We start from the raw sequence: 123,731 nt of genomic DNA, 5'->3' as shown, positions 1-123,731 counted from the left end.
CTAGCCGAAGGTCAGGCAAAAGAGAGTGCCAAAAATAAATAACAGGTGCTGCGTGTGTTACACCCCTGAAAAAGGGGGAAAGAATCACAATTGTGATACGGAATGTTTACTTATTGAGAACTTTTTAGTGCAATCATTTTACATAAGTAACACATTTTACAGAATAACAGATCTACAGGAAATAAAGTTTGTAGGGTACCAGGCTTATTCAAGTCACAACAGTATACACTGTACATCACTGAAACAAATACTATTTTCAATATATAATATAATAATATAGGCTTTAACTCAGTGTAGTATCTGGGATCTACATCTGTTTATATTAGTTACTATGCTGTTACTAAGCAGTGATGTATTACGACAGTGTACGTTACTACACCTAATAGGAAATGCACATGCGCACTAGTGTGCCCGGGAAAAACTGTAGGGCTGAGGAGGTTTTGACTAAAGGAAAACTAACTGTACTCCCGTCTCCTGCCTTGTTATTTCTCCACAACACAAATATTACAGTGGCGACGAGGTGGTTAAACTTCTTTAACGGACATTGCTTGAAGGGAAGAATGTTGCGTGAGTAATGAAACTCAAAATAATTACGTAATTCGTCAGTTATTTTTTATTTTCTTTCGCCAGTAAAAAAAGGCTAAGCACTGCTAGCAGGTACAGTGTTCAGGAGCTGCCAAGTAGCAAGACTATTGGAGTCCAGAATAGCGACACTGCCCTCTGGTGGTAAAATAAAAAAAACTGTCATTGAACCCATTGAAATTAGGCGATCTCATTGGAGAAATATTATCAAGAAAGAAAAAAAAGGAAGAAGGAACGTAACACGGTGTGTACATTATTACAAATGAGTGCAGTGAACGAAGTAATTGCAGAAACTTCTGAAGTGAAGAATTAGATGAAAATGAAAGAATACAAGGAATAAGGAAACTGAACAATTAACTGTAAAAATGGCAACCATTGGTCGAGTACCAGTGTTTGAGTCTACAAAACAGGATTTTGATTCCTATTTGGAGCGTTTTGAGCATTGGCTGGCTGCAAATGAAATCAAAGAGGAAAAGAAAGCAGACGTATTTCTCAGTGTTTTGGGTCCAACTGAGTATGGATTGCTGAAAGGTCTCATTGAACCAATAAAAGCAGTGGAGTTGAACTATGCAGAACTGACTGAAACTCTTTCAAGGCATTTCAAGCCTAAGCCAATTCTCATTGCAGAGCGTTTCAGATTTTACCAACGTCACCAGAGTCAAGGGGAAACCGTGGCTGACTACATCCTTGCTTTGAAAAGGCTGGCAAGTACATGTGAGTTTGCACAATTTCTTGATGATGCTCTTCGAGACAAGTTTGTACGTGGTCTCACAGGTGAAGCATATCACAGAAGGCTTCTGTCAGAGAAGGACCTGACCTTTCGGAAAGCCTGTGATATCGCACTTGGACTCGAGCTTGCCCACAGGGATACTATTGAGCTATCGGGATATGCAGAACGTCAGAAAGGCGTTCACAAGGTCAGTGATGCACGTGGTGAAAAAGGCTCACAAAAGTCACACTTTTCTCAGTCCCGTCCTCAAGGTTACACAAGAACAAAGCAGCCCACATCTCAAAGGTCTAAGCCAAGTTGCTACAGATGTGGGGGAGATAATCATCAGCACAGTGAATGTCGATTCCAAAATGTAAAGTGCCACAATTGTGGAAAGGTTGGACATTTACAGAAAGTGTGTAAAGCCTCAAAACGCACAGCAAGAGCGCACAAAGTACTGTCCACAGTGTACACAGCTCAACAACAAAAAGATGGAATCTATCTCAACATGGAGTTAGCGGGAAAACCGGTAAAAATGCAGCTGGACACCGGAGCGTCTGTATCTCTGGTTCCAGAGAGACTCTACAAAGAAAAACTGAAAGAGTGCCCTCTTCAGCCAGCGTCCATCCGCCTTTCTTCATACACTGGTGACACTATTCCTGTGTTAGGGCAGATCCAGGTACCAGTCCGGTATGAGGGGAAGGAGTGGACGCTACCGCTTGTCATTGTTAAAGGAGAAAAATCAGCCTTGCTAGGCAGAAACTGGCTACAAAAGATCAAGTTGAACTGGGGAGAAATCTTCAGTCTGAGAAAGGACAAACCAGTGAGTCAAGCTACACTCACTAACATGCTGGAGAAGCACAAAGAACTTTTCAAAGATGGCTACGGCGAAATACAAGACTTCACAGCAAAAGTCAGAGTGCAAGAAGGAACCAAGCCTATCTTTCACAAACCACGTCCAGTTCCCTATGCTCTTAAGGAAGCAGTAGAGAAGGAACTGGACCGCCTACAGAAGAATAACATAATCACGAAAGTAGCGAGGAGCGACGGCGCCGCTCCGATTGTTGTAGTCCCAAAGAAAGACAAGACCGTCAGAATGTGTGGTGGCTACAAGGTCACAGTAAATCGCTGCATACTACCAGAGGAATATCCACTACCAAACGCTGAAGATCTGTTTGCCACTCTAGCTGGTGGGAAGGTTTTCAGTAAGCTGGACCTGGCATTCGCTTATCAGCAACTGAAGCTGGATCCGGAGTCAGAACAGTATCTGACCATCAATACACACAAGGGGCTATTCAGATTCAATCGCTTGGCCTATGGAATCTCGACAGCTCCAGCGATATTCCAACACACAATGGATCAGATCTTGGACGGTATAGACAACGTTGTGTGCTTCATGGACGACATCCTCGTGTCAGCACCAACCATTGGAGAGCACCTTGTAGTGCTGGACAAAGTGATGTCAAGACTGGAGAAATACGGAGTGAGAATGAAACGCAGCAAGTGTGAGTTTCTCCAGGACTCAGTGGAGTATCTCGTATACAAGATTGATGCACAAGGCCTGCACCCAACCAACAGCAAGGTGGAAGCAATCGTAAACGCACCAGCACCCACAAATATCTCAGAGCTGAGGTCATTTTTGGGGCTCCTGAACTATTACGGAAAGTTTGTGGCAAACTTGTCCACATTGTTGCATCCGCTTCACCAACTGCTGCAGGCCGATACAAAGTGGAATTGGTCCCCACAATGCGAAGAAGCATTCAAGACTTGCAAACAGCGTCTGCTAAAGAGCAAGTGGCTTGCCCACTACAACACAGAGATGAAGCTGAGACTCACGTGTGATGCATCTCCATGCGGAGTAGGAGCCGTAATCTCACATGTTCTATCGTCAGGTGAAGAACACCCTATTGCATTTGCATCACGGACTCTGTCACCAAGTGAGAAAAATTATGCTCAAATTGAGAAGGAAGCCCTGAGCATAATATTCGGAGTGAAGAAGTTTCACAAATACCTGTACGGAAGGAAGTTCCAACTGCTGACAGATCACAAGCCTCTGTTGGCCATCCTTGGACCAAAATCAGCTATACCAACCCTTGCTGCACTTCGAATGCAACGTTGGGCTCTGATATTGTTAGCCTACAACTACGAGATTGAGTACAGACGATCCAGTGATCACGCAAATGCAGATGCACTATCAAGACTACCATGCAATAGTGACTCCGACAGTGAAGATGATAGAGCAGTCTTCCAGATCTCTCTCATTGACGAACTGCCCATATCTGCTTCAGACATAGCAGAGGAAACAAGGAAAGATCCAGTGCTTTCCAAAGTCTTGGACTTAACATTAGGAGGTTGGCCAAACTTCGTAAATGACGATAAACTTCGTCCATTCATCGACAAGAAAGACCAGTTGTCCATTGATCAAGGATGTGTTCTATGGGGATCAAGGGTGGTGGTACCTCAAAAATTCCAGAGGAGACTGCTATCTGACCTGCATGAGGGACATCCAGGGATCACTCGAATGAAAGCACTCGCTCGCAGTTATCTGTGGTGGCCTGGACTGGATCAGGACATTCAACAGCATGTAGGCCACTGCTCACCTTGTGAAGCTGTTCGCAACAAGCCTGCTGCTGCACCTCTTCATCCATGGTCCTGGGCTGCGACACCTTGGGAACGCATCCATGTGGATTACGCCGAGATTGACAAGCAACATTTCCTTGTTGTCGTCGATGTCCATTCCAAGTGGATGGAAGTGTTCCCTACTCAACTGACCACAGCTGACCATCAATCTTCTCAGACACCTGTTCGCATCCTTTGGACTAGTCAAGGAGCTCGTATCGGACAATGGCCCTCCTTTCACGTCAAACGATTTTGAAATGTTTCTCAAGAACAATGGGGTAAGGCACATCCGGTCACCACCTTACCATCCGGCATCAAACGGAGCAGCGGAAAGAGCCGTGCAAACCTTTAAGAAGGCCTGGACTAGACTCGAGGTTCAGTCTGTGCCCACCCACCTAAGGCTTCCCCGGTTCCTGTTTACTTACCGTAACACACCACACACAGTAACGGAATGTACACCGGCTGAACTGTTTCTGAGACGCCAACCACGTACCCGCCTGACATTGTTGAAACCAGACTTGTCAAGCACTGTGGCAAAGCACCAGCTACAGCAGAAGAAAGCTCATGACAGACACTCAAAGACTGTCAGAGAATTCAAAGAGGGAGAGAGGGTGATGGTACGTGATTTCAGACACCCCAAGAGCCTGTGGAACTCAGGTGTGATCTTGCAACGCAAAGGACCTTTGACTTACCAAGTCCAAATTGGTCATCGCCAGGTCAACGTTCATGTGGATCATCTGCTACGGTCCAACGCCCCAGCAGAGACACGCCGAGAGAACAATAACGACCCCCAGGACTATTCTCCTGACTGTGGACGTACGGGAGAGACAGAGCCTGACCTTCCACCCGAACCTGGCCCACCACCGGAAGCCCAGGAGGAGCGGAGATATCCTATTCGACAGCGAAAGGCACCTCAAAAGCTTGACCTGTGAGTTGAGCTGTTTGAGGTAACAGACAGTAAAACAAACAAACACTTTAATATGTCCTAGATAAAAGGAAAGAAAAAGGACATTACCTGGGTTAGTTATTAGGACACAAACTCCATCTTCGGCGCAGAATAATCCCCTGGATTTGTGCTGGGCTCTGAAAAGTCTGCTTCAACCCAGTAGTTGAAAAATGTTAAGAATGCATTGTTCAGATATTGCATTAGTAGTTCCCTAACATATTTACCTTGTTCTCTGGGAGTTAAACACTATGGGGGAGGAGTGTAGTATCTGGGATCTACATCTGTTTATATTAGTTACTATGCTGTTACTAAGCAGTGATGTATTACGACAGTTTACGTTACTACACCTAATAGGAAATGCACATGCGCACTAGTGTGCCCGGGAGAACTGTAGAGTGAGGAGGTTTTGACTAAAGGAAAACTAACTGTACTCCCGTCTCCTGCCTTGTTATTTCTCCACAACACAAATATTACACTCAGTAAACCATAACTCAATTTATCAACAGGCAATAAAGTGTTTGAAAAACCATTACACAAATAACGCCGCAAAATCTCTTCTTAACAAAGCACCTGTTCATTCACAATCGACATAAAATGGCAGCTACGTAGCAGTACCTAGCAGTACGAAGCTAGCTGCAACCGAGCACGGTTCATATTACTCTCTGCAAACTTAACTAACTTCCTCAATATGTTACTAAAACAAACCTTAAACACTCTTGACATGTTAGCAAGTTATTACATTTAAATTACTCTTTTTAATCATCAATAACGTACCTGAAAAAGGGGGAAAGAATCACAATTGTGATACGGAATGTTTACTTATTGAGAACTTTTTAGTGCAATGAGAAAAAGACCGCGAATTCTCCGTGAACTTGAGTGGAGACCAGAGCAATCGATCTCAGGCTCATAGATTAAGAGCATTTAGTAGATCACAGATTAACACTTTTACCCACGACAACATAAAGTAATCAACATAACGTTTACACATTCCCCTCACAATTCGTACCCTTTGTATGCTTGACGGATTTTAACACAATTATATAAATGTTATCAATCTATCAACTAATACTGAATGCATGATCTTCTTAACCTTAGTTGTTTTAAGATCCTCACATACTATGAATTTACTAATACTGTTTAATGTATAACAGGCTATTCGTATTTCCTTTAACCTGTCACACTCTCCCCGACAAAATAAATGTTGTCCCAACATTACCAACATTGTCTTCTTCAACAGTCTGTATGCACTGGACCTCGAAAATCCCCTCCATAAGGTAGTACTTGAGCAGAGGTCAAGGGTCACAGTTCAAATATAACTAACAAGTTATTCACAGTCCATCTCTGTTGACCAGCTGTATAACATAAACAGTCCTTTCTCATACTATTGATCAACAGTCCATCAATTTTAATGATCTAAATGCATAGTCTGCAAATTGTCTCTTGTGACAGTCTGTGAAATCAGTCAGTAGTCCATGGTCAAACATGTCAACTCTGTAGCCTCATGTTTGCTGAAGCCCATACATGTAAGGTGGCTGAAAGTAACATTGCTGTAGTGATGGCAGCCATGGAACCAGTCCTGGTGCAGAGTAGACAGGGAACAACGGTGGCTGGATACTGTAGCAGGAAGGGATACCAAGCTGATCATAGGTGATACGTCTTGGAGGCTGTCTCTCTCTTTGTGGCAGCTGGTAGGCTGGTTCCTCAGGTTCAGCAGCATCAGTTAATGAAGGAAAGGCACTTGGTGGACGATCATCAGGCAAATTTTCAGCAGGCAAGTTCATCTCCTCAGCAGGCAGGTCTTGAACTGTTGTTGTCTCCTCCAGCTGCTTTTCAACAAGAGACTGTGCTGGTAGCGTATCAGGGACTGGCACCGCAACTGTCTGTTTCACTGGTGGGGGCCTGTGTTCCCACTCTCTCGCTGGTTCAGCATTCCTCTCCTCAGGTACTGTAGGAGATGTGGGAACCTGTAGCGGCTCATGATGAAGGTCATATTCATCCCCGCTGTCTTCATCAGAATCTAGAGGATGTGATGAAGGCTGATGTCTCCTTTTTTTCTGACTTTTGTCATCTTTGGTCATCTCTGGTTGTGTCTCAAAAGGTAAGTGGTCACAGGACATGAGCAGGTTTCTGTGCAGGACCCTGGAGCGCCCCCTACCCTTTTCTGGTCTCAATTCATAAATTGGCAGGTCTGAACCCATTTGTCTCACTACTGTGTGAATTGTATCTTCCCAATAGTTACGGAGTTTGCCTGGTCCTCCTCTTGGTGTCAGGTTTTTAATCAGAACTCGCTCGCCAGGCTGTAGCACTGAACTCCTAACTTAGTGTCATAGTACTTCTTACTTCTTTCAGCAGCTTTCTGAGCATTTTCATTTGCAATGGCGTATGCTTCTTCCATCCCTCGTTTCCAGTTCTCCACGTAGTCTCGATGGTTACTGGAACCTGCCTCTGTGCACAATCCAAAGAGCATATCAACTGGAAGCCTGGGTGATCTCCCAAACAGAAGATAAAATGGTGAATAGCCAGTCACTTCGCAACGGGTGCAGTTATAGGCATAAACCAGTTTGTTCAGAGACTCCTTCCAATTTGACTTTTGTGTCTCAGTTAGTGTCTTTAACATTTGCAACAATGTTCTGTTCATGCGTTCCACTTGACCATTCCCCATCGGGTGGTAGGGTGTTGTTCTGGACCCCGCCATGCCACTGAGTTTCTTTAACTGATGGAACAACTGATTTTCAAATTCTCCCCCTTGGTCATGGTGGATGCGGGACGGGAACCCAAACTTCAGGGCAAAGTCATTGAAGATGAGATTTTCAGCAGTTTTACCTGACTTTGATGTGGTGGCGTAGGCTTGAGTGAAACGTGTAAAATGATCAACAATCACGAGGATGTACTCATATCCCCCTTTGCATCTGTCGAGATGAAGGAAGTCTATACATACCAGTTCAAATGGCTGTGTTGTCACAATGTTTGTCAGAGGAGCTCTTATTTCATGGGCTGGCTTTTTCTGCTTGACACACAAGTTTTAGTCACATGGTGCTCGATGTCAGATTGCATATATGGCCAGAAGAAGCGGTCACGTACCAGTGATACAGTGCGGTCAGTACCTTGGTGTCCCATGTTATTGTGCAACTCTTCCATCACTTTACCTTTGTACTGCTCTGGTAGAACTAACTGCTTGCGGGCTGTAGTGATTCTGTACAGAATGCCATCACTGTCTCTTGTCAATTTGTCCCATTCTCTGAATAGGCCTTTTGTCTTTGGACTGAATTCCTTTTGCTCTTTAAATGGTGATTTGAAACCGTACAGTTTGAAATTGAGCACAGGGCGGATGACCGGATCAGATTCTTGTGCTTCTCTTATCCCATCTTTTGGGATCGAGCTGGTTGTTGCAGTGGTTGTTTCACCTTCAGCTGATACTGACATAGCTGCAGCTGAAAGTGACCAAGGTACAACAACCTCTTTCTGTACCTCAACCGCTCGGCAATGGTGTCTGGTGGAAGCTCCTCAGAACATTCTCTCATCAGTGACTCTACATCCAGTGGCATCCTTGACAACGCATCTGCATCACCGTTCTCTCTGCCTGGCCTGTACTTTATTGTAAAGTGGAAATCAGCCAATTCTGAAACCCACCTGGAAGTGGTTGCGTTCAGTTTCGCAGTAGACAGAATGTAGCTGAGCGGGTTGTTATCACTGTATACAGAGAAGGACGGAGCATAGTACAAATAATCATGGAACTTATCAGTGATTGCCCATTTTAGAGCTAGAAATTCTAGCTTGCCCGAGTGGTAGTGATACTTCTTCTCAGCTGCTGTTAAGGTTCGAGAGCCATAAGCAATGACCCTAAGCTTCCCATCTTGCTTTTGATAGAGAACTGCTCCCAAGCCTTGGTGTGACGCATCAGTGTGTACAACAAATGGCTGAGTGAAATCAGGGAAAACTAAGACTGGTGGGTGAAGCAAACACTCAATCAGCTGTTCAAGTGCCTGTTGATGCTGGTCAGTCCACAGGATTGGCTTGTTTGAGGGCACCACATGACTTAGTTTCTTTGTTTTTGTTTTCCGTGGGTGGTCAGGTAATTTCTCTGAATCTGCTTTCAGGAGGTCATACAGGCAGCTGGCCCTCCTAGAAAAGTCTTTGATGTACTGTCTGTAGTAAGTGAGTAAACCAAGCATTTGTCTGAGCTGGCCCACAGTCCCTGGTCTGATTTCTTTCAATGCTCTTACTGCTTCAAAATCGGCTGGGTCAACTCGGCTGCCCTCTGCAGACACTACTCTGCCCAAATAACGGACCTGGGGTTTAAAGAGATCACACTTACTTGGTTTGAGTTTAATGCCATACTCCCTGAGACGCCTCAAAACTTTTCGCACATCATTCACATGGCTGTCGAAAGTTTTACTGAAAACAAGCGTGTCGTCCAGATAAGGAATGCAGATGTCATCCCGGAGCCCTTCCAAACACTCCTCCATACACCGCTGAAAAGCTGCAGGAGCGTTCATGAGGCCGAATGGCATCCGTATCCACTCATAGAGTCCCCACGGGGTCACAAATGCTGTCAGTGGTCTGCTTTCTTCAGAGATGAACCCCTGGTGATACGCTTTTCCCTGATCTAAGAGGGAGAACCAGGAATTACCACCTAAACTGTCCATGATGTCTTGGACCCGAGGGATGGGCTGGCGGTCGGGATGTGTCTTTCTGTTCAGGTCTCTGTAATCTATACACAACCGGAGGGTCCCATCCTTCTTACGAACGCACACGACAGGTGAAGAATATGAAGAGTTTGACTTCCTAACCCAGCCTTGGGCTATGAGGTCATAAAGGTGACCCTTCATCTCCTGATACAGTGGCCTGGGCACTGACATGTATGTGCGCTTGACTGGTTCAGAGTCCTTTAGAGAAATAGTCATTTTCAATCGTTCAATGCAGCCAATGTCATTGTCTGATCTGGAGAAGGAGTGACACTCTTCTCTAAGCATTTGCCTAACAACCTCTCTCTGCTCTTCGGTTAGGTGAGTTAAACCTACTGGTGGATCCCACTGTTCAGTAGCAGTACATGGGGTTCGAACGCTGGTGTGATTCACTGTGGCTGGGGTGACAGTTTTTTCAAAGACTTGGGCAGGTAACACAGTCATAATGGTTTGTACTGTACCGATTATTGTGCGTCCTAGCAGAGCAATGTCGTGGTCAGTAGGGTTAGAGACATCAAGCCTGATAACTGGAAAACCCCCTTTCCTGACTCTGACTAGTGTGTCAAAGAACTCAAGGTCGTCTGGCCACTGCGGGTTCAGGTCTGGCTGGAAAAGCATTGTCATGTCCTCTTTGTAAGGCTGGGAAGCTACACGGCACTCAATCTGAATGCTATTGTGTTTTGGTACAGCAACCTTCTCTTTCTTGGTTTTCACTGCGTATTCATCTGTCTGTTCTGCGCTAACAGCCTGTATAAAAGCTCTCACCTTGTTTCTTTTGAGGCTTGGGAAAGCTGTTTTTACTGTACTGTATTGTTTAGTCTTTTCGGTCATTGTCAGGATGTGCTCGATAACATTGAAACCTATGATGGGATGAGATAGGTGACAGCCTTTCATTACCAGCACTGGTATGATCAGTTCCTTTGTTTCGTCAGTTTCAGAGGCTAGCCGAAAAGTTGTTTCAATCCATCCCAGGTACGGCATTTCAGTCCCATTTGCTGCAGTCAACCTTAGATCAGCAGGTGAGTCCAGGATTTCTGAAACATCTCTCAGCCTTGCGTTTGGGAGAGATTCCTCTTTCCATCGTTCATCAATGACCGATACCTGAGAGCCTGTGTCCCATAGAGCTTGGAGGTGGTGGCGATTCAGGTGACACTCAATAAGGCACTGTCTGCCGACTAGCGAGGTGACCTTACGGGGGTGGCGACCTTGAGCTAGGGATGGCAAGGAGTGGGTATTTTCCTCTGTGCAGGAAAACCTTTCACTGGTAGAGTTAATTATCAGGTGAGTGCATTTTTCCTTATGTTTAATCCAATGTTGATTTTGACATACTTTGGAACAGTACAGTGTCTCTTTACATGATGAACATTGTTTCAGGTTCTCAAATGAATCTTCTCTGGCACAATTTGCACATTTCTGGGACTTTTTGGTAGCTACGGTTAACACTCGTCCCTCAGCGGTAACCTTACCCGTTTAAATGGGCCTCCCTTGATGGTCTGACTCCCCGGATTTTACATCCAGCTTGAAAATGTTCTCCACTCCCACATCGGAAGCAGTGTGTGCAGCGTGCATCTGTTCTGGCCTGCTGGCAGACAAAACACCTCCTTGGAGCTTGAGCAGAGCGGTTGGCATACCGGTTAGGTGCATATTGATGCTGCACAGGGTCAGGTGCTTGGGACTGACTGTAGTTGCTGTAATACTGCTGCTGGGAAACAGGTGGTTGGGGGCCCCAATCTGGCCTCCTAACTGGAGGTGGGGCATAGGCACAAGGCGGTGACTGAAACATAGGCTGCTGTAATGTCTCCTTAATCTGAGCAATCTCTGCACTGAGACCTTTTAGAGAAGCTACACCTGTCTTAAGTTCAGCTAACTCTGTTAACAGTTCTACTGGTATCTTGACTTTGGCTTCCTTCACAGGACACTTTGTGGATGGCGTATCTTCTAACTGGACTACACTTACAGTTGTAGCAGGCTGTGGGGCATGAAACCGCTTTTTGTTTCGTCTTTCTATCTCATTAGCACAAGCAATGTTAAGCTTCTCTAGCAAAACCTCATCTGATGTTTCGCTATCTAGCAGGAGAGGCTGCATGTCTATCCTGATACTGTCACTCTGGAGACCTGTAAGGACTGTGTGTAAACACATACGCTGGACTAGAGCAGGGTCATACTTAAGCCCTGATTCTGACTCCTGGGATGCAAACAGAACTTTTTGCCTCAAATCTAAGACACGCATCAGGAAGCTTTGAGGGGTCTCCTTGCTATGCTGTGCTTCTGAAGCTAGCTGTTTGTAAAGCTCTGTGGCACTCTTCTCTTGGAAGTGGGAACGCAGGATACATCTAAGTGTGGGAAGAGTTAGCTGGGGTTTACCTTCCAAGTAACTGCGTAGCTGTGAGCCTGGAGAAATAGCCCTGACTACTGCGTCTACTATTTCTACCTCAGGATAGCCTCTGTTAAGTCCACTCTCGATCTGATGGGCAAGGCTGGAAAAAAATCAGTTTATCTTTCTGTCCCGGTTCACCTAACTCTTTGCGCCAATATGAGCTGGGCTGTGCATTGGGTGAGAGCGGCACGCTCCCCTGAAGATTGGCATGGGGTTGGGGCTGACGCAGAGAATCACTGGCTTTGGCTGCAGTAATCTGCTCAGTTCCCACCCTTTGTTGTGGGATTACAGTTCTCAGTTCCTCTATTCTGTGATGTATTCCGGCTGTTTCAATATCATGATCAGTTTGCCATGTTTTGTTATCTATGCCACTGATCATCTCTGTCATTTTGTCTTTAAGTAGCAACAATTCCGACATGCCGCCATCTTCTAACTATGCAACTTCCTCTCTTTCAAGGAACATCATAATGTGAGTCATCAATGATATGCGGGATTTGTCTTTAACATCTCTTCTCTGTTCGCCTGATATGTCAAGGAAACCACATATCTCTAGTAACTTGTCTTTAGTCAGGGTGTGCAATTCTCCTACTACCTCTTCCTGTAGTTCTTCCAAGGCGGTTGTCATGTTGACAGAACAGGAGGAACTTTTACTGTGCAGGAGTTGACTCTGAATTAGATGGTCCTTACTGTCTCTGATGGTCGATCAATGGCCTCAGTTGACACGTACTTAACCACCAACTTCCAGCTCTCCTCGAACAGCAACACTTTCCTCACTGCAGCCTGCCTGAGTTGTTATGTGGGGATTTAGCTGGCTCGGAATTCAGCAACCAGGATGTGGAAACTGGACATCTGAGCAGCAATCTCAGCGGAGCCTCCAAAAATGTTACACCCCTGACAAAGGGGGAAAGAATCACAATTGTGATACGGAATGTTTACTTATTGAGAACTTTTTAGTGCAATCATTTTACATAAGTAACACATTTTACAGAATAACAGATCTACAGGAAATAGAGTTTTGTAGGGTACCAGGCTTATTCAAGTCACAACAGTATACACTGTACATCACTGAAACAAATACTATTTTCAATATATAATATAATAATATAAGCTTTAACTCAGTAAACCATAACTCAATTTATCAACAGGCAATAAAGTGTTTGAAAAACCATTACACAAATAACGCCGCAAAATCTCTTATTAACAAAGCACCTGTTCATTCACAATCGACATAAAATGGCACCTACGTAGCAGTACCTAGCAGTACGAAGCTAGCTGCAACCGAGCACGGTTCATATTACTCTCTGCAAACTTAACTAACTTCCTCAATATGTTACTAAAACAAACCTTAAACACTCTTGACATGTTAGCAAGTTATTACATTTAAATTACTCTTTTTAATCATCAATAACGTACCTGAAAAAGGGGGAAAGAATCACAATTGTGATACGGAATGTTTACTTATTGAGAACTTTTTAGTGCAATGAGAAAAAGACCGCGAATTCTCCGTGAACTTGAGTGGAGACCAGAGCAATCGATCTCAGGCTCATAGATTAAGAGCATTTAGTAGATCACAGATTAACACTTTTACCCACGACAACATAAAGTAATCAACATAACGTTTACACATTCCCCTCACAATTCGTACCCTTTGTATGCTTGACGGATTTTAACACAATTATATAAATGTTATCAATCTATCAACTAATACTGAATGCATGATCTTCTTAACCTTAGATGTTTTAAGATCCTCACATACTATGAATTTACTAATACTGTTTAATGTATAACAGGCTATTAGTATTTCCTTTAACCTGTCACACGTGCACACATTCAGTGCACAACAGCACACCATACAATACCAGTAAAATGATATAGAACATAATTCAGACAAAATAAAAGACATACCTGCACATGAAGAGACAACACACAATATTTTAGCCCTTGGCGCAGTCACAGCTCTCAGGCACCTGCGCAAGCACATGGACACTCACTCAAACACTGTCCCAAGTACTCACAAGTTACAATAGATACCCTAGTTAGTGAGCTCGGTGAAACTTGTTAACATAAATCTTTATATTATCCACATTGTAACAAACTTATGGTTGCATAACAGCTTATTGTGTAACATTACCACGGTTTTATATTGAACAGTTTCGGAGCCAAGGACAACATACCTTGCTTGCCCAAGGTCAGGCAAAAGAGAACAATAAGGGGATACGGAAAAACAGATAACCCGCGATGGGCCAAACCAAAATATACAAAACTTTTACAATCACGTGTATGTACAATATTGATATGAAAAAGTGTTTGTACACCAAAAAAATAACAATAGCTAGGGCCTCCCGGGTGGCGCAGTGGTCTAGGGCACTGCATCGCAGTGCTAACTGCGTCACCAGAGTCTCTGGGTTCGCCCCCAGGCTCTGTCGTAGCCGGCTGCGACCGGGAGGTCCGTGGGGCGACGCACAATTGGGCTAGCGTCGTCCGGGTTAGGGAGGGTTTGGCCGGTAGGGATTTCCTTGTCTCATCGCGCTCCAGCGACTCCTGTGGCGGGCTGGGCGCAGTGCCGCTAGCCAAGGGGGCCAGGTGCACGGTGTTTCCTCCGACACATTGGTGCGGCTGGCTTCCAGGTTGGAGGCGCGCTGTGTTAAAGAAGCAGTGCGGCTTGGTTGGGTTGTGCCTCGGAGGACGCATGGCTTTCGACCTTCGTCTCTCCCGAGCCCGTACGGGAGTTGTAGCGATGAGACAAGATAGTAATTACTAGCGATTGGATACCACGAAAATTGGGGAGAAAAGGGGATAAAATTTATAAAAAATAAATAAAAATAACATTAGCTATGCAGCTGTAAGGACATTTTTAAAAACACACTGAATTATTATTATTATTATCAAATTGTTGACATCCCCTCTTGACCTGGCCTATTTGAATTGGTCCTTGTGTGCAACTTGTTGCATAATCTAGGGGAACAACATCACATTGCTACACACACCTGAGTGGCAGAAGTAAACTCAGCAAAAAAAGAAACGTCCATTTTTCAGGACCCTGTCTTTCAAAGATAATTCGTAAAAAAATCTAAATAACTTCACAGATCTTCATTGTAAAGGGTTTAAACACTGTTTTCCATGCTTGTTCAATGAATCACAAACAATTAATGAACATGCACCTGTGGAACGGTCGTTAAGACAGCTTACAGACGGTAGGCAATTAAGGTCACAATTATGAAAACTTAAGACACTAAGAGGCCTTTCTACTGACTCTGAAAAATACCAAAAGAAAGATGCCCAGGGTCCCTGCTCATCTGCGTGAATGTGCCTTAGGCATGCAGCAAGAAGGCATGATGACTGCAGATGTGGCCACGGCAATTAATTGCAATGTCCGTACTGTGAGACGCCTAAGACAGCGCAACAGGGAGACAGGACGGACAGCTGATCATCCTCGCAGTGGCAGACCACGTGTAGCAACACCTGCACAGGATCGGTACATCCGAACATCACACCTGCGGGACAGGTACAGGATGGCAACAACAACTGCCCGAGTTACACCAGGAACACACAACCCCTCCATCAGTGCTCAGACTGTTCACAATAGGCTGAGAGAGGCTGGACTGAGGGCTTATAGGCCTGTTGTAAGGCAAGTCCTCACCAGACATCACCGGCAACAACGTCGCCTATGGGCACAAACCCACCGTCGCTGGACCAGACAGGACTGGCAAAAAGTGCTCTTTACTGACGAGTCGCGGTTTTGTCTCACCAGGGGTGATGGCCGGATTCGTGTTTATCGTCGAAGGAATGAGCGTTACACCGAGGCCTGTACTCTGGAGCGGGATCGATTTGGAGGTGGAGGGTCCGTCATGGTCTGGGGCGGTGTGTCACAGCATCATCGGACTGAGCTTGTTGTCATTGCAGGCAATCTCAACACTGTGCGTTACAGGGAAGACATCCTCCTCCTGTGGTACCCTTCCTGCAGGCTCATCCTGACATGACCATCCAGCTTGACAATGCAACCACCCATACTGCTTGTTCTGTGCGTGATTTCCAGCGAAGATCCCGGATCTCAATCCCATTGAGCACGTCTGGGGCCTGTTGGATCGGAGGGTGAGGGCTAGGGCCATTCCCCCCAGAAATGTCCAGGAACTTGCAGGTGCCTTGGTGGAAGAGTGGGGTAACATCTCACAGCAAGAACTGTCAAATCTGGTGCATTCCATGAGGAGGAGATGCACTGCAGTACTTAATGCATTCGGTGGCCACACCAGATACTTACTGTTACTTTTGATTTTGACCACTCTTTGTACAGGGACACATTATTCCATTTATGTTAGTCACATGTCTGTGGAACTTGTTCAGTTTATGTCTCAGTTGTTGAATCTTGTTATGTTCATACAAATATTTACACGTTAAGTTTGCTGAAAATAAATGCAATTGACAGTGAGAGGACGTTTCTGTTTTTGCTGAGTTTACAACTCATTTGAAGAAACAAAAATAACACATTTATTTTCCCACTGCAAACACTTCCTGGAATCTAAAGTGATGGCAATGTGCTTTTAAAGGACAAGATTCTCCTTGGATAGAGTTCAGACTAGATGTAGAACATTACTCACCTTTTCCTTTTCCTGCTGTACACGTCAGAAAACATGGCCAAAAAAATAAAACATGTGTATCAGTAGTAATTGTCCTTCACATTGCCCAAATCACAGTTGGCTATAGCTTCAGGAATTGCACTGAGGACCCAACCTCAAACCACACAAAATGTATTTGCATACATCACCAGGCAAATAGGTGACCTGCCACCCTATGCCGCCACAATTGTAATATCCATAAGCCTGATAAAGCCTTTGTTCACCTTCCTAACCTCAGGACACTTCAGACTGACAATAACCAGCTGGAGACCATAGACAACCAGGCATTCCAAAATCTGAGCCAACTGAAGAGCCTAAACATGTCACTAAATAATAACTCACTGATTATTCTCCCTCCACTTATTTTCTCCCCGCACTACAATCATATTACGGCAGAACTACCTGAACAACTTCTCTGTGGTGGCAGAATATGTGACTCACTTACAGAAGCTGACCAAACTAGACCTGTGCAATAACTATCTAACATCTCTCCATCATTCTAACCATACAGACCTACCAGAGTCCCTCACCACCCTCTATCTCTGTAAAAACAAACTGTTCATTTTATTATGTGAATGGGGCTTCCTCAGCCATATAATATCAAATCAAATCAAATGTATTTATATAGCCCTTCTTACATCAGCTGATATCTCAAAGTGCTGTACAGAAACCCAGCCTAAAACCCCAAACAATGCAGGTGTAGAAGCACGGATCTCTCCTACAATGACCAGCTCCCTTCAAGGGAGCTTGCGGAAGCTAAACTACATGTGTTTGCGTTCAACCAATGTCACAGTGCCAGAACTTTTGAATGTCAGAAATGTTAGAGCTGGAAACATAGACTTCTCTGGTATGAGGTTGAAGACTGACAATCTGCTCATGGAGTTATGCAGCTTTTTGAGTACAAAGGTCACATTTTTAAAAAGCTGCGTCTGGAAACCAATGGGATATCGTCATTGCGGAAGAACACACTTTCCAACTGTCCACCAATCCGAGGTTTATTGGACCTTTTCTTCAACAAGTTGAGGAAGGTAAGATACCTCCAGGATCAAATCAATAACTTCACAGCAGAGAAAAAGCACCTCACCTCCCTAATGTCCTGCAACAGACAGAACCTCTTTTTCCCAAATCAAACAGATCTGAGCTACCGTTACAATCGCATACTCAATGTAAAATCTTTTGCTTTCCACCACACACCAAATGCGAAGACCCTACAACTCGCAGCAGACACTTTTGACAATCTGACCGACTTGACAATCCTCTCCTTGGACAAGTCCTGTGCTGGGGTGATGCAGCTGCAGCCGGGCGTCTTCAAAAACCTGCGGAAGTTGAGCAAGCTCAGTGCAAGGAACATTGGCATTCAGTCCTTCTCAAAGGAGGTTTTTGGGAGTCTGACAGAGCTGCAGATCTTGCTTCTCAACCAAAACGTAATGCAATCCTTAGATGTGAATGTGCTGGAGGCTCTCCCTAAACTGCGCTACCTTGACCTGCGCAACATTCCTCTTAGTTGCACCTGCCTCAACAGTGACCTGCAGAACTGGACTTTGACTAACCAGAGAGTCCAGTTAGTCTTACTATACAGTTTACAGTGCCAAGATAAAAAAAACTCCAAAAAAGCTTCTACAACTTTGACACCAATGTTTGGTACCTGGACCTGGGAGAGTACCTTTTTGCCACCACAACCACTGTGTTTTTACTGCTGACTATAATCCCACTTCTCTACACCAAGCTGTATTGGAAACTGAAGTATAGCTATTATGTGTTCTGCTCCTGGTTCAGCCAACACTGGCACAGGCTGAGGGAGAAAGAGGAGCACTGCAAATACGATGCTTTCATCTCCTATAACTCGGCGGACGAGCCCTGGGTACTTGACCAGCTACTTCCCAACTTGCAGGGCAAAGGACCCTCTTTCAGGCTGTGCCTGCACCACCGTGACTTTGAGCTGGGCCACAACATCGTGGACAACATAGTCTCCGCCGTGTACAGCAGTCGCAAGACCATCTGCGTGGTTAGTAGGCACTTCCTGTGTTGCGAGTGGTGCTCCCTGGAGATCCAGCTGGCCAGCTACAGGCTCTTCCATGAGCTCCGGGATGTTCTCCTGCTCATCTTCCTGGAACCCATCCCTGAAAGGCAGCTGTCGGCTTACCGCCGTATGAGAAAGGTCATGTTGAAGAAGACCTACCTGCAGTGGCCGGGGTCAGACTGCACGGACCCGGGTCAAGGCTCAGGAACTGTTTTGGAACCATCTGAGGAGGGCGCTGAGGAGTGGGAGCAGCAGGTTTGAAGAGGAGGATGAGGGGAGGGAGGAATACTTCAATCAGCCACCGACGGATGATGATAACTATTACTTAATGCCTTAAGGAAAGGGTTATAGGACACATTTTGCCCTAGCAGCAGTCTGATTGCTGGATATGAAACAAAGGGCAATGTAGTAAAAGTACAGAAATTATGCACACACACAGACACATACAAAGACAGAGAGAGGAACTGAATCCCTTGTAAATGTGCCCTCCGTGCCATGATTTCTACTTGCTTGAAATCCAGCATCGTCTATGCTTTGATTGAGTGCTATAATAAGCTTCATTCATTTGGGGGGGGGGGGGGGGCTTTTGTAACTTGCTCATGAAAAAAAAAACGAATTTAATCTTGTTCTGTACTAAATAATATTGTTTGTACATTTAAAAGATGCAAAGTAAAATGGAAATAAGATGATCAGACGTACCCTGACAAATCATGTAGCAAAGTTAATTTTAATATTCTTTAAGTATACATCTTGTTTTTAAATATCACTGTCTCAAATCAGCAATACACCGACAGATGAAACCTATTACTTAATGATAGGGTTAGAAGACACGCTTTACCTGTTTCCAGGATATTAAACAAAGTTCAATGTAGTAAAAGAACACATAGAAACAGAGAGAGGAACTGAATCTCTTATAAAAGTGCCCTCCGTGCGATGACACTGTCCGGTACCCTCTGTATATAGCCTTGCTATTGTTATTTTACTGCTGCTCTTTAATTATTTGTTACTTTTATTTGCAATGTTTTACTTATCACTTATTTTTTTCTTAAAACTGCATTGTTGGGTAAGGGCTTGTAAATAAACATTTCACTGTAAGGTTAGAGGACACGCTTTGCCCTGGCAGCAGCCTGTTTCCAGGATATTAAACAAAGTTCAATGTAGTAAAAGTACTGAAATTATGCCACCTGTTGTATTCGGCGCATGTGACAAATAACATTTTATTTGATGTTCTACTTTCTTGAAATCCAGCATTGTTTATGCTTTGATTGACTGCCTATAAGCTAAAGCCATCATTTGTTTGCTTTCGTAATTTGCTCTCATGGAAAAAACGAATTTAATCCTGTTGTGATCAGTACTTAATAATATTGTAATGCTGTATGTACATTTAAAAGATGCAAAATGGAAATGGTAAATAAGATGATCAGATGTACCTTGACAAATCATGTTGCAAAGTGAATTTAAATATTCTATAAGTATACTTCTTGTTGTAAAATATCACTGTCTCAATCAGTAGTACACAAACTAAAACAAGTAAATTAATGATCTATTAGATTTTAATATAAGATACAGTGAGTGACTATGTACAGTATTTTACTCACAGGTTCATTTTATTCAGTCCATCTTACAGGGGGAGAATTGTATACTCCTCGTGTCCTCGCTCCTTCTCAAAACCAATTGGAGAAAAAGGTCAGAGGGAAGGGACCTCTGGCTTTCTCATCCAATGGGTTTTGAGAAGGAGACAAGGCGAGGAATATGCAATTGGGATCTACCCATGGACAGCAGACAATCCTCTGCATAATGCATTCATGCTGATTCATGTCTTTGATAATCTGTGCTAAAGCATTCTACTTGTCAAAAATAATAAAGTATACTTTAAGTAGGCCCACTGGCCACAAAAAAAACATGGATATTTTGTACTGCCATAGTTGACTTGTCCACTGTAGCTGTCTGTAAACAACATACTGCATAAGTTCTGTAATGCATTTTCTCTTACAGTGGTTCTGTATGTTTTTGCATGCACATGTTTCAATTAGAAGTATTCATGCAATAAAAAATACATTCTGCTGCTGTTACCTTTCTACAGCAAATTGTGTTTTTACTGTCCAGGCTGTAAGTAGTTTTAGAGTACGTGAAATGTATGAAAGAACATATTTTAAAAATAGTAATGTTTTCTCACACATTTAACTTATATCTGTAAATATACAAACAACATTTCCTGGATGGCACTTTGTCTTTTTGCCCCTCATATGATGATATTCAATAACAATAAATAAAATAAAGTCAGTTGTAATTGTAAACAATTAGACCTGGTGGTATGCATTTGGAAAATACTCAACAACATAGCATTGTGCTTATGCATGTCTACTACACAGAGGATCAGTACAGTCTCATCCGGGGGAAAGACCAGCATTCAGGGCTGGGGAAAGCAGGTAGGGACACAGGGGGCAGAGGAGGGGACAGGCCACTCTCCAGCATGTGGGAGGGGGGATAGTAGGCCATGTCAGGAAGGTGGGACCTGGAGATTACAGGGCTGGTTGGGGGGCGGCGGTTGAAGCGATAGAAAGGGTGGAGCTGATGACTTTCTAGTGGATAGTGGGTAGGAGCAGAAAAGGATGAGGAAGAACCACCAAAATGGCTTCTTTCAATGTCGTATGGATCTTGCTGCTGTGGCAAGTGTCTGTCTCTGTGTCCCTCTGGTGGCCCTGTGGGATACTGCTGGAAACACTGCATACTCCTCTCATGATAGAAAGGCCCACTGCTCCTCTCTCTCACTGTTTCTGTCTGGTTTAGAAAACTCAAATCTGGGTCATACCTCCAGTTCTCAAAGTGATCCACCCTGGTTGACTCTCTCATGCTTCCCCTGTCGAATACGTCATCCCAGGGCTGAGGCAGACCGGATTGAGCTGCCCAAGGTGAGGCAGGAGGGGGGTCAAAGACGTGGTGGCGAGAGGGGGAACCAGAGGGCTGGAGGTCCATGAGGAAGTGCGAGGAGGAAGCGGGCCTAAGTAGTTCTCCGATCAGTTCCCCAACCTGCTCCACACTGGGGTTGGGGTTCCATGCAGCAGCCTAAAGAGAAGCAAGTGTGGAAGCAATTGGTTTGTTATCATAGAGTATATCTAAGTATTGCAAAGAAGACTGTCATTTAGAACATTCTGTGACAATTTCACTAACAAAATGTACTGTAGCATTATAGTAGCACGTTCAATTGCAAATTTGTTTAGGAAATCCTATCACAAGAAACCTACAATTACCAATTATATATTAGATGTAAATTCACAATTTTATTTACTATTACGCTATATGGCTGATGATGACTGATAGTTCAATGTCTTATGCTCGTACCGTGTCCAGGCTGTTCTGCGACCCAATGAGGGGCTGAGGAGGGGTCATTCTGTTGGGGCATAGCTGCTTCCTCCTCCTCCTCTTGTTGGGGGCTGACCTCTGGGAGTCCAGGCACGGATGTTCCACCATGCTGTCTCCAAAACCACTATCCAATGGAGCTGTGATAGGAAGACATAGTTGAAAAATCATTCAACTTAACTACACCACTGAAGATATTTTTAAAGTCCCCACTGTGGTGTACAATACTATCGATATCCAAATGCAGTTAGGCTACAATAAAACATTTGACAAATAATACAGATAGGCCAACATTTCAATCAATATGATCTGATTAGTTACAGTATGATTATATGATCAAGAGTACAGAGGATTCCATTTCTTATTGCGGTCCTCAACCCAACACTCACAACCACAAGCACATTATATACCGTACCTGCAGGCCAGCCTCCATATGCATCTACGCCGGCCAGGATTGTGCTCTGCCCCAGGCCGGCCCTGGTTGTGGTGGGTCCTGTACCGAAGCTGAGACGTCGCTGCACGTTGAGTAGGTTCTCCTGCAACTGGAGCCCGTGCCTCTCCCGTAGGGCCTGCAGCAGCACCTCCCTACTTTCCGCCACCAGGTTTCTCCTGCGGAGCAGTGGTAGCTGCAGAGACCTGCACAGACGCGCAGCTACCACACTGACAGGGTTGGTGACAGTTTGCTGCATCTGATTGTCTGAGCTCTCACTGCTTCCACCTCTTGCTGGGAAGGAAGACACTGTGATGTTTGGACTGGGCCTGAATGGCTGTGTGTGTGGGAGAATAGGTCCATGGTTTTGGGGGGTCTGCTCCATGGTAAGGACAACAGGCTTAACCTCAGCCCTTGTGTCAGGTGGTCTCTCATTTTCATTCTTTCCACTGGGTGACAACAGTGTTTCACAGACTACAGGCCTGGGCCCCTTGCTCTTGTTTCGTCCCACACGTGAGGGACTCTCTGTGGATGATAGGGTAACTATGCCGCCCTCTGATGATGTCAGACCGCTGTGATGTGTCTGTCCTGGTGTGATACCAGACTCCTGGCTTTTAGAGTGACTGGCTACATTCTTCTCCAGACAAACCTGAATAGATGTGAATTTTCTTCTGAAATCCTCTTGTGTATCCCCATGAGAACACTTAAAAAGTCTGCTTTCTGAATTAGACCTATACTCATCACGCTTGTTGGCCTTAGTACTACTCTTTGCTACTACTCTTTCTACTCTCCCTTTATCTGGATCCTCCTCAACATGGTCAGGAACAGCAACTTCACCCACATCTGAATCAGGCCCAGGAGAGGAGAAAGGAAGGGAAGATGAGGGTGGAAGGGGAGGACGAGTAGCAGTAGATTTGCCTCGCCCCCCGCGCTGCCCAAGCTTCTCCAACTTCCTCTGTTCACTCAGCAGGCGCTCGATGTCGATGGACTTCACCTCATGGTTGAACAGGCCATGGTGGCCGATGAGACGGTTGTTTGTGATGATGCTGGGCTCTTGCCCAGCGGGGAAGACGCGGGCTAATGGGGCATCTCTCCGTGGAGGAGGGCGAGAGCTGCTTTGGCAGCAACCATGACAGTGGTCCTTCTCTTTGCTGCTTTGGTGCTGGTGGGATCTGCTATTAGATCCTCCTCTGCTTACCTGGCTCCTCTGCTTGCGTGTTTTCAGTCGTTTAGTCTTGTTCGTCTGGTTGTTTTGTGCTTCTGTGTTCTTGGTATGGCTTGAAGAGCAGCAGTGTGGAGTGGATCTGTGGGTTGGGCTACAGGTTTTATCTGTAGACTTGAAGTGCTTGCTAAAAACATGCAGGACATTCTGCTTCTCTGTTAAGGCTCTGCCATGTAGATGGCTCATCATGAGGTGGAATGCTAGGTGCACAGAAAAGACTGAATAATACATTTTAAAAATCTAGATGGCTGTTGGGTCACATGCAGAAGTATTATTTGAAACAGAACACTTTTGATCATTAGCACAAATTAATGAAACATGGAACAATAGCTAACGTTGTCAGAAAAATAACTCCATCTAGTAAACCTAGTAGCTAGATATGGCCAACATTATCAAGCTAGCAAGAAGCAAGACAAAACAGTTCACAATAACAAAAAGTATTCAATCAGCACACATGAACAAAATAATGTTGTTCATTAGCTAGCGAGTTTACGTTAGCTAACGTTAGTAAACAGCAGTCACTCACCAGCAATTTTTTTCTGGGTAAATTAGGCACACGTGCAGGAAATCAAGGCGAAATTTAAAAAATACAAGAAAGATACCCTGATACAGTGTTGCATGTACCAGTGATATTATGTAACGTAAACTAGCAAGATACAGAAAACGTGTAATCTACAATTTCGCAAACTATCCAAAAATGGAAGTTGAGGTAAACACATTATAGTTTTGAAAATGTTTGGTTGCCCAGCAACGTTCCGTACTAGCCGCCAATATCACATTGAAAAGGTGACGTGCTAATCAATGTAGCTGCGCGTGTTTGTGTAGGGTATATTGAACAATATCACCAAACTGAGTAAACAGCACATTTAATTTGCATAATTTCCTCATGTGGCACATGCAGTTTTAGCTGGCTGGTGCGAACTAACTGTAATTTACAGAGTAACGTAATAGATAACTAAACTTTCCTAAACAATCTTTCCATTTACGTCACGTTCAATGAAACAACCATAGACGTTTGTGAAATTTGCGAGACGTAAAACGAACATGATTTGATTAATGACATGATGCGAGGAGAGTTCGGCGATAATCGCAGTCTTTTGTAAAGTTATATGTTTGAATGAAGAAGTTGAGAAGCTCTCATGGTCTGTTAGTTAGTTGGTCCCGTGTATCTCAGTTGGTAGCGCATGGCGCTTACAACGCCATGGTTGTTGGTTCGATTCCCGGGGGGGAATAATTATGAAAATGTAAGCACTCTATTGCTCTGGATAATAGCGTCTGCTAAATGACTAAAATGTCAAATTTGCGCGACGGTGGCGCGCCTTTCCCTAGTGAACAAACACTGGACGATTCCAAAACTAGAAATGAGGTGGTAGGCTACATTTTATCCGCAACTATAATTCCCTTTGGCAGTCACTTTGATAGCCTTAATTTAGTGAAAATACGTGTTTTTACTAAAGGATTCATACACATTACTACTTGTATGCGTATACATATCACTAGACTGGGAAAAAAACTATATTTTACTGAAGTAGCTCACCTATGAGTGGTCAATGGTACATTCTATAGTGACTTGAAATTTTACTTTCAGGAACTATCAGGCAGCCCGAACCACAATTACGGTATTGTAAAACGCTAATACCTGTTAGCCATTCAGCAACCTCACCTATTAATATGAAAAAGTCTGTACGTTGATGCACCACATTGCCAATGCATCATTGGTTCGTAGCACTTTATGCTAACCTTATGGTTAGCTAGCTAGCTACTGTATAGCTAGCTGACTATTCCTGTAGCCTGGCTTGACATATGACTAACGAATCCTCGTGTTTTTGGTTTATTTGTGCTAAAGTATTAGTTACTGCAATCGTTATTATTAATAGGCCCCATAATATGTGCCAGTGCACGCCCATTTGTGAATAGGGTTACACATTTCACTTGGAATTGTTTTGCACTACTCTACTGTAGTGACAAAGCTAGATACCCGTTGTTAGTTGCTTTTTGATTCACACACAGTAAGCATCCAACCATCTGCTCAAATCTACCAAGCCTTGATTTTCACTTGGTTTCTTTCTGACACTAGACAGACAAAGTGATGAGCTCAGGAGACTCCAACCCCGCTGCCACACCCACTCCTTGTGTGGACATCCAGGGAGATGGCCGATGGATGTCTTTGGTGTGTATCCTGCTGCCATTTCAGAATAACAGTAGCATATTGTCAATATCCTCTCGTGTCCTGATTCAGAGGGGTTGGGTTAAATGCGGAAGACACATTTCGGTTGAATGCATTCAGTTGTGCAACTGACTAGGTATCGCCTTTCCCTTTCCTCTCTCCTTCTGTCTACAGCATAACCACTTTGTGTCTAACAGCAAGGATAAGGAACCAGATGTCCTGTTTGTAGGAGACTCTCTTGTCCAGCTCTTGCACCAGTTTGAGGTAATCTCTCTATCCCGACAGCTGTAATGGGACTACGAACATTGGTATCATTTGTTGGTTGGAACTTTAGCTAACATAATTTGCCACACTTTAATATTTTCTGATTACAAGTCTTGTCTTTTCAGAAGAAGACATGTTAGCTGCTAGGTTATGCAAGTTGACATACTGGTATTGTGTTCATTTGTTTTTGTCAGGTGTGGCGAGAGCTGTTCTCCCCTCTCCATGCTCTCAACTTTGGGGTGGGTGGTGACGAAACACAGCATGTCTTGTGGAGATTGAGCAATGGAGAGTTGGCCCACATCAGCCCAAAGGTATGTATATACACAGGCAACACGTTAGTACATTACATTAGAGTTGATCATACACTATACACTGCACAGACCCATGGTCCCAAGCTTGTTCCTGGGCCAAAAATCACTTTCAGTATCAATCATTGAGAATGCTTTTAAATGAAGTGGTATGAATGAAACTGCCCACCAAGTTGATGTTTGTGCCTCTGCCTCCACCAGGTTGTGGTGCTGTGGGTGGGCACCCATAATCACGGTCACACTGCAGAACAGATCTGTGGAGGCATTATGGCCATAGTCCAACTCATCAAGGACAAGCTGCCGAAGGCTTACACTCTCGTACTGGTGGGTTTTTCTTCTTCTTTTCTACCACATGTGACTTAAACCATTGTAATGGGAAATGTTTGATTAATCATTTTCCTGTATGTGATTCAATGTTACTAAGTACTGATATTCCTTCCTTTTGACCTGTTTAACTGCCAGAATCAAATGTCTGCCAGTGTTGAATGTTATGGTTAAAATTTGCTGCCAGACTTTGCAGAGGACACACTGGTAATGTATCTGTGACACTGTGATTCTGTAGCAGCTGATGTTGTGACTTCCTACAAGCCTCTCGGGCTGTTGTTTACACAACACTCGGTGCTGTGGGATTAATATATAAGTTCCCTCTCAGAGAAGCCCGTTAGACATTTCTCTTGGCTTCTGCTCTGGAGATGTTCTCCCTGAATTCTTGTAATAAACTGAAATAATTAAAATTAATGTGATTGACTGCGCTCACTTGGAAAATCCCTTTCACAACCATTAACCTTTTATGATAACCCAAACCTAAATTCTGAACTGCATACTTTATGGACTCCATTATCATTGCTAACTATATTGGCACGTTTGTCCTTTCTAGCATGGCAACAGTGTGACTATCATGCACAGGAGGTTGGTGGGGCCTTAATTGGGGAGAATGGGCTTGTGGTAATGTCTGGCGCTGAATCAGTGGAATGGTGTCAAACACATGGTTTTCAGGTGTTTGATGCCATTCCATTTGCTCTATTCCGAACGTTATTATGAACCGTTCTCCCCTCAGCAGCCTCCTGTTCTATCATGTATGTTTCCAACCACAGGGAGTGCTACCCAGGGGTAAGATGCCCAACCCCCTGCGGGAGAGGAACGCCCAGGTCAACAAGCTGGTCAAGGAGACCGTGTCCTCTCTCCCCCATGCCTCCCTCCTCAACGTGGACCCTGGCTTTGTGCACTCGGATGGCAGCATCTCCCACCAGGACCTGTATGACTTCCTCCACCTCACCCCTCAGGGCTACCAGGCTGTGTGCCAGCCGCTACACGCCCACCTCAAGGGCCTGCTGGAGAAACAGGCTGAAAACTGAAGACCAACTGATGGAGAACTGATGGCCAATGACCCAATGACCCCCTCACTACATCAGAGGTAAAAATCCTGGTCCTGGAGAGCCACAAGAGTACAGGCTTTTAGCACATTCACTGCTTTTAGGACACTTTTTAGTATTTAAGTACAGACATTTGTTCCAACCCATGATTCAAATAATGATCTAGTCCTTGATTAGTTGAATCACATTGAATGTTTTGAATGCTGGGCTGGAAGAAAAGCCTGAACTTAAAAGGCTTTCCAGAACCAGGGTTGGTATCCACTGCACAACTCTATTCTGTGGGACCGTACTGTAACTCACCACCAAAATGGCTGAGTTGAGGACCGCTAAGCACTAATAGGATCAAACATCTGTGTTAGTAGTCAGGTTTGACCACTTATCACCATTTGAGATTTGATTGAGCTGATTTGAGAGATTGTCCTTCTCTTCAGTTTCATTCTGTATTATGGATATGGTGCACAATATGTCAGGATCTGTCTTTTCTGGCTGATAGATACTTTATAAGAGCTTCCCCACAGAAGGGTTAGGAGAATCCGAAAACCTACCATACTAAAGGTTTGTTTTGTTTCCTCTCAAAATATCAACATTTCCTGTCTTTTTCTCCTCACTTTGAAAACATCTACAGTCCTATTGATCTGATTGGTTACTAATAATATCATTTAAAATCCCTCAAATTGTGTCCCATATGTGTTTAGACACGGCGACCATTTACGGTGACGATGCAAGAAGGCATCACTTGGCCAGTATGCTCCACTGTTAAAGCATTACTTGTTTCCGGTATCTGTTTACCACTGTTGCTTTTTGTTACTTGTGAAGATTTAGGCTAAATATGTCTTATTTTGGCTGCACAAATATGGAGAATGAAGGGGAAAGATATGGTGTATTTGGAGTGAATGATGAGGGCATTTCAAAGTAGCGCTGAGACTGGTGGGTATTTAGCTTGGATATGACATGATACTGAGTCAGTGTGTATGGATGTGTTGTAGCTAACTTATACTTGTCTTGCACTCTTTATTCAAAGACACTCACCCCACAAGACCTAAGTCCCCCTATAAAAGGCTGCATAGACTGTTTGTATATACTGCATATATAGTCCTAACTGCCTCTATTTTGAATGTTGATTGTGGAAAAACTGAATATGTGATGTCAAAATGCAATGCATTAAAACCAATGAAAGCTTACAGTATGCACGGACATTGCTTCTTTGATGGCTCTGCAAAGAAAAGTTTTTAAACCAAAATAATGACCTTTAGCTGTAGCTTGTCAAAATTTCCAGTGTGTATGTTCCAGTGTGTGTTTGATTGCTTAATGTACTCAAACTAATGGGTGCAGTGAGAGTACACATGGAACACAACAATGGAGAGATGTATTGGGATGACCAAACAGTTTTATACCTGCATGTGATGTTGTGAGCACATCCAAGATACTGTACCTGTACGTGTTGAGTTATGCCTGAGCAGAGAACCACAAGAGAGCTGTCTAGTGACACAGTACTGTGATGAGACGTTGGACCCACTCCTTTGTATGGTTAGTTGGCAGTGTCAGTTGTCGAAGTGTTTACTAGTTCCACCTTACAGCTTCTAACATGCCCGGAAATGGAAGCTCAAGAGACCAAGTGTAAATATCTGTTTTTAAGTTGGTCTTCAGAGATATCATCGACATGGGGATGAATGATCCAGCCAATCCAGCGTAGCGGTGTGGAGTCCAATACCATGACTGATTAATGGAATCCAGCAAGCACCAAACCGTGAAAGAATGTTATGCCGTGAAAGAATGTTCATGTGAGATTTGACTCTGTGCAAACAGAACTTCTCTAACCCTTTCACATAATCTGTCATTTAGTTTGCTCTAATCTATTGAATGATGATCTGGGCAGCATATTGACCTGGGCAGCATATTGACCGATCAGATCAATGATGCTTTTATTTCCTCATTGCTTTGCGAGAGGAATATTTGATCATTGTCTTAATGTTTGCCAAGGAAACACAATTACAGTGTCTGGCTGACAGTTTCAAGTGGCCTTCAAGTCTTCAGGTGAACATTCTATTTAATGAACGTTATTTGTTAGTTTGTTCTGAAAGAAAGTATATTTATTGAACATAAGCCATGAAGCCAGAAGAGTGTTTTGCCATCACAGGTCAGTATCATGAAGAACTCTCATCCACCTGTCAGGCTGACTTCACTCATCAATAACACTATGAGGTGTTGTTTTGGCCAATGTCCACTTTTTCCAAAACGCTTGGCGTATATGACAGAATCCACAAGGCAGGTATAGGTAGGGGCACATGCTTCATAGAACATGGCCCATTTTATCTCAGATTGAGACACACGTCTATATAAAAGGCTGAAGTAACTGCAGAGTTTAGTTGTTCATTCAGTAGTAGCTGCAGAGGTGTGTTTGCACATTCACAAGGATATTGTGGCCAGAGGAATGTGAATAAAGATGCTTTTGCTGTTCTGTGTATTGGCATTCACTGGCCAAGGGCAAGGTAAAGTATTGAACATTCTGTTTGATTTACTGTTGAATGTATTTGGCTTTATAATGTACAGTGAGTTATAGCAGGTTACACGCATTACAGCTGCTACTGGTGTGCATCATATGAGGTGTCTGTGAAAGAACTACATTTAGATCTTAACTCATATGGAGACTGATAGACATCTGCATTTGATTGTTTCTTTCTGATGTTTTGAGCGTTTCATGAATCGTTGCAGACAGAGAGAGCCATCTTATAGTAGTTGCATACAGACATCCATCATACAGAAATATCCATCATACAGACACGTCCATCATACAGAAATATCCGCCGTACAGACATATAAGATAGATGGCGCCGGAAGAAATGGAAGCCGTTTTACGGGTGACCAACCAATTGTGCTATGTGTTTTTTTTCACGTTATTTGTAACTTATTTTGTACATAATGTTTCTACCACAGTATCTTATGGCAAAAAAAGCTTTTGGATATCAGGACAGCGACCATCTCGGATTATACAAAGTTTTTTTCTTCAACAAGCAGGACGCAAAGGATGTACTTCAGACACCTAACAAGGCCGAAATCCCCTTCAATGGCAAGAGAAAGAGACGCAGGTATAGAGTACACAGGGCGGGGTGCCTCGTAAAGTTTTGCCGACGGCGAGTGGGAAATCTGCCCTTACCATGAATATCACTTGCCAGCATACAATCATTGGACAATAAATTAGACGAGGTACGATCACGAATTTCCAACCAACGGGACATCAAAAACGAATATCTTATGTTTCATCGAATCGTGTCTGAATGACGACATGGAAAACATTCAGCTAATGGGATATATACGCTGCACATGCTAGACAGAACAACACACTCCGGTAAGACGAGGGGGGGCGGTCTGTGTATATTTGGAAACAACAGCTGGTGCACAAAATCTAAGGAAGTCTAGATTTTAATCGCCTGAAGTAGAGTATCTCTTGATAAGCTGTAGACCACTCTATTTACCTAGAGTGTTTTCATCAATTTTTGTCGTGGCTGTTTATTTACCACCACAGACTGACGCTTGCACTAAGACCGCACTGAGTCAGCTGTATAAGCAAACAGGAAACCGCTCAACCAGAGGCTGGGGTCTTTAATGCAGGGAAACTTAAATCAGTTTTACCTCATTTCTATCAGCATGTTAAATGTGCAACCAGATGGAAAAAAATTATAGATTACCATTACTCCACACACAGAGACGTGTACAAAGCTCTCCCTCGCCCTCCATTTGGCAAATCTGACCATAATTCTATCCTGCTTACAAGCAAAAATTAAAGCAGGAAGCACCAGTGACTCGGTGTATAAAAAAGTGGTCAGATGAAGCAGATGCTAAACTACAGGTCTGTTTTACTAGCACAGACTGGAATATGTTCCAGGATTCTTCAGATGGCATTGAGGAGTACACCACATCAGTCACTGGCTTTATCAATAAGTGCATCGAGGACTGTACAGTGACTGTACGTACATACCTCAACCAGAAGCCATGGATTACAGGCAACATTCACACTGAGCTAAAGGTTAGAGCTGTCGCTTTCAAGGTGCGGGACTCTAACACGGAAGCTTATAAGAAATCCTGCTATGACGAACCAACCAGGCAAAGCACCAATACAGAACTAAGATTGAGTTGTACTACATCAGCTCAGATGCTTGTCGGATGTGGCAGGGCCTGCAAACTATTACAGATTACAAAGGGAAGCACAGCCACGAGCTGCCCAGTGACACGAGCCTACCAGACAAGCTAAATCACTTCTATGCTTGCTTCGAGGCAAGCAACACTGAGGCATGCATGAGAGCATCAGCTGTTCCGGACGACTCTGTGATCACGCTCTCCGTAGCCGACATGAGTAAGACCTTTAAACAGGTCAACATTCCCAAGGCCGCTGGGCCAGACGGATTACGAGGACGTGTGCTCCAGGCATGTGCTGACCAACTGGCAGGTGTCTTCACTGACATTTTCAACATGTCCCTGATTGAGTCTGTAATACCAACATGCTTCAAGCAGACCACCATAGTCCCTGTGCCCAAGAGCACTAAGATAACCTGCCTAAATGACTACAGACCCGTAGCACTCACGTCCATAGCCATGAAGTGCTTTGAAAGGCTGGTAATGGCTCACATTAACACCATTATCCCAGAAACGCTAGACCCACTCCAATTTGCATACCGCTCAAACAGATCCACAGATGATGAATTCCCTATTGCACTCCACACTGCCCTTTCCCACCAGGACAAAAGGAACACCTACGTGAGAATGCTATTCACTGACTACAGCTCAGCGTTCAACACCCTAGTGCCCTCAAAGCTCATCCCTAAGCTAAGGATCCTGGGACTAAACACCTCCCTCTGCAACTAGATCCTGGATTTCCTGACGGGCCGCACCCAGGTGGTGAGGGTAGGGAGCAACACATCTGCCACGCTGATCCTCAACATTGGAGCCCCTCAGGGGTGCATTCTCAGTCCCCAACTCTACTCCCTGTTCACCCACGACTGCATAGTTGGGCACAACTCCAACTCAATCATCAAGTTTGCGGATGACACAACAGTAGTAGGCTTGATTACCAACAACGACGAGACAGCCTACAGGGAGGAGGTTAGGGCTCTGGGAGTGTGGTGCCAGGAAAATTATTTCTCACTCAACATCAACAAAACAAAGGAGATGATCGTGCACTTCAGGAAACAGCAGAGGGAGCACCCCTCAAATCGACTTTACCACGGTAGAGAAGGTGAAAAGTTTCAAGATCCTCGGCGTACATATCATTGACAAACTGAAATGGTCCACCCACACAGACAGTGTGGTTCTGAGGAAGGCACAACAGGAGGCTGAAGAAATTTGGATTGTCACCTAAAACCCTCACAAACTTTTACAGATTCACAATTGAGAGCATCCTGTCGGACTGTATCACTAACTGTTACCGCAACTACACCGCCCACAACCGCAAGGCTCTCCAGAGGGTGGTGCGGTCTGCACAACGCATCATCGGTGGCAAATTACCTGCCCTCCAGGACACCTACACTACCTGTCAGGAAGGCCAAAAAGATCATCAAGGACAGCAGCCACCCGAGCCACTGCCTGTTCACCCCACTATCATCCAGAAGGCGAGGTCAGTACAAGTGCATCAAAGCTGGGACCGAGAGACTGAAAAACAGCTTCTTACTTAAGGCCATCAGACTGTGAAATAGCCATCACTAGCACAGAGGCTGCTGCCTATATACACAGACTTGAAATCACCGGCCACTTTAATAAATGTAACACTAGTCACTTTAATAGTTTACATATCTTGCATTACTCATCTCATATGTGTATACTGTATTCTAAGCTATTCTACTGTATCTTAGTCTATGCCGCGCTGACATTGCCCGTCCATATATTTATATATTCTTAATTCCATCCCTTTACTTAGATTTGTGTTTATTGGGTATATGTTGTGAAATTGTTAGATATTACTTGTTACATATTACTGCACTGTCGGAGCTACCCACACCCTGTTTTGCCCGAGTACCTTTTTCCCACTGTATTTTTTGTTGACACACAGGGGTGTTTTCATGACCCACAGGGACTTCAGGATATTACTTGTCTAATCTAACTAATCTAATAGTGAGCTGGGTTGATGTCTCTGATTCACCTATCACAGTGAGGGTGGAGGTGGCTGAGGGCTGGTGCTCTGGACCACATAGACCCTGAGTCGACCACTTAAATAGAGGTCAGAGTCAGAGTCCCCGTGCTGATGTCCACCGAGGCCCTGCTGTTGTGGCTCGGGAACACAGCCTGCTGGCCTCCTGACCAGGTCAGGATCTGAGCGTCCCCCACAGCCCAGCTGCTGCTCTGCAACTGAGTGGCCGGAGACAGGATCAAGGTCACCGTGTTGCCCCCACAGCCCGGGTTCTCAGATGGAAGCACCTTCTCAGTGCTGGAGCTCAGCACACCTGGAGAAGAGTGGAAAGATGGGTCTTTAGCATCCAGTGGTCAACAATCCTGGTCCTGGAACACAACAGGGTGTACTCACTTTTGTTTCTCTTCCAGCTAAACAGTTGCTGATTAAGAAATACATTAGTTGAATTCACAGTTTTAGTTGTTTTTGAAGTGATATTATCACAATCAAATATGAACTTGAGGTCACTAGTCTTTAAAATGCAATATTTTGGGGACATTTGTTAGAGCCTACCTGGTAAACACAACTTTGTCATTTATTAGGAAATTATATAATACAAATACAATAAACAGGTACTCAATCAAAAAAAGTTTTCACAAACTATCTAGTCTAAAATTGTATCCCCTTTAGTACAAGTTGTAATGACTAAATTCACATTTTGCTTTCAATGTCTCTATTTTACACTCATTTCTCTGTGAATTCACAGTATATGAAACTGAAATGTATCTCCCTGAGTTACTTGTATTATTGAAAAATAAGACGTTACCTTGTATCAAAGCCAGTAGAAGAACATGTGGGACTCTTCCTCTTGTCTCCCCCATTGTGATTAGGTGGTCTATGAGTGCTCCTACACTTTTATATTAGTACATATCTTTATATGCCAGTGTCCATCATATAGTACTTGTTCTTGTCAAACTACAACAGAGGTCTAATATTTAGTCATTTTTTTCCCTGCAAACATTTTCCTTGGTTTCATGGTGTGAATGACCAATTAGGGTAATCTGATTGACAAATGATGACAGAGAATATGTGTGATCTCCGAGTTGCCTATCCCCCTTCATCCCTCCTGTCTGTCTCCTTCACACTTTGATACAGTAGGTAGCCTTATTGTGGCAATGGCATTGTAGTAAAGAATCATTACAAATATTTTCACCGATCAATTAGACACAATATATATATATATAAATAGGATTACTTCTATACTATTTAATTCTGTGTAGTTTAAGTCTATATTTTCTGACGACAGCTTTACTGGTTAGGAACAGGGCTACAGTCTCTTACAAAACACCATGACAACAAAATGTGTTAAATGTTTATAATGTAGTCAGCAAGTACAGAATAGAATGGTACATATTGTACATCAAGTATCATATACAGTGGGGCAAAAAAGTATTTAGTCAGCCACCAATTGTGCAAGTTCTCCCACCTAAAAAGATGAGAGAGGCCTGTAATTTCCATCATAGGTACACTTCAACTATGACAGACAAAATGAGAAAAAAAAATCCAGAAAATCACATTGTAGGATTTTTAATGAATTTATTTGTGGTGGAAAATAAGTATTTGGTCAATAACAACAGTTTATCTCAATACTTTGTTATATACCCTTTGTTGGCAATGACAGAGGTCAAACGTTTTCTGTAAGTCTTCACAAGGTTTTCACACACTGTTGCTGGTATTTTGGCCCATTCCTCCATGCAGATCTCCTCTAGAGCAGTGATGTTTTGGGGCTGTTGCTGGGCAACACGGACTTTCAACTCCCTTCAAAGATTTTCTATGGGGTTGAGATCTGGAGACTGGCTAGGCCACTCCAGGACCTTGAAATGCTTCTTACGAAGCCAATCCTTCGTTGCCCGGGCGGTGTGTTTGGGACATGGCCCCATTCATTCTTTCCTTTACACGGATCAGTCGTCCTGGTCCCTTTGCAGAAAAACATCCCCAAAGCATGATGTTTCCACCCCCATGCTTCACAGTAGGTATGGTGTTCTTTGGATGCAACTCAGCATTTTTTGTCCTCCAAACACGAGGAGTTGAGTTTAACAAAAAGTTATATTTTGGTTTCATCTGACATTCTCCCAATCTTCTTCTGGATCATCCAAATGCTCTCTAGCAAACTTCAGACGGGCCTGGACATGTACTGGCTTAAGCAGGGGGACACATCTGGCACTGCAGGATTTGAGTCCCTGGCGGCGTAGTGTGTTACTGATGGTAGGCTTTGTTACTTTGGTCCCAGCTCTCTGCAGGTCATTCACTAGGTCCCCCCGTGTGGTTCTGGGATTTTTGCTCACCGTTCTTGTGATCATTTTGACCCCACAGGATGAGATCTTGCGTGGAGCCCCAGATCGAGGGAGATTATCAGTTGTCTTGTATATCTTCCATTTCCTAATAATTGCTCCCACAGTTTATTTCTTCAAACCAAGCTGCTTACCTATTTCAGATTCAGTCTTCCCAGCCTGGTGCAGGTCTACAATTTTGTTTCTTGTGTCCTTTGACAGCTCTTTGGTCTTCGCCATAGTGGAGTTTGGAGTGTGACTGTTTGAGGTTGTGGACAGGTGTCTTTTATAACAAGTTCAAACAGGTGCCATTATTACAGGTAACGAGTGGAGGACAGAGGAGCCTCTTAAAGAAGAAGTTACAGGTCTGTGAGAGCCAGAAATCTTGCTTGTTTGTAGGTGACCAAATACTTATTTTCCACCATAATTTGCAAATAAATTCATTAAAAATCCTACAATGTGATTTTCTGATTTTTTTTTCTGATTTTGTCTGTCATAGTTGAAGTGTACCTATGATGAAAATTACAGGCCTCTCTCATCTTTTTAAGTGAGGGAACTTGCACAATTGGTGGCTGACTAAATACTTTTTTGCCCCACTGTATATCGTGTCTGTGATATTGTAACGTAATAATTTAGCATTGACATTCCCATTTCACAATTTTCAAATATTGAGAAATCTCCCTCTGTTATTCCTGTCAGTGTGTGTGTAACAAGGCAAAAACATATTCCCTTCACATCTCCCAGGTCAACACCTGTAGAATTGTGTAATCTGTGGGGACAGGTCCCTATCAGAGAACACTTGAGCACAGCTATGTGTCTATGCCAGATCAGGTTTGATTGATGAACAGTGGAGGATAATGTGTTTTTTTGTAACCTTTATTTAACCAGGCAAGTCAGTTAAGAACAAATTCTTATTTACAATGACGGCCTACCCGACCAAACCCGGACGACGCTGGGCCAATTGTGCACCACCCTATGGGACTCCCAATCACGGCCGGATGTAATAGAGCCTGGATTCGAACCAGGGACTTTAGTGACACCTCTTGCACTGAGATGCAGTGCCATAGACCTCTGCCTGTTGTTATCTAACTGTCCAACCGAGGAGCATGAATAGAGGAGCAAACTGGTCATGCGAAAGACATTCAGCTATTCTATGAAACCAACATAAGTACCCACATGCTGTATTACAAAGCTTTCAGGTTGAGGGTAAGAGGTCATATTAACCAACATAAAGCCCTGAGGGAGAGAACAGGCACCCAATGATAACAACATCAAAACATGAGAGCTGAGTTGAACAGTGGGACATTGTACTAATCTCTATTCAGAGCCTAAATGTGCTTCCTGCTCGTGTAACAAGTGTTGTATTTCATGTCATATAATTACACAAAATCTGAACAGTTCCCATGCCTGATATTAATGTACATTCCTTTTGTTGGTGTTTGTGCCCTTTTTAATGTCACACACTTCCTTCTCCTTCTGTTCCCCCTCATAAACATCCCCTGCCCCCTTACCTCTTCCCTGTCTACACTGTCTACTCTACACTGTCATGGAAGAGGAAGGTTACAGTGAAATTATCCCCTGGAAATCATAACCAAATCTTCTTAATATGGAGTTAAACCCCCTCGACCTCTGAATGCTCTGCTATGAAAAGCCAACAAACATTTACTCGTGAGGTACTGACCTGTTGCACACTCTACAACCAATGTGATTATTATTTGAACATGTTGGTCATTTATGAACGTTTGAATGTCTTGAAAAACAATCTGACCTTATTGCAATGTACTCTTATAATCTCCACCCGGCACAGCCAGAAGATGACTGGTCACCCTTCAGAGCTTGGTTCCTCTCTAGTTTTCTTCCTAGGTTCCTGCATTTCTAGGCAGTTTTCCTAGGCACTGTTCTTCTACATCTGCATCAAAATAAAATAAAATAAAATGTTGGTTAGCAGATGTACACATGGTTAGCAGATGTTAATGCGAGTGTAGCGAAATGCTTGTGCTTCTAGTTCCGACAATGCAGTAATAACCAACGAGTATGTTAGCGGTGGCTGTTTAACTTCTTTGGACTGCAAGCCGGAAGCCGGGCACAATATGACAACAGCCACTTCAAGTGCAGGGCACGAAATTCAAAAGATATTTTTTAGAAATATTTAACTTTCACACATTTACAAGTCCAATACAGCAAATAAAAGATAAACATATTGTGAATCCAGCCAACATGTCCGATTTTTAAAATGTTTTACAGCGAAAACACCACGTATATTTATGTTAGCTCACCACCAAATACAAAAAAGGACAGACATTTTTCACAGCACAGGTAGCATGCACAAAACCAACCTAACTAACCAAGAACCAACCAAACTAACCAAGAAACAACTTCATCAGATGACAGTCTTATAACATGTTATACAATAAATCAATGTTTTGTTCGAAAAATGTGCATATTTGAGGTATAAATCAGTTTTACATTGCAACTACCATCACAGCTACCGTCACAAATAGCACCGAAGCAGCCAGAGTAATTACAGACACCAACGTGAAATACCTAAATACTCATCATAAAACATTTCTGAAAAATACATGGTGTACAGCAAATGAAAGACAAGCATCTTGTGATTCCAGACAATATTTCCGATTTCTTAAGTGTTTTACAGCGAAAACACAATATAGCATTATATTAGTTTACCACAATAGCCAGAAACACAAGCCATTTACCAGCAGCAAAAGTTAGCGATCGTAACAAACCAGCAAAAGATATATCATTTTTGACTAACCTTGATAAGCTTCATCAGATGACAGTCCTATAACATCAGGTTATACGTACACTTATGTTTTGTTCGAAAATGTGCATATTTAGAGCTGAAATCAGTGGTTATACATTGTGCTAACGTAGCATCTTTTTCCCAGAATGTGCAGATATTTTTATGACACTCAACTATTCTTACCAAATAACTATTCATAAACGTTACTAAAAAATACATGTTGTATAGGAAATGATAGATACACTAGTTCTTAATGTAATCGCCGTGTTAGAATTCTAAAAATAACTTCATTACGACATCCAGCTTAGTTATAGCGAGAGAGTGCCCAAAATCTGGGCGCAAACTACTAGTACACATGTTCGACAGATATATGAAATAGCATCATAAAATGGGTCCTACTTTTGATGATCTTCCATCAGAATGTTGTACAAGGGGTCCTTTGTCGGGAACAATCATCGTTGTTTGGTTTTAGAATGTCCTCTTCTCTAGTTAGCACGGAAAGCTAGCAAAGTGGCGCGAAGCTCTCCTTCGTGAACAAACGCAGACAAAGCAACACGCCTAACGTCCCGAAAAAATGTCAATAATCTAATAAAACTATATTGAAAAAATATACTTTACGATGATATTGTCACATTTATCAAATAAAATCAAAGCCGGAGATATTAGTCGTCTATAACGACAGCTTTACAGAAGGCAATTCTAGGTCCCTTCTCGCGCGTTCCAGAAAACAGGAAATTGGGGTCACGTCATGCCAAGAGCTTTTATTCGACCTCAGATCATGTTATACACTCCATTCTTCTCTCACTGCCTGTTGACATCTAGTGGAAGGCGTATGAAGTGCATGTATACTACTACATATCAAGCACATTTATAGGCAGATCGATTTCAGATTTTCCACTTTCCACCTGTTAGGAAGTTTGCTGCAAAATGAGTTCTGTTTTACTCACAGATATAATTCAAATGGTTTTAGAAACTAGAGAGTGTTTTCTATCCAATAGTAATAATAATATGCATATTGTACGAGCAAGAATTGAGTACGAGGCCGTTTGAAATGGGCACCTTTTATCCAGGCTACTCAATACTGCCCCTGCAGCCCAAAGAGGTTTTAACAGTCTGATGGCCTTGAGATAGAAGCTGTATTTCAGTCTCGGTCCCTGCTTTGATGCATCTGTACTGACTTCGCCTTCTGGATGATAGCGGGGTGAACAGGCAGTGGTTCGGGTGGTTGTTGTCCTTGATGATCTTTACGGCCTTGCTGTGACATCGGGTGGTGTAGGTGTCTTGGAGGGCAGGTAGTTTGCCCCCGGTGATGCGTTGTTAAGACCTCACTACCCTCTGGAGAGCCTTACGGTTGTGGGCGGAGCAGTTGCCATACCAGGTGGTGATACAGCCCGACAGGATGCTCTCGATTGTGCATCTGTAGAAGTTTGTGAGTGCTTTTGGTGACAAGACAAATTTCTTTAGCCTGCTGAGGTTGAAGAGGCGCTGCTGCGCCTTCTTCACCACGCTGTCTGTGTAGGTGGACCAATTCAGTTTGTCTGAGATGTGTACGCCGAGGAACTTAAAACTTACTATCCTCTCCACTACTGTCCCGTCGATGTGGATAGGGGGGTGCTCCCTCTGCTGTTTCCTGAAGTCCACGATCATCTCCTTTATTTTGTTGACGTTGAGTGTGAGGTTATTTTCCTGACACCACACTCCGAGGGCCCTCATCTCCTCCCTCTAGGCCGCCTCGTCGTTGTTGGTAATCAAGGCTACCACTGTAGTGTCATTTGCAAACTTGATGATTGAGTTGGAGGCGTGCATGGCCATGCAGTCGTGGGTGAACAGGGAGTACAGGAGAGGGCTCAGAACGCACCCTTGTGGGGCCCCAGTGTTGAGGATCAGCGGAGTGGAGAAGATGTTACCTACCCTCACCACCTGGGGGCGGCCCGTCAGGAAGTCCAGTACCCAGTTGCACAGGGCGGGGTCGAGACCCAGGTAAGCAAATTGGAGTGAGTCTAGGGTGTCAGGTAGGGTGGAGGTGATATGGTCCTTGACTAGTCTCTCAAAGCACTTCATGATGACGGAAGTGAGTGCTATGGGGCGGTAGTCGTTTAGCTCAGTTACCTTATCTTTCATGGGAACAGGAACAATGGTGGCCCTCTTGAAGCATGTGGGGACAGCAGACTGGGATCCTGTTAAGGCAAGGGCTGATTTCAAGGTTTTACTGTTAACCTACAAAGCGTTACATGGGCTTGCTCCTACCTATCTTTCCGAGTTGGTCCTGCCGTACATACCTACACGTACGCTACGGTCACAAGACGCAGTCCTCCTAATTGTCCCTAGAATTTCTAAGCAAACAGCTGGAGGCAGGGCTTTCTCCTATAGATCTCCATTTTTATGGAATGGTCTGCCTACCCATGTGAGAGACGCAGACTTGGTCTCAACCTTTAAGTCTTTACTGAAGACTTATCTCTTCAGTAGGTCATGTGATTGAGTGTAGTCTGGCCCAGGAGTGTGAAGGTGAACGGAAAGGCTCTGGAGCAACGAACCACCCTTGCTGTCTCTGCCTGGCCGGTTCCCCTCTCTCCACTGGGATTCTCTGCCTCTAACCCTATAACAGGGGCTGAGTCACTGGCTTACTGGTGCTCTTTCATGCCATCCCTAGGATGGGTGCGTCACTTGAGTGGGTTGAGTTACTGACGTGATCTTCCTATCTGGGTTGGCGACCCCCCTTGGTTTGTGCTGTGGTGGAGATCTTTGTGGGCTATACTCGGCCTTGTCTCAGGATTGTAAGTTGGTGGTTGAAGATATCCCTCTAGTGATGCGGGGGCTGTGCTTTGGCAAAGTGGGTGGGGTTATATCCTTCCTATTTGGCCCTGTCCGGGGGTATCATCGGATGGGGCTACAGTGCCTCCTGACCCCTCCTGTCTCAGCCTCCAGTATTTATGCTGCAGTAGTTTATGTGTCGGGGGGCTAGGGTCAGTTGGTTATATCTGGAGTACTTCTCCTGTCTTATCCGGTGTCCTGTGTGAATTTAAGTATGCTCTCTCTAATTCTCTCCTTCTCTCTTTCTTTCTCTCTCTCGGAGGACCTGAGCCCTAGGACCATGCGTCAGGACTACCGGGCATGATGACTCCTTGCTGTCCCCAGTCCACCTGGCCTTGCTGCTGTTCCAGTTTCAACTGTTCTGCCCGCGGCTATGGAACCCTGACCTGTCCACCGGATGTGCTACCTGTCCCAGACCTGCTGTTTTCAACTCTCTAGAGACCGCAGGAGCGGTAGAGATACTCTTAATGATCGGCTATGAAAAGCCAACTGACATTTACTCCTGATTATTATTTGACCATGCTGGTCATTTATGAACATTTGAACATCTTGGCATAGTTCTGTTATAATCTCCACCCGGCACAGCCAGAAGAGGACTGGCCACCCCTCATAACCTGGTTCCTCTCTAGGTTTCTTCCTAGGTTTTGGCCTTTCTAGGGAGTTTTTCCTAGCCACCGTGCTTCTACACCTGCATTGCTTGCTGTTTGGGGTTTTAGGCTGGGTTTCTGTACAGCACTTTGAGATATTAGCTGATGTACGAAGGGCTATATAAAATAAACTTGATTGATTGATTGACTGGGATAAGGATTGATTGAATATGTCCGTAAACACACCAGCCAGCTGGTCTCCGCATGCTCTGAGGACGCGGCTGTGGATGCCGTCTGGGCCTGCAGCCTTGCGAGGGTTAACACGTTTAAATGTTTTACTCACGTCGGCTGAAGTGAAGGAGAGTCCACAGGTTTTGGTAGCGTGCCGTGTCAGTGGCACTCTATTGTCCTCAAAGCAGGCAAAAAAGTTTAGTATGTCTGGGAGCAAGACATCCTGGTCCGTGACGGGGCTGGTTTTCTTTTTGTAATCCATGATTGACTGTAGACCCTGCCACATACCTCTTGTGTCTGCGCCGTTGAATTGCGACTCTACTTTGTTTCTATACTGACGCTTAGCTTGTTTGATTGCCTTGCGGAGGGAATAGCTACACTGTTTCTATTTGGTCATGTTTCCGGTCACCTTGCCCTGATTAAAAGCAGTGGTTCGCGCTTTCAGTTTCGCGCGAATGCTGCCATCAATCCACGGTTTCTGGTTAGGGAATGTTGTAACAGTTGCTGTGGGTACGACATCGCCGATGCACTTGCTAATAAACTTGCTCACCGAATCAGCGTATTCGTCAATGTTATTGTTTGACGCAATGCGGAACATATCCCAGTCCATGTGATTGAAGCAATCTTGAAGTGTGGAATCAGATTGGTCGGACCAGCGTTGAACAGACCTGAGCGCGGGAGCTTCCTGTTTTAGTTTCTGTCTATAAGTTGGAAGCAACAAAATGGAGTCGTGGTCAGCTTTTCCGAAGGGAGGGCGGGGGAGGGCCTTATATGCATCACGGAAGTTAGAATATCAATGATCCAGGGTTTTACCAGCTCTGGTTGCACAATTGATATGCTGATAGAATTTAGGGAGTCTTGTTTTCAGATTGGCCTTGTTAAAATCCCCATCTACAATGAATGCAGCCTCAGGATATGTGGTTTCCAGTTTACATAGAGTCAAATGAAGTTCGTTCAGGGCCACCGATGTGTCTGCTTGGGGGGGAATATATGAGGCTGTGATTATAATCGAAGAGAATTCTCTTGGTAGATAATGCGGTCGACATTTGATTGTGAGTATTTCTAAGTCAGGTGAACAGAAGGACTTGAGTTGCTGTATGTTGTTATGATCCCACCACGTCTCGTTAATCATAAGGCATAACCCCCCCCCCCCCCCCCCCCGTTCGTTTGCTCTTAGATTAAGGATCCCTATTGTTCCTGTTGATGTGCCCTTCCCTGTACATTCCTTAGATAGTCGTCCTTTAGGGTCGGGTCTGATTAGGGAGGTCACAGCTCAACTATGTATGATAACGCAGGAGGGTCATGAGGAGAGAATTAGTCTTTTCCTGATCGATTCTCCTGCGTTTCCTGTGGTGTTGGGGTTTCCCTGGTTGGCCCATCATGACCCCACTATTTCGTGGCAACAGAAGACTCTCAAGGGATGGTCACGTCAGTGCTCAGGGAGGTGTATAGGTGTTTCCATAGGTGCAATTACGGTGGAGAGTCCAAACCAGGTCTCCACCATGCACATCCCCCTGAATATGCCGATTTGGCTCTCGCCTTCTGTAAAAAGAAGGCGACTCAACTACCACCCCATCGACGGAGGGATTGTGCGATAAATCTCCTGGTAGACGCAGCTCTTCCCAGGAGTCACGTGTATCCTCTGTCACAGGAGGAGACGGCGGCTATGGAAACATATGTCACCGAATCTCTGGGACAGGGATACATTCAGCCTTCCACTTCACCAGCCTCCTCGAGTTTATTTTTTGTGAAAAAGAAGGATGGAGGTTTACGCCCGTGCATTGACTATAGAGGTTTAAATCAGATCACGGTGAAGTATAGTTACCCTCTGCCTCTCATAGCCAGTATGACTGAGTCATTGCATGGGGCGCGCTTCTTCACCAAATTGGATCTCAGGAGTGCTTACAACCTGGTGCGTATCCAGGAGGGAGATGAGTGGAAGACGGCATTTAGTACAACCTCTGGGCACTATGAGTACCTCGTCATGCCGTACGGGTTGATGAATGCTCCATCCGTCTTCCAGTCCTTTTTAGACAAGATTTTCAGGGACCTGCACGGCCAGGGTGTAGTAGTGTATTTAGATGACATTCTAATATACTCCACTACACGCACCGAGCATGTGTCTCTGGTGCGCAAGATGCTTGGTCGACTGCTGGAGCATGACCTGTACGTTAATGCTGAGAAATGTCTGTTCTTCCAACAGTCCATCTCCTTCCTAGGGTACCGCCTGTTTGAGTCAGGGGTGGAGATGGCAAATGACCGCATTTCAGCCGTGCGTATTTGGCGGACTCCAACCACGGTAAGGAGGTGCAGCGGTTCTTAGGGTTTGCCAAGTACTACCGGAGATTTATCCGGGGCTTTGGTCAGGTAGCGGCTCCCATTACCTCTTTGCTGAATGGGGGACCGGTGCGACTGCAGTGGTCAGCTGGGGCGGACAGGGCTTTTGGTCACCTGAAGGCTCTGTTTACCTCGGCTCCTGTGTTGGCTCATCCTGATCCCTCCTTAGTGTTCATAGTAGAGGTGTACGCGTCCGAGTCTGGGATAGGAGCTGTGCTGTCTCAGCGCTCGGGTATGCCACCAAAACTCCGCTCCTGTGCGTTCTTTTCTAAGAAGCTCAGCCTGGCGGAGTGAAACTATGATGTGGGTGACTGGGAGTTGTTGGCTGTTGTCGGGGCTCTGAAAGCGTGGAGGCATTGGCTTGAGGGGGCTAAACACCCTTTTCTTATTTGGACTGACCACCGCATTCTGGAGTACATCCGGGCAGCGAGGAGAATGAATCCTCGCCAGGCAAGGTGGGCCATGTTTTTCACCCGTTTTGTGTTCACTCTATCCTACAGACCAGGTTCCCAGAACGCTAAGGCAGACGCACTGTCTCGGATGTATGACACAGAGGAGTGGTCCACGGATCCCACTCCCATACTTCCAGCATCTTGCCTGGTAGCACCTGTGGTATGGGAGGTTGACGCGGACATCGAGCGGGCATTACGTGCGGAACCCACTCCCACCCAGTGTCCAGTTGGACGTAAGTACGTTCCGTCTGATGTTCGTGATCGATTGATCTGTTGGGCTCATATGTCACCTTCCTCTGGTCATCCTGGCATCGATCGGACAGTGCGCTGTCTTAGTGGGAAGTACTGGTACTGGCCGTGAGGGTGTATGTTTCCTCCTGTTCGGTGTGCGCCCAGTGCAAGGCACCTAGACACCTGCCCAGAGGGAAATTACAACCCCTACCCATTCCACAACGGCCGTGGTCACACCTATCGGTGGATTTCGTGACGGATCTTCCTCAGTCACAAGGAAACACCACGTTTCTGGTAGTTTTGGATCGGTTTTCTAAGTCCTGCCATCTCATTCCTTTGCCCGGTCTCCCTACGGCCCTACAGACTGCGGAGGCCCTGTTTACACACGTCTTCCGGCACTACGGAGTGCCTGAGGATATAGTGTCTGATCGGGGTTCCCAGTTCACATCAAGGGTCTGGAGGGCGTTCATGGAATGTCTGGGGGTCTCGGTCAGCCTGACCTCAGGGTTTCACCTCGAAAGTAATGGGCAGGTGGAGAGAGTTAACCAGGATGTGGGTAGATTTCTGCGGTCTTATTACCAGGACCGGCCGGGGAAGTGGTCGGCTTTCATCCCCTGGGCAGAGATGGCCCAAAACTCTCTCCGCCACTCCTCCACTAACCTGTCTCCATTTCAGTGTGTACTAGGTTATTAGCCGGTTCTGGCACCGTGGCATCAGAGCCAGATCGAGGCACCTGCGGTGGATGAATGCTTTTGGCGCTCGGAGGAAACATGGGAGGCTGCCCATGTACGCCTGCAACAGGCCATCAGGCGACAGAAGGCGAGCGCTGACTGTCACCGCAGTGAGGCTCCGGGTCTGACTCTCGACCCGAAACCTGCCCCTTCGCCTGCCCTGCCGGGAGCTGGGTCCGCAGTTTGTGGGGCCATTTAAAGTCCTGAGGAGACTGAACTAGGTATGTTATAGGTTACAGCTTCCCCCTGATTATCGTATTAACCCCTCGTTCCATGTGTCCCTCCTCAGGCCGGTGGTGGCTGGTCCGCTCCAGCAGTCTGAGGTGTGGGAGGTTCCTCCGCCCCCTCTGGACATCGAGGGGGCCCCGGCGTATACCGTGCGAGTCATCATGGATTCAAGGCGTCGGGCGAGGGGCCTTCAGTACCTCGTGGAGTGGGAGGGGTACGGTCCGGAGGAGAGATGCTGGGTGCCGGTGGAGGACATCCTGGACCCTTCCTTACTGCAGGAATTTCATCGTCTCCACCCAGATTGCCCTGCGCCTCGTCCTCCGGATTGTCCCCGGGGCCGGTGTCGGCGCTATATCCACAGTAAAACGATATCCACAGTAAAATGAGTCCTATATCTACAAAACCTGAAAGGCCGCTCAGCAAGGAAGAAGCCACTGCTCCAAAACCGCCATAAAAAAGCCAGACTACAGTTTGTAACTGCACATGGGGACAAAGATCGTACTTTTTGGAGAAATGTTCTCTGGTCTGATGAAACAAAAATAGAACTGTTTGGCCATAATGACCATTGTTATGTTTGGAGGAAAAAGGGGGCGGCTTGCAAGCCGAAGAACACCATCCCAACTGTGAAGCACGGGGGTGGCAGCATCATGTTGTGGGGGTGCTTTGCTGCAGGAGGGACTGGTGCACTTCACAAAATAGATGACATCTTGAGGATAGAACATTTTGTGGACATATTGAAGCAACATCTCAAGACATTAGTCAGGGAGTTAAAGTTTGGTCGCAAATGGGTCTTCCAAATGGACAATGACCCCAAGCATACTTCCAAAGTTGTGGCAAAATGGCTTAAGGACAACAAAGTCAAGGTATTGGAGTGGCCCTGACCTCAATCCCATAGAACATTTGTGGGCAGAACTGAAAAAGCATGTGTGAGCAAAGAGGCCTACAAACCTGACTCAGTTACACCAGCTCTGTCAGTAGGAATGGGACAAAATTCACCCAACTTATTGTGGGAAGCTTGTGGAAGGCTACCTGAAATGTATGACCCAAGTTAAACAACTTAAAGGCAATGCTACCAAATACTAATTGAGTGTATGTAAACTTCTGACCCACTGGGAATGTGATGAAAGATATAAAAGCTGAAATAAATCATTCTCTCAACTATTATTCTGACATTTCACATTCTTAAAATGAAGTGGTGATCGTAACTGACCTAAAACAGTGAATGTTTACATGGATTAAATATCAGGAATTGTGGAAAACTGAGTTTAACCTTTCTCGCCCCGGGATTCCGCTAGCGGAACACCCACAACATTCCGCTGCCTTCGCAGAGCGCGAAATTCAAAAAATATTTTTCGAAATATTTAACTTCCACACATTAACAAGTCCAATACAGCAAATGAAAGATAAACATCTTGTGAATCCAGCCAACATGTCCGATTTTTAAAATGTTTTAAAGCGAAAACACAATATATATTTATGTTAGCTCACCACAATAGCCAAACACACAACGCTATTTATCCACCGCATAGGTAGCTTTCAAAAAAACGACAAAATATAGATATAATTAGTCACTAACCAAGAAACAACTTCATCAGATGACAGTCTTATAACATGTTACACAATACATTTATGTTTTGTTCGAAAAATGTGCATATTTGAGGTATAAATCATAGTTTTACATTGTAGCTACAATCACAAATAGCACCGAAGCAGCCAGAATAATTACAGAGAGCAACGTGAAATACATAAATACTAAATACTATAATAATATTTATCTTTCAAAGAAATACTACAACATTTATGAAAAATACATGGTGTACAGCAAATGAAAGATAAACATCTTGTGAATCCAGCCAATATTTCAGATTTTTTAAGTGTTTGACAGCGAAAACACAATATAGAAATATATTAGCTTACCACAATAGCCAAACACACAACCGCATTTATTCACCGCAAAGATAGCTTTAGCAAAAACCAGCAATAATTATAAAATAAATCACTAACCTTTGGACAACTTCATCAGATGACAGTCTTATAACATCATGTGACACAAAACATTTATGTTTTGTTCGAAAATGTGGATATTTAGAGCTGAAAACCGTGGTTATACATTGTGAAAATGTAGCAACTTTTCCCCAGAATGTCCGGATATATTTCTGACACTCACCTAATCTGACCAAAGAACTCATCATAAACTTTACATAAAAATACTTGTTGTATGGCAAATGAAAGATACACTGGTTCTTAATGCAACCGCTGTGTTAGATTTTTAAAAATAACTTTAGTACGACATACAGCTTGTGTTATTGCGAGACAGCGCCCGCTAAAAGGGCGGAGAATAGGACTAAACATTTCACACAAAAATACGAAATAAAATCATAAATTGTTCTTACTTTTGCTGAGCTTCCATCAGAATCTTGTACAAGGAGTCCTTGGTCTAGAATAAATCGTTGTTTGGCTTTAGAATGTCCTTTTCTCCTGTCGAATTAGCAACCTTAGCTAGCCAAGTGGCGCGAATATGTCCATCTTCTCTCGACGCAAACAACGGAAAACTCCAAAAGTCCCGATAAACGTTGAATAATCTGATAAAACTCGGTTGAAAAAACATACTTTACGATGATATTATCACATGTATCAAATAAAATCAGAGCCGGAGATATTAGCCGTGTATACCGAACGCTTTTCAGAAGGCAATCTGGGGTTCCTTCTCGCGCCTTCGAAGACAATGAAATTTCCAGACCAGTCACTCCAAAAGCTCTTGTTCGACCTCAGATCAAGCTAGACACCCCATTTCACCTCCCACTGCCTGTTGACATCTAGTGGAAGGCGTATGAAGTGCATGTATATCGATAGATATAAGCTAGTTGGATAGGCAGGCCCTGGAACAGAGCCTCGATTTCAGATTTTTCACTTCCTGTCTGGAAGTTTGCTGCTAAATGAGTTCTGTTTTACTCACAGACATAATTCAAACAGTTTTAGAAACTTGAGAGTGTTTTCTATCCAATAGTAATAATAATATGCATATTGTACGATCTAGAATAGAGTACAAGGCCGTTTCATTTGGGCACGATTTTTCCCCAAAGTGAAAATAGCGCCCCCTACACACTAACAGGTTTAAATGTATTTGACTAAGGTGTATGTAAACTTCCAACTTCAACTGTATATGTAAAAGCACCGATAATAAATGTTTATGTTCCCTGAAATATTATTGTTATGGCACCCTACCATTATATTGGGATATTCATGCATTTCATGTATTTATAATTTAAAAAATCTGGCGTCATTGGGCTAGCATGTGTATTCATGTCCCCTTTCCTTGTTAATTTATACTTTACAGAGGAGTTAGTGTACTGTATATGGGCAGCACAGCATTTGTTTACAAAACAGTAGGAACACCTGCTCCTTCCATGACATTGACGGACTTGTTGAATCCAGTTGGAAGCTATGATCCCTCATTGATGTCACTTGTTAAATCCACTTCAATCAGTGTAGATGAAGGAGAGGAGAAAGGTTAAATAAGGATTTTTAAGCCTTGAGACAACTGAGATATGGATTGTGTATGTGTGCCATTCAGAGGGTGAATGGGCAAGACAAAACATTTAAGTGCCTTTGAACGGGGCATGGTAGTAGGTGCTAAGAGTGTGTCATGAACTGCAATGCTGTTTGCTTTTTCACACTCAACAGTTGACTTTTCACAGCAGAGCATTCAGAGGTCGAGGGGGTTTAACTCCATATTAAGAAGATTTGGTTATGATTTCCAGGGGATAATTTCTCTGTAACCTTCCTCTTCCATGACAGTGTAGAGTAGACAGGGTAGACAGGGAAGAGGTAAGGGGGCAGGGGATGTTTATGAGGGGGAACAGAAGGAGAAGGAAGTGTGTGACATTAAAAAGGGCACAAACACCAACAAAAGGAATGTACATTAATATCAGGCATGGGAACTGTTCAGATTTGTGTAATTATATGACATGAAATACAACACTTGTTACACGAGCAGGAAGCACATTTAGGCTCTGAATAGAGACTAGTACAATGTCCCACTGTTCATCTCAGCTCTCATGTTTTGATGTTGTTATCATTGGGTGCCTGTTCTCTCCCTCAGGGCTTTATGTTGGTTAATATGACCTCTTACCCTCAACCTGAAAGCTTTGTAATACAGCATGTGGGTACTTATGTTGGTTTCATAGAATAGCTGAATGTCTTTCGCATGACCAGTTTGCTCCTCTATTCATGCTCCTCGGTTGGACAGTTAGATAACAACAGGCAGAGGTCTATGGCACTGCATCTCAGTGCAAGAGGTGTCACCAAAGTCCCTGGTTCGAATCCAGGCTCTATTACATCCGGCCGTGATTGGGAGTCCCATAGGGTGGTGCACAATTGGCCCAGCGTCGTCCGGGTTTGGTCGTGTAGGCCGTCATTGTAAATAAGAATTTGTTCTTAACTGACTTGCCTGGTTAAATAAAGGTTACAAAAAAACACATTATCCTCCACTGTTCATCAATCAAACCTGATCTGGCATAGACACATAGCTGTGCTCAAGTGTTCCCTGATAGGGACCTGTCCCCACAGATTACACAATTCTACAGGTGTTGACCTGGGAGATGTGAAGGGAATGTGTTTTTGCCTTGTTACACACACTGACAGGAATAACAGAGGGAGATTTCTCAATATTTGGGAAAATTGTGAAATGGGAATGTCAATGCTAAAGTATTACGTTACAATATCACAGACACGATATATATGATACTTGATGTACAGTATGTACCGTTCTATTCTGTACTTGCTGACTACATTATAAACATTTAACACATTTTGTTGTCATGGTGTTTTGTAAGAGACTGTAGCCTTGTTCCTAACCAGTAAAGCTGTCGTCAGAAAATATAGACTTAAACTACACAGAATTAAATAGTATAGAAGTAATCCTATTTATATATATATTTTCTGATGTCTAATTGATCGCTGAGAATATTTGTAATGATTCTTTACTACAATGCCATTGCCACAATAAGGCTACCTACTGTATCAAAGTGTGAAGGAGACAGACAGGAGGGATGAAGGGGGATAGGCAACTCGGAGATCACACATATTCTCTGTCATCATTTGTCAATCAGATTACCCTAATTGGTCATTCACACCATGAAACCAAGGAAAATGTTTGCAGGGAAAAAAATGACTAAATATTAGACCTCTGTTGTAGTTTGACAAGAACAAGTACTATATGATGGACACTGGCATATAAAGATATGTACTAATATAAAAGTGTAGGAGCACTCATAGACCACCTAAACACAATGGGGGAGACAAGAGGAAGAGTCCCACATGTACTTCTACTGGCTTTGATACAAGGCACCGTCTTATTTTTCAATAATACAAGTAACTCAGGGAGATACATTTCAGTTTCATATGTATGCCAGCATGAGTGTACGATGCTGTGTTGTGAAATAGGAGGCTGATTCTAGATTTAATTTTGGATTGGAGATGTTTAATGTGAGTCTGGAAGGAGAGTTTACAGTCTAACCAGACACCTAGGTATTTGTAGTTGTCCATACATGTAGTTGTCACATATTCATATTCAGAACCGTCCAGAGTAGTGATGCTGGACGGGCAGGCAGGTGCAGGCAGCGATCGGTTGAAGAGCATGCATTTAGTTTTACTTGCATTTAAGAGCAGTTGGAGGCCATGGAAGGAAAGTTGTATGGCATTGAAGCTCATCTTGAGGTTAGTTAACACAGTGTCCAACGAAGGGCCAGAGGTATACAGAATGGTGTCGTCTGCGTAGAGGTGGATCAAAGAATCACCAGCAGCGAGAGCAACATCATTGATGTATACAGAGAAGAGAGTCGGCCCGAGAATTGAACCCTGTGTTACCCCCATAGAGACTGCCAGAGGTCCGGACAACAGGCCCTCCAATTTGACATACTGAACTCTATCGGAGAAGTGGTTGGTGAACCAAGCAAGGCAATCATTTGAGAAACCAAGGCTGTTGAGTCTGCCAATAAGAATGTTGTGATTGACGGAGTTGAAAGCCTTAGCCAGGTCGATGAATACGGCTGCACAGTAATGTCTCTTATCAATGGCAGTTATAATATCGTTTAGGACCTTGAGCGTGGCTGAGGTGCACCCATGACCAGCTCTGAAACCAGATTTCATAACGGAGAAGGTATGGTGAGATTCGAAACGGTCGGAAATCTGTTTGTTAACTTGCCTTTCAAAGACCTTAGAAAGGCAGGGTAGAATAGATTTAGGTCTGTAGCAGTTTAGGTCTTGAGTGTTTCCCCTTTGAAGAGGGTGATGACCGTGGCAGCTTTCCAATCTATGGGAATCTCAGATGATACGAAAGAGAGGTTGAACAGGCTCGTATTAGGGGTTGCAATAATTTCGGCAGATCATTTTAGAAAGAGAGTTCCAGATTGTCTAGCCCGGCTGATTTGTAGGGGTCCAGATTTTGCAGCTCTTTCAGAACATCAGCTATCTGGATTTGGGTGAAGGAGAAGTGGGGGAGGTTTGGGCGAGTTGCTGTGGGGAGCGCAGGGCTGTTGAACGGGGTAGAGGTAGCCAGGTGGAAAGCATGGCCAGCCGTAGAAAAATGTTTATTGAAATTCTCAATTATTGTGGATTTACTGGTAGAGACAGTGTTTCCTAGCCTCAGTGCAGTGAGCAGCTGGGAGGAGGTGCTTTTATTCTCCATGGACTTTACAGTGTCCCAGAACTTTTTTGAGTTTGTGCTACAGGATGCACATTTCTGTTTGAAAAAGCTATCCTTAGCTTTCCTAACTGCCTGTGTATATTGGTTCCTAACTTCCCTAAAAAGTTACATATCACAGGGGCTATTCAATGCTAATGCAGAATGCCACAGGATGTTTTTGTGCTGGTCAAGGGCAGTCAGTTCTGAAGTGAACCAAGGGCTATATCTATTCCTAGTTCTACATTTTTTGAACGGAGCATGCTTATTTAAGATGGTGAGGAAGACACTTTTAAAGAATAACCAGGCATCCTCTACTGACGGGATGAGGTCAATGTCAATCCAGGATACACCGGCTAGGTCAATTAGAAAGGCCTGTTCACAGAAGTGTTTTAGGGAGCATTTGACAGTGATGAGGGGTGGTTGTTTGATCGCAGACCCATTACGGATGCAGGAAATGAGGCAGTGATCGCTGAGATCTTGGTTGAAAACAGCAGAGGTGTATTTGGAGGGCGAGTTAGTTAGGATGATATCTATGAGGGTACCCGTGTTTACGGCTTTGGGGTTGTACCTGGTAGGTTCAATGATAATTTGTGTGAGATTGAGGGCATCAAGCTTAGATTGTAGGATGGCCGGGGTGTTAAGCATGTCCCAGTTTAGGTAACCTAGCAGTACAAGCTCAGAAGATAGATGGGGGGCAATCAATTCACATATGGTATCGAGGGCACAGCTGGGGGCAGAGGGTGGTCTATAGCAAGCGGCAACGGTGAGAGACTTGTTTCTGGAAAGGTGAATTTTTAGAAGTAGAAGCTCGAATTGTTTTGGTACAGACCTGGATAGAAAGACAGAACTATGCAGGCTATCTCTGCAGTAGATTGCAACACCGCCCCCTTTGGCAGTTCTATCTTGGCGGAAAATGTTATAGTTAGGGATAGTTAGGGATGTGATAATATCACTTCAAAATTACTAGAAACTGTGAATTAAAATGATGTATGTCTTAATCAGCAACTGATTAGCTGGAAGAGAAACAAAAGTGAGTACACCCTGTTGTGTTCCAGGACCAGGATTGTTGACCACTGGATGCTAAAGACCCATCTTTCCACTCTTCTCCAGGTGTGCTGAGCTCCAGCACTGTGAAGATGCTTCCCTCTGAGAACCCGGGCTGTGGTGTCAACACGGTGACCCTGCCGCTGTCTTCGGCTACGCAGCTGCAGAGTGGGGGCTGTAGGTGGCGCTCAGATCCTGACCTGGTCGGGGCGCCAGCAGGCCGTGTTCCTGAGCCATAACGGCAGGGCCTCGGTGGACATCTGTCTCGGGGCACTGACCTCCATCACGGTGGTCTACTCGGGTCTATGTGGTCCAGAGCACCAGCCCTCAGCTCACAGCCACCTCCACCCTCACTGTGATAGGTGAATCAGAGACATCAGCCCAGTTCACTATTAGATTAGTTAGATTAGACAAGTAATATCCTGAAGGCCCTGTGGGTCTATACTGTAACTGCTGTTAAGATAGCCTAGCTTCCACCATGACTTGAAGTGTAATACAACAATTCTGCCTGTCTGATATGGCATAGAGATACAGGTTTTGTTTGAGTCTGGACCTGTGTGTGTCCTTGTGTCTGTTTGTACTTCATCTACACCATCATCTAAATCCAGCTGTTTGTATTGAGTATGGTTGTTTGAAGGTCAGCCATATTCAAATGGCTTGTATCGGTAGAATTCCACCATTGTTTTAGACACGTTTTAATCGAAACTGGTTGTCTTTATCCTTTTCCAGAATTGTGTTCCCTCTGGTTTATGTTAATTGTTTTCTTTCTCTCTCTCTCTCTCTCTCTCTCTCTCTCTCTCTCTCTCTCTCTCTCTCTCTCTCTCTCTCTCTCTCTCTCTCTCTCTCTCTCTCTCTCTCTCTCTCTCTCTCTCTCTCTCTCTCTCTCTCTCTCTCTCTCTCTCTCTCTCTCTCTCTCTCTCTCTCTCTCTCTCTCTCTCTCTCTCTCTCTCTCTCTCTCTCTCTCTCTCTCTCTCTCTCTCTCTCTCTCTCTCTCTCTCTCTCTCTCTCTCTCTCTCTCTCTCTTTTGTTCCTTGTCCATTATTTATTAAATGTTTTATTCCCTGTACCTGCTTCGTCTCTCCAGCGTCATTCCATGTGACACTCCCTGAATATCCCTTCAAGCGACTGGTTCCTCTCTACCACCAGGCCCCATTGGGTATCTACTACATTTCCATAGTAGATGCACTATATATACAAAAGTATGTGGACACCCATTCAAATTAGTGGATTTGGCTATTTCAGCCGCATCCATTGCTGATAGGTGTTTGAAATCGAGCACACAGCCATGCAATCTCCATAGACATAGGCCTCCTTGCTCGCACACACTTTTTCAGTTCTGCCCACAAATGTTCTATAGGATTGAGGTCAGGACTTTGTGATGCCACTCCAATACCTTGACTTTGTTGTCCTTAAGCCATTTTGCCACAACTTTGGAGGTATGCTTGGGGTCATTGTCCATTTGGAAGACCCATTTGCGACCAAGCTTTAACTTCCTGACTGATGTCTTGAGATGTTGCTTCAATATATCCACATATTTTCCACCCTCATGATGCCATCTATTTTGTGAAGTGCACCAGTCCCTCCTGCAGCAAAGCACCCCCACAACATGATGCTGCCACCCCCGTGCTTCACGGTTGGGATGGTGTTCTTCGGCTTGCAAGCGGCCCCAGTTTTCCTCCAAACATAACGATGGTCATTATTGTCAAACAGTTCTATTATTGTTTCATCAGACCAGAGGATATTTCTCCAAAAAGTACGATCTTTGTCCCCATGTGCAGTTACAAATCGTAATCTGGCTTTTTTATGCCGGTTTTGGAGCAGTGGCTTCTTCCTTGCTGAGCGGCCTTTCAAGTTTTGTCAATATAGGACTCGTTTTACTGTGGATATAGATACTTTTGTACCTGTTTCCTCCAGCATCTTCACAAGGTCTTTTGCTGTTGTTTTGGGATTGATTTGTACTTTTCGCACCAAAGTACGTTCATCTCTAGGAGACAGAACGCGTCTCCTCCCTGAGTGGTATGACGGCTGCGTGGTCCCATGGTGTTTATACTTGCGTACTATTGTTTGTACAGATGAACGTGGTACCTTCAGGCGTTTGGAAATTGCTCCCAAGGATGAACCAGACTTGTGGAGGTCTACAACTTTTCTTCTGAAGTCTTGGCTGACTTCTTTTGATTTTCCCATGATGTCAAGCAAAGAGGCACTGAGTCTGAAGGTAGGTCTTGAAATACATCCACAGGTACACCTCCAATTGACTCAAATTATGTCAATTAGCCTATCGGAAGCTTCTAAAGCCATGACATAATTTTCAGCTGTTTAACGGCACAGTCAACTTAGTGTATGTAAATTTCTGACCCACTGGAATTGTGATACAGTGAATTATAAGTGAAATAATCTGTCTGTAAACAATTGTTGGAAAAATTACTTGTGTCATGCACAAAATAGATGTCCTAACCGACTTGCCAAAACTATAGTTAACAAGAAATTTGTGGAGTGGTTGAAAAACGAGTTTTAATGACTCCAACCTAAGTGTTTGTACACTTCCGTCTTCAACTGTAAGTGCATGTAAACTTCCGACTTCAACTGTATATATATATATATATATATAAATAAGGTAGGGGTGGAATACACACGTCATATATATATAAATATTTCATCTTTGTCATGCGAATGGTGTATAAAAAAGTACCATATACAATGCATTTGGAAAGTTTTCAGACCCCTTCACCTTTTCCACATTTTGTTACGTTATTGCCTTATTCCAAATGGATGAAAAAAAAATATATATATATCATATATCAATACCCCATAATGACAAAGCAAAAAATATTTTTAGAATTTTTTGCACATTTATTAAAAATTAAAAACTAAATATCACATTTACGTAAGTATTCAGATACTTTACTCAGTACTTTGTAGAAGCACCTTTGGCAGCAATTACAGCCTTGAGTCTTCTTGGGTATGAGGGTATAATTTTGACTGAAGATTTTTCTCCCATTATTCTCTGCAGATACTCTTAAGCTCTGTCAGGTTGGATTTGGAATGTCGCTGCACAGCTATTTTCAGGTATCTCCAGAGATGTTCGATTGGGTTCATGTCCGGGCTCTGGCTGGGCCACTCAAGGACATTCAGAGACTTGTCACGAAGCCAGTCCTCCGTTGTCTTGGCTGTGTGCTTAGGGTTGCTGTCTTGTTGGAAGGTGAACCTTCACCCCAGTCTGAGTTCCTGAGCGCTCTGGAACAAGTTATCCTTTCTCAAGGATCTCTCTGTAGTTTGCTCCGTTCATCTTTGCTTCGATCCTGACTAGTCTCCCAGTCCCTGCCGCTGAAAAACATCCCCACAGCATGATGCTGCCACCACAATGCTTCACCGTAGGGATGGTATTGGCCAGGTGGTGAGCGCTATCTGGTTTCCCCTAAACGTGACGCTTGGCATTCATGACAAATCTTGGTTTCAATAGAACAGAGAATCTTGTTTCTCATGGTCTGAGCATCCTTTGAATGCCTTTTGGCAAACTCCAAGCAGGCTGTCATATGCCTTTTACAAAGGAGTGGCTGCCGTCTGGCCACTCTACCATAAAGGCCTGATTGGTGGAGTGCTGCAGAGATGGCATCCCTTCTGGAATTTTCTCCTATTTCCACAGAGGAACTCTGGAGCTCTGTCAGAGTGACCATCGGGTCCGTGGTCACCTCGCAGTTTGGCCGGGCGGCCAGCTCAGGAAGAGTCTTGGTGGTTCCAAACTTCTTCCACAAGAATGATTGTTTGGTACCCTTCCCCAGATCTGTCGCTTGACACAATCCTGTCTCGGAGCTTTACGAACAATTCCTTCGACCTCATGGCTTGGTTTTTACTCTGACATGCACTGTCCAATTCATGTCCAATCACCTGAATTTACCACAGGTGGACTCCAATCAAGTTGTAGAAACATCTCAAGGATGATCAATAGGAACAGGATGCACCTGAGCTCAATTTCGGGTCTCATAGCAAAGGGTCTGAATACTTATGCAAATAAGCTATTTCTGTTTTTTCTTTTTAACACGTTTGCAAAAATTCTACAAACCTGTTTTTGCTTTGTCGTTATGGGTATTGTGTATAGATTGATGAGGACAATTGCTTATATAATCAATATAAGCAATAAGGCTGTAATGTAACAAAATGTGGAAAAAGTGAAGGGGTCTGAATACTGATGTACTTCAGTTTGGTTGCAGACATTGTAGCTAAAGGTGGGACAACCAGTTATTGGGTGTAAAGGGGCAATTACTTTTTAGCATCGGGGAATTGGGTGTTGCATAACTTTTTTCGTTACAAACATAAAATAGTTTTTGTAAACTCAGGTTCCCTTTATCTAATATTGGGATTTGGTTGAAGATCTGATAAAATTCGGTATCAAAATTGTGGAGAAATATAGAACATCAGAAAGGGGGCAAATACTTTTTCACGGCACTGTAAGTGTTTTCTTGACAGGTTCAGTGTGAACCGTGTCTTATGAGCGCACATTGCCTTAGCCGCTGTGGATGGATCATGAGTTTCAACAAGGTCAGAGGACCTATCCCCGGCCTCATTGGCCATGTACCATCCAGCCTTCTCCCAGGACCCGTATAGTACAGACAGAGTTGATCAGATTTACAGTAAACCATAATCAACATGAAAACACCCCTGTGTGTCAACAAACAACACAGTGGGAAAAAGGTATGTGGGCATAACAGGGTGTGGGTAGTTGGGTGAGTGTGTTCTGGCGACAGGTAGGGTGGGCAGGTACATTGGCATCACCTGACTATTTGTTGATTGAGAGGAGACAGTGACTGTGCAGTATTGACATGTTTGGATTTAACAAGATGGCGGGAGAGTAATTTGGTTAATAGGAAAGTGTCCCGTTCATTTCTGATCCGTGGTGTTTGATAAGTGGCAGAACTATGGACCATCCTCTGGTGTGGGTTCTCATCCTGGTGCTGCTCAACTTCAATACAGGTAAAGTAGACAATATGCTCATTCTGGGAATATATTGATGCCTATTTGTGCTTTATGGTATAAACACTTGATTAAATAAGTAACAGGTTGTTCAAATGTCTCTATTTGGTTGATGCACTTCAGTCAAACAGTATCTAGTTAGAAAGATGGAGATTTCTATTTATCTGCCATTGACAACAATGTCTAGAGTAGACATTAGACATAGATACTAGGTCATGTTGTAAATTGTGCGTTCAACTTGAAGGCACTAATTTGTAAACGAAAGCTTGTATTTCTGTTAAAGTGACATAGTCTGAAGATTTGAATCATTTCAATTTAAATATTTAAAGGGCTTTAAAGACTTTTGTACTGATTAATAATATCTCAAAACATGAACTAAACTCATCAATCCATCCTCTTCTAGATGTCTCTGGCCAGGTGGTGGTTCCCTCTATGAACCCCTTAGCTGTGGGCAGTAATGTCACACTGAACCTAGTTCCCGAAAGCCCCATCAACATAGGGACCTGGTCATATGAAACTACAACCATCGTACTTTTCTATCCTAGTGGCAGTATTATGAGTACAAGTTATCGAGGCAGAGTCTCCTTCAACCGCTCCTCCTCAGAGCTGTCCATAAGCTCTCTCCAACTCAATGACTCAGGACGATATACCGTGCAGGGAATGGAGCCAGTCCTGACCGCTGTGGTGACCTTGTCTGTCCAGGGTAAGGAACTGACCTCTGCCTGTCTGTTTATCTTTCTATGAAGGTAGACTCCCTCTCAATAGCACACACGGTCACTTCCTCATACACATGCTCACCTGCACACTTACTTACCCATTCACATACTTACTTGCATGCAGGTCCACATGCAAACATGCTTGCACATCAGAGGAGGCTGATGAGGGAAGGACAGCTAATAATAATAGCTGGAATTGAGTGTAATGAAGTGAATGGAATGCTGTCAAACATATGAAACACATGTTTTTATGAATATGAATACCATTCAATCCACTCCGTTACAGCCATTATTATGAGCCGTTCTTCCCTCAGCAGCCTCCACTGATGCAGATTATCTATCAATGATTCTGTCATAATAATAAAAGTAATTTTCCTGACATGGAAAGCTAACTCTTAAACGTGTCAATGTTTTCTGAACCTATAGTGAAGTTGACCTTCATAATACCTTTGAAAATAATGAAACTGAACAGATCAGAGTATGAGCAAACTGTTCATATACATTTTCAAATAAGACCTACACAAGACGTTTTATGTGTGTGCAAAGGGCTCTACAGTGCTCAAACCTATAACTTAGTCTCTATAATAAGTAAATATAATAGCATATTTAGATTTCCAAAACTAATTTTAGTGTGAAACAAATATAAACTACCGTATATGGTTGTTATTCTATTCTCTCACCCACAGAGCCCATTTCTAATGTGACTCTAAGAGCCAATGCCACTGATCTAGTGGAATTGAACGACACTGCCATTGTCACCTGCTCCGTCTCCTCTGGCACCTCCCTCTCATACCGCTGGATGAATGGCAGCTCAGAGGTTGCAGCCAGTGACAGAGTTCGGCTTGGTGTTGGGAACAGCACTTTCACCATAGTCAGTGTGACACGATACGATGAAGGGCCATTCAGATGTGAGGTCATTAATGGAATCAGCAATGGCACCAGCCAACCCATTGACCTCAATGTTAGATGTGAGTATCAGAGTATGCAGTACACATGAGTCATACACAACAGACATGGATTGTACCTTGTCATTGAGAGCCAGCATTCTCTGCAATGATGTAATATGCCTATTTTCATCCCAAATCATTGAGGGTAAGGGCCTGTGATAGGAGATAGATTGGGGGTAAGGGCCTGTGATAGGAGATAGATTGGGGATAAGGGCCTGTGATAGGAGATAGATTGGGGGTAAGGGCCTGTGATAGGAGATAGATTGGGGGTAAGGGCCTGTGATAGGAGATAGATTGGGGGTAAGGGCCTGTGATAGGAGATAGATTGGGGGTAAGGGCCTGTGATAGGAGATAGATTGGGGGTAAGGGCCTGTGATAGGAGATAGATTGGGGGTAAGGGCCTGTGATAGGAGATAGATTGGGGGTAAGGGCCTGTGATAGGAGATAGATTGGGGGTAAGGGCCTGTGATAGACTAGGGAAAGGGCAAGGGGGATACCCAGTCAGTCGTACAACTGAATGCCTTCAACTGAAATGTGTCTAACGCAATTAACCCAACCCCTCTGAATCAGAGAGGTGCGTGGCACTGCCTTAAATCGACATCCACGTCTTCGGGGCCCTGGGAACAGTGGGTTAACTGTGTTGCTCAGTGGCATAATGACAGATTTTTAACTTGTCAGCTCGGGGATTTGACCCAGCAACCTTTCGGTTACTGTACTAATACATCAAGCTGCAACACGCTACAGAAACAGGAGATGGGCTCCTGCTCTTATGAGCTGTTCCAACTTGCACAAGCCAAGGCTTCAGGAAGATTACTTACTTACTAATCTTTGTCAAAATAGTCAAACCATAAGACTAACCATACTGTCTTGTGTTTAACAGTTGGACCAGAGAGACCTGCTGTAACTAGTCCGGAATTAGCGATGACAGGACACATCGTGACATTCAACTGCTCTGCCTCCTCTCAGCCTCCCAGCCAGTTCAGCTGGTTCTTCAATGGTTCTTCATGGGTAGTACACCTGTGTGGCCTTCAACAACCTCACTGTCAGAAACAGCACTGTCTCCAAGATGCTCACTGTTATTGGTGAGTCTCGGTCTAACCTTAATCCTTTAATTGATTAGTTTGGTGTACTTTCGTGAGAACAAATAATCCCTCTGCAGCCGTTAAACCAACTGCGACCGTTGAAACATTTTCACTTTGTTCTCAGCGCCAATAACCTCAGTGTCCATAAGCACCGGTGGAAACCAGGCGATAGAGGGTGACTCCTTTACAATGACTTGCAATATTGTCGGTGATCCTAGCTCCATTCACCTGTGGAAGAACCGCACGTCAGTGCGTCTAGATAACAGAACACACGTCTCTTTCGACAACAGAACATTGGCCTTCAACCCTGTACAGCATTCAGACTATGGAGAATATCAGTGTATGGCCAGAAATAGTGTGAGCAACAGAACTAGCACCCGCTACACACTCCTAGTGAATTGTAAGTAATAATGGGGACGTATTCTTGTCAAAGTTAGAGAAGGTAATAACTGTGATGACATATTAAGAAGTCAATAATCAACCATAAGGTAGTTATAGTTGAATGTTTCGATGTTGTTGTCTGATTTTCACAGATGGACCCAAGCAACCTGTGATAGCTGGTGCACCCATTGCCGAAACAGAACAAAGAGTGACCTTCAACTGCTCAGCCTCCTCTCAGCCTCCCAGCCAGTTCAGCTGGTTCTTCAATGGCTCCCAGGTGGCGACTGGCTCAGAGTATGAGACTGGCCCATTGACCTTAGCCAGTCATGGGGAATGCACCTGTGTGGCCTTCAACAACTTCACTGACAGAAACAGCACTGCCTCCAAGATGCTCACCATCATTGGTAAATCAGACTACAGATTCTTTGCTTTGTTGTGTTAATTTCCGATCTGATAAGAGGACAAATATCGCAAAATACACGGAGTATACCAAATATTAGGAACACCTTCCTAATACTGACTTTCCCTCAGAAAAGCTTCAATTCGTTGGGGCTTGGAGTCTACAAGATGTCGAACGCATTCCACAGGAATGCTGGCCCATGTTGACTCCAATGCTTCCAATAAAAAGCATGAGCTGGTGCACACCGAGAGAAAATGATTATGTGTAGAGGTGCTGACTAACGGCGAATAAACTGTAAGCTATAGAGTCGCACACTCTATATATACTCTCTATATATAAACTCCCAGTAATCACTGTGCTTTCTTCAGGAGGCACAGTGATGCTGAAACGTGAGTTTAAATATATATAGAGTGTATTAGTCTCTTTTTTTTATGACTCCAATGCTTCCCACGGTTGTGTCAAGTTGGCTGGATTCCCTTTGGGTGGTGGACCATTTTTGATACACACGGGAAACTGTTGAGCGTGAAAAACCCAGCAGCATTGCAGTTCATGACACAAGCCAGTGTGCCTGGCAACTAATACCATACCCCGTTCAAGGCACTTCAATCTTTTGTCTTTCCTACTCACCCTCTAAATGGCACACATTCATAATCCATGTCTCAATCGTCTCAAGTCTTAAAAATCCTTCTGTATTCTGTCTCCTCCACTTAATTTACACTGATTGAAGTGGATGTAACAAGTGACATCAATAAGGGATCATAGCCTTCCCCTGGATTCACCTGGTCAGTAATGTCATGGAAATAGCATGTGTTTTTAATGTTTTGAACACTCAGTTACAATAAACATATGAATCATACAAAATAACCAAAACTACAGCTTTATACATACACTGAAAAAATATATAAACACAATTTGTAAAGTGTTGGTCCCATGTTTCATGAGCTGAAATAAACGATCTAAAAAAGGGTCCTTATGCACAAAAGCTTATTTCTCTGAAATGTTGTGCTCAAATTTGTTCACATCCCTGTTAGTGAGCAGTTCTTCTTTGCCAAGATAATCCATCCACCTGACAGGTGTGGCATATCAAGAAGCTGATTAAACAGAATAATCATTGCACAGGAGCACCTTGTGCTGGGGACAATAAAAGGCCACTATAAAATGTGCAGTTTTGTCACACAACACAATGCCACAGATGTCTAATTTTTTGAGGGAGCGTGCAATTGGCATGCTGACTGCAGGAATGTCCACCAGAGCTGTTGCCAGAGAATTTAATGTTAATTTCTCTACCATAAGCTGCCTCCAACCTCGTTTTAGAGAATTTGGCAGTACGTCCAACTGGCCTCTCAACCGCAGACCACGTGTAACCATGCCAGCCCAGGACTGTCACATCCAGCTTCTTCACCTGCGGGATCGTCTGAGACCAGCGACCCAGCCACCTGGAAAGATGTTGAAACTGAGGAGTATTGCTGTCTGTAATAAAGCCCTTTTGTGGGGAAAAACTCATACTGATTGGCTGAGCCTGGCTCCCCAGTGTGTGGGCCTATGCCCTCCAAGGCTCACCCATGGCTGCACCCCTGGCCAGTCATGTGAAATCCATAGATTAGGGCCAAATGAATGTATTTCAATTGACTGATTTCTATTCATACTAAGAGGATATCATGATATAAAACAGGAAATATATAAAACAGTAATATAAAACAGTCATTTACAATCCATCAGATCATACAACCATTTGTTTTATATATATATAGATGTTTTTTATATCCAACTATTGCGTTGCTGGAACTAACCATTTGATCAAATGACAAATCTTGATACCGTACATAAAGCAATACACTTCCTCTCTCCTCACAGAGGCTATAACGTCGGTGACGGTGAAACGAAACAAATTACCAATAGCATCTGACAACCTAACCCTGACCTGTGACGTCACCGGGCACTATGACACCATCTACTGGATGAAGGACAACCGGTCTCTGGTCCTGAACAACACCTTGAACTCTGACATCACCATCTCTAACAACTCTCTGCACTTCAGTCCAGTCAAGGTGTCTAACGATGGAAACTATCAGTGCGTTGCCACCAACCTCTTTGGTCCACACACCAGCCCTAAATACCAGCTACTGGTGAACTGTAAGTACTGGTGTTTAGTAATATTTTAAAAGATACACTTTATATAATGTAGAAACAGTCAGAAACCCACCACTGGTATGATGGTTAGTGCTATCCGGGATACTTGGGATAACCCTAGCTTAAACCCTAAACCCCTACCTTAACCTTTTCCTAGCCCTAACCTTAACCCTTACCTTAGCCGTTTTACATTTCAACTTCAATGGGTGACGTAAGAGTTGGATGTCCCAAGTATCCCGTTTAGACTTTTCCCAACTTTGACCCCCCTTTCTAAACTTCTTTCTGTAGATGGCCCTAAGAGTGTGAATATCTCTGGCCCAGTCTCAGTGGTGATTGGCTCAGTAATCACAGCTACACTGAAGTGCTCTGCTGACTCCCGGCCAACCAGCGAGTACGGGTGGAAATTCAACAACCAATCAGTGCTTGGGACTGGTCCTATGATGTCTGTTATCGCCTCCTTGGAGAATGCAGGGGACTACACTTGTGTGGCCAAGAACCCTGTGACCAACATCTCAATGTCCAATACCATTAGTCTGGATGTCACTGGTAAGTGGGTGGGCTGTTGCAGTAAGACCTAGGTGGGAAGTACTGAGTAATTAAATGTCACAAAGTTGTTTTTATTATGTTGAATTTAATTTGGTTCTAGTTTGTGTACTTGTTTGTGCAAGGATCCTTTTCATGCATCATGGAAATGCAATAAAGACATATGGTGAACTAAAACAAATTATCTTTGTCCACCTCTTCTCCCATTCTTTGTCCCTCTCCTCTACCATTCTTTGTCCCCCTCCTCACCCATTCTTTGTCCCCCTCCTCTCCCATTCTCTTTGTCCCCTCGTCTCCCATTCTTTGTCCCCCTCCTCTCCCATTCTTTGTCCCCCTCCTCTCCCATTCTCTTTATCCCCCTCCTCTCCCATTATCTTTGTTCCCCTTCTCTCCCTTTCTCCTTTCTCTCCTAGGCCACTCGCCTGCCCCTCCATTCCAGTCCAGAGTTGGTCTGATGCTGATGGCCCTGCTAGCCCTCTCTCTCTGCATCTGATCAACCACTGAGACCACCACAGTAAGCACACTGCATGTCTGTCTGCTGGTTGGGAGCCAATCACTCCCTTCCCTCTACCCTCACTGACTCACATTGTTGATCTGAAAAAGGACTGGATAGAAATAAGTGGTTTTGTTGATATTGTAATTGCCCCTTCTTGCCACCATAGGGCTGGGTTTAGTATGCTCAGCTCCTTTCCAATGCTTTTAGATTGTGAGGAGAGAGTCAACAAGAGGTCAGATGGGAGGGGTCTATCCCCTTAGAATAGAACCCACCCCTACAACGTGTTTTTGTGTCAATCATCTCTATAAATAAAAACCAAAATCTTGAAAACTGGTCTTCAACATGATCATTGAAGGGGCAAACATCCGCTGCTCAGCTGCACTGCCTATTTCTGTTTCTAATTAAATGTCCTTAGATATTCACTGCCCTTATGACTGTAACTATTGCCCTGGAGTCCATTCACTGAGTCCCTTTCTGTGTATGATCATGTATGTAAACTCTGTTCAAGTACAAATTCAGGTTTATTTAACTTATGTTTCAAATGATAATACATTTAGCTGGTGTTTATGTAAAACATGGGTTGTTTTTCACATATTAAATGTATAGCTTGTAAATCCTCAGAGGAGATGCAGGCTTGTGCTGTTGTCTTATGTTTATATTTCCTCTACATTAATTATTGTCTAAAATAAAGTGTTGTCTTTTCACACCTGTATTACTGAATGGGGCAATCTTTGGTGTTTTCTTTATCGTCAGAATCGCTGTGAAAAAATGTGGTTCTTGGGCCTCCCAAGTGGCGCAGCGGTCTAAGGCACTGCATTGCAGGCGCTAGAGGCATCATCACAGACCCAGGTTCGATCCCGTGAACTGTAAGTACTGGCGTTTTAATCTGTTGGTAAAATATTTTAAAAGATAAGCATTTGATCCCTACCCTAAATCTTAACCTTAACCATAACGCTTACCTAACCCTAACCTTACCCCTTACCTTAACCATTTCATATTTCAACTTCAATGGGGTGATGTCAGAGTTGGATGTCCCAAGGATTCTGTTTAGACTTTCCCTATTATGACCCCACTTCTCTGAACCTCTCTCTGTAGATGGCCCTCTGAGTGTGAACATCTCTGGCCCAGGATTAGTGGTGATTGGCTCTGTAATTAATGCCAATCTGAAGTGCTCAGCCGACTCCCGGCCGACCAGTGAGTACTGGTGGAAATACATCAACAAGTCATTGTCGGCGACTGGTACTTTGATGGCTGTAGGCATCTCCTTGAAAAATGCAAGGATATACACCTGTGTGGCCAAGAACCCTCTAACTAACATCTCAATGTCCAAGACCATTAGTCTGGATGTCACTGGTAAGTGGGTAGGTTGTTATAGTAAGACCTAGGTGGGATATAATGAGTAATTAAATGTCACAATATTGTTTTTATTATGTATAATTCAATTTGGTTCTAGTTTGCGTACGTGTTTGTGCAAGGATCATTTTCATGCATCATGGAAATGCAATACAGACATATGGTGAACTGGGGGGTACAGACATAAATCAAGAAGATGTATACACTGTATATTTATTTTTAACATCCTCACTCTGCCTCCCTGCCTCCCCTCCTCTCCCATTCCCTATGTCCCCTCCTATCCCATTCCCTATGTCCACTCCTCTCCCATTCCCTATGTCCCCTCCTCTCCCAATCCCTATGTCCCCTCCTCTCCCATTCCCTATGTTCCCTCCTCTCCCATTCCCTATGTCCCCTCCTCTCCCATTCCCTATGTCCACTCCTCTCCCATTCCCTATGTCCACTCCTCTCCCATTCCCTATGTCCACTCCTCTCCCATTCCCTATGTCCACTCCTCTCCCATTCCCAATGTCCCCTCCTCTCCCATTCCCAATGTCCCCTCCTCTCCCATTCCCTATGTCACCTCCTCTCCCATTCCCTATGTCCCCTCCTCTCCCATTCCCTATGTCCCCTCCTTTCCCATTCCCTATGTCCCCTCCTCTCCCATTCCCTATGTCCCCTCCTCTCCCATTCCCTATGTCCCCTCTTCTCCCATTCCCTATGTCCCCTCCTCTCCCATTCCCTATGTCCCCTCCTCTCCCATTCCCTATGTCCCCTCCTCTCCCATTCCCTATGTCCCCTCCTCTCCCATTCCCTATGTCCCCTCTTCTCCCATTCCCTATGTCCCCTCCTTTCCCATTCCTTATGTCCCATCCTCTCCCTTTCCCTATGTCCCCTCCTTTCCCATTCCCTATGTCCCCTCCTCTCCCATTCTTTGTCCCCCTCCTCTCCCATTCTCTTTGTTTCCCTTCTCTCCCATTCTTCTTTCTCTCTCAGGCCCTTCACCTGTCCCTCCATTCCAGTCCAGAGGTGGTCTGATGTTGATGGGCCTTGTAACTCTCTCCACACACATAGTGAAACTTGTTATAAAAATGTGTATTTCAAAGGAGTATAATTATATATATATTTTTTATAAACAAAAACAGTCATGGTTCTTGAGCGAGCAACATGAGATTACAAAACATGGTTACAAGGTTTATAAAGAAGTTATTAAAGATCAACTCTTTAAATTGGAATACTCATTAAGTTTTTGCCTTGATCACCCTTTGACCTGTCTACCCTTTCCATGATCTTCTGGCATTTCCACTGATTCTTGAATCCTTTCCTTCGGCACATTGCCACAACTGGGTTGTGTATAGGTCGGAGAGGATGGGATGGGAGAGAGATACACAGATTGGTGACTTTGAGAGAGTCCATTGTAACAAGTATTGTAGTAACTTTTCAATGTACTGCTGTTAGTGTTAGAGAAACACAGGGCTACTTACAGGCCTTCCTGGGCTTGCGGTAGGATTTGGCAGACTCCTGGCAGAGGCAGCCTCCACTCAAGCCCTCTCTCCTCCCCCCTTAGTGACACAAAGTAAACTGCTGTATTAGCCTGAGTGCCATTCAGTTTCTGCCAACTATTTGCCATTCAAAAACATTACTAGCATGGGCTGCCAGAAACAGACAGAATTGTGAAAAGAAAATCACAAAATACTGTATACCCTTAAAATATACGTACTGGACAAATAGCACTGAGTTCCTAATCACTCACCCTTACAGTCACACAGTCTGTCATGGTGTCTGGGGGGGTTGATCTGGTCTCCAACTCTCCATGGGTCCTCCACTGTACGTGTAGCTTCACTGACACCTGAACGTTGTACATCAGTTTCAGGAATCCCTTGGTAGAGAGGATGAGAGATAGAGGTTGATCCTAATGGATATGTACAGTAAGTCTGATGGATATTTTTAAATGATTGATGAATCTGTATGATCTACTCAAATCAAATGGAATTGGTCACATACACGTGTTTAGCAGATATTATTGCAGATATTAATGCAGATATTAATGCTTGTGCTTCTAGCTCCAACAGTGCAGTAATATCTAACACTTCTGTAAAAGTTTGTGAGGGTTTTAGGTCACAATCCAAATTTCTTCAGCCTCCTGAGGTTGAAGAGGCACTGTTGCGCCTTCTTCAGAACCACACTGTCTGTGTGGGTGGACCATTTCAGTTTGCCAGTGATATGTACGCCGAGGATCTTGAAACTTTCCACCTTCTCTACTGTGGTCCCGTCGATGTGGATAGGGGGGTGCTCCCTCTGCTGTTTCCTGAAGTCCACGATCATCTCCTTTGTTTTGTTGATGTTGAGTGAGAGGTTATTTTCCTTGCACCACACTCCCAGAGCCCTCAACTCCTCCCTTTAGGCTGTCTCATCGTTGTTGGTAATCAAGCCTACTACTGTTGTGATGTCTGCAAACTTGATGATTGAGTTGGAAGCGTGATTGGCCATGCAGTCATGGGTGACATAGGGACTACAGGAGGGGGCTGAGCACGCATCATTATGGGGCCCCAGTGTTGAGGATCAGCAAAGTGGAGGTGTTGTTTCCTACCTTCACCACCTGGGGGTGGCCCGTCAGGAATTCCAGGGCCCATTTGCACAGGGCGGGGTTTAGACCCAGGGCCTCGAGCTTAATGATGAGCTTGGAGGGTACTATGGTGTTGAATGATGAGCTGTAGTCAATGAACAGCATTCTTACATAGACATTCCTCTTGTCCAGATGGGACAGGGCAATGTGCAGTATGATGGCGATTGCATCATCTGTGGACCTATTGGGGTGGTAAACAAATTGAAGTGGGTCTAGAGTGACAGCTAAGGTAGATGTGATAAGATTCTTAACTAGTCTCTCAAAGCACTTCATGATGATAGAAGTGAGTGCTACGGGGGATCGTCATTTTGTTCAGTTATCTTTGCATTCTTGGGCGCAGGAACAATGGTGGCCATCTTGAAGAATGTGGGGACTGCAGACTGGGATAGGTAGAGTTTGAATATGTCCATAAACACACCAGCCAGCTGGTCTGGGCAGGCTCTGAGGACGCGGCTAGGGATGCCGTCTGAGTCGGCAGCCTTGCGAGGGTTAAAATGTTTAAATGTCTTATTCACGTCGGCCACGGAGAAGGAGAGCCCACAGTCCTTGTTAGCGGGCACTGTGTTATCCTCAAAGAGGACAAAGAAGGTGTTTAGCTTGCCTGGAAGCACAACGTCAACATCCTCGACGTGGATGGTTTTCCTTTTGTAATCTGTGATTGTCTGTAGACCCTGCCACATACGTTTTGTGTCTGAGCCGTTGAATTGCGACTCCGCTTTGTCTCTATACTGACATGTTGCCTGTTTGATTGCCTTGTGGAGGAAATGACTACTCTGCTTGTTTTCTGCCATGTTCCCAGTGTAACGGATGTGAAATGGCTAGCTAGTTAGCGGGTACGCGCTAGTAGCGTTTCAATCAGTTACGTCACTTGCTCTGAAACCTAGAAGTAGTGTTGCCCCTTGCTCTGCAAGGGCCGCGGCTTTTGTGGAGCGATGGGTAACGATGCTTCGTGGGTGTCAGTTGTTGATGTGTGCAGAGGGTCCCTGGTTCGCGCCCGTGTCGGGCGAGGGGACGGTTTTAAGTTATACTGTTACACCAGTCACCTTGACATGGTTAAATGCGGTTGTTCGCGCATTCAGTTTTACGCGAATGCTGCCATCTATCCGCGGTTTCTGGTTAGGGTAGGTTTTAATAGTCACAGTGGGTACAACATCTCCTACACACTTCCTGATAAACTCAGGCACTGTCTCTGTGTGTTCGTCAATATTATTCTCAGAAGCTACGATGCAAATTTCTGTATGATGGATGTGTCTGTATGATGGATGTGTCTGTATGATGGATGTCTGTATGCAACTACTATGAGATGGCTATCTGTCTGCAACGCTTCATGAAACACTCAAAACATCAGAAAGAAACATTCAAATGCAGATGTCTATAAGTCTCCATATGAGTTAAGAGCTAAATGTAGTTCTTTCACAGACACCTCATATGATACACACCAGTAGCAGCTGTAATACGTGTAACCTGCTATAACTCACTGTACATTATAAAGCCAAATACATTCAACAGTAAATCAAACAGAATGTTCAATACTTTACCTTGCCCTTGGCCAGTGAATGCCAATACACAGAACAGCAAAAGCATCTTTATTCACATTCCTCTGGCCACAATATCCTTGTGAATGTGCAAACACACCTCTGCAGCTACTACTGAATGAACAACTAAACTCTGCAGTTACTTCAGCCTTTTATATAGACGTGTGTCTCAATCTGAGATAAAATGGGCCATGTTCTATGAAGCATGTGCCCCTACCTACACCTGCCTTGTGGATTCTGTCATATACGCCAAGCGTTTTGGAAAAAGTGGACATTGGCCAAAACAACACCTCATAGTGTTATTGATGAGTGAAGTCAGCCTGACAGGTGGATGAGAGTTCTTCATGATACTGACCTGTGATGGCAAAACACTCTTCTGGCTTCATGGCTTATGTTCAATAAATATACTTTCTTTCAGAACAAACTAACAAATAACGTTCATTAAATAGAATGTTCACCTGAAGACTTGAAGGCCACTTGAAACTGTCAGCCAGACACTGTAATTGTGTTTCCTTGGCAAACATTAAGACAATGATCAAATATTCCTCTCGCAAAGCAATGAGGAAATAAAAGCATCATTGATCTGATAGGTCAATATGCTGCCCAGATCATCATTCAAGTGATTAGAGCAAACTAAATGACAGTTTATGTGAAAGGGTTAGAGAAGTTCTGTTTGCACAGAGTCAAATCTCACATGAACATTCTTTCACGGCATAACAGTTTGGTGCTTGCTGGATTCCATTAATCAGTCATGGTATTGGACTCCACACCGCTACGCTGGATTGGCTGGATCATTCATCCCCATGTCGATGATATCTCTGAAGACCAACTTAAAAACAGATATTTACACTTGGTCTCTTGAGCTTCCATTTCCGGGCATGTTAGAAGCTGTAAGGTGGAACTAGTAAACACTTTGACAACTGACACTGCCAACTATCCATACAAAGGAGTGGGTCCAACGTCTCATCACAGTACTGTGTGTCACTAGACAGCTCTCTTGTGGTTCTCTGCTCAGGCATAACTCAACACGTACAGGTACAGTATCTTGGATGTGCTCACAACATCACATGCAGGTATAAAACTGTTTGGTCATCCCAATTCATCTCTCCATTGTTGTGTTCCATGTGTACTCTCACTGCACCCATTAGTTTGAGTACATTAAGCAATCAAACACACACTGGAACATACACACTGGAAATTTTGACAAGATACAGCTTAAGGTCATTGATGTTATTATTTTGGTTTAAAAACGTTTCTTTGCAGAGCCATCATGCAGACACACTTCAGTGGTTGGAAGCTGCAAACAAAGCAATGTCCACACATACTGTAAGCTTTCATTAGTTTTAATGCACTGCATTTTGACACAATCAACACTCAACAACACAACCATGGTCAAATACGGAGGCTGGTAGGCCTACATGTTCAGTATATACAAACAGTCAAAGCAGCCTTTTATAGGGAGTCTTGGGTCTCGTGGGGTGACTACCTTTGAATAAAGAGTGCAAGACAAGTATAAGCTAGCTACAACACATCCATACACACTGACTCAGTATCATGTCATATCCAAGCTAAATACCCACCAGTCTCAGCGCTACTTTGAAATGCCCTCATCATTCACTCCAAATACACCATATCTTTCCCCTTCATTCTCCATATTTGTGCAGCCAAAATAAGACATATTTAGCCTAAATCTTCACAAGTAACAAAAAGCAACGGTGGTAAACAGATACCGGAAACAAGTAATGCTTTAACAGTGGAGCATACTGGCCAAGTGATGCCTTCTTGCATCGTCACCGTAAATGGTCTCTGTTTCTTAACACATATGGGACACCATTAAAGGGAAAGGGAAATTATATTATTAGTAATCAATCAGATCAGTAACCAATCAGATCAATAGGACTGTAGGTTAAGCTACATGAGGAGAAAAAGACTAGACATGTTGATATTTTGAGAGGAAACAAAACAAACCTTTAGTATGGTAGGTTTTCTGATTCTCCTAACCCTTCTGTGGGGAAGCTCTTATAAAGTATCTATCAGCCAGAAAAGACAGATCCTGACATATTGTGCACCATATCCATAATACAGAATGAAACTGAAGAGAAGGACAATCTCTCAAATCAGCTCAATCAAATCTCAAATGGTGATAAGTGGTCAAACCTGACTACTAACACAGATGTTTGATCCTATTAGTGCTTAGCGGTCCTCTACTCAGCCATTTTGGTGGTGAGTTACAGTACGGTCCCACAGAATAGAGTTGTGCAGTGGTTACCAACCCTGGTTCTGGAAAGCCTTTTAAGTTCAGGCTTTTCTTCCAGCCCAGCATTCAAAACATTCAATGTGATTCAACTAATCAAAGACTAGATCATTATTTGAATCATGGGTTGGAACAAAAGTCTGTACTAAAATACTAAAAAGTGTCTTTAAAGCAGTGAATGTGCTAAAAGCCTGTACTCTTGTGGCTCTCCAGGACCAGGGTTATCACCTCGGATGTAGTGAGGGGGTCATTGGGTCATTGGCCATCAGTTCTCCATCAGTTGGTCTTCAGTTTTCAGCCTGTTTCTTCAGCAGGCCCTTGGGGTGGGCGTGTAGCGGCTGGCACACAGCCTGGTAGCCCTGAGGGGTGAGGTGGAGGAAGTCATACAGGTCCTGGTGGGAGATGCTGCCATCCGAGTGCACAAAGCCAGGGTCCACGTTGAGGAGGGAGGCATGGGGGAGAGAGGACACGGTCTCCTTGACCAGCTTGTTGACCTGGGCGTTCCTCTCCCGCAGGGGGTTGGGCATCTTACCCCTGGGTAGCACTCCCTGTGGTTGGAAACATACATGATAGCACAGGAGGCTGCTGAGGGGAGAACGGTTCATAATAACGTTCGGAATAGAGCAAATGGAATGGCATCAAACACCTGAAAACCATGTGTTTGACACCATTCCACTGATTCAGCGCCAGACATTACCACAAGCCCATTCTCCCCAATTAAGGCCCCACCAACCTCCTGTGCATGATAGTCACACTGTTGCCATTCTAGAAAAGAGAAACGTGCCAATATGGTTAGCAATGATAATGGAAGTCCATAAAGTATGCAGTTTATAATTTAGGTTTGGGTTATCATAAAAGGTTAATGGTTGTGAAGGGGCTTTTCCAGGTGAACAAATGGGAGAGCAGTTGATCATAATAATCTAAATCATTTCAGTTTATTACAAGAATTCAAGGAGAACATCTCCAGAGCAGAAGCCAAGAGAAATGTCTAACGGGCTTCTCTGAGAGGGCACTTATATATTAATCCCACAGCACCGAGTGTTGAGTAAACACCAGCCCGAGAGGCTTGTAGGAAGTCACAACATCAGCTGCTACAGAATCACAGTGTCACAGATACATTATCAGTGTGTCCTCTGCAAAGTCTGGCAGCAAACTTTAACCATAACATTCAACACTGGCATACATTTGATTCCTAGTAAACAATGCCCCCCTCTGGTATGTCCTATTCAAACAGCGGTTCCCAAACTTTTTATTGTCACGTTCCCCTTCAAACGTTCAACCTCCAGCTGCGTACCCCCTCCAGCACAAGGGTCAGTGCACTCTCAAATTTCGTTTTTTTGTGTTTATTGTGAGCCTGACACACACACACTATACAGTACGATACATTTATTAAACATAAGAGTGAGTGTGAGTTTTAGTCACAACAACATAGGAAATGACAAAGAGCTATTATAGGACCAGGGCACAAGTAATAATATACTGATAATCAACAATTTTGCTCTTTATTTAACCATCTTCCATATAAAACCTTATTTGTTAATCTAAACTGTCAGTGTCCATGCTAGCTGGTCTAACAACAAATGTAGAATTACTGATGCTAGCATTGGATGTGCTCGTGGAAGCAGAACAGCTTGTGTCGTCGACAGGCGCAGGTGTAGTACTGCTGGTAGTAGCAGTACTACCAGTAGAGCTGGTATGTGTCTCTGTGGACGTGGGCCTCACTTTTTTTTAACCATTGATCCATTTTTGAGCAAACAGAATGAGCAGCAGCTAAGTTTGGCTACATACGGACCGCTAGTGGAATTCCCGCGAGAGTGTAACGGTTAATGTGATTGGATGTTAATTATTTAACTAGGCTACCTGTATTTGACATTGTGTTGTTATTTTGCTGAACACAGATGATTGAATTTTATGTTTGGCAGTGAAACAAGGCTACTCAGGCGAGAAAGAAATCTCACCCAAATGTATAGCCCCGTTGGAAAATATAAATGGACTATTTGAAAATGTGAAGATTTTTTTTATTATTATAAAAAAAAAACATGTGAATAACATTTTTATTTGGAGTACCCTCGACGTCAGTTTGGGAATACCTGTTCTATTGCAAACTGTCTTTGACTCATTGTTGTTTACCTGTTTACACTCAAATACACTCAGACATTTTACTTACTAAGTCAAAGACTAAATTAACTGCAATACACTGGTCTCAAGTATATTAGCATAACTAGCCTACACAGAACCATGGCCGACCCATTGTATAGTTATATATTTGTATAATATTAAAATGTGTCCCATTCCAACATGCCTAGCTCTGCCCATTGGGGCATGGCTCATGGAGCGCTCTTTGAAATAAATGCTCCTCGCATCTTCGTATTCCTCCGGATCAAGTTACAGTAGCTCACCACACCTTCTTCTATGATATCATGGTGGTCAGCAAACAAACGTCCTGTCTAGCCCCGGGGTTCCGCTAGCGGAACCCCCCCCACATTCCACTGAAAAGGCAGCGCGCGAAATTCAAATTTTTTTTTTTCGAAATATTTAACTTTCACACATTAACAAGTCCAATACAGTAAATGAAAGATAAACATCTTGTGAATCCAGCCAACATGTCCGATTTTTTTAATGTTTTACAGCGAAAACACCACGTATATTTATGTTAGCTCACCAACAAATACAAAAAAGCACAGACATTTCTTTCACAGCACAGGTAGCTTGCACAAAGCCCCCAAATAGAGATAGAATTAGTCACTAACCAAGAAACAACTTCATCAGATGACAGTCTTATAACATGTTATACAATAAATCTATGTTTTGTTCAAAAAATGTGCATATTTCAGGTATAAATCATAGTTTTACATTGCAGCTACAATCCCAAATATCACCAAAGCAGCTAGAATAACTACAGAGAGCAACGTGAAATACCTAAATACTCATCATAAAACATTTATGAAACATACATGGTGTACAGCAAATGAAAGACAAACATCTTGTGAATCCAGCCAATATTTCAGATTTTTTAAATGTTTTACAGCGAAAACACAATATAGCATTATATTAGCTTACTACAATAGCCAACCACACAACCGCATTCATTCACCGCAAAGGTAGCGATAGTGAAAAAAACAGCAAAAGATATAAAATTATTCACTAACCTTGACAACCTTCATCAGATGACAGTCCTATAACATCATGTTACACAATACATATATGTTTTGTTCGAAAATGTGCAAATTTAGCGGTACAAATCGTGGTTTTACAATGTGAATACGTAGCCAAACTGCACAAAATTATCCGGATATATTTCTGACACTCACCTAATCTAATCAAAGAACTCATCATAAACTTTACTAAAAAATACATGTTGTACAGCAAATGAAAGATACACTAGTTCTTAATGCAATCGCCGTGTTAGAATTCTAAAAATAACTTTACTACGACATACAGTTTACGTTATAGTGAGACAGCGCCTGCAATGAGGGCGGAAAATAGTACTAAACATTTTCCACAGAAATACGAAATAACATCATAAATGGTTCCTACTTTTGCTGAGCTTCCATCAGAATGTTATACAAGGAGTCCTTTGTCCAGAATAAATCGTTGTTTGGTTTTAGAATGTCCTCTTCTCCTGTCGAATTAGCAACCAAAGCTAGCCAAGTGGCGCGAAGTTGTCCATCTTCACCAAACGCAGAGAACGGAAAACGCCAAAACTCCCGATAAACGTTCAATAATCTGATAAAACTATATTGAAAAAACATACTTTACGATGATATTATCACATGAATCAAATAAAATCAAAGCCGGAGATATTAGCTGTCTATACCGGAAGCTTTTCAGAAGGCAATTCAAGGTTCCTTTCCGCGCCTTGCTGAACAAAGGAAATTTGGGGTCACGTCATTCCAAGAGCTCTTGTTCGACCTCAGATCAAGCTAGACACCCCCTTCCACCTCCCACTGCCTCTTGACATCTAGTGGAAGGCGTACGAAGTGCATGTATATCCATAGATTTCAAGCAAATGAATAGGAAGGCCCTGGAACAGAGCCTCGATTTCAGATTTTTCACTTCCTGACAGGAAGTTTGCTGCAAAATGAGTTCTGTTTTACTCACAGATATAATTCAAACGGTTTTAGAAACTTGAAACTTGTTTTCTATCCAATAGTAATAGTAATATGCATATTGTACAATCTAGAATAGAGTACGAGGCCGTTTAAATTGGGCACGATTTTTTCCCAAAGTGAAAACAGCGCCCCCCTCTCCCAAAGAAGTTAAAGTGCATGGCACCACTTACTGTGCTGGAATGTACAATCAATCATGTTCTGCCTAATTCTGTACTACCATGAAAATAAAATAAAAAAACAAACAAATCCATACTAACTTCTACCACAACCTCCCCCTTCCCCCCCAAAAAACTCCCGATCCCCCTATCCCATTACACTTTATCTATATCATGCTGAAACACTCCATCCTTAGGATTGTTCAGCATGTCAACAACCATTTCAACAGTAACATCTGTCACTCCCAATATCTCTTTTGCCATCTCCACAATAACCTTCAACCTGGCATTTCTGCTTTTTACAACCTGAGTCGTATTGATAGACTTACCAATAAAAGCTATGAATTCGACTTTATTCATTATCAAAGTGTCCCTTGACACCGCGCATTCATGAGAGAAATATTTCTGAACAGGCCTCGAAACCATGCCAGGACCATCAGAAGCACGTGCTCCGACAGTCGGTCTACTTACTACATGAATATCCATGTAAGCTCCATCCGTCCACTTTGTATTTCTTCACTGCCTCAGCATATGACAACTTCTGTGTTACGGTGACTCTGGCCACCTCCACCTGCCTCTCTCGCACCGGACACTTCCAATCCCCAGCAACATGGGCACTCCTACAATTGACACACACAATTTTATCCATTGAAACTACACAATCCTCTGTCCCGTGCCCTCCAGCAACCCTTCCCACATCTTGAAATCTCCCTCCTACACACTGCTGGAACATGACCCTAAACGATACACCTGAAACAACACAGTGGGTTTGGCAGGATAATGGGATAATGGATATATCCTAACATGACATTGTCAGGTGTTGTGTTCTATTTATTAGAGAAAGAACTCGATGGACACTGTGAAAGCTTAAACCAAGTTTATTCTTTCCAAATGATCGAACAGCTGAATCGACAAAAACATGTTACAATAGTGGTGGTATTTGTACCCCACTTTGGGTGGAGTCTCCTCCTTCTCGCTAAACATTGTATCTTTATTGCTAGGCAGGAAACTAAGTGATACGGCAATAAACTTTTCTTTCTCCCTTAACGTGACCTGACCTGACCTCAACTCCCTTCATCACTAATCCATGGCTCTCTCCCCTTATCAATACCTGCCACATGTGATCGCTTTCTCTACACTCAGTACATTCCAAGCTTAATTGCACCCACCATATACCTTCCCCCTACAATTAACCATTAACCTCTGATGTAGTCCCTTGGCTATGGCACCCCTCAGGTCTCTATTATAACTAATTATTAATAACATTTAAAGTTCAGAAATCCAAACCCATCACAGGTAAAACCTCAGACTCAAAACTCGAAAGGACTGACAGTGACTCCTCTGTTTCACCACTCTCACCATTGAGTCTGCGTCGCACCAAACGGAGGGCGTCACAAACACCAGGAATCTTCAACTTCAAATGCTTCACCTGCACACTTAACACTACCCCAGAAAGCACCCCTTTCATTAACGCAAAACAAGAAACAGATCTTGACCCAAGTTGCGTGACACAGAGCTCCCGCTCCCTCAGGTCCGAAGAAACACAAACAAATATCACAAGTCCACTAAAGGTTACCTTCACTGATTCAATTGCACCCAACTCCTTTCCAACCTACCCTGAAACCACAAATGGATCTGCCAAAAGGCAAAGATCAATTTTCTCCAAAAGAGTCACTCCTACTGGACGAGATTCTTTTTTTATCATGTCCATCAATGCCAGGCTCAGGCTCTGAGCTCTTCACCACACCTTCCACCTCACTTAACTCATCCTCCTTCATTTCCATTTCACCTCCAGAACTCGGTCTGGAGCACGGCTCACTCTGTTTGCACTTGACACCAATCTTCTTTGACAACCTATCTCTATTTTTATCGCCATTTTCCTCAAATTAACATCCAACCTCTCCTTTCCTCACACTTTTCAACCTCTTCTTCCTCTTTTTACCCCTCCATTCCTCCTCAGAAATCCACCCTTCTGTGTCCCTGTCCCAATATTCCTCCTGCTATTTTACTCAGTTTGCTGCTATTGTTGAATAGCTACACACACGTAGCTTCATTGATTAGTGTTCACCCCAACTCCATTTTTGGATAGTTTGCGACATTGTAGATTACACTTTTAATTTATTTTGCTTATGTGCGCTGATTCAAGACTCCTCTTCTTGTTATTGTCAAATGTTTTGTCATTGTCTTACTTCTTGCTACACTATATATACAAAAGTAGGTGGACACCCCTTAAAATTTGTGTATGCGGCCACACCCGTTGCTGACAGGTGTATAAAATCGAGCACTGTCACGTTGACGTGAAGGATCGGGAGACAAGCACAGGAATGCGTAATAAGATTTTTTTTATTATACCCCAAAGTACGGCGTGCTGTATAAGGGCACGGAACAAAGACCAAACAAACACGTAACAAAACACACAGGGTAGAAACCCAAAACAAAAGAGCGAGGAGTAACTCGATTAAATAACACACACGCACAATGATGAACACACGGGACGAGACCTGTAATCATCTGCGCAATCCACAAGGGCACGAAAGCCCAAAACACACAGCACGGGTACTCACACGCACCAACTGACATTGTAACAATAATCTATCCCCCCAATGGAAACCAAAGGGCACATATATACTGTAACGACCCGGTATTGTGTTCTGTGTTTGTGGGTGTGTTATGGTTCTCATGGCTACTAGCAGGGGTTGAATATGTCAGGACAGATGGAAAGGTTGGGGGGGTATGATGGGTAATACCGCGGGATTTGGAAATGCATAAATAGGGATTACTGTCTCATTGTTCTCTCTCTTCTGTTCGTGCCTTGATCTGTTCCAATGAGAGTGACTCTTGACCCGACAGGGTAACATTGTGTACGTTCGGCATTTAGCGGCGTGGGTTGTGGCCGGAACAATAGCCCAGTTTATGAATAAACCTGTGTTCTGACCTGCACACCTAGAGTCCGTCTCTTTTCCCTTTATGACCCAGCCGGGTCATTACATTGGTGTCAGAAGTGCTTTCGAACTACGGGATCGTGACTAGGCGAGTTAGCTGTTCAGTATAGGCCGGGTTGGCTTTAGCGTGACTCGCATCTACGGTCATGTCGCTTGGGGCGAGGCGGAAAATTAAGGAAGAGTCGGACAAAGTGTCCGTTGTGGGCTCGGGGGTACCCGGTCGGGAGGGTCAGGCGGCGACTGCCGTAGGGAAGCTGGAGAGCCACATGGCGGGAGTTAAATTGTCAGTCAGCAAGATGGCAGAACTGGCGGGTTTTCCTTCGCATCGCTCGAGAGCTGACGTCACGGCGACGGGGATATCGACGTCACCGGGTGCGGAAATGGCTGGGCCTGCTAAGGTAAACAGAGATGGCGGCGACCTATTGCCATTAGCCACGGTAGCGGCTAAACTACCAAAGTTCAATGGACAAGGTAAATGGGAAGTTTTTTTCACTCAATTCGAGTTGTTGGCTAGAGCCGGGAGGTGGTCTGACGAGACGAAAGCGTTACAGCTTGCCCTGAGCCTGGCGGAGGAGGCGTCGGAATGCCTGCTAACGCTAGCCCCGGGCGATAGGGGCGACTACTGTGCGCTAGTGGAGGCATTGGGGGGCCGTTTCGGCAGCGACGCGCAGCCCAACATGCTGCGTATTGAACTGTGTAACAAAAAGACACTTCAGGGGGAATCATTAAAGGCGTTGGCAAGTGGTATTCTGAGCCTGACCAGGCGGGCTTATGCAACTATGCCGATTGGGGTGCAAGACGAGCTGGCACGGGACAGTTTTATTAGAGCGCTCTCTTCCACCGAACTGGGTAAGCATGTTCAGATGGCGGACCCACCATCTCTGCAGGCTGCAGTGGAGATAGCCAGGAAGAGGGAGCTGATCTGGGGTGAGGGAGTGAGAGTGGAAGTCACCAGTCAACCAGAGGTGAGAGCAGCGGTGGCTGGGGTGCCAGGGGTCACAAAGCCAGAGTGGGTTGACGAGTTGGGCGGGCTGGTCAAGACTGCTTCGCTTGTCATGGAGAGGGGCTCCAGGCAACGTCGCAGTGTCAGCTCAACTCCTATTGCCTGCTGGGGTTGTGGCCAACCTGGCCACATTCAGCGGGAGTGTGGCAGATTCCCCCGTCACCAGGGAAACGACAACGGGTTCTCACGCAGGGGGCAGCGCGGGCCCACCCCCCCGCCCCCGAACCCACTGTAAGCAAAGGAGGTACCCAGCAGCGCAGACAAGAGGGTGGGGTCCTGCTCCCCCAGGGTGTAGCTGCCGCCGTGTTTCCTAGTCCGGTAGTTGTGGTGGGACGTACCACCGTTGGGGACTTCTGCAATGTCGTCGTCAAGGTAGAGGGGGTGGAATGTTTGGCCCTGGTCGACACGGGCTCTACAGTAACCCTGGTGAGACCAGACATACTACCTGTTGGGGTGCGGGTGGAGCCGACCCATGTCCAGCTACGGACTGTCACGGGGGAGCTAGCCCCCATGTTAGGGAAGTGTCAGCTATCTGTGACTGTGGGGGGGAGAACTGTGGGGTGTCCGGTGTGGGTAGCAGCGGTGCAGGACCCCTGTATACTGGGAATGGACTTTTTGAAAAACTGTGGGGCTCAGTTGGACTTAGCGTCAGGTACTTTGAGGCTGTCGGGGGGGCCCACAGTGGGAATGTCGCCTTCGGGAGGGCCAGCAGGGGGCAGGGCTGTTCCTCCGTCTTCCTCCAAGCTTGCAGAAACTCCACCGGTCATCCCGGCTGCTCCCTTGGTCGTTGTGCCATCCCAGCAGCTGTCTCCGGCGGCGACGGCCTTCACTCCCCATCATGGTGCAAGCACAGGCAGCCCAGTAGCCCAAAACACACTGGCCCCTTCAACCCATCAGCCCGACGAGGGGAAGGAGGAAGCTATCGACGCCGTCGAGGCTGTGTGGCTGAAGAACTGTCAGGGTCTGGATGAGGGACAACAGAGACAGTTAAAGCAGCTGCTGTTGGACTTTAAAGATAGCTTCGCTTGGGGGGAAGATGAGGTAGGACAAACGCACCTAGTTCAGCACGAAATAGACACTGGGGACGCCCGACCCATTAAAATTCGGCCCCGTCGTATTCCCCTTGCCAGGAGGGAAGCAGCAGACACAGCTATTGTTGACATGTTGCGGGCTGATTTCATTGAGCCATCAGATAGCCCATGGTCCGCGCCGGTCGTCATGGTGCCTAAGAAAGGGGGTAAACTTAGGTTTTGTGTTGACTACAGGGGCCTAAATTCTGTCACCACTAAAGACTCTTATCCCCTACCGAGGATTGATGAGTCGCTAGACCACGTGAGAGGGTCCTCGTGGTTCTCCTCCCTTGATCTGCGCAGTGGCTACTGGCAGGTGCCCCTCTCGCCAGGGGCACGTGAAAAAACGGCCTTCTCCACAGATAGGGGCCATTGGCAGTTCAAGGTGCTGTGCTTCGGGCTCTGTAATGCTCCTGCCACCTTTGAGAGGCTCATGGACAGAGTGCTGGCGGGGGTTCCGAGAGACGAGTGTGTTGTGTACCTAGACGACATATTGGTGCACGGCACATCGTTTGAGGGGGCACTGGGGGCAATTAGGCGAGTGTTGGAGAGAATCTCGGGGGCGGGGCTAAAATTACATCCGGGAAAGTGCCATTTCATGCAAAGGGAGGTGGCGTTCCTGGGGCATCAGCTGGGTGGTGAGGGCATCAGCACGATGCCAGACAAAGTAGAGGCTGTGAGGGGGTGGCCAGTTCCAGGGGGAAAAAAAGAGGTTAAGAGCTTCCTGGGACTGGCATCCTACTATCGTAGGTTTGTGAAGGGGTTTGCGGGGGTAGCGGCTCCTTTGAACCAGCTACTCAAGGAGGACACTGTTTTTCAGTGGACCGAAGAGCACCAGCGGGCGTTTGAGGCCCTCAAACGGGCCCTGATGGAGGCCCCTGTCCTGGCCTCACCAGACCCGAACCGTCCGTTCATCCTGGACACCGACGCAAGCAATGAGGGGTTGGGGGCTGTGCTGGCTCAGCGGGGTCCTGATGGGGAACACGTAGTAGCTTATTACAGCAGGACTTTTGATAAGGCTGAAAAACGCTACTGCGTGACAAGGAGAGAGCTTTTGGCTGTCGTGGCAGCAGTACGCCATTTCAAGTACTACCTGGGGGGCTTGCCGTTTGTGGTCCGGACGGATCACTCCGCCCTGCAGTGGCTTCTCTCCTTCAAGGAGCCAGAGGGTCAGATTGCCCGCTGGCTGGAGGAGCTACAACCCTACGACTTCCAGGTGGAGCACAGAGCCGGCCTTCGCCACAGCAATGCAGACGCCTTGTCCCGCCGCCCGTGTGCTGAGGATGGCTGTGGGTACTGCGCCAAACGGGTGGAGCGAGAGAGAGAACTGTGCAGGGAGGAGGGAGTCACCGCCACGGTGAGTCAGCTGAGTGTGACAGAGTGCCGGGAGCTTGAGGCTGTGGACGTTGGGGAGTGGAGGCGTCGCCAGGAGGAGGACGCAGAGCTGCGTCCTGTGCTGCGGTGGGTGGAAGAGAGAAGACGACCGCCGTGGGGGGAAGTAGCCCCTCTATCACCAGTCACCAAAGGACTGTGGGCTAAATTCACAGTCCTTAGAGTGGCTGAGGGAGTGCTCCAGAGGGGGTGGAAAAAGCCAGCGACTGGAGAAATTACGTGGCAGGTAGTGGTGCCCAAAAGGCTGCAGGGGAGCGTGTTACAGCAGCTTCATGGGGGAGTAGGCGCAGGGCATTTTGGGGTCTCCAAAACGTTAAAGCGCATGCGTAAAGGCTTCTATTGGGCAAGGCACAGGAGGGATGTTGAGGACTTTTGTAGGCAGTGCGACGAGTGTGCTGCTAAAAAAGGACCTCCAGGTCAGTCACACGCCCTCCTACAACAATTCCCAGTAGGGGAGCCCATGGAGAGACTGGGGGTAGACATAGTAGGGCCGTTTCCAACCACAGACAGCGGTAACAGGTGGATTCTAACCGCCATGGACTACTTCACCAAGTGGCCGGAGGCTTACGCTCTCCCAGACCAGGAGGCGGGGACAATAGCTGATGCGTTGGTGGGGGGAATAATCAGTCGGTTTGGGGTGCCACAGTCTATTCACAGCGACCAGGGAAGAAACTTCGAGTCACGGGTGTTCTCAGAGTTGTGTAGACGGTTAGGCGCGGAGAAGACGCGCACTACTCCGCTTCACCCGCAGAGCGATGGGCTGGTGGAAAGATTTAACAGAACATTAGCACAGCAGCTGGCCATCGTTACCTCAAAACACCAGAGAGGTTGGGACACCCACTTACCGTTTATTCTTATGGCGTGTAGGTCGGCTGTTCAAGAATCGACTGCGTGCTCCCCAGCACTACTAATGTTAGGTCGTGAGTTGCGCACCCCAGCCGAACTGACGTTTGGCCACCCTCCTGATAATGACGACGGGGTTTTGCCTGGCCCGAACTATGTGTGTCGTCTGCAGAACCGGTTAGAAGCGGCTCACACCTTCGCAAGAGAGCAACTCGAAAACGCAGGGGTGCGCCAAAAGCGCCACTACGACTCGCGCGCTAGGGGGAGGCACTTTGGAGCGGGAGAATGTGTGTGGCTTCACAACCCCACGCGCAAGAAGGGGCGGTGCCCAAAGCTGGACAGTGCATGGGTGGGGCCGTGTCTGGTGATAGAGAGAGTGGGGGAGGTGACGTACCGGGTGGAGGTTCCCCCACGGAGCAGGAAGGTGGTGGTCCACCGGGATCGATTGGCACCCTACAGAGGGAGGAAAACGGTAGGGAATGGGAGTGAGGGCTCTGATGTGAGCCCACGGGAACAGTCTAACGAGGAGACTCTAGCACAACCTGAGCCTGGGGAGGGGGCTGCTTCTTCGGAGGGCGCTGGAAATGACATTGGGGCAGAGGAGCGTTCTGGGGGGCCACCGCTGAGAGTCACGGGGAGGCCCAAGAGACTGATGCGACCTCCGGGTCGTTTTAAGGATTTTGTTGTGTAACCCTAGGGGCTAGGGTTTAGAAAGGGGGGGGCTATGTAACGACCCGGTATTGTGTTCTGTGTTTGTGGGTGTGTTATGGTTCTCATGGCTACTAGCAGGGGTTGAATATGTCAGGACAGATGGAAAGGTTGGGGGGGTATGATGGGTAATACCGCGGGATTTGGAAATGCATAAATAGGTATTACTGTCTCATTGTTCTCTCTCTTCTGTTCGTGCCTTGATCTGTTCCTATGAGAGTGACTCTTGACCCGACAGGGTAACATTGTGTACGTTCGGCATTTAGCGGCGTGGGTTGTGGCCGGAACAATAGCCCAGTTTATGAATAAACCTGTGTTCTGACCTGCACACCTAGAGTCCGTCTCTTTTCCCTTTATGACCCAGCCGGGTCATTACAATACAAATACTAATCAGTGGGAATAGGGGACTGGTGTGTGTGATAAAAGTTCCGGAGGGATCCGTGACAAGCACAGAGACATGCAATGTCCACATACAAACAACAGCAGTAGAATGGCCTTACTGAAGAGCTCAGAGACTTTCAACATGGCACCGTCATAGGATGCCACCTTTCCAACAAGTCAGTTAGTCACATTTGTGCGCTGCTAGAGCTGCCCCGGTCAACTGTAAAACCCCTAACAGTGATTTTTCAACCTGTATGTGGGTGTCTGAAGAAGGATGTTTTTATAGTGCTATTGCACTGTGCGCATGAGCCACATTTGTAGTTTCCATTTGGAGTGGATGTCAAGAGTGTCTGAGTGGGTTCAGGGGGCTCAGGGGGCAGGTCAGATCTCACCAAGCTATCTCCAATATTGTGACCACGCATATAGACCACCAGTGGGGGTTCCTTGAAGAGGTGTGCAATTTTTTTGGTCTGATTGCAGAATACGCCAGTGCTTTTTAAGGATTGCTTTCATTTTCTCCGAACCCTTGGTGTACTTGGTGCAAAAGACAGTTGCGTTGTTTTTCTTCTTTTGTTGAGTTTTTAGTAATTCCTCTCTTGGTTTTTGAGATATTTTCATAATTGCAGCATCAAGAGTTTTGTCCTTGTAGCCTCTCATTTTTAATTTATCTGTCATTTCTTTAGCATCGCTGTCAAAATCTGTCTGGTGGCCACAGATTCGTTGAACCCTGCATAACTGGCTATATGGTAGACCATTCTTGAGGGGAAGGGGATGAATACTATCCACACATAGCAAGGTATTGTGTCTGTGGGCTTTGTGTGTAAGTCTGTGTGTAATGCATCATTCTCTTTGATGATCCATAAATCCAGGTGGTTTATTTTTCTCTCATCAGTCTGCATGGTGAATTTGAGGTATTCAGAGCTCTAGTTTACTAGAGTTTGTAATTAATTTAGTTCCTGCTGACTTCCTTCCCAGAGCACAAAGACATCATCTATGTATCTCTTCCATAGGAGGATTTTATAAAATAGTGGTGTGTCTCTGTTTTGTAAAGGAGTGCTTCCTCAAATTGTCCCACATACAGGTTTGCATAGTTGTGGAGAAAAGGGGAGCCCATGTCTACACCCTGAATTTGAAGGAAAAAGTCTGACTCAAAGACAAAGTAGTTATTGGATAATATCAGTTCAGTAAGTTGTAAGATGCAATCATTGGATGGAGCAAGGGTAGAGTCTCTCTGCTGAAGGATGTGTTGCAGCGCCTGCAAGCCTCCGGTGTGTGGGATGTAAGTGAACAAGCTCTCCACATCAAAAGTGGCCCGCAGGGTGCCCTCTGGTATCCTTCCTAAGCCCTCTATCAATGAGATCATGTGACTAGTGTCTTTGACATAAGATGGGAGATTCTCAACCATCGGTTTAATGTGGTAATCCCCAAGCGTAGAAATGTTGGATGTCACAGAGTCGATTGCTGCTACAATGGGTCTACCTGGTGGAGGAGACACTTGTTTGTGTATTTTAGCGGCTGTATACAAAGTTGGTATCTTAGGATATTTGACACAGAAATTCCACTTTTTTTTTGGTGATTTGTCCTGATTCCAAACAGCTTTCCACTGTGGATGAGATCTTATGCTGGAATTCTAGGGTAGGGTCATAATTCAGTTTGCGATAGAAGATACCTTTAGATGGTTGTCGGCGACATTCATTCACATAGTAACAATTGTTTTGTATACAAAATGACACCCATTCCAAATGGGAACTACAAATGTAAAAAACATCCTTCTTCTTTCGCATACAGGTAGAAAAATCCCTGTTAGGGGAATCATCTCATGCAAGACCAAGGGAGTAATCTATCTCATCACCTGTTCATGTGGAAACGCCTAAGTAGTGTTGAAATGTTGAAATGGTTGTTGACATGCTGAACAATCCTAAGGATGGAGTATTTCAGCGTGATATAGATCAAATTTAATCGGGTAGGGGGATTGGGGAAGGTTTTTTGGGGAAGGGGAGGGTGTGGAAGAAGTTATTACAGATTTTTGGGATATTTTATTTTCATGGTAGTACAGAATTGGGCAGAAGATGATTGATCGTACATTCCAGCACAGTAAGTGGCACCATGCACTTTAAGCGTTTGTTTGCAGAACGCCATGATATCATAGAAGAAATTGTGGTGATATATTGTAACTCGATCTGGAGGAATACTAAGATGCGAGGAGCATTTATTTCAAAGAGCGCTCCATGAGCCATGCCCCAATGGGCAGAGCTAGGCATGTTGGAATGGGACAAGATATAAAATTATAAAAATATATCATTGTACAATGGGTCGGCCGTGGGTTCTGTGTAACCTAGTTATGCTAATATATTTGAGACCAGTGTATTGCAGTTCATTTAGTCTTTGACTTAGTATTTTTTTTGAGTGTATTTGAGTATTAACAGGTAAACAACAATGAGTCCCAGACAGTTTGCAATAGGACATACCAGCGGGGGGCATCGTTTACTAAGCTGCCTATATTATTGGGATCATCTGGGGCCTGTTGCACAAAAGTAGAATTAAGACATCCGGGATAAATGACTCAGCTGAGCTCAATGAAGCCAAAACATGTGCGTCCAGGCTTAATTGGTTGCACAAAGACCAAGCCAGGATGAGCAGACACGGATTCATTAAGCCAGGTGAAACCAATCCTGGATAGGTGCGCGCTCACGGCTCACTCAAATAGACTCCGCCACAGATCACAGATTAACTGATTTACCATGGCAACTAGAGCCGCGTACTTTTCCCCGTCGGAAGCACAAATCCTCATGGAGGCATACGAGGAGGTAAAAGATATAATTAAGAAGAAAGGCAACACCGCCACAGTGATAAAGCAAAGAGAAAAAGCGTGGCAAAGTATTGCAGACCGCCTGAATGCGTAAGTAGTGCACAATTACACAGTCACCGCTCCGCTGAAACATCACAATTACAATTCAAATATTTAATTCACATCTCCAAAAATGCAGTTGTACTGTAATTATGAAACGGTTAAATTTTTAATTGAAATGCACTGCAGATATGAGTGAAATTGTGTAAAGTAACTCCATCACACTGTATAAAGCTATGATAAATGTTTTGATATTTTTACTGAAAACAAGACAAAAATACCAAGTAATTTTTTGCAGTGTGACTCAATTAAATGTGTGTGTGTGTGTGTGTGTGTGTGTGTGTGTGTGTGTGTGTGTGTGTGTGTGTGTGTGTGTGTGTGTGTGTGTGTGTGTGTGTAGATTAAACATGAACGGGCCAAAACGGACATGGCAGCAGGTCAAAATCAAATACAAGAACATTCTGCAGAATGGTATGGTCCCTGACTAATATTTAACAAAGCACAAGCATATATTGTACCCAGAAGGTGCCTGCTCACACATTGTCTGTACTGTTTTAGCAGTGAAAAAGAATACCCACAGACAAGGCACGGGTGGTGGGTCACCAAAGGCTGACCTTACCCCAGCAGAGGACATGGCCTTGGAGCTAAATAAAGGCAGGCCCGTCTTAGAGGGGATCCCTGGGGGGAAAGAGACGAGCATAGGTTCCTCCCAAGATGCCACCCGCTTCATTCAAGGTATGTCCTTCCATCTCTACATGGGATACAACCACATTCATATTGAATCAATTTGGACTGTCTGACTTTGGTTTACCTATTGCCTTGCAGTGTCTGGCAGCACTGTGTTCCTGTTAGAGCCACCAGCACAAGCACCAGACGATGCTGATCCAGTGAGTACTCCATCAAAGGCATACTGTAGGCCTGGCATGTCTTGTCTACTAGCTTCAATATGAATCCGATTAAATGTGATAGGGTGAAGGCCCCAGTGCAGCAGCAACAGCACATGATGGAGACGATGATGAGGAGGAGACCATCTCTCTGGATTCCAGAAGGCATGAGGTATCATGTTAAGACTGTGAAAGTACTATTTACTCTACAATGGTGAGGAGTCCTCATCAAAATCAAAAAATCTAATTTCTTTTACAGGACCCAGATGCTATACAGTGGGAAAACCAGCCTGGCAACAGTGCGTATTAATAAAAGGACACCACATCCTGCCAAATTCCAGCTGCGCTAATTGTATTGTGTTCACAGAGCTCACAAGCTATCAGAAAGTTGTATGGCAACCACCTCCGGCGCCAAATAGAACTGGCAGACATAGACATTCAGTACAAGAAGAAAAAGATGGAAAATCTTGCACTGGAGTCCGAAAAAAAAAAAGAGGACAATTAGGAAACTGGACCTTGAAATAAAAAAACTTGAGAGGGAGGTGAGATATGCCTTCAATGTACACTGTATGCTAACTGTAACACAAATGTATTAATCATTATTTTTCTTTCCTCCCCCAGCTCCAAGAAGATGACACAGCTCAAAATAAAAATTAGGTATATTCTCGTAAAGTCAAGTGAGCCATGACATATGAGCTCTTATTGTGAGCACACAGGACGGTGGCATCTTTCTAAGGTTTTTTTTATTTTCCCAGCAATCAGTACAACCAAGTCATCGTTATAAGGCATCGCCCTCTTTTGCCCACCCCCCCAGCACCAGGTGTGGCCACTAGCCTATATGAAGGCCCAAAATTGTGTGTTCCTTTCTGCTCTGACAATGGCATGCCCATTCGTGCGAGATGTGGTGGATGAAGAAGCACTTGTGCTGAGGAGAGCCTTCAGGCGAGAAAGGGTCTTCAGGGACCGGTTGGACCCACTGGCCTTCCCTGATGACCATCTATATGAAAGATACAGGTTTTCTGCAGATGGCATCAGGTATCTATGCAGACTACTGGGTCCCCAGGATTAAGCACCGCACTGCACGGAGCCATGCACTGAGTGTGGAGCAAATGGTTTGTGTGGCCTTGCGCTTTTTTGCTAGTGGAGCCTTCCTGTACTCAGTGGGGGATGCAGAACAGCTGAACAAGGCCACAATTTGCCGCACAATAAGGAGTGTGTGTCTGGCTATCAAAGCATTAGCAGATGTCTTCATCTCCTTCCCTGGCCACAGAAGACTCTGTGACATCAAAGAGGAGTTCTATAGGATTGCAGGTAAGAGGATCTACAAATTACAGGACAACTGTTAACACATAGTAGGATACTCATTACTTTGTGTGACAGGTTTCCTCAATGTCATTGGTGCAGTGGACTGCACACACATAAGGATAAAAGCCCCCTCAGGTGCCCATGAGGCCGATTTTGTGAATAGGAAATCCTTTCACAGCATTAATGTTCAGGTGAACATAACTTTTTGATATTGTCCATTGACGAACACTCTGCATTGCCAGTGATGTGCATTGATTGGTGTAATATTCCTCATCTTATGATTTCAGATGGTCTGCAATGCTGACTGTGTGATCAGCAATGTTGTGGCAAAATGGCCTGGCTCAGTCCATGACTCCAGAATCTTTCGGGCCTCTGAAATTTATCAGTGCCTATCACAAGGTAAGCCACACAACCCCTATTTATAACCATCATGGCTGTGTCAAGAATATCACTGTGTTTATGAGGTAGTAATGATGAGATTTTGTGTTGACAGGTGAATTCTCTGGTGTGTTGCTGGGAGACAGGGGGTATGGCTGCCAGCCTTTTCTCCTGACACCTTTCACAGACCCCCAGGAAGCACAGCAGGCCTACAACCATGCCCATGCCAGGACCAGGGCCAGAGTTGAAATGACCTTTGGCCTCCTGAAGGCACGCTTTCACTGCCTTCACAAATTAAGGGTCAGCCCTGTTAGGGCATGTGATATTACTGTGGCTTGTGCTGTCCTCCACAATGTGGCCTGCCTGAGGAAGGAGAGGGCCCCCAGAGTGCCACCAGCCATGGACTGGGACAATCCGGCAATCTTCCCTGATGACGACAGTGGTCGGCTGCTGAGGGACCAATATGTGTTGAATTATTTTAGTTAGTATGTGTGCTTTCAATTTTGGTTAAATATGTCCTGCGGTGGCAGAGGAATTTGTTTTTTTTTTGGGTTCGTTTTTTTAACGAATTTGGCCTCTTATGATGTTTGTGCGGTATACTGTGTGTAATACAAGGCTGCAGGGAGGCTACTGCATCCATTAATTTGTCTGTTCAGTTGATGTGTATGGATTTGTCCTGCATTTATTTTAGTGTGCAGACATGCAGGGTGTGTTATATACAGACCTTTGAATGTGTATGTATCATTTTGTATAATATGCTTGGATTCTGTGCTTTCCATCTTGTAGAGTCACTGACTTCAGTTTCGAAAGGAGCTGATGGTTTACCTGCTTTGTTTTGTCCTTATTCAATAAAGGAACATAATGTTACACATTGTGTTTTTATATTCATATGGAATGTGTATTTGTTTATATGACAGAGTACTAGGGCCACACTGAAGAAAAAGGATAAAGTCATAAATTTATGAGTCTGGTTCTTTCTGCAGAAAAGCTACATATTGTTTTGATACTTATGACAATGTGATACTTAATATTCTGGCACATCAGCATGTCTTTGTTTATGAAACCATACTGAAGTACAATTTCACGAAATGCCCCACATCTGTCATTTTAACAACTGTCCTCCTTTAAAACAACTGGTTACAATATTATTACTTGTGTTTTTTTCCCCTCTGTGGCCCTAATATTCTATCATTTTATATATAGCCTTATAGTCTATGGGAAACTGTAAATTATCTAATGATAGCAACATCTAAAAATTATTTTTTATCCTAAATCATTGAAATTAATGATCACAAACGTTTAAATAATGACAGTGGGTCTAGTTATATGTGATAACAATGTATAGTGCAGTGAAATAACTATTGGTTTCCATTTGTGGTGACTGCTGACTGACATTAGGGATGAGATTAAATAGATCCTGGAATTTAGCCTGGTCTGGAGCAGGCTAGCTCCACAGAATAAATCTCCATGGTAATTTATACCATAACATATCCTCCTGCCCCCTATCCATCTTTAGTGCAACCGGATTACGGATCAATTGAGCCAGGATCACCAAGATATCCTGGCTTAATCCCTTATCCTAGTTTTGTGCAACAGGCCCCTGGTTACCACCAGCGTTTGTAATACATTGAGTTTGTTGACCATTCATGTATTTGTTAGGAGCAGCAATATCAGCCAGGGAAACTAATTGTTCTCACTTTGATAGAACATTCAGATTTTTCTGCCTGACTGGTGCTCTTTACCACTGGTGGTAACCAGTTGTCACGAATCCTGTTTCCTGAGGCGTTTTTTGCCTGTGTTCTGTCCTGGAGTGTTTTTTCCGGCATCCTGGAACGCACCCTGTCTGGTTGCCGGGCAATGTAGCCAGTTGGGAGTTCTGATTACCCGCACCTGTATCCCATCAGCTATCTGCACACCTGGTCCTGATCATCATCTCTCCTCTTCATAAGGCGGGACCTGACATCCATTCCCTGCCGGATCGTTAGCCATGAACAGTATCTTGTGCCATAGTATCAGCCTCAAGTTGGATAGAATTTTTTTTGTTATTTTTTACGTATTGCTTGCCTTAAACTTACCTCCGTTTGTTTTGTCTTCAGTTACTCACCCGGATCATTTACCCCATTCCCGCCTGGTCGACGGTGGATTCCGCTACCCCGTTGGATTCACCTATTTACTCCCATCAACTCACCACCGCTGCCCGCTACGCCACCTGGATATATCTACCCATTCACATTCACTTTTAAATAAATACTCACCTTCTTCCTACGCTCCTTGTCCTGGTCTGCTTCTGGGTTCGATTTTGAAAGAACATGACACCAGTTGCACAACTGAGTTACAGCTGCTATGTTATTCTAGCTGACATACTGATGTTGTGTTGATGTGTCTTTGTCAGATGTTCTCCACACTCTCAACTTTGGGGTGGTAGGTGATGCAACATATAATGCCTTGTGGAGAATCAGAAATGGAGAGTTGGCCCACATCAGCCCAATGGTATGTATACACAAAGTCAACACATTAGTACATTACATTAGAGTTGATCATACACTACTCATTGTTTAGATTTAAACCCTAATGGCTACACAGATCAATGGTCCCAAGCCTGTTCCCAGCTCAAAAAGTACTTTCAGTATCAATCATTGAAAATGCTTTTAAATGAAGTGGTATGAATGAACCTGCCCACCAAGTTACTGTTTGTGCCTCTGCCTCCACCAGGTTGTGGTGCTGTGGGTGGGCACCCATAATCACGGTCACACTGCAGAACAGATCTGTGGAGGCATTATGGCCATAGTCCAACTCATCAAGGACAAGCTGCCGAAGGCTTACACTCTCGTACTGGTGGGTTTTTCTTCTTCTTTTCTACCACGTGACTTAAACCATTGTAATGGGAAATGTTTGATTAATCATTTTCCTGTATGTGATTCACTGTTACTAAGTACTGATATTCCTTCCTTTGACCTGTTTAACTGCCAGAATCAAATGTCTGCCAGTGTTGAATGTTATGGTTAAAGTTTGCTGCCAGACTTTGCAGAGGACACACTGATAATGTATCTGTGACACTGTGATTCTGTAGCAGCTGATGTTGTGACTTCCTACAAGCCTCTCGGGCTGGTGTTTACACAACACTCGGTGCTGTGGGATTAATATATAAGTGCCCTCTCAGAGAAGCCCGTTAGACATTTCTCTTGGCTTCTGCTCTGGAGATGTTCTCCTTGAATTCTTGTAATAAACTGAAATGATTTAGATTATTATGATCAACTGCTCTCCCATTTGTTCACCTGGAAAAGCCCCTTCACAACCATTAACCTTTTATGATAACCCAAACCTAAATTATAAACTGCATACTTTATGGACTTCCATTATCATTGCTAACCATATTGGCACGTTTCTCTTTTCTAGAATGGCAACAGGTTGGTGGGGCCTTAATTGGGGAGAATGGGCTTGTGGTAATGTCTGGCGCTGAATCAGTGGAATGGTGTCAAACACATGGTTTTCAGGTGTTTGATGCCATTCCATTTGCTCTATTCCGAATGTTATTATGAACCGTTCTCCCCTCAGCAGCCTCCTGTGCTATCATGTATGTTTCCAACCACAGGGAGTGCTACCCAGGGGTAAGATGAGGAACGCCCAGGTCAACAAGCTGGTCAAGGAGACCGTGTCCTCTCTCCCCCATGCCTCCCTCCTCAACGTGGACCCTGGCTTTGTGCACTCGGATGGCAGCATCTCCCACCAGGACCTGTATGACTTCCTCCACCTCACCCCTCAGGGCTACCAGGCTGTGTGCCAGCCGCTACACGCCCACCTCAAGGGCCTGCTGGAGAAATAGGCTGAAAACTGAAGACCAACTGATGGAGAACTGATGGCCAGTGACCCAATGACCCCCTCACTACATCAGAGGTGAAAACCCTGGTCCTGGAGAGCCCCAAGAGTACAGGCTTTTAGCACATTCACTGCTTTTAGGACACTTTTTAGTATTTTAGTACAGACTTTTGTTCCAACCCATGATTCAAATAATGATCTAGTCCTTGATTAGTTGAATCACATTGAATGTTTTGAATGCTGGGCTGGAAGAAAAGCCTGAACTTAAAAGGCTTTCCAGAACCAGGGTTGGTAACCACTGCACAACTCTATTCTGTGGGACCGTACTGTAACTTACCACCAAAATGGCTGAGTAGAGGACCGCTAAGCACTAATAGGATCAAACATCTGTGTCAGGTTTGACCACTTATCACCATTTGAAATTTGATTGAGCTGATTTGAGAGATTGTCCTTCTCTTTAGTTTAATTTACCCCCACAAACCGATGCTGGCACTAAGACCATACTCAATGAGCTGTATAAGGCTATAAGCAACCCTTAGTTGCCGGGGACTTTAAAGCAGGCAAACTTTAATCTGTTTTATCTAATTTCTACCAGCATGTCCCATGTGCAACCAGAGGAAAAATAATGACATCCTCCCGATTCCTGCTCACAAGCAAAAACTATAGCTGGACGTACCAGTGACTCGCTCAATACGAAAGTGGTCATATGACACGGATGCTATGCTACAGGACTGTTTTGCTAGCACAGACTGGAATATGTTCCGGGATTCATCCAATGGCATTGAGGAGTAGTGTCTTCACTGAAATGTTTAATCTCTCCCTGACCGGGTCTATAATACCTACATGTTTCAAACAGACCCATAGTCCCTGGGCCCACTTAGAAAGCAAAAGTAACCTGCCTAAATGCTTACCGCTCCGTAGCACTCACGTCGGTAGCCATGAAGTACTTTGAAAGGCTGGTCATGGCTCACATCAACACCATCATGTCGGAAACCCTAGACCCATTCCAATTTGCCTACTGCCCCCACATATCCACAGATGACACAATCTCAATCGAACTCCACACTGCTCTTTCCCACCTGGACAAAAGGAACACCTATGTGAGAATGCTGTTCATTGACTACAGCTCAGCGTTCAACATCATAGTGCCCACAAAGCTCATCACTAAGCAAAGGATCCTGGGACTAAACACACCTCCCTCTGCAACTGGATCCTGCACTTCCTGACGGGCCGCCCCAGATGGTAAGGGTAGGCTACAACACATCTGCCACTCTGATCCTCAATACCTCTCCTGTACTCCCTGTACACCCACGGATGCGTGGCCATGAATGAATCCAACACCATCATTACGTTTCCTGACAACACAACAGTGGTATGCCTGATCACTGACAATGATGAGACAGCCTATAGGGGGGAGGTCAGAGACCTGGCAGTGTGGTGCAAGGACAACAACCACTCCCTCAATGTGAGCAAGACAAAGGAGTTGATAATGGACTATAGGAAAAGGAGCCCCGAACAGACCCCGATTAACATCGACTGGGCTGAAGAGGAGTGGGTCGAGAGTCTCAAGTTCCTTGGTGTCCACATCTCCAACGAACTATCCTTGGTCCAAACACACCAAGACAGTTGTGAAGAGGGCACGACAACACCTTTTCCCCCTCAGGAGACAGAAAAGATTTGGCATGTGTCCCCAGATCCTCAAAAAGTTATACAACTGCACCATCGAGAGCATCCTGACCGGTTGCATCCCCGCCTGGTATGGCAACTCCTCGGCATCTGACCGTAAGGCGCTACAGAGGGTCGTGCATATGGCCCCGTACATTACAGGAACTATATACTAGGCAGTGTCAGAGGAAGGCCCAAAAAATTCTCAAAGATTCCGGTCACCCATGTCATAGACTGTTCTCTCTGCAACCGCACAGCAAGTGGTACTGGAGCAGCCAAGTCTAGGACCAAAAGGCTCCTTAACAGCTTCTACCCTCAAGCCATAAGACTATTTAACAATTAATCAAATGGCCACCCGGACTATTTACATTGACCCCCCCCCCCCCCCCCCTCAACTAACCTGTAAACCAATCACATTTACTCAGTACCGGTACCCTCTGTATATAGCTTCGTTATTGTTACGTCATTTTCATGTGTTACTTTTTGATATATATATATATATATATATATATATATATTTTAACTTTAGTTTATTTAGTAAATATTTTCTTAACTCTATTTCTTGAAGTACAGTGTCTTGCGAAATTATTCACCCCGTGGTATTTTTCCTATTTTGTTGCCTTACAACCTGGAATTAAAATAGATTTTTTGGGGGGTTTGTATCATTTGATTTACACAACATACCTACCACTTTGAATGCAAAATATTTTTTCTTGTGAAACAAATAAGACAAAAAAATTGAAAACTTGAGTGTGCATAACAAAGTCAATACTTTGTAGAGCCACCTTTTGCAGAAATTACAGCTGCACGTATCTTGGGGTATGTATCTATAAGCTTGGCACATTTAGCCACTGGGATTTCTTCCCATTCTTCAAGGCAAAACTGCTCCAGCTCCTTTAAGTTGGATGGGTACTGCTGGTGTACAGCAGTCTTTAAGTCATACCACATATTCTCAATTGGATTGAGGTCTGGGCTTTGACTAAGCCATTCCAAGACTTTTAAATGTTTTCCCTTAAACCACATGAGTTTTGCTTTAGCAGTATGCTTAGGGTTATTGCCCTGCTGGAAGGTGAACCTCTGTCCCAGTCTCAAATCTCTGGAAGACTGAAACAGGTTTCCCTCAAGAATTTCCCTGTATTTAGCACCATCCATCATTCCTTCAAATATGACCAGTTTCCCAGTCCCTGCCGATGAAAACATCCCCACAGCATGATGCTGCCACCACCATGCTTCACTGTGGGGACGAAGTTCTTGGGGTGAAGAAAGGTGTTGGGTTTGCGCCAGACTTAGCGTTTTCCTTGATGGCCAAAAAGCTAAATTTTTGTCTCATCTGACCAGAGTAACTTCTTCCATATGTTTAGGGAGTCTCCCACATGCCTTTTGACAAACACCAAATGTGTTTGCTTATTTTTGGACAGATACTCCAATCTCTGCTGTGGAGCTTTGCAGCTCCTTCAGGGTTATCTTTGGTCTCCTTGTTGCCTCTGATTAATGCCCTCCTTGCCTGGTCCGTGAGTTTTGGTGGGCGGCCCTCTCATAGCAGGATTTTTTGGGGGTGCCATATTCTTTCCATTTTTTAGTAATGGATTTAATGGTGCTCCTTGGGATGTTCAAAGTTTCTGATATTTTTTTATAATCCAACCCTGATCTGTACTTCTCCACAACTTTGTCCCTGACATATTTGGAGAGATCCTCTGTCTTCATGGTGCCGCTTGCTTGGTGGTAACCCTTGCTTAGTGTTGTTGCAGAATCTGGGACCTTTCAAAACAGGTGTATATATACTGAGATCATGTGACAGATCACGTGACACTTAAATAAAGTACACCTGTGTGCAATCTAACTAATTATGTGACTTCTGAAGGGGCTTCATAGCAAAGGGGGTGAATACACATGCACGCACCACTTTTCCGTTTTTAATTTTTGTAATTTATTTGAAACAAGTTATTTTTTAAATTTCACTTCACCAATTTGGACAATTTTTTTATATGTCCATTACATGAAATCCAAATAAAAATCAATTTAAATTACAGGTTGTAATGCAACAAAATAGGAAAAATGTCAAGGGGGATGAATACTTTTGCAAGGCACTGTATATTGTTTGCTTGTAAGTAAGCATTTCACGGTAAGGTCTACACCTGTTGTTTTCGGCATGTGACAAATTACATTTGATTTAATTTGTTCCTATTGATCATCCTTGAGATGTCCACCTGTGTAAATTCAATTGATTGGACATGATTTGGAAAGGCACACACCCGTCTATATAAGTTCCCACAGTTGACAGTGCATATCAGAGCCTCTGGCCAAACCCTCCCCTAACCCAGACGACGCTGGGACAATTGTGCACAGCCCTATGGGACTCCCGATCACTGCTGGTTGTGATACAGCCCGGGATCGAACCTGGGTCTGTGGTGATGCCTCTAGCGCCTGCAAGGCAGTGCCTTAGACCGCTGCGCCACTTGGGAGGCCCAAGAACCACATTTTTTCACAGCGATTCTGACGATAAAGAAAACACCAAAGATTGCCCCATTCAGTAATACAGGTGTGAAAAGATAACACTTTATTTTAGACAATAATTAATGTAGAGGAAATATAAACATAAGACAACAGCACAAGCCTGCATCTCCTCTGAGGATTTACAAGCTATACATTTAATATGTGAAAAACAACCCATGTTTTACATAAACACCAGCTAAATGTATTATCATTTGAAACATTTATAAGTTAAATAAACCTGAATTTGTACTTGAACAGAGTTTACATACATGATCATACACAGAAAGGGACTCAGTGAATGGACTCCAGGGCAATAGTTACAGTCATAAGGGCAGTGAATATCTAAGGACATTTAATTAGAAACAGAAATAGGCAGTGCAGCTGAGCAGTGGATGTTTGCCCCTTCAATGATCATGTTGAAGACCAGTTTTCAAGATTTTGGTTTTTATTTATAGAGATGATTGACACAAAAACACGTTGTAGGGGTGGGTTCTATTCTAAGGGGATAGACCTCTCCCATCTGACCTCTTGTTGACTCTCTCCTCACAATCTAAAAGCATTGGAAAGGAGCTGAGCATACTAAACCCAACCCTATGGTGGCAAGAAGGGGCAATTACAATATCAACAAAACCACTTATTTCTATCCAGTCCTTTTTCAGATCAACAATGTGAGTCAGTGAGGGTAGAGGGAAGGGAGTGATTGGCTCCCAACCAGCAGACAGACATGCAGTGTGCTTACTGTGGTGGTCTCAGTGGTTGATCAGATGCAGAGAGAGAGGGATAGCAGGGCCATCAGCATCAGACCAACTCTGGACTGGAATGGAGGGGCAGGCGAGTGGCCTAGGAGAGAAAGGAGAAAGGGAGAGAAGGGGAACAAAGATAATGGGAGAGGAGGGGGATAAAGAGAATGGGAGAGGAGGGGGACAAAGAATGGGAGAGGAGGGGGACAAAGAATGGGAGACGAGGGGACAAAGAGAATGGGAGAGGAGGGGGACAAAGAATGGGTGAGGAGGGGGACAAAGAATGGGAGACGAGGGGACAAAGAGAATGGGAGAGGAGGGGGACAAAGAATGGGTGAGGAGGGGGACAAAGAATGGTAGAGGAGAGGGACAAAGAATGGGAGAAGAGGTGGACAAAGATAATTCGTTTTAGTTCACCATATGTCTTTATTGCATTTCCATGATGCATGAAAAGGATCCTTGCACAAACAAGTACACAAACTAGAACCAAATTAAATTCAACATAATAAAAACAACTTTGTGACATTTAATTACTCAGTACTTCCCACCTAGGTCTTACTGCAACAGCCCACCCACTTACCAGTGACATCCAGACTAATGGTATTGGACATTGAGATGTTGGTCACAGGGTTCTTGGCCACACAAGTGTAGTCCCCTGCATTCTCCAAGGAGGCGATAACAGACATCATAGGACCAGTCCCAAGCACTGATTGGTTGTTGAATTTCCACCCGTACTCGCTGGTTGGCCGGGAGTCGGCAGAGCACTTCAGTGTAGCTGTGATTACTGAGCCAATCACCACTGAGACTGGGCCAGAGATATTCACACTCTTAGGGCCATCTACAGAAAGAAGTTTAGAAAGGGGGGTCAAAGTTGGGAAAAGTCTAAATGGGATACTTGGGACATCCAACTCTTACGTCACCCATTGAAGTTGAAATGTAAAACGGCTAAGGTAAGGGTTAAGGTTAGGGCTAGGAAAAGGTTAAGGTAGGGGTTTAGGGTTTAAGCTAGGGTTATCCCAAGTATCCCGGATAGCACTAACCATCATACCAGTGGTGGGTTTCTGACTGTTTCTACATTATATAAAGTGTATCTTTTAAAATATTACTAACGCCAGTACTTACAGTTCACCAGTAGCTGGTATTTAGGGCTGGTGTGTGGACCAAAGAGGTTGGTGGCAACGCACTGATAGTTTCCATCATTAGACACCTTGACTGGACTGAAGTGCAGAGAGTTGTTAGAGATGGTGATGTCAGAGTTCAAGGTGTTGTTCAGGACCAGAGACCGGTTGTCCTTCATCCAGTAGATGGTGTCATAGTGCCCGGTGACGTCACAGGTCAGGGTTAGGTTGTCAGATGCTATTGGTAATTTGTTTCGTTTCACCGTCACCGACCTTATAGCCTCTGTGAGGAGAGAGGATGAGTGTTGCTTTATGTACGTTATCAATATATGTAATTTTATAAAATGGTTAGTTCCAGCGACGCAATAGTTGAATATATAAAACAAACGGTTGTACGATCTGATTGATTGTAAATGACTGTTTTATATATTTCCTGCTTTATATCATTATATCTGTTGGTATGAATAGATTGTTTTTACATCATTAGAGATTGAAAGTAGTGTTAGGTTCAAACTCTGTATATGAGAAGAGTGTAATTATTTAGTGGACTGCAGTGGACTGTAGGAATGTGTACTCCCAAGCGCTCTCCTGACTGAGGAGCACAGATAAATCCTGGCTGATGATATGCACGGAGGAGCACAGATAAATCCTGGCTGATGATGTGCACGGAGGAGCACAGATAAATCCTGGCTGATGATATGCACGGAAGAGCACAGATAAATCCTGACTGATGATGTGCACGGAGGAGCACAGATAAATCCTGACTGATGATATGCATGGAGGAGCACAGATAAATCCTGGCTGATGGAAAAGCACATCTTTGTGGAAGGAGGGGGTGAGAGCTCAAGGTATAAGTGAACAATGCACTGTATTGCATTGCTGTATTTAGCTGTACATCTTCACTGAGTAAAGATTTTAAGTGTTTGGGCTCTTTTGTATGATAAGTATGTCTATTGTAATTCTTACTAGATTGTAAATTAACACAACAGAGCAAAGAATCTGAGGTCTCATTTACCAATGATGGTGAGGATCTTGGAGACAGTGATGTTTCTGACAGTGATGTTGTTGAAGGCCACACAGGTGTACTCCCCATGACTGGCTAAGGTCAATGGGCCAGTCTCATACACTGAGCCAGTCGCCACCTGGGAGCCATTGAAGAACCAGCTGAACTGGCTGGGAGGCTGAGAGGAGGCCGAGCAGTTGAAGGTCAGGTTGTGTCCTGTCATCGCTATATCCGGACTCATGATAACAGGTCTCTCTGGACCATCTGGGAAACACAAGACAATGAAGATATTGAATGATATTAGCTAATAGAACTGCCATTAGTGCATTTACCTTGGTTTGACCCCTTCAACACCCAAGCATCCCCTTGGCTTTATTACATTGATGCCAGAAGCAAGATTAAAACCTACCCGAATTCCATTACTATGAATTCCATCTTGCCCTCATTTTAGGTCAAAATTTGAATTAAATTGGCAGATATCAAGTTTGGCTTTGGGCCATAATAACCATAATAACCACTCACAGTTGACGATCAGTCTGTAGTTTGGGCTGGTCATGTTGCTGAGGGGGTTGGAAGCAGAACACTGATAGTCTCCGTTGTCAGAATGCTGGACAGAGTTGAAGGTCAGTGTATTGTTGTCCATAGAGAAGTCTGTTCTGTTATCAGCTAACAGAGGCCAGCCGTTCTTCATCCAATTAATGGAGTAAATGGTTCCAGTGGTCTTACAGGTCAGAGAGAATCTCTGGTTCAGTTTTGGCTGGGATCCCATGGCTTTCACCATGGTCATAGTGACTGGTTCTGTGAAGAAAACGTCAGAGTATCACAAGAATGTTGAATTCAATCACTGTATGTTGAATGGCCTATATTTACAAGTTAAACAGTTTAGATGTCTCTTCCGTCTTACCAACAACAGTGAGAATCTTGGAGACACTTCTGTTTCTGACAGTGACGTTGTTGAAGGCCACACAGGTGTACTCCCCATGACTGGCTAAGGTCAGTGGGCCAGTCTCATACACTGAGCCAGCCTCCACCTGGGAGCCATTGAAGAACCAGCTGAACTGGCTGGTAGGCTGAGAGGAGGCCGAGCAGTTGAAGGTCACGGTGTGTCCTGTCATCGCTATATCCGGACTCATGATAACAGGTCTCTCTGGACCATCTGGGAAACACAAGATAATGAAGATATTGAATGATATTAGCTACTAGAACTGCCATTAGTGCATTTACCGTGGTTTGACCCCTGCAACACCCAACCATCCCCTTGGCTTTATTACATTGGTGCCAAAAGTGGGATCAAAACCTACCCCTATTCCATTATTATAAATTCCATCCTTCCTTCATTATTGGTCATAATTAGAATTACATTTGCAGATACGTTTGGTTTTGGGCAATAATAACTACTCACAGTTGACGATCAGTCTGTATTCTGTGCTGGTCATGTTGCTGAGTGGGTTGTAGGCAGAACACTGATAGTCTCCGTTGTCAGAATCCTCGACAGAGTTGAAGGTTAGTGTATTGTTGTCTATAGAGAAGTCTGTTCTGTTATCAGCTAACAGAGGCCAGCCGTTCTTCATCCAGTGAATGGAGTAAATGGTTCCAGTGGTCTCACAGGTCAGAACAAACATGTAGTCTGCTATTGGCTGGGCACCCATGACTTTCACCATGGCCATGGTTACTGGTTCTGTGAAGAAAACATCAGTGTCACAATAATATTGACTACAATCACAATCACTGTAAGTTGAATGGCCTATATCTACATGTACAAGTTCAGTTTGGATGACTCCTCAGTCTTACCAATGACAATGAGCATCTTGGAGACAGTTCTGTTTCTGCCAGTGAGGTTGTTGAAGGCCACACAGGTGTACTCCCCATGACTGGCTAAGGTCAGTGGGCCAGTCTCGTACACTGAGCCAGCCTCCACCTGGGAGCCATTGAAGAACCAGCTGAACTGGCTGGGAGGCTGAGAGGAGGCAGAGCAGTTGAAGGTCAGGTTGTGTCCTGTTTCTTCTAATGCTGGTCCTGTTATAACAGGCATCTCTGGTCCATCTATAATACAAAAGACAGTCAGCTAGACCCAACATCTGACTGTCACTCAATAGAGGTTATTGGAAAGAAGTTCAAAGGTCATCAAAATATGTTAATAGTGTTAGAGGTGGGATTGAAACATTTACATTGACCTTACTACAATATTAATAAAGGAAGTTCTCAAAGATTCCACAATAAGCCGTGGGGTTAAAGTTGAACTTTATAGCATTTGTGAACTATACTCTTAGAAAAAAGGTGCTATCTAGAACCAAAAAAGGGTTCTGTGGCTGTTCCCTTTGAAGAACCCATTTTGGTTCTAGGTAGAACCGTTTTGGGTTCCATGTAGAACCATTTCCACAGAGGGTTCCACATGGAACCCAAAAGAGTTCTACCTGGAACCAAAAAGGGTTATCCTATGGGGACAGCCACAGAACCCTTTTGGAACCCTTTTTTCTATGAGTGTACTCACAGTTGACGATCAGTCTGTAGTTTGGGCTGGTCATGTTGCTAAGTGGGTTGGAAGCAGAACACTGATAGTCTCCGTTGTCAGAATGCTGGACAGAGTTGAAGGTCAGTGTATTATTGTCCATAGAGAAGTCTGTTCTGTTATCAGCTAAAAGAGGCCAGCCGTTCCTCATCCAGTGAATCGAGTAAACCGTTCCAGCGGTGCCACAGGTCAGAGAGAATCTCTCATTCAGTATTGGCTGGGCTCCAATGACTTTCACCATGGTCATGGTCACAGGTGCTGTGGAAAGCAGATCAAATGTTTTTTCAGCACTTTATATCTCAACTTCCATCTCATTATACTGTAGGTTTAAGAGCACTTAGGCTGTGTCTAAAACCAAATGAACACAAACAAAGTAAAGCAAGTCCCTTGATTTTAAGAAGCAGTTACTGACTCACCAATGATGGTGAGCATCTTGGAGGCAGTGCTGTTTCTGTCAGTGACGTTGTTGAAGGCCACACAGGTGTACTCCCCATGACTAGCTAAGGTCAATGGGCCAGTCTCATACACTGAGCCAGTCCTCATCTGGGAGCCATTGAAGAACCAGCTGAACTGGCTGGTAGGCTGAGAGGAGGCCGAGCAGTTGAAGGTCACGGTGTGTCCTGTCATCGCTATATCCGGACTCATGATAACAGGTCTCTCTGGACCATCTGGGAAACACAAGATAATGAAGATATTGAATGATATTAGCTACTAGAACTGCCATTAGTGCATTTACCGTGGTTTGACCCCTGCAACACCCAACCATCCCCTTGGCTTTATTACATTGGTGCCAAAAGTGGGATCAAAACCTACCCCTATTCCATTATTATAAATTCCATCCTTCCTTCATTATTGGTCATAATTAGAATTACATTTGCAGATACGTTTGGTTTTGGGCAATAATAACTACTCACAGTTGACGATCAGTCTGTATTCTGTGCTGGTCATGTTGCTGAGTGGGTTGTAGGCAGAACACTGATAGTCTCCGTTGTCAGAATCCTCGACAGAGTTGAAGGTTAGTGTATTGTTGTCTATAGAGAAGTCTGTTCTGTTATCAGCTAACAGAGGCCAGCCGTTCTTCATCCAGTGAATGGAGTAAATGGTTCCAGTGGTCTCACAGGTCAGAACAAACATGTAGTCTGCTATTGGCTGGGCACCCATGACTTTCACCATGGCCATGGTTACTGGTTCTGTGAAGAAAACATCAGTGTCACAATAATATTGACTACAATCACAATCACTGTAAGTTGAATGGCCTATATCTACATGTACAAGTTCAGTTTGGATGACTCCTCAGTCTTACCAATGACAATGAGCATCTTGGAGACAGTTCTGTTTCTGCCAGTGAGGTTGTTGAAGGCCACACAGGTGTACTCCCCATGACTGGCTAAGGTCAGTGGGCCAGTCTCGTACACTGAGCCAGCCTCCACCTGGGAGCCATTGAAGAACCAGCTGAACTGGCTGGGAGGCTGAGAGGAGGCAGAGCAGTTGAAGGTCAGGTTGTGTCCTGTTTCTTCTAATGCTGGTCCTGTTATAACAGGCATCTCTGGTCCATCTATAATACAAAAGATAGTCAGCTAGACCCAACATCTGACTGTCACTCAATAGAGGTTATTGGAAAGAAGTTCAAAGGTCATCAAAATATGTTAATAGTGTTAGAGGTGGGATTGAAACATTTACATTGACCTTACTACAATATTAATAAAGGAAGTTCTCAAAGATTCCACATTAAGCCGTGGGGTTAAAGTTGAACTTTATAGCATTTGTGAACTATACTCTTAGAAAAAAGGTGCTATCTAGAACCAAAAAAGGGTTCTGTGGCTGTTCCCTTTGAAGAACCCATTTTGGTTCTAGGTAGAACCGTTTTGGGTTCCATGTAGAACCATTTCCACAGAGGGTTCCACATGGAACCCAAAAGAGTTCTACCTGGAACCAAAAAGGGTTATCCTATGGGGACAGCCACAGAACCCTTTTGGAACCCTTTTTTCTATGAGTGTACTCACAGTTGACGATCAGTCTGTAGTTTGGGCTGGTCATGTTGCTGAGGGGGTTGGAAGCAGAACACTGATAGTCTCCTTTGTCAGAATGCTGGACAGAGTTGAAGGTCAGTGTATTATTGTCCATAGAGAAGTCTGTTCTGTTATCAGCTAAAAGAGGCCAGCCGTTCCTCATCCAGTGAATCGAGTAAACCGTTCCAGCGGTGCCACAGGTCAGAGAGAATCTCTCATTCAGTATTGGCTGGGCTCCAATGACTTTCACCATGGTCATGGTCACAGGTGCTGTGGAAAGCAGATCAAATGTTTTTTCAGCACTTTATATCTCAACTTCCATCTCATTATACTGTAGGTTTAAGAGCACTTAGGCTGTGTCTAAAACCAAATGAACACAAACAAAGTAAAGCAAGTCCCTTGATTTTAAGAAGCAGTTACTAACTCACCAATGATGGTGAGCATCTTGGAGGCAGTGCTGTTTCTGTCAGTGACGTTGTTGAAGGCCACACAGGTGTACTCCCCATGACTAGCTAAGGTCAATGGGCCAGTCTCATACACTGAGCCAGTCCTCATCTGGGAGCCATTGAAGAACCAGCTGAACTGGCTGGTAGGCTGAGAGGAGGCCGAGCAGTTGAAGGTCACGGTGTGTCCTGTCATCGCTATATCCGGACTCATGATAACAGGTCTCTCTGGACCATCTGGGAAACACAAGATAATGAAGATATTGAATGATATTAGCTACTAGAACTGCCATTAGTGCATTTACCGTGGTTTGACCCCTGCAACACCCAACCATCCCCTTGGCTTTATTACATTGGTGCCAAAAGTGGGATCAAAACCTACCCCTATTCCATTATTATAAATTCCATCCTTCCTTCATTATTGGTCATAATTAGAATTACATTTGCAGATACGTTTGGTTTTGGGCAATAATAACTACTCACAGTTGACGATCAGTCTGTATTCTGTGCTGGTCATGTTGCTGAGTGGGTTGTAGGCAGAACACTGATAGTCTCCGTTGTCAGAATCCTCGACAGAGTTGAAGGTTAGTGTATTGTTGTCTATAGAGAAGTCTGTTCTGTTATCAGCTAACAGAGGCCAGCCGTTCTTCATCCAGTGAATGGAGTAAATGGTTCCAGTGGTCTCACAGGTCAGAACAAACATGTAGTCTGCTATTGGCTGGGCACCCATGACTTTCACCATGGCCATGGTTACTGGTTCTGTGAAGAAAACATCAGTGTCACAATAATATTGACTACAATCACAATCACTGTAAGTTGAATGGCCTATATCTACATGTACAAGTTCAGTTTGGATGACTCCTCAGTCTTACCAATGACAATGAGCATCTTGGAGACAGTTCTGTTTCTGCCAGTGAGGTTGTTGAAGGCCACACAGGTGTACTCCCCATGACTGGCTAAGGTCAGTGGGCCAGTCTCGTACACTGAGCCAGCCTCCACCTGGGAGCCATTGAAGAACCAGCTGAACTGGCTGGGAGGCTGAGAGGAGGCAGAGCAGTTGAAGGTCAGGTTGTGTCCTGTTTCTTCTAATGCTGGTCCTGTTATAACAGGCATCTCTGGTCCATCTATAATACAAAAGACAGTCAGCTAGACCCAACATCTGACTGTCACTCAATAGAGGTTATTGGAAAGAAGTTCAAAGGTCATCAAAATATGTTAATAGTGTTAGAGGTGGGATTGAAACATTTACATTGACCTTACTACAATATTAATAAAGGAAGTTCTCAAAGATTCCACATTAAGCCGTGGGGTTAAAGTTGAACTTTATAGCATTTGTGAACTATACTCTTAGAAAAAAGGTGCTATCTAGAACCAAAAAAGGGTTCTGTGGCTGTTCCCTTTGAAGAACCCATTTTGGTTCTAGGTAGAACCGTTTTGGGTTCCATGTAGAACCATTTCCACAGAGGGTTCCACATGGAACCCAAAAGAGTTCTACCTGGAACCAAAAAGGGTTATCCTATGGGGACAGCCACAGAACCCTTTTGGAACCCTTTTTTCTATGAGTGTACTCACAGTTGACGATCAGTCTGTAGTTTGGGCTGGTCATGTTGCTGAGGGGGTTGGAAGCAGAACACTGATAGTCTCCTTTGTCAGAATGCTGGACAGAGTTGAAGGTCAGTGTATTATTGTCCATAGAGAAGTCTGTTCTGTTATCAGCTAACAGAGGCCAGCCGTTCCTCATCCAGTGAATCGAGTAAACCGTTCCAGCGGTCCCACAGGTCAGAGAGAATCTCTCATTCAGTATTGGCTGGGCTCCAATGACTTTCACCATGGTCATGGTCACAGGTGCTGTGGAAAGCAGATCAAATGTTTTTTCAGCACTTTATATCTCAACTTCCATCTCATTATACTGTAGGTTTAAGAGCACTTAGGCTGTGTCTAAAACCAAATGAACACAAACAAAGTAAAGCAAGTCCCTTGATTTTAAGAAGCAGTTACTGACTCACCAATGATGGTGAGCATCTTGGAGGCAGTGCTGTTTCTGTCAGTGACGTTGTTGAAGGCCACACAGGTGTACTCCCCATGACTAGCTAAGGTCAATGGGCCAGTCTCATACACTGAGCCAGTCCTCATCTGGGAGCCATTGAAGAACCAGCTGAACTGGCTGGTAGGCTGAGAGGAGGCCGAGCAGTTGAAGGTCACGGTGTGTCCTGTCATCGCTATATCCGGACTCATGATAACAGGTCTCTCTGGACCATCTGGGAAACACAAGATAATGAAGATATTGAATGATATTAGCTACTAGAACTGCCATTAGTGCATTTACCGTGGTTTGACCCCTGCAACACCCAACCATCCCCTTGGCTTTATTACATTGGTGCCAAAAGTGGGATCAAAACCTACCCCTATTCCATTATTATAAATTCCATCCTTCCTTCATTATTGGTCATAATTAGAATTACATTTGCAGATACGTTTGGTTTTGGGCAATAATAACTACTCACAGTTGACGATCAGTCTGTATTCTGTGCTGGTCATGTTGCTGAGTGGGTTGTAGGCAGAACACTGATAGTCTCCGTTGTCAGAATCCTCGACAGAGTTGAAGGTTAGTGTATTGTTGTCCATAGAGAAGTCTGTTCTGTTATCAGCTAACAGAGGCCAGCCGTTCTTCATCCAGTGAATGGAGTAAATGGTTCCAGTGGTCTCACAGGTCAGAACAAACATGTAGTCTGCTATTGGCTGGGCACCCATGACTTTCACCATGGCCATGGTTACTGGTTCTGTGAAGAAAACATCAGTGTCACAATAATATTGACTACAATCACAATCACTGTAAGTTGAATGGCCTATATCTACATGTACAAGTTCAGTTTGGATGACTCCTCAGTCTTACCTATGACAATGAGCATCTTGGAGACAGTTCTGTTTCTGCCAGTGACGTTGTTGAAGGCCACACAGGTGTACTCCCCATGACTGGCTAAGGTCAGTGGGCCAGTCTCGTACACTGAGCCAGTCGCCACCTGGGAGCCATTGAAGAACCAGCTGAACTGGCTGGGAGGCTGAGAGGAGGCAGAGCAGTTGAAGGTCAGGTTGTGTCCTGTCATCGCTATATCCGGACTCATGATAACAGGTCTATCTGGACCATCTGGGAAACACAAGATAATGAAGATATTGAATGATATTAGCTACTAGAACTGCCATTAGTGCATTTACCTTTGTTTGACCCCTTCAACACCCAAGCATCCCCTTGACATTATTACATTGGTGCCATAAGCGAGATTAAAACCCACCCGAATTGAATTACTGTAAATTCCATCTTGCCCTCATTATAGGTCAAAATTAGAATTAAATTGGCAGATATCAAGTTTGGCTTTTGGCCATAATAACCATAATAACCACTCACAGTTGACGATCAGTCTGTAGTTTGGGCTGGTCATGTTGCTGAGGGGGTTGGAAGCAGAACACTTATAGTCTCCGTTGTCAGAATGCTGGACAGAGTTGAAGGTTAGTGTATTGTTGTCCATAGAGAAGTCTGTTCTGTTATCAGCTAACAGAGGCCAGCCGTTCTTCATCCAATTAATGGAGTAAATGGTTCCAGTGGTCTCACAGGTCAGAGAGAATCTCTCATTCAGTATTGGCTGGGATCCCATGGCTTTCACCATGGTCATAGTGACTGGTTCTGTGAAGAAAACGTCAGAGTATCACAAGAATGTTGACTTCAATCACTGTAAGTTGAATGGCCTATATCTACAAGTTAAACAGTTTAGATGTCTCTTCCGTCTTACCAACAACAGTGAGAATCTTGGAGACAGTTCTGTTTCTGCCAGTGAGGTTGTTGAAGGCCACACAGGTGTACTCCCCATGACTGGCTAAGGTCAGTGGGCCAGTCTCGTACACTGAGCCAGTCGCCACCTGGGAGCCATTGAAGAACCAGCTGAACTGGCTGGGAGGCTGAGAGGAGGCAGAGCAGTTGAAGGTCAGGTTGTGTCCTGTCATCGCTATATCCGGACTCATGATAACAGGTCTATCTGGACCATCTGGGAAACACAAGATAATGAAGATATTGAATGATATTAGCTACTAGAACTGCCATTAGTGCATTTACCTTTGTTTGACCCCTTCAACACCCAAGCATCCCCTTGACATTATTACATTGGTGCCATAAGCGAGATTAAAACCCACCCGAATTGAATTACTGTAAATTCCATCTTGCCCTCATTATAGGTCAAAATTAGAATTAAATTGGCAGATATCAAGTTTGGCTTTTGGCCATAATAACCATAATAACCACTCACAGTTGACGATCAGTCTGTAGTTTGGGCTGGTCATGTTGCTGAGGGGGTTGGAAGCAGAACACTGATAGTCTCCGTTGTCAGAATGCTGGACAGAGTTGAAGGTTAGGGTATTGTTGTCCATAGAGAAGTCTGTTCTGTTATCAGCTAACAGAGGCCAGCCGTTCTTCATCCAATTAATGGAGTAAATGGTTCCAGTGGTCTCACAGGTCAGAGAGAATCTCTCATTCAGTATTGGCTGGGATCCCATGGCTTTCACCATGGTCATAGTGACTGGTTCTGTGAAGAAAACGTCAGAGTATCACAAGAATGTTGACTTCAATCACTGTAAGTTGAATGGCCTATATCTACAAGTTAAACAGTTTAGATGTCTCTTCCGTCTTACCAACAACAGTGAGAATCTTGGAGACAGTTCTGTTTCTGCCAGTGAGGTTGTTGAAGGCCACACAGGTGTACTCCCCATGACTGGCTAAGGTCAGTGGGCCAGTCTCGTACACTGAGCCAGCCTCCACCTGGGAGCCATTGAAGAACCAGCTGAACTGGCTGGGAGGCTGAGAGGAGGCAGAGCAGTTGAAGGTCAGGTTGTGTCCTGTTTCTGCTAATGCTGGTCCTGTTATAACAGGCATCTCTGGTCCATCTATAATACAAAAGACAGTCAGCTAGACCCAACATCTGACTGTCACTCAATAGAGGTTATTGGAAAGAAGTTCAAAGGTCATCAAAATATGTTAATAGTGTTAGAGGTGGGATTGAACCATTTACATTGACTTTACTACAATATTAATAAGGAAGTTCTCAAAGATTCCACATTAAGCCGTGGGGTTAAAGTTGAACTTTATAGCATTTGTAAACTACACTCTTGGACAAAAAGGTGCTATCTAGAACCAAAAAAGGTTTTTTTGGCTGTTCCCATAGAAGAACCCTTTGAAGAACTCCTTTGGTTCTAGGGAGAACCGTTTTGGGTTCCATGTAGAACGCTTTCCACAGAGGGTTCCACATGGAACCCAAAAGAGTTCTACCTGGAACCAAAAATGGTTATCCTATGGGGACAGCCACAGAACCCTTTTGGAACCCTTTTTTCTATGAGTGTACTCACAGTTGACGATCAGTCTGTATTCTGTGCTGGTCATGTTGCTGAGTGGGTTGGAAGCAGAACACAGATATTCTCCGTTGTCAGAATGCTGGACAGAGTTGAAGGTCAGTGTATTATTGTCTATAGAGAAGTCTGTTCTGTTATCAGCTAACAGAGGCCAGCCGTTCTTCATCCAGTGAATGGAGTAAATGGTTCCAGTGGTCTCACAGGTCAGAACAAACATGTAGTCTGCTATTGGCTGGGCACCCATGACTTTCACCATGGCCATGGTTACTGGTTCTGTGAAGAAAACATCAGTGTTACAATAATATTGACTACAATCACAATCACTGTATGTTGGATGGCCTATATCTACATGTACAAGTTAAGTTCGGATGACTCTTCAGTCTTACCAATGACAATGAGCATCTTGGAGACAGTGCTGTTTCTGCCAGTGAGGTTGTTGAAGGCCACACAAGTGTACTCCCCATGACTGGCTAAGGTCAGTCGGCCAGTCTCATACACTGAGCCAGTCGCCACCTGGGAGCCATTGAAGAACCAGCTGAACTGGCTGGTAGGCTGAGAGGAGGCCGAGCAGTTGAAGGTCACGGTGTGTCCTGTCATTGCTATATCCGGACTAGTTACAGCAGGCCTCTCTGGTCCAACTGTTAAATACAAGACAGTATGGTTAGTCTTATGGTCTTACTATTTTGGCAAAGAATAGTAAGTATGTAGCCTTAGAACAGCTCATAGGTGCAGGAGCCTATCTCCTTTTTCTGTTGCGTGTTGCATCTTGATGTATAAGTACATCCCCTGGACATGACCCTAGTTATTCACAGGCCCTTACCACCAATATATCTCCTCAGTGCTAAGTATCTCCTGAGTGCCAAGTAAACACATTGGGTCCCAATCTTACAGTCATTGGTATGACTCGTCCAGGGATCAAGCTCCCAGTGGTGGAAAAAGAACCCAATTGTCATACTCAAGTAAAAGTGAAAGTCACCCAGTAAAAAAACTACTTGAGTAAAAGTCTAAAATTATTTGGTTTTAAATCTACTTAAGTATCAAAAGTAAATGTGATTGCTAAAATATGTTTAAACTTCTTAGGGCTAGGCCCCTTTTTTTTGTCAATTTTCGCCTGAATGACATGCCCAGAGTAAACTGCCTGTTGCTCAGGCCCTGAAGCCAGGATATGCATTTAATTGGTACCATTGGGAGAAAAAACTTTGAAGTGTGTAGAAATGGTAAAATAATTTAGGAAAATATAACACAATAGATATGGTAGGAGAAAATCCAATTGGACAAACCAACCAGAATTTCTTTTTTTTAGAGACCATCCTTTTAGAATGGCAAGTAAAAGGTCATATTGAAAATTTGCTCCCTAGATGCATCTCCTATGGCTTCCACAGGGTGTCAGCAGTGTATGCTCAAGGTTTCAGGCTTGTAACTTCAAAAACAAATAGATATATCAGTTTTAGTACAGGGACACAGTCTTGGAAATTTGTGCCATGAAGACAGGATGCACATGCTAAACTCGGTTTCCTATTGAACACACTTCTTTCCGTAAGAAATATTATAGTTTGATTACATTTTAGGGTAACTGAGGAGTAAATAGAAATGTATTTTGACTTGTTGAAACAAAGTTTAGGGGTAGATCTTTGGATTCCTTTCTCTGCATGTTGAACGAGTGGATTACTCAAATTGATGGCGCCAACTAAACTGACTTTTTGGGATATAAAGAAGGATTTTATCTAACAAAACGAAACTTCATGTTATATCTGGGACCCTTTGGATGACAAGTCAGAGGAAGATTTTCAAAAAGTAAGTGAATATTTGATTGCTATTTGTTAATTTCTGAAACCTGTGCCTTGAAAAAATATTTTTTATGTGGGGCACCGTCCTCAATCAATTGCATGGCATGTTTTCGCTGTAATAGCTACTTTAAATCGGCCAGTGCAGTTAGATTAACAAGAATTAAAGCTTTCAACCGATGTAAGACACGTATATGTTAACAAACCAGACGGGACGATTTTCTTGTTTAAAAAAATTGCAGATAGCCAGGGGCAAACTCAAACATCATGTACAAACCAGGCATTTGTGTTTAGTGAGTCCGCCAGATCAGTGGCAGTAGGGATGACCAGGCATGTTCTGTTGATAAGTGCATGAATTGGACCATTTCTCTGTCCTGCTTAGCATTCAAAATGTAACAAGTACTTTTAGGTGTCAGGGAAAATGTAAGGAGTAAAAAGTACATAATTTTATTTAGGATTGTAGTGGAGTAAAAGCTGTCCAAAATATAAATAGTAAAGTAAAGTACAGATACCCCAAAAAACTACTTAAGTACTACTTTAAAGTATTTTTCCTTAAGTACTTTACACCCCTGCAAGCTCCCAACCTTCTAATCTCAGGGTGGATACTCTAACTACAAGGCTATTGAATTGGTTTCATCAGACTAAGATTACAGGCTCTTGTAATACTCACAGTTAACCACAAGCTTGTATGTCATGCTGGTCTTGTTACTGACATCATTAAAGGCGTCACAGAGATATTCTCCACTGTCAGAAAACTGGATTGGGTTGATAACCATTGTCTTGTTGTCCGTAGAGAAGAATGTTCTGTTGTTTAGGGAGATGAGCTGGCCGTTCATCAGCCAGTGAATGTAGTCTACAGGTCCAGTCACCTCACACCGCAGAGTGAACGACTGATCCAGTATCGGTGGCTTCCCATCACGGTTCAACGAAACCGCTGATATCGGCTCTATGGTAAAAAGAAGAGGATGAGTACTTCACTCGATCGGTGGTAAAAATACCATGATATAACATTGTATTCATAACCATCAATAATCAAATATTCACTACCAACTACATGACATTTCGTAACGATGAATGTTGCCTCACCCACGATCTTTATCATTGTGGTCATGGTGGCGTATCGGAGTGTGACATTGTTGTGGGCTAAGCATGCGTAACTTCCTGTCTGGTTCTCCCTGGTGTTCTGCAGGCTGAGCTTCGGGCTTTGCTCGTTGAGGAACGTCCCATTAAAGCTCCACTTGAAGGACTCAGCGGGTTTGGACTGAGCTGAGCAGGACAGAGTGATGACAGAGCCCGCCTTGTAGGCTGTATGTCCTATGGTCATCTCAGGAACTACCATCATGGTGAGGTTACTTGGGCCATCTATGGGAGGAACAAATTACAATGAAGTGTTGGGTAAACATTACCTAGAATATGTTTCCGTCCTGCTCTATTGTGCAGGCCGAGGAACATAACACAGTGTACTAATGATCCATGCAAATAATGACCTGGATCATGTGGACACAGAGGAATGATTTGGGATGAAAATAGGCATATTACATCATTGCAGAGAATGCTGGCTCTCAATGACAAGGTACAATCCATGTCTGTTGTGTATGACTCATGTGTACTGCATACTCTGATACTCACATCTAACATTGAGGTCGATGGGCTGGCTGGTGCCATTGCTGATTCCATTGATGACCTCACATCTGAATGGCCCTTCATCGTATCGTGTCACACTGACTATGGTAAGAGTGCTGTTCCCAACACCAAGCCGAACTCTGTCACTGGCTGCAACCTCTGAGCTGCCATTCATCCAGCGGTAGGAGAGGGAGGTGCCAGAGGAGACGGAGCAGGTGACAATGGCAGTGTCGTTCAATTCCACTAGATCAGTGGCATTGGCTCTTAGAGTCACATTAGAAATGGGCTCTGTGGGTGAGAGAGTAGATGGCAGTCAAGATAAGATGGATGTGTCTCAAGAAAGGTTTTTGTGTGTGTTACTGAATTACAACCATATAGCTGCTATTTCTTTCACACTGTAACACTTGTTTTGGAAATCAATCTAAATATGCTATTTTGTTTACTTATCATAAAGACCAGGTTTCAGGATTGAGCCCTGTTAAGCCCTTAGTGTCTTAGAAAACATAAAATGTATTGTGTACGTCTCATCTGAAATTAAAAAGAACAGTTTGCTCATACTCTGTGAACTGTATAAGGTATTATGAAGGTCAACTTCACTATAGGTTCAGAAAACATTGACACGTTTAAGAGTTAGCTTTCCATGTCAGGAAAATGACTTTTATTATTATGACAGAGATGAATCATTGATAGATAATCTGCATCAGTGGAGGCTGCTGAGGGAAGAACGGCTCATAATAATGGCTGTAACGGAGTGGATTGAATGGTATTCATATTCATAAAAACATGTGTTTCATATGTTTGACAGCATTCCATTCACTTCATTACACTCAATTCCAGCTATTATTATTAGCTGTCCTTCCCTCATCAGCCTCCTCTGATGTGTAAGCATGTTTGCATGTGGACCTGCATGCAAGTAAGTATGTGAATGGGTAAGTAAGTGTGCAGGTGAGCATGTGTATGAGGAAGTGACCGTGTGTGCCATTGAGAGGGAGTCTACCTTCATAGAAAGATAAACAGACAGGCAGAGGTCAGTTCCTTACCCTGGACAGACAAGGTCACCACAGCGGTCAGGACTGGCTCCATTCCCTGCACGGTATATCGTCCTGAGTCGTTGAGTTGGAGAGAGCTTATGGACAGCTCTGAGGAGGAGCGGTTGAAGGAGACTCTGCCTCGATAACTTCTACTCATAATACTGCCACTAGGATAGAAAAGTACGATGGTTGTAGTTTCATATGACCAGGTCCCTATGTTGATGGGGCTTTCGGGAACTAGGTTCAGTGTGACATTACTGCCCACAGCTAAGGGGTTCATAGAGGGAACCACCACATGGCCAGAGACATCTAGAAGAGGATGGATTGATGAGTTTAGTTCATGTTTTGAGATATTATTAATCAGTACAAAAGTCTTTAAAGTTCTTTAAATATTTTAATTGAAATGATTCAAATCTTCAGACTATGTCACTTTAACAGAATTACAAGCTTTTGTTTACAAATTAGTGCCTTCAAGTTGAACGCACAATTTACAACATGACCTAGTATCTATGTCTAATGTCTACTCTAGACATTGTTGTCAATGGCAGATAAATAGAAATCTCCATCTTTCTAACTAGATACTGTTTGACTGAAGTGCATCAACCAAATAGAGACATTTGAACAACCTGTTACTTATTTAATCAAGTGTTTATACCATAAAGCACAAATAGGCATCAATATATTCCCAGAATGAGCATATTGTCTACTTTACCTGTATTGAAGTTGAGCAGCACCAGGATGAGAACCCACACCAGAGGATGGTCCATAGTTCTGCCACTTATCAAACACCACGGATCAGAAATGAACGGGACACTTTCCTATGAACCAAATGACTGTCCAGACTTCTTGATAAATCCAAACATGTCGATACTGCACAGTCACAGTCTTCTCTCAATCAGCAAATATTTCTTCAGGATCATGTAATGGTGCTGGAGTCAGGTGATGCCAATGTACCTGCCCACCCTACCTGTCGCCAGAACACACTCACACACACCTACCCAACTACCCACGCCCTGTTATGCCCACATACATTTTTCCCACTGTGTTGTTTGTTGACACACTGGGGTGTTTTCATGTTGATTATGGTTTACTGTAAATCTGATCAACTCTGTCTGTCCTGTATGAATCCTGGGAGAAGGCTGGATGGTACATGGCCAATGAGGCCGGGGATAGGTTCTCTGATGCTGTCGAAACTCATGATCCATCCACAGCGGCTAAGGCAATGTGCGCTCATAAGACACGGTTCACACTGAACCTGTCAAGAAAACACTTACAGTGCCGAAAAAGTATTTGCCCCCTTTCTGATTTTCTATATTTTTGCATAGTTTTGATATATTAAATGTTATCAGATCTTCAACCGAAATCCAATTTTAGAAAAAGGGAACCTGAGTTTACAAATAACAAAATAAATTTATACTTATTTAATTCATTTAATTTAAAAAGATATGCAGCACCCAATTCCCCTGTGTGAAAAAGTTATTTATCCTTTACACTCAATAACTGGTTGTGCCACCTTTAGCTGCATTGACTCCAACCAAATGCTTCCTGTAGTTGTTAGTCAGTCTCTCACATTGCTGTGGAGGAATATTGGCCCACTCTTCCATGCAGAACTGCTTTAACTCAGAAACCTTTTGGGGTTTTCAAGCATGAACTGCTCGTTTCAAGTCCTGCCTCAGCATCTCAATTGGGATTAGGTCTGGACTTTGACTAGACCATTCCAAAACATCAAATTGTGTTCTGCATCGTTGTCTTGCTACATGACCCAGCTGCACTTCAGCTTCAGCTCACAGCCAGATTCCCTGATATTCTCCTGTAGAATTATCTGATACAGAGCAGAATTCATGGTTCCCTCTGTTAAGGCAAGACGTCCAGATCCTGAGGCACCAAAGCATCACCAAACCATCACACTACCACTATGCTTGACCGTTGGTATGAGGTTCTTACTGTGGAATGCAGTGTTTGGTTTTCGCCAGCCATAATTGGACCCATCTCGTCCAAAAAGGTATACATAGAACATTCTTCCTAACGTCTTGATGATCATCCAGATGCATCCAGATGATTGTTGGCAAACTCTAACGTTTTGGACGACATGGGTCCTATTATGCCTGGTGAACCATCAAGACTCTTCCCGGGCAATCGGGAAGGTGACCAAGAAGCCGATGGTCACTCTGTCAGAGCTCCAGAGTTCCTCTGTGTAGATTAGTAGAACCTTTGCAAAAGGCACCTAAAATGTCTCAGACCATAAGATACAAGATTCTCTGGTCTGATGAAACCAAGATTGAACTCTTTGGCCTGAATGCCAACCGTCACGTCTAGAGGAAACCTGGCACCATCCTTACTGTGAAGCATGGTGGTGGTGACATCATGTTGTGGGGGTGTTTTTCAGTGGCAAGGACTGGGAGACTAGCCAGGATCGAGGGAAAGATGAACGGAGCAAAGTAGAGAGAGATACTTGATGCAAACCTGCTCCAGAGTGCTCAGGGCCTCCAACTGGGGCGACAGTTTACCTTCCAACAAGACAATGACCCTAAGTACACAGCGAAGACAACACAGGAGTGGCTTCGGGACAAGTCTCTGAATGTTCTTGAGTGGCCCAGCCAGAGCCCAGACTTGAACCCGATCGAACATCTCTGAAGAGACCTGAAAATAGCTGTGCAGCGACACTCCCCATCCAACCTGACAGAACTTCATAGGATCTGCAGAGAAGAGCGGGAGAAACTCCCCAAGTACAGGTGTGCCAAGCTTGTAGCGTCATACCCAAGAAGAATTGAGGCTGAAATCACTGCAAAAGGTGCTTCAACAAAGTACTGAGTAAAGGGTCTGAATACTTAATGATGTAAATGTCTTTGTCATTATAGGTTATTGTGTGTAGATTGAGGGGCTTTTTTTTTTTTAATAGGGCTGTAACGTAACAAAATGTGTAAAAAGTCAAGGGGTCTGAATACTTTCTCAATGCACTGTACTGTACATGTACAAATATTCCCATATAGGTACAATTTCCATATAGATATAGATATTCATATATAGGTGAACAGTAATGCTCAGGCACTATTCAATTCAATTCAATTTAAATGTGCTTTATTGGCATGGGAAACATGTTTACGTAGCCAAATAAAGTTAAATAAAGTTAAATAAACAATAAACAAAAGTGAGAAGACACAAAACAACATTAAAAAAACGATTTGAAATTAACTTTAAATAGTGCACTCACAAAAGTAAAAAAATTATAATTGACATTTCAAGTCTTATTTCACTATTTAATAGAAAGAAAAAAATATTTTAAAAAAGCTTTTTCTTCTGGAACCTTTCTTGAATTCCAAAGAATCATCAAAGAACCCTTTCTTAGAAGGATGGTGAAAAGGTTTTCGGTAGAACCCTTTGCCTTACAAAGAACACCCGTCTTCCAAAAATGGTTCTTCAGATGAAAAGGATTATTGGCAGAACCATATCCCTTAGTAAAGAACCTGTTTGGAACTATTTTGTCTAAGAGTGTATACTGTATACCATCTACATCAGAGCTTGTTGCACTCTTTTTATTACTGCATGTTTGCTCATGGACTGCTTCACACTCAATAATATTGACCGGGATTTAATAGAGACATGAATCCATCTGTCACTCTGTTTACCGTTTATTATACAAACCCACTAACCACAGGATCTGCCTCCACACACATCACTCTAGTCACTGTTTACTGTATCTACACGGTCCAGCAGTAAATAACTCTTCTAAGGTCAGACAAAAATACCGTAACCATCCAGGTCTGGAGAGATGAAGAGGGTTGCGTTACAAGGAAGTTGGAAATTTGCCAAATGGTAAAATGTATTTTCAAAAATACCATCTATCCCTTGATAGAGAGTAATTTCAATACTAATCTCTGGGCTTCCATAGTGGCTTGAGGTTTTAATGTAAACATACTTTACAGTGCCTTGCAAATTTATTCATCCTTTTTGGCATTTTTCCTATTTTGTTGCATTTCAACCTGTAATTGAAATGGATTTTAATTTTGATTTCATGTAATGGACATACAAAATAGTCCAAATTGGTGAAATTAAATGAAAAAAATTACTTGTTTCAAAAAATAAAAAAAAATAAAAAGAAACGAAAAGTGGTGCGTCCTTATGTATTCACCCCCTTTGCTATGAAGCCCCTAAATAAGATCTGGTGCAACCAATTACCTTCAGAAGTCACATAATTAGGTAGATTGCACACAGGTGGACTATTTAAGTGTCACATGATCTGTCACATAATCTCAGTATACAGTTGACATCGGAAGTTTACAAACACTTAAGTTGGAGTCAATAAAACTTGTTTTTCAACCACTCTACTATTTTCTTGTTAACAAACTCTAGTTTTGGCAAGTCGGTTAGGACATCTACTTTGTGCATGACAAAAGTAATTTTCCAACAATTGTTTACAGACAGATTATTTCACTTATAATTCACTGTATCACAATTCCAGTGGGTCAGAAGTTTACATACTGTACACTAAGTTGACTGTGCCTTTAAACAGCTTGGAAAATTCCAGAAAATTATGTCATAGCTTTAGAAGCTTCTGATAGGCTAATTGACATCATTTGAGTCAATTGGAGGTGTACCTGTGAATGTATTTCAAGGCCAAACTTCAAACTCTGTGCCTCGTTGCTTGACATCATGGGAAATACAAGAGAAATCAGCCCAAACAATTGTAGACCTCCACAAGTCTGGTTCATCCTTGGGAGCAATTTCCAAACACTTGAAGGTACCACGTTCATCTGTACAAACAATAGTACGCAAGTATAAACACCATGGGACCACGCAGCCGTCATACCGCTCAGGAATAAGACGCATTCTGTCTCCTGGAGATGAACGTACTTTGGTGCGAAAAGTGCAAATGAATCCCAGCAAAGGACCTTGTGAAGATGCTGGAGGAAACAGGTACAAAGTATCTATATCCACAGTAAAACGAGTCCTATATCAACATAACCTGAAAGGCCGCTCAGCAAGGAAGAAGTCACTGTTCCAAAACCGCCAATAAAAAGCCATACTACGGTTTGCAACTGCAAATGGGGACAAAGATCGTACTTTTTGGAGAAATGTCCTCTGGTCTGATGAAACTAAAATAGAACTGTTTGGCCATAATGACCATCTTTATGTTTGGAGGAAAAGGGGGATGCTTGCAAGCCGAAGAACACCATCTCAACCGTGAAGCACGGGGGTGGCAGCATCATGTTGTGGGGGTGCTTTGCTGCAGTAGAGACTGGTGCACTTCACAAAATAAATGACATGAGGTAGGATAATTATGTGCAAGCAAGGAGGCCTACAAATCTGACTCAGTTACACCAGCACTGTCAGGAGGAATGGGCCAAAATTAACCAAACTTATTGTGGGATGCTTGTGGAAGGCTACCCAAAATGTTTGACCCAAGTTAAACAAGTTAAAGGCAATGCTACCAAACACTAATTGAGTGTATGTAAACTTCTGACCCACTAGGAATGTGATGAAATAAATAAAAGCTGAAATAAATCCTTCTCTCTACTATTATTCTGACATTTCACGTTCTTAAAATAAAGTGTTGATTCTAACTGACCTAAGACAGGGAATTGTTACTAGGATTAAATGTCAGGAATAGTGAAAAACTGAGTTTAAATGTTTTTGGCTAATGTGTATGTAAACGTCCGACTTCAACTGTATATACACCTAATCTGAAAGGCCCCAGTCTGCAGCACCACTAAGCAATCGGCACCATGAAGACCAAAGAGCTCTCCAAACAGGTCAGGGACAAAGTTGTGGAAATGTACAGATCAGGGTTGGGTTCTAAAAAAATATCCGAAACTTTGAACATCCCACGGAGCACCATTAAATCATTATTAAAAATGGAAAGAATATGGCACCACAACAAACCTGCCAACAGAGGGCCGCCTACCAAGACTCACGTACCAGGCAAGGAGGGCATTAATCAGAGGCAACAAAGAGACCGAAGATATCCCCGAAGGAGCTGCAAAGCTCCACAGCAGAGATTGGAGTATCTTGTTCACTTTAAGCCATACACTCCTCAGAGCTGGGCTTATTGGAAGAGTGGCCAGAAAAAAGCCATTGCTTAAAGAAAAAATAAGCAAACACCACTTTGTTGTTCGTCTAAAAGGCATGCGGGAGACTCACCAAACACACGGAAGAAGGTGCTCTGGTCAGACGAGACTAAAATTTTGCTTTTTAGCCATCAAGGAAAACGCTATGTCTGGCACAAACTCAACACCTCTCATCACCCCGAGAACTCCAAAAACATCCTCACAGCATGATCCTGCCTCCACCATGTTTTTTCCATTGGCAGGGACTGGGAAACTGGTCAGAATTGAAGGAGCGATGGATGGCGCTAAATACAGGGAAATTCTTGAGGGAAACCTGTTTCAGTCTTCCAGAGATTTGAGACTGGGACGGAGGTTCACCTTCCAGCAGGACAATGACCCTAAGCATACTGCTTAAGCAACACTTGAGTGGT

General features: G+C 44.1%; 7 protein-coding genes, 1 long non-coding RNA gene and 1 pseudogene across 11 annotated transcripts; 7 read left to right on the top strand and 2 right to left on the bottom strand.

The window, feature by feature from the left end:
- The first annotated feature begins 7,896 nt into the window (after nt 1-7,896).
- Nucleotides 7,897-18,888, top strand: LOC129837119 (toll-like receptor 13; annotated as a pseudogene).
- A 1,248-nt stretch (nt 18,889-20,136) lies between these two features.
- si:dkey-250k15.4 (uncharacterized) lies at nt 20,137-24,845 on the bottom strand. The gene is made up of 3 exons (XM_055903633.1): nt 22,327-24,845; nt 21,894-22,051; nt 20,137-21,617 (listed from the first exon to the last, which is right to left on the bottom strand). The coding sequence occupies exons 1-3, from the start codon at nt 23,792-23,794 to the stop codon at nt 20,928-20,930; spliced, it is 2,316 nt and encodes a 771-aa protein (XP_055759608.1). The 5' UTR covers nt 23,795-24,845; the 3' UTR covers nt 20,137-20,927.
- A 233-nt stretch (nt 24,846-25,078) lies between these two features.
- Nucleotides 25,079-28,856, top strand: LOC129837465 (platelet-activating factor acetylhydrolase IB subunit alpha1-like). Of its 3 annotated transcripts, none has more exons than XM_055903637.1 (6): nt 25,079-25,182; nt 25,641-25,733; nt 25,905-25,994; nt 26,189-26,305; nt 26,504-26,626; nt 27,397-28,856. In XM_055903637.1, the coding sequence occupies exons 2-6, from the start codon at nt 25,653-25,655 to the stop codon at nt 27,655-27,657; spliced, it is 672 nt and encodes a 223-aa protein (XP_055759612.1). In that variant the 5' UTR covers nt 25,079-25,182; nt 25,641-25,652; the 3' UTR covers nt 27,658-28,856. The 3 variants fall into 3 exon arrangements, with proteins under 3 accessions (XP_055759612.1, XP_055759610.1, XP_055759609.1); XM_055903635.1 differs by lacking the exon at nt 25,079-25,182 and adding an exon at nt 25,220-25,246; XM_055903634.1 differs by lacking the exon at nt 25,079-25,182 and adding an exon at nt 25,240-25,281.
- Nucleotides 28,857-59,113: 30,257 nt separating this feature from the next.
- LOC129837115 (carcinoembryonic antigen-related cell adhesion molecule 1-like) lies at nt 59,114-62,736 on the top strand. The gene is made up of 4 exons (XM_055903030.1): nt 59,114-59,168; nt 59,572-59,871; nt 60,571-60,852; nt 62,447-62,736. Exons 1-4 carry the CDS (start codon nt 59,114-59,116, stop codon nt 62,734-62,736), a joined length of 927 nt encoding a protein of 308 aa, XP_055759005.1.
- Nucleotides 62,737-64,528: 1,792 nt separating this feature from the next.
- Nucleotides 64,529-66,236, top strand: LOC129838082 (carcinoembryonic antigen-related cell adhesion molecule 20-like). The gene is made up of 3 exons (XM_055904785.1): nt 64,529-64,827; nt 65,113-65,370; nt 65,781-66,236. Exons 1-3 carry the CDS (start codon nt 64,653-64,655, stop codon nt 65,858-65,860), a joined length of 513 nt encoding a protein of 170 aa, XP_055760760.1. The 5' UTR covers nt 64,529-64,652; the 3' UTR covers nt 65,861-66,236.
- Nucleotides 66,237-88,736: 22,500 nt separating this feature from the next.
- Nucleotides 88,737-90,558, top strand: LOC129837907 (uncharacterized). The gene is made up of 5 exons (XR_008756781.1): nt 88,737-89,535; nt 89,623-89,799; nt 89,890-89,951; nt 90,034-90,120; nt 90,208-90,558. It is a non-coding gene; the product is annotated as an uncharacterized LOC129837907 (long non-coding RNA).
- A 693-nt stretch (nt 90,559-91,251) lies between these two features.
- LOC129837906 (putative nuclease HARBI1) lies at nt 91,252-92,498 on the top strand. The gene is made up of 2 exons (XM_055904429.1): nt 91,252-91,652; nt 91,747-92,498. The coding sequence occupies exons 1-2, from the start codon at nt 91,541-91,543 to the stop codon at nt 92,115-92,117; spliced, it is 483 nt and encodes a 160-aa protein (XP_055760404.1). The 5' UTR covers nt 91,252-91,540; the 3' UTR covers nt 92,118-92,498.
- Nucleotides 92,499-93,618: 1,120 nt separating this feature from the next.
- LOC129837114 (platelet-activating factor acetylhydrolase IB subunit alpha1-like) lies at nt 93,619-95,519 on the top strand. Its single transcript, XM_055903029.1, has 4 exons — nt 93,619-93,625; nt 94,024-94,121; nt 94,344-94,466; nt 95,224-95,519. Exons 1-4 carry the CDS (start codon nt 93,619-93,621, stop codon nt 95,452-95,454), a joined length of 459 nt encoding a protein of 152 aa, XP_055759004.1. The 3' UTR covers nt 95,455-95,519.
- A 3,557-nt stretch (nt 95,520-99,076) lies between these two features.
- Nucleotides 99,077-118,159, bottom strand: LOC129837959 (hemicentin-1-like). Of its 2 annotated transcripts, XM_055904555.1 has the most exons (32): nt 117,969-118,159; nt 117,266-117,565; nt 116,232-116,513; nt 115,689-115,964; nt 115,273-115,548; nt 113,205-113,456; nt 112,816-113,091; nt 112,105-112,356; nt 111,723-111,998; nt 111,213-111,464; nt 110,831-111,106; nt 110,321-110,572; nt 109,932-110,207; nt 109,434-109,685; nt 109,000-109,275; nt 108,300-108,551; nt 107,911-108,186; nt 107,413-107,664; nt 106,979-107,254; nt 106,279-106,530; nt 105,890-106,165; nt 105,392-105,643; nt 104,958-105,233; nt 104,258-104,509; nt 103,869-104,144; nt 103,371-103,622; nt 102,989-103,264; nt 102,479-102,730; nt 101,468-101,746; nt 100,926-101,183; nt 100,345-100,445; nt 99,077-99,605 (listed from the first exon to the last, which is right to left on the bottom strand). In XM_055904555.1, the coding sequence occupies exons 1-31, from the start codon at nt 118,021-118,023 to the stop codon at nt 100,366-100,368; spliced, it is 7,866 nt and encodes a 2,621-aa protein (XP_055760530.1). In that variant the 5' UTR covers nt 118,024-118,159; the 3' UTR covers nt 99,077-99,605; nt 100,345-100,365. The 2 variants fall into 2 exon arrangements, with proteins under 2 accessions (XP_055760530.1, XP_055760529.1); XM_055904554.1 differs by lacking the exon at nt 99,077-99,605 and having other exon boundaries at nt 99,647-100,445.
- Nucleotides 118,160-123,731: the final 5,572 nt, after the last annotated feature.

Source organism: Salvelinus fontinalis, chromosome 38 (genome assembly GCF_029448725.1).
Source record: "Salvelinus fontinalis isolate EN_2023a chromosome 38, ASM2944872v1, whole genome shotgun sequence".
In the NCBI taxonomy this organism is placed as follows: Eukaryota; Metazoa; Chordata; class Actinopteri; order Salmoniformes; family Salmonidae; genus Salvelinus; species Salvelinus fontinalis.
The sequence above is the reverse complement of the archived record's forward strand: the minus strand, read 5'-3'. Positions and strand labels throughout refer to the sequence as shown.

Coding starts and splice junctions, on each gene's coding strand:
- si:dkey-250k15.4 (XM_055903633.1), bottom strand. CDS start 23,794: ATGTATTATTCAGTCTTTTCTGTGCACCTAGCATTCCACCTCATGATG. Junction 22,052..22,326: donor ATATGGAGGCTGGCCTGCAG/GTACGGTATATA, acceptor TTCCTATCACAG/CTCCATTGGATAGTGGTTTT. Junction 21,618..21,893: donor CGCAGAACAGCCTGGACACG/GTACGAGCATAA, acceptor GCTTCTCTTTAG/GCTGCTGCATGGAACCCCAA.
- LOC129837465 (XM_055903634.1), top strand. CDS start 25,255: ATGCACCACATTGCCAATGCATCATTG. Junction 25,282..25,640: donor ACATTGCCAATGCATCATTG/GTTCGTAGCACT, acceptor TTCTGACACTAG/ACAGACAAAGTGATGAGCTC. Junction 25,734..25,904: donor ATGGCCGATGGATGTCTTTG/GTGTGTATCCTG, acceptor TTCTGTCTACAG/CATAACCACTTTGTGTCTAA.
- LOC129837115 (XM_055903030.1), top strand. CDS start 59,114: ATGGACCATCCTCTGGTGTGGGTTCTCATCCTGGTGCTGCTCAACTTC. Junction 59,872..60,570: donor GGTGACCTTGTCTGTCCAGG/GTAAGGAACTGA, acceptor TCTCACCCACAG/AGCCCATTTCTAATGTGACT. Junction 60,853..62,446: donor CATTGACCTCAATGTTAGAT/GTGAGTATCAGA, acceptor TGATTTTCACAG/ATGGACCCAAGCAACCTGTG.
- LOC129838082 (XM_055904785.1), top strand. CDS start 64,653: ATGAAGGACAACCGGTCTCTGGTCCTGAACAACACCTTGAACTCTGAC. Junction 64,828..65,112: donor ATACCAGCTACTGGTGAACT/GTAAGTACTGGT, acceptor TTCTTTCTGTAG/ATGGCCCTAAGAGTGTGAAT. Junction 65,371..65,780: donor CATTAGTCTGGATGTCACTG/GTAAGTGGGTGG, acceptor TTTCTCTCCTAG/GCCACTCGCCTGCCCCTCCA.
- LOC129837906 (XM_055904429.1), top strand. CDS start 91,541: ATGGTCTGCAATGCTGACTGTGTGATCAGCAATGTTGTGGCAAAATGG. Junction 91,653..91,746: donor TTATCAGTGCCTATCACAAG/GTAAGCCACACA, acceptor TTGTGTTGACAG/GTGAATTCTCTGGTGTGTTG.
- LOC129837114 (XM_055903029.1), top strand. Junction 94,122..94,343: donor TGGCCCACATCAGCCCAATG/GTATGTATACAC, acceptor TGCCTCCACCAG/GTTGTGGTGCTGTGGGTGGG. Junction 94,467..95,223: donor AGGCTTACACTCTCGTACTG/GTGGGTTTTTCT, acceptor TTCCAACCACAG/GGAGTGCTACCCAGGGGTAA.
- LOC129837959 (XM_055904555.1), bottom strand. CDS start 118,023: ATGGACCATCCTCTGGTGTGGGTTCTCATCCTGGTGCTGCTCAACTTC. Junction 109,686..109,931: donor ATACAGACTGATCGTCAACT/GTGAGTAGTTAT, acceptor TGTGTTTCCCAG/ATGGTCCAGAGAGACCTGTT. Junction 100,446..100,925: donor CATTAGTCTGGATGTCACTG/GTAAGTGGGTGG, acceptor TTTCTCTCCTAG/GCCACTCGCCTGCCCCTCCA.